Source organism: Sprattus sprattus (assembly GCF_963457725.1).
Source record: "Sprattus sprattus genome assembly, chromosome: 7".
In the NCBI taxonomy this organism is placed as follows: domain Eukaryota; kingdom Metazoa; phylum Chordata; class Actinopteri; order Clupeiformes; family Clupeidae; genus Sprattus; species Sprattus sprattus.
In genome coordinates this window covers 34536168-34680346 of record NC_137926.1, presented here as the reverse complement: position 1 = coordinate 34680346, position 144179 = coordinate 34536168, and the positions used below count along the sequence as shown (strand labels likewise).

Below are 144179 nucleotides of genomic sequence, written 5' to 3'. Positions count from 1 at the left end.
GTTGTCATGAGTTATGTGTTGCCCTGTTGACATGCGAAATGTGTTGCCCTGTTGTCATGAAGCCCTTCTTGTTGGTACCTCACACCAGGTCCAGTCATCCTCCTTGACTCATCTCACCTTCGACAGCCAGGTCATCCCCCTCTCCTCCACAGTCACTAATCTCGGAGTTAGGTTTGACTCTCACCTGAACTTTAATGATCATATAAAACACCTGTGCAAAACCTCTTTTTATCATCTAAGAAACATCTCCAAACTCCGCCCCACTTTAACCCTATCAGATGCAGAGAAGCTTGTCCACGCCTTTATCTCCTCAAGACTGGACTATTGTAATTCACTCTTCTATGGGATCACTGGCAAGAACATCCAGAAGCTGCAATACATCCAAAACAGCGCTGCCAAGATTCTGATGAAGGTCCGGAAATATGAGCACATAACACCAATATTACACTCACTTAACTGGCTCCCTGTCTCTTTCCAGATAGACTACAAAGTCCTTATAATCACCCATACATGCATTAATGGACATGCACCTCCTTACCTGCAAGAATTAATTACTCCCCAAACCTCCACCTGCACCCTCAGGTCTTCAAACAGCTCGCTCCTCTGCGTCCCCAAAACCAAGCGTCGCACCATGGGCGACCGGGCCTTTTGCTCGGCAGCACCACATTTATGGAACAGCCTCCCTGACCACCTAAGGGCAACGCAGACGCTGGATTCCTTTAAAGCTGGACTTAAAACTTTTTTATTCAGGAAGGCATTTCTGGCCTTGTGTTCAATCTTTTCTGTTATGCTTATGTTAATATTTAAATTTGTTTTTAATTTTATTGTATTATTATAGTTATTTTCTAATATGTAGGCACTCTGAGATTCCTTGGAATGAAAAGTGCGTTAAAAATAAAATGAATTATTATTATTATTATTATGTGATGCCCTGTTGACATGCGTTATGTGATGCCCTGTTGTCATGTGATGCCCTGTTGTCATGTGATGCCTTGTTGTCATGTGTTATGTGATGCCCTGCTGTCATGTGGTGCCCTGTTATCATGTAAAATGTATCTATTTTACATTTATGGAACGTTTACTTATTTATCTATCTGTGTCTCTTTGTATTTGTAAGTATTTGTAGCCCCCCCCCCCTTTTTTCTTTCCTTCCTACTGTGAGGCGCATTGTGTGACCTTTGAGTATGAAATGCGCCGTACAAATAGTGTTTGATTTGATTTGATGAACGTTAACAGTTTTTAAACATTTTGCAGGTAAGAGCACAGGGAGGAGGATATTTAAGAATGGCGGTCTTGTACTCAGCAGTTCCATAGCGATGCTCAACTAATGACTGAGACGTTTATTTTTCAGCCTTTCTGTGAAGGAAGCCGTCATCCCTGGGAGATGAGAAACATCCTTGCAGTCCTTAGAACAAAGAATGGCAAGCAACAGTGTTTGCTAAACTCATGTCAGGAAGAATTAATGGAGACTAAAGAGCTCTTGCACAAAAATAAACAATGTCTCTCTTCTCATTCTGTTCTAATACTTCTACTGGCAGTGTTATTCTTTAGAATCTTAAAGGATAAAATCATGGACTCACTATAGTCTTGGTCTGGCACTGGTGGGGTCTGATATTGAGATATGAACATTCTGATCTGGCGTTCTGGTCCAGTTTATTCACAGTTACTATATTCTGGTTCTCTTTATGTTACTTGAAGACATGGTATGGTAAAACAGAGAAGGTGGGGACGCCCAGCCTTCTGAGCACTGCTCTGGATCATGTCTGTCTCTCTGTCTCTCTGTCTCACTTGTCTCACTGTCTCACTGTCTCTCTGTCTATCTGTCTTTCTGTCTCACTGTAAACTCTGAAAATGTTCTTAGTTCTTTTAAAAAGTGTCTTTTTTAACACCACAGAGCTTTTGTCAGCTGCTCAGTAACATTAAAACATTGGAACATGGCCTTTATAAAAAAATAAAAAAGGAATGCTGGTAAGCATAAGTGTATGAGCTCTAAGTTGGAGATAAATATACAACAAAACAATAACAAAAATAAAGGATTTCAAATTTGAGGATTTAAAGATTCTGCATCTTCTAAAGTCTCACACTGCAAAAATGCTTTTCTAACCTAGTGTTATTACTCTTATAGATGAGATGAAAAAATCTAGTTGGTCTTGTTTCTAGCTAAATTGTACTTACCTAGTGCTTTCTTGGTAAGGTTATTTTTGCCTATTTCAAGCAAATATTACTTATTTTAAGAAATCTTAACAAGCCAAATTTGCTTAACGCACTGGCAGCCAAATTTGCTTGTTTTTCTACACTAGGTTAGAAAAGCATTTTTGCAGTGCAGGAGATGGACAAAAATTCTGAGTAAGTATGATGGCCATTATACTAGCCACAGTATAGAAGAATAATCCAAATACCAGAATGTGTGCCAACAAAACTGAGGTCAAATTGTGAAGGGAAGATATGAAGCAGGTTTAGAAGAGATTACGGCAAATCACTGCTACACAGTGCTGACTGAAGCGTCTTTTTAAGCTTCGTTGAGCTCGCATTTTCAGACCCTTAACAATGAAGAGGCTTTGATGTGTGTTAGTGAATCTTGAGTTTACCTGTGTTCTTACGACAACAGTGTGATTCTAAGACAATAATTATAAGACACAGATAGCTCTTCTGAAGTGTAGGCCTACATGTAGGAGCAATGTCTCAGAACAGCAAGTGTATTATTCAATCTGATTAAGATCTATTATTGGGCACAAATAATCCATATTCTCGGCAATACTCTATAATACTTAACCGTAAACAGAAATGTTCATTTGGGAGGATAGAAGAATAAAAGAGTAGAACAGACATTATTAACAGTCCTCAATGTTCATAACTTCCTTCTTAGGATTATAGCAATACTAATCATCCTTAAGCAATAACATCCCTTGCCATGGCCTGCATGGAATGATTTATGCCAAGTTGGGGAGTATTTTTCAAAAGATCTTGATTTATTCTTGTTATCTTCCAAACATGGGCAAACAATGTCTGTGCCATCAGAACCGTCCTGACCCTGCATCACAATACTGTACAATTACTCTAAAAACAAACCATCATATAAACAGGGTTACATTTACACATATCGCATTAAAAATAAACAAACAAGTATTTACTTATGATGTATACTTCAGTCTCTTAGTCTCCTTTATCCTTTTGTGCTCTTAATTCTTTCCATCCAGTCATTTTAAAGGGTACGACAAATGATATGACATTACAGGAAGACACTAGCAAGTGTTTTTTGTTTGTTTCTTAACAACAGGCAACATAAAGACAGATCAAAAACCACCTAACTAAAAAGCCAAACTGTCAATTTCTAGAACAGTTCCCTGTTTCATATCCTCTGAGACAAAGGAGACAAATGAAGAACGACGGATGATTTGATGAAAGAGTGAAACAGAAAGGGAGTATGAGGGGAGATGAGAGAAAGACAGAGAAAGAGCACCAGTGGAACACAAAACATCTTCAGTAAAACATCACTTTGCCAAGAGCAGCCCCAGTGGACCCGTCACCCAGCTTTCCATGTTCTGCTCTAGACCACATCAGTCTCTCCTTGTCTGAGGGAGGCAAAGTCACTCTTTACGGTTCACTCTTTTGCTCAGGGGGGGGGGGGGGGGGTTCTTTGCCTTTTTAGGCGGTGGGGATGACTGCAGGGCCATGATGCTTTGGGTCGTCCCTCTGTCCTTTTGTCTGTCTGTCTATCTGTCTGTCACACAATGCCGTTCTCCTGCCTGGGCTTGTGTGTGGCGGTGGGTGGAGCCGTGTGCAGTGAGGGCGCCAGCGTGCAGAGGAAGCCAGCCAGCAGGGTGAGGCCCAGGCCCCCCCACGCACTGAACATGGACCAGCCGTAGCCGTGGCTGATGTCCTCCGGCAGCCCGTACACACCACGCGGGTAACGGGAGAGTTGGAAATTAATCCCCGCGACACATGTGCATAACGAGATGATGCAGCATGTTCCTGTGGGAAACAGAGAGGTTCCGTTACACTTTAGCATTCTTACGCACAACACACTCACACCTCTAATCTTACAATGATCAGCTTTGCTTTGCACATGTTTTATTTTGGTAAATAAATGCAATTTATATATATTAAGGATATTCTGAAAATGAAATGATTGAAAGCTAGCAGCATCATATACAACAGTGTTATATGTATATGCCATTCACAGTCTTTTACATTTAAAGGCATAAGGTTACTGCACACCTGTGTAATGGAATCCTGAATAACATTTCTTGAAGGATTACAATTTCAAAATTAAATAATGTTTCTGGTTCACAGAGATACACTTTAAAGGTCTGTCACAGATCACTCCATTGGAATGTAAAGCCATGTTCAACTACTGACTTTACATTTAAAACCGATTTAAAGGTCTTTGTTTAAGAGGACACTGTGTGTGGTCAACTCAGTCACACTTGCAACAAGAAACGAATGAGCAACCTTTTGGCATTATCTCTTCTCTGACCAACTTATAATACAAACTTGCACACAACAACCATCAACATAAGAACCATATATCAATGGGATTTTGCCATGTTTGCTAGTTCAATTCTAATACCACACTGCCCTCTACTGGTGAGCTATCTACATTGCATGGCATTCTACATGCTCCACTTACCTCCCATTAAAAACAGCAGGCCAGCTACATACTGCATCAGCTCGTTCTGGTTGCAGCAGCCCAGAAGTCCTACCATCCAGCCAAACAGGATGATAGACACAGCCATCCCTATGAAGCCAGCCGTCATTCTCTGCAAATCTGGAAAATGAGAAGTCATAATTCTTTGAACAAGAAAGATGTTTTATTGAACCTTTCTTCCTTCAGGTCTGTAGCAGAGCATGCAATGAGAGCATGCACATGAAGACTATGACAGTTATGTGTATGCGCTCATCCTTCTTTTGGTCATATAACATATATATAATAATAACAAAAGGGGATTTTTTCTCCCTGAGGACTTACGCAGAGCATGCCACTCATCTTGGCGTATTGTCTTTGTGATGTTGATGGGCAGGTCACGAGGGATATTTGCTGAGGAGTAGTAGTACTTCACTGGGATGCAGCGCTGAAGTAGACCTAAGAAACAGAGCGTGTGATTCCTTGGTCTATCCATACTTCCATTGACTTAGTGTACATCAAGTATTACATGTGTCTATCATACTTCTATTGACTTAGTGCACATCAAGAATGACATGAGACTATCCCTACTTCTATTGACTTAGTGCACTTCAAGAATGACATGAGTCTATCCATACTTCCATTGACTTAGTGCACATCAAGAATGACATGAGTCTATCCATACTTCCATTGACTTAATGCACATCAAGAATGACATGAGTCCAGGGTACTGTTCGGTGACGCTCGCTAAGCGGTTTAGCGAGCCAAATTCCAGGAAAAAAAAAGACAACATCCCTTTAGCGAGTTCGCTGAAGCAACTTTGTATTAATAACCATGGTAACCAATCGCTTAGCACTAACCTGCTCCAGGGCAGGCTAACCAAAGTTTAGCTGGCTGAACTTGCCACACCCACGCCAAAAGGAGGGATCCCATTGACAAGGAGTCATAAAGTTTGATTAGCGTAGGAAAAGTTCTTTGCGATCGCCAAGAAGATCCATTTTTCCATCATGATGAGTTCTTGTATGAGCGCTACCGATCCAATAATTAATTTAGAAGACCTTCTCGAGTCATTTATTGCATACACCACCGTAGATTGCATGTCTTCACTTTTTGTAATGTCGGCGATGCACTCATAATTATATGACATTGGTACAGTTGATAAACCCGAAATAACTTTCATTCGCAGCCTGAGACGTGATTTTTAGTTTGCACATGAATAGCCTACTAAAGTTTTCTTTGATCCCAGGAAATTTGAGCACATAACCCATCTCCATTAAGGAGATATTGGCGAAAGTTGTTTAAGATCTTGTCCCACAATCACGATGATACATCATCAACAAATGCAACTTACATCATTGCAAACGTATAGTTTTGCAAACGTGTCTAGTTTTTGTGCAGTAGCCTAGTTAATAAAGTCTACCTCAGTCTACTTCACAGCATATATTTTTTGTAGAAAAGGTGGATGCATGATAAGAAGAGAGAAATGCACACAATATATTTTCATGCTTCAATTTATTGAATTTCTTATTAATACATTTACATTTAGTCATTTCGCAGACGGTTTATTCAAAGCTATTTACAAGGAGATGTAAAACTCGTTACCTAGGGAAGCGAAGGGGTACGAACTTACGATCTGTAGCATGCATACCATGAGTTCTACCCATTGCACCAGAGTCACACATTAGACATTGGAAAAGATACCACAACTTAGACAGCCTAAAGACAGTTTCTTTTATTGCTGTCACAGACGAGGCAGTGTTGAATTTTGACATGATTATGGTCTTGAATTCTTCATAACGCGTTCATGGTCATATCCTGCCTTAGCGGAGAAAAAAAATGAGTCTTTTTCTTTGAGTTTAGACTTTTGTTCGGGAAAAGAAAATCATGGTTTTGGTGATCGACCTATCCTGCCTTTTGAAGCAGGACGTGCATGCGCAATTTAGCTGATGATTTTAGCCTGAGGTTAAACGAGAGGTTAAAATAAATTAGCGCCCGTCGCCAGACGGGCTTGGCCTGTTCTCAATTAGCGAGCTAGTTAATCTCCAGTCGCAAGCTAAATTAATTATCTTAGCTTCAGTTGTACGCCGAACAGGGCACAGGTCTTGGATCTATGCTTACCCATGACCAATTATCCACAAACACTAATATATATAGCAGACAGACAGGATCTATGGTCAGATTATCTGTGTTACTACAATGACCACTTAGAACCAAACAGCATCAATCCTGGGGCCCAACCCTGGTGCACAGGTCATATACAGTCAGTCCTGCCATGGACATGAACAACAGCGGATAAGGAGAAGGGATACCAGTCTGACTTTGTTTTGTTTTTATTTACTTTCTTTATTTAGAAAGCACCACTGACAATGATTACTGTCTAGTCCCAATACAAGGAGAGGGGTGAGTATGAAGGCAAGCTTGAACCTGACTTTCCTCAGTAGGCTACATGTGTAGGCCACAGCGGGTAGACAGAACTGCAAATCATATCTTTTCTGCAAGGAATATTCTGGATTTTCCCTTTAACATAAGTTATTGATTGGCGATTGTTGATTAGCTGTTTGTGGATGGAGCTCAGGCCTTGAGCACTGTTAAGTGCTTTGAGACTATGTATATTGTTAAGGGTAACAAACGAAACATAAACCAAATTGAATTGACATACTCGAACCCCTGCTGTGTGGGATTCCGTGGGCACGCTTCAAATGTTTGCGTCCCATGCATCTACTCAAGGCAGACAATCTGACTCACTTCAAAGACATCCATGGTAGGTCCACTATGAAACTTTGATGCAAACAAACGATGCTTTGTCTAAATCCACACAACAAATCCACCAGTAAAAGTCTTTGTGAGCCATCAAGCTTGGGGTGCTATATAAGTCACAACAAAATCCGATACATTGTGTAAAACTCACGCTCAATCATTTTCCTTGAGCTTTCTTTTTGAGAAAGCCAAGAAAACTGGATTTTTTTTTCTTTCATCAAGTTTTGTGTGCCCTGTGCAGCGCTTGATTCCTCCCACCTCCTCTGGACCCTGCAGGTCATGTTCTGTGTCAGTCGCTCTGATGATTGGCTTTAACGCTCCGTGTTCTGGGCCTACATCCTTGGGGCTTCAACTATTGGGGGCTGTTGCCCAGAGTGGTCAGGCTCATCTCCACTGGATTATTACAATTATCTTGGAAAAATGCATTCATTTAGCCATTACAAATTCCTATTTGATTGACATGGCTTGATAAGATGCTAGTCACACTTGTGGTTGGTAAGAAAACCCTTACCTAAAATATTATGCCATTTTTTATCAATAAAAAAAACTAAACAGAGAAAATTCTGCTTTCAGCCACACTCATACGAAAATGACATATTCGTGTCAATATCGACCTCATACAGTGATGTCAGAGTCTTGTGTTGTCTGCTTAACCCCGTAGGGCATATTGTAATATTGTGTTCTGTAGCCTCAAAAGATTCTGTAGCCTTGTGAGAAGGTGAATTCTTCCCCTCCTCACCGTGGCAAAAAGGGATGGGGCCCTTTAAGACAGTTGGACTCCGCCCCCATAATGGTGGGTTCCTGGCTCACCTGATGCCAATGTTGGACCTGATCAAGCCCAAGTGGCTGTGCCCTTATTAAAGGGTGCCTCATGTTCATGAGGACAGACTTTCTTTCCACTTGAGATGGCGATGGGAGAACTTTGTGAACAGGCATGCGAGACGATGAAAGGCGTTTGCGTTTAAGAACACTTACCTGCTGTGAGGTGAAGTGGATTCAGTATCTAGCTGTGTGGATACTGTTTGGGCTTTAGATATATTCCTAGTGAACTATGTGCTTTGTGAAGAGGTTCCTTCTGAACCTGTGCTGTAAAGATGTTCCTTCTGAACCTGTAATGTAAAGATGTTCCTTCTGAACTTGTGATGTAGAGATGTTCCTTCTGAACTTGTGATGTAGAGATGTTCCTTCTGAACCTGTGCTGTGAAAATGGTCCTGATTGACCTGTGAATCTGTGCCTAGCTCAAGGATATGCCTAGTTCTCCCAAATGTCTGTAGCCCTTTGAGGGCGGCCATCTTTTGTGTTTGTTAATATTTGTTTGTTTATTGTAAAGACCTGTTTCGGGGTGGATACAAAATAATTCCCCCATGTAAATAAGTAAGAATCTGTTTTTATATGGAAGCCACCATCTCCTGCACCCTTCTTCCCAACTAACCATCCAGTCCAGTCGCGACCTCCTAAAATGACGTGGGGTGACCGCCTGGTCCCTCACAAGCCTTCTTAAAAGATTTCCCCTTGTACATTCAAAATTAAGTCATCACTCTGACACACATTTGACAAATGACAATCTATAAACATTGAGATATGAAAGACAACTATCTATAAACAATGAGATATGAAAGACAACAATCTATAAACATTGAGATATAAAAGACAACAATCTATAAACATTGACAAACTGTGTCATTGTTAGCTTTATAGGCCTTTATAGGCCACTGTATGAGAGCTTACAGTGTTATGGGGCCTTGGCTATTTTAAAGAAGTGACAGTTTTAGCTTTCACAACAGTTGGTGTGATTGGATGTTGTTTTGTAAAGAATTAGGAGAGCTGCACAAACACCAGTTTCTGAGAGCCTAACACAGGCTGACACGTGACTGATCTGAGAGCAGCAGCCAGTGCCACACAGGCTGACGATGGGAGGAGGTATTTGGTTTCTGGGGTGTAATGGGGGTGTCAAAAGACAAAAACAAAGCACAATTACTCATATAACATATAACAACAATCGGCCTGAATAAACAAGTAATAACAATGGCCTTGGGCTGTGGGCCTTAATGGACACTGGGCCTCGAGAATACAGTTCTGTTCAACGTCAGGGAGTTTCTGCAGTAACTGCATGGAGGTAAAGGTTTGTGCAAGCTGGGTTGAACTCAGGGTTGATACTCCTCGAGTGATCTGCACCAGGGGAAAGACGTGTGTAAATGCCATTTGTCCTCTTTCCGACCACTAAAACAGCTGGCAATGGTACGTTATGTTCCTACGCCATTCCACTGTCAAAAATCAGGACCCTGGATAGCGTCTAACACCCCGCTATACACTCCAATTATAGGTTCATTGATCCTCACCCGAGCTATCCAACACAAACACAGAGAGAGAGAGAGAGAGAGAGAAAGTGGAAACAATCATGGAAAGAAAACATAATTCACAACGGGCTACATCACTACCGTAGCAGCTTAAACAACACGATGGCGCATGGAGTAACTGACGCGTATTGTTTAAATCATATTTTGACGTGATTTGCAATGGACCCAGGATTAGAGACAAATGACAAATCGTACCTTTAAATATAAGATCCTCATTTTCTAAATCGAAGCCTTCGCGGTGACACTTTCTCCACAATCCGGTTACAGTCGAGTTGAAACGCCGACTGCAACGGGATTCTATGCCCGCAGCTGGAGCTATAGATTCCCGTCTAACCCGCAAAAGAGCCCCATCAGTGGTCTTCGTCCTTTCAGCACCCTTTACATTTGGATGCATTCGCAAAGGGAGGTTTTGGTTTGAAATATAAATAAATCCAGGGTCAATCCTTTTACTGGCGTATTTTTTGCATCTTTCTCTGTGCCGCCTCGCATCAGTCTCATACCAGTAGTCCGTGCTTATGGCCATCGTCAATAGTCCCAGAGCGCAGAAGGCCAAGAACAGTCCGGCAGCTGTTAATATCCTCATGGTGGCCATATTCAGAGTCCGCTTGAGAGCCCGGGTTTATCTGAGACGTGTGTGCCGCGGTAGCAATTTTATCCCGGGACAGAAATTACGGTCTGTCTAGCATCCCCCAACGCATTGCCGAAAAAGGCATCGATTCGGTAGCATGAAAGACCCATATCATATTAGGCATTTTATCACTGCATGGTTAACCTATTTTTTGCTGTTCAAGATGAGACAGACATGTTTTTTTTCTCACCACCTGAGCTGCTACCAATGCAGACTCACATCTGATGCTAGCCAATGCGGCGAGGGGACCGCTGATGAAACCTCTTCGGATTCGTCCGGACAGCGAGTTGCAAACATCTGACTACATGTATCAACGTTAACATGCAAAATAATTCAAATACCTTCATAGATCCGCGCGGTGTCCTCCCGAATGGCGTAATTATTTATAGAACAATAATACATAAGTAGAGTAGGCCTATAAGTAAAATAAATGACGTATAGGCCTACAGTTCGGAGATTCACGATTAAAAATAATTCATTTAACATAAAAAACATTCTTTAAAAAAAAAAAAAAATACATGGTGTGCACACATGCAGGGACTGATTAACGAACGGGCCTACCGGGCCCAGGCCCAGGGGCCCGGAGCCAGAGCCAGAGCGTGACGTCGCTGTTATTAACTTTGTATTGATAATATGATATGACACGATGCGCCATAGCCGGTATATTCTAGGCTTAAGCCATTCATGTCAGTAACAGGGCCCCAATAGTCCTACTCAGGGATTGATTACCGAACGGGCCTCGGCACCACGGGCCCATGAGCTCAGGGGGCCCCTAAGCCAGAGCCTCTGCGTGAAGTTGCTGATATGCATCTCTCATTTGTGGTTTTAAAAGGTGTATTTGGTTAATTTGCTAATGGCTTTAATTACATGTACCTATGCTTATTTGTAAACTTTGAATGTGCACCAGGAGCGAAGTACTGATATTGAAGTCAACACGGAAGGTTCGTACGGAGACCAGACGCTATTTTTTTTTGATTTTCCGATTATGTGGAGGGTAAAGCGGCAACAGCGATCAAGGATGACAATTCAAATGACACCTTGTATTATTTATTCCCTCAAAATGGCAAACCTGTCTCTATCATGGTTTTACATTTTTAGGGAGAAATCATCAGTAGCAATTAAGCAATCAATAACACAATTATATGCTTATCGTGCATACACTAGGCTATATAAACTATTAAAAAGCCGATTCAATAAATTAATAATTTCTTATCTAATTTATTTTTTTGTCATATACAGATATGCAATGGTTTGTCATATAGGCCTACAGATATGCAATCTTGTTCGCCAATGTCAAGTGTCTATTTGATCATGTGACGATACGATTTAGCTGGTTTAGGTTTTCTATGGCTCTGGTTTAGGCGCACAATCTGAACGTCAAGAACTGAGCAGTCAGAGGGACAGTACACTTGCCGAACGACGCCTTTCAAACATTAAAGTGGTGATGCATGATAGCTTTTTCAATGGGCAGGATAGCCCATTTATTCAGCCTCTCCTGCCCCATGCTGTTCAGGTAGTGTAGCTGTCTCTACTAAATAATGGCTCGACGACTGATGCTAAAAGAAACTTTGCATTTATTTAACTGTATGACACAACTTAGTCTACCTTTAACACCGTAAGAGCTTAATATCTCATCAGTAGAGCAGCATCCTTAAACCTTCCACAATGAATTCAACTTCCAGTGTCCTTTTCCGCGGGCAACCCTTTCACCTCAAAACATCCTGGTCACGTATATACAAAATAAAAGTCTTAAATCCAACAAAACAAAATTCTTAGTACCACACTTATACTTAAACATATTAAATCCCACACTAAATAAAAAGGGTTATCTACAGGAAGGTCTTAATCAGCTTTAATTTGGAAAAGAATCACTCGGCTGTTGCCCTGTAACATGTACAGTAGGCTAATGTCAGAAACAATAGCAGGGCAGTGCACCGAAGGTGGATGTTACGGAGAAAACGTTGACCTGTTTACTTTCCTCATACAATAGCCAACGTATCTTATTCGACCGTTAAATCCAACACATTGTTGGTAAAATATATATAGCCTATATACGAATACGGCGCTGTTTCTATTTGGTTGCGTGTTTTTTTTAGCGCATTTTTTATTTATTTTTTGCAAGGTGGGGGGGGGGGGGCCTTTAACATGTCCAGGCCCAGGGGCCCGTGGTTTCTTAATCCGTCCATGTGCGCACAAACCATACGATTTTTGGCTAAATTTGCTGTAGGCCTATAGCCTACGCTTACCAGTTAGAATTACGCTTTCCAATCAACGTATAGCCTACACCCATCTTGTCATAGTTTTGTTAAAGATATAGGATTGTGGCTCAATGTCCACTGTAACTGGTATTGTTACGGCATTGTGTCTAAGCCAAAGTCTGATCTATGGCCCCGGTAGTGTATACAGGACCACAGGACAGCAAGGGGGTCGGAACAGTTGGTGCTTGTGTTGAAACTACTTCTGACTAAAGTGCTGTTTATACGAAGTCTAGTTTGTTTGCGTCCGATCTGTTCATAATCCGTTCAACACAATCTGGTGGCTCCGTTTTTACGCAAATCTCTCGTTACCAGGCTCTGTCTTTACGAAATTAATGCACTAGGCTATATGCACACGGAGCCTAGTTTCACTGAATCTGGTTCATTTTCACACCTATCGAATCTTTTAATTTCGTAAAGACAGAGCCTGGTAACGAGAGATTTGCGTAAAAACGGAGCCAACGGAGTTGAACGGGCTGTAGTACATACCTCACGCCTGTGGGTGGCGCTTTAGCGCTTTATTTACACAACTGAAAAAACGTGAAAAACCTAGAAGAAGTGACTAAAAAGCACGAGGATAAACACATTACACAAGACATTCAAGCTCCAATTAACAACATTACATTATGATGGTTAATAAAATCAGTGGTTAGACTAAAGGATATGCGAAAATGAATTCTTTTTTCTATTGATAATGAAGAGTTTGGAACAGTACAACATGACATGTCTGTCATCCCATTTCCCATGATGCTTTGCTCCGTCCATTTTACATACATTTATGAATAAAAAAGCAAATTAAATCGCTGGCCAATTTATATTTGTGGTCATGAAAGTTATGTTACGTCTGAATAAGAAGAATTAGATCAAGATAGGAGGCTAATCAAAAATCAGAAGGCTGGGTTAATGTTAGTGAATTCCAGGCCCACCACGAGTGAGATTTTGAGGGAGAACAAGTTATACAGTACTGTGCAAAAGTTTTAGGCAGGTGTGAAAAAATGCTATGAACTAAGAATGCTTTGAAAAATGTAAACAATAAATGTTTATTTTTTATCCATTTACATGGTAAGACTGAGCACAGCACCAAGACACAACGTAGTTATACTGCATCAGCAGGGTCTCTCCCAAACAAAGATTTCAAAGCAGACAGGGGTTTCAAAATGTGCAGTTCCAGCTCTTTTGAAGAAGACGTTGAGGATCGTAGACGCAGTGTTCAGCCAAGGAAACTTAATGCAGCTGATGAAAAACACATCAAGCTTATTTACCTTCGAAATCGGAAGATTTCAAGCAGTGGCATCAGCTCAGAACTGGCAGAAACCAGTGGTACCCAGGTACAGACATTTACTGTCCGGGGAAGTCTGGCCAGAAGTGGTCTTCATGGAAGAGTTGCAGCCAAAAAGCTCTACCCCGACAAGGAAACAAGGCCAAGTGACTGAACTAAGCACGTAAACATAGAAACTAGGGTGCAGAAACATGGCAGAAGGTGCTCTGGACTGATGAGTCAAAATTAGAAATATTTGGCTGTAGAAGAAGGCAGTTTGTTCGCTGGAGGCTGGAGAGAGGTACAATAATGAGAGTCTGCAGGCAACAGTGAAGCATGGTAGAGGTTCCTTTCCAGTTTGGGGCTGCATTTCTGCAAGTGGAGTTGGAGATTTGGTCAGGATGAATGGTGTCCTCAATGCTGAGAAATACAGGCAGATACTAATCCATCATGCAATACCATCAGGGAGGCGTATGATTGGCACCAAATGTATTCTGCAGCAGGAACATAACCCCAAACATACAGCCAATGTCATTAACAACTATCTTCAGCTTAAAGAAGAACAGAAAGTCCTGCAAGTGATGGTATGACCCCCACAGAGCCCTAATCTCTACATCATCGAGTCTGTCTGGGTTTACATGAAGAGACAGAAGAATTTTAGGAAGCCTACATCCACAGAAGATCTGTGGTTAGTTCTCTAAGATGTTTGGAACAATTTACCAGCCGTGTTCCTTCAAAAACTGCGCAAGTGTATCAGGAAGAATTGATGCTATTTTGAAGGCAAAGGGTGGTCACACCAAATATTGATTTAATTTAGAATTTTCTTCTGTTCCTTCACTGCATTTTGTTAATTTATGAAGAATTGATGAAAATAAACTGTTAACACTTCTGTAAGTGAATGAGACACCATAGACTCCATTACCCACAATTCCCTTATCAAATTTCAATCATTATCAACAGCCAGTGACCTCGCAATTGGTCACATCAAAGTCATAAAAAGGGTGACGCATTTTGCCCAGTTGCTCAGTGATAACCCCCCAAATCTTTCTCTCTGGCGGTCGGTTTCACACACGTGAACATCGTTCAATTAAGAGATACCCTCTCTGCAGAACAAAGGACAACGCACGACAGTCGTATTGAACTTTTGGCCGAAGTTAAGAAAATACTTTGACGCGTCTAGTTGCAACCAAGTTATACCGGTAGTATATTACTGCAGCCCAGCAGTGCTCTGAGTAGGATAAGGCGACCGGCTTCCCTTATTCGTTTCTCCAAGTCGACAGAACTTTACATCCTTCTAAAACATCGGACCTCCAGCAAGGCCTCCGCGAGTTCAGCCGACGGGCTGCAAAGAAAGGACAGACGGACATCCAGTGAACCTACGTGACGCGTTGTTCCAAGGATTCCGCGAAAACACCGTTGAATGCTTAGCAAGAGCGTTCTTCACGTAAGGCTGACATCTGGGCAGAGATTAGTCTTATATGTGTGTTAATATATGTGTGAAAGTATTGTTGTTTTATTTCATTCATGATTTAAATGCTTACTTTGTAATTCACAGTGCATGGTTTGTAACCGTGCTATATCTTGCGTTTGTTTACTTTCGCTAACTTGTTAGAAACGTGCATGCACGTTCTCTCTCTCTCTTTCTAACTCCCTCAATCACCATCTGAAAATATACACGCCACATCGCGAGTTCAGTGCTGCTGAAATATATTGTATTGAGTTGAAGGCCGATTCTATCCTTTAGATAAGAATCCTTTGTCTGTTGTAACCTACTCATTTAAAGTTGTGCCCATCCTCCAATTTATATTGGCATACCTGCGCACGCACGCACGCACATACACACACACACACAGACGGACAGACTCTCATGCCCCCTCCTCTGAAATCCCAACTGCACTTTGTGCCTTGTTTCATTGTTATACTCAGTTGTTTATGTGATTAGTATTAGCCATTAATTACTGTCTGTTACCTTTAATAAATTGTTTATTTAGACTTAAACAATTGTCTTGTCTGTTGTTGTTCCAATATTCCACTGAAAGCCATTTTCCGCCAATCAAGAATTCCAATTGCCTTCACTTCTCTGGTTGTTCCATGAAGTGTTATAGACTTTGTAGTGATATTGTAGTACGATAGTATTGTGGTACCATACGTAGACTGTAGCATAGTGGTATAACTAGAGCTTTCCATTATTTTAGTAATTTAATTATAAAATATTAAATACTAAATTTAATGATTATTACATTTTATGAGACTGATTTCATTAAACTAATGTAACAAACCCCGGTTTCACCTACATAATATGGTGCCCCGTGTGAGGATTGGTATTGTTGGCTTCAGTGATATTGTTGCAATAACAAATAAGAATCCAACCCCCTGAGTAACTCCAAGACCTTACCAGGTCCATTGAAACTTCTAAGGCATAGATCAAATGTGGTTTTGAATAATTTTAGGTGTTGTGTACTAACTGTTTAATACATACTAATTATCTAACAGTCCCTGTTCCAGCCACACTGTAAGTATAATTAGTGGGAGTCCATACTTGTGATACCAGCAACCCATTGGACACACAAGTACCATCTGTTACCATAGCAACCTGTACAATCAGTTGTAATAGTTGTAACAAGAGAGTAACTAGCATTTTAGAACTGTAAAAACAACACGGTAGTTACCTAGCCGTGAGTGTAAGTCACAGGTTCGAGTCCCTCACCTGTGCATCTCCTTGTTTTGTTATTAAGCATAACATTGTTGTAGTTTGCGTTGTGACTACTTGCATTAGCTTGCATTAAAAGGGTTAAATTAAGCATCAGTGATCACGTCACTAGCTTGCCAGGCGTAGTTCCGTGCCCCAGACTAGGCAGACAGGATGAGCCCGAAAACCCCACACACGCCAGGAGCTGAGAGTTACCTCCCTCCTGTGGAGTCAGCCCAACTTTTTAAATTTGTGGCAGACCTCCTCAAAACCTCCCCTGATGAAAGGGAGGCACTTGAACAGATGAACCTAGATGAGTGTCAGTCCAAGATAGGCGACTTAATCAGGCATGTTCATAATCCCTACCGTAAAGTCTCCACCAGTAAAGGAGTGGTAGGTAAATTTAGGCCGCAAGGTGAAGCACGAAAAGTGCTTTAGAAAATGAATCCCGTTCCACTCACTGGCATCTACACAATCTTTAGCTTATAAAAAAGAACGAGTCGTGGTTAGTTACCAAAAAAAAGTTCGTCGCTGATTTTCCAGTCGATTGTCTATATGGCTTTGTTTTATGCAGAACTAGAGACTTCAGAGCGTAATAAGATTTTTGTCGGGAGCCGTGCCACGGTTCGACACGTGATCATGCTACACCAATGAGAAGGCTGCTTTTTGACAACAGAATGGAAAAATGGCGGCTCCCGTGCGGTTAGAAACATCGTTAAAGATAGAGGAAAACACTTGAACATCCTCAAAATTGGGCTAAATTAATTCTAATTAGTGCTGTATACATAGCCGCGTCCAAGAAGAACAATGAGGCAAATATACGATAATGTTATTTTTATGTTAAGTCATTTAGATCAAGTTTGACATACATGGGCATACACATTACTGACGATCTTACATGGACTGTGAACACCCAGCACACCGAAGAAATCAAGGCAAAGACTGTACTTCCTACGTCAGCTAAGGTGATCTTAACTATGAGAAATCATAGGCTTAGATGATACACAAACAATTCCATGCAACATTGTAAGAAGTCATCACAGAAATACAATAATCATCCCAACTTTAGAAATCCAGGGAGGGGGTTGACTTTTCCTCATTGATCTGGAGCACTCACACCTAATTGTAAGCCCTGTCAGACCCTCGTTTGTAATTGTGATTAACATTAAATAAGGGTTAAATACATTATATCAGTAAGACACAGCACAAAATACAGTAGTAATAAGGATAAGTGCAACGGCCCAGTGGTTGAGAAACACTACACTAGGACATCAAGTCTGAAATGCCATCAGCGGTTGCACAGTGAAGAAAAGCCATGTAAATGCTTGAATTCTGAAGTTTGAAGTTTGCCCTTCTCAAATGCATATGTTGATACTCATGCCAATGTGGAAAAACTTCTAAACAAGCTGGGTCTTTAAAACATCACCTGATAGTACATGGCAGGGAAGGTCCACATAAATGTGCCTGACCTTTTATATGTTTACAATATTTAAAGGCATTTTCACTGGCATTTTCATATGCAAAAACATACTATGTGGGAAAACATTTACAAGGTCTTCAACTCTGTTTGTGTGTGTGTGTGTGTGGAAGAGAAGACTGGAGAGAAGCCTCGTGAAGGTGCCCAGTGTGTGCACACTCACACTCACACTCACACACATGCACATCCTCATATAGGCTGTAAGGTGAACCCTGTTTCCGTTTCAACCCGCTACACTGTCTGGCATATACAGATGTGGCAGTCATTGCTGTAAGTGTGCAGACAGATTTGCCATGCACTTTATATGTTTTTTTACAGGGACTGGCAACAGGACATGTATCATTGACATTACCAAGGTGTCATCAGCTCTTGGAACCAGTGTGTTTTCAGCCTTGATCGGAATTCAAACATTTTCTGGGTGTGACTCCACAAGTGCCTTTAATGGCAAAGGAGAAAAAAAAGACATTTTCTGTTGCATGTGAGAAAGATGAGTACCTAAAGGCTTTTAAAAGTTTAGGTACTAACTTAAACTTGGAGCAGTCAACATTTGCATTTCTTTGCCAGTATGTATGCCACTTATATGATCAGTCGGCAGCTGATAATGTAAATAAAGCTAGGTTCAAGGCTTTCTGTATGACATCATCAGCCTTGCCAGAATTATCCATTCCCCCTACCACTGATGCCCTCCATCAGCACTGCAAAAGGGCAAACTACCAGGCTGCAATAATGAGGTCCTGTCTCAAACATAATATAAGTGCTCCATCACCTGCTGGATATGGTTGGCAAATAGAGAATGGGAACTTGCATGTCACCTGGATGACTAGAAATCCGGCCCCTGACAGTGTTTTGCATGTGATACACTGTGGCTGCAAAGGTGCCTGTGAGACAGACAGATGTTTTTCTGCAGGATTGTGTTGCATAGTTGACCTATGTCGTTGCTGTAGGAACTGGAAGATAACTGTCCTGACACTGACACTAACAGTGAGGGCTGAGTGTCCCTAATCTGTTATTTCTTATTCAGTTTTGTACAGTTTTATATATCATATTTCATGTTTCATAAAGAGTGTTTTTATGGTTCATTAGTGTTGTTTTCATTTGTGGAAGAATGAATGAATGAATGAACAAACAGATGGTCATTGGTATTTACAATTACTGCCTTTTATTGATACATGGAGGTTTATTTGTCACATACATAAAAATACTACTGTTTTTTCTGTGCGAGTGTGAAGAAAGAAAGATCAAGAAATATTTTTCATAAATAGCAAGAGGGAGTTTAAAGAGCAGTGTGTGAAAAAAGGTGTAATTGATGTTTTATAGTCATTGTGTGTGTTCAGGATAAGGAATGCTTGAGGAAAGAAGCTCCTCCTCAGTCTCTCTGTTCTGGTCTTGTAGCAGCAGAGACGTTTGCCTGACCTCAGTGTTTTGAAAAGTCCATGGTCAGGATGTTAGGAATCCTTTACAATACCTTGGGCGCTGGTAGGTAGGTCTTTTCTTGTAGGTCTCCTGCAGAATATGGAGAGATGCTCTGATGATTCGGTGCTGCAGTCACAGGCTGTACAGTTCCCATACCAAGTGATGCTGTCAGGACACACAGCTGATGGTGCTGAACTTCCTCAGCTGATGTAGGAAGTACAGTCTTTGCCTTGATTTCTTCGGTGGGTGTTCACAGTCCATGTAAGATCCACAGTAATGGGTATTCCCATGTATGTTAAACTTGATGTCAATGACTTAACATAAAAATAACATTATCGTATATTTGCCTCATTGTTATTCTTGGACGCGGCTATCTATACAGCACTAATTAGAATTAATTTAGCCCACTTTTGAGGATGTTCGGATGTTTTCCTCTATCTTTAACGATGTTTCTAACCACACGGGAGCCGCCATTTTTCCATTCTGTTGACAAATGCAGCCTTCTCATTGGTGTAGCATGATCACGTGTCGAACCGTGGCACGGCTCCCGACAAAAATCTTATTACGCTCTGAAGTCTCTAGTTCTGCATGAAACAAAGCCATATAGACAATCGACTGGAAAATCAGCGACGAACTTTTTTTTGGTAACTAACCACGACTCGTTCTTTTTTATAAGCTAAAGATTGTGTAGATGCCAGTGAGTGGAACGGGCTGAAACGAAAACCGTGTTCACCTTACGGCCTAATTGTTCCTGTTTCATCACCAGAGCAGCCGCCTGGAGATAGAGATTCTCCGCAAGGAGAACCAGGAACTGTATTCTAGTTGTGACAGACTAGACGCACGCAACGAGGAACTGAATAAGGAGCTCATTACTGCTGTTGAGTGCCTTAACATTTGCAGTAACATGCTCGGGACTCTCTGGTCCAGAGTAGCCGTTTATGACCAGGCCCAGAAGGAAAGCCCCGAAACAAGCGCCAGGGCCCAAGCAAAGCTTAAAGCATCCCCCAGAGAGACAGAGGCAGAAGCAGAGCCAGTAGCTAGGATAGGAGTAGAGTCAGACGCAGACACATCAGATTGCCTGCATACCTCACTCCTCCCAGACGAACCTGAGTGCCATGCTGTAGCCCCCTCTCACAACCCAGGTGGAGCCAGGTCATGCCCACCAGCACCTGAAAGGCTCATAAAGCCTCAGGCTGCTAAGAAGGAGAGAAAGAGGAAAAGGCACGCAGTAGCTAAACCTACTTACCGTGAAGCCTCTTCCTCGTCCTCGTACTTTTTCTCTGATAGCTACGATGAGCGCAGCTCTCCCCTAAGGAACTCTTCATCTGATAGCTCAGAGAGTGACCGCCCCAGGTCAAGGAAAACACGGAGAGGTAGTTCCCCCACTGAGACATTGGCCACCACTAGCGCCATCCAAATCAGGCAGAGAAGGACAGAACCCCCACGTGAATATCATGCGCGTTTAAGACACGCGTTCTTCCAAGGCAGTAGCGCCCCAGGCCTGGAAGAGCATAGGGCCTTCAGGTCCCTATTCATACACAACCTCCACCCTTGTGTGCGCACGCATGTTGCACTGATGTGCCAACAGGGTAAACCCAAAATGCGGCAGATTAGGAAAAAAGCACAAAGGATATGGGAAACAGTTGTGTGCCCGGTTGACCAGCCGGATGAGGAGCCTAGAGTGCTCAACGTACAATCCACAGCTGGTGATCCGTTAGATTCGGAAGGCTGTGAAGTGCCGTTGGAGTGGCCAACCCAGAGAGGTGCCACCCAAAACCGCTCTCCACAAAACCACCACCAGGGTGGGTGGAAGAGCTGGCAAGGCAATAGTAATCAGAGGTTCAATGGTCAACCTTGGAATTACTTGAACAAACAAAATAGTCAATATCAACGTAGGAAACAGCCCTACCAAGGGAAGGGTAACCGCCAGCAGGGCCGTTACCCTCACAATTTTAACAGAGATCACTTCCCTCAAAGGCCCCATGATCGGTTCAATCATGGACCTCATGCCCCCTCCTCTGAAATCCCAACTGCACTTTGTGCCTTGTTTCATTGTTATACTCAGTTGTTTATGTGATTAGTATTAGCCATTAATTACTGTCTGTTACCTTTAATAAATTGTTTATTTAGACTTAAACAATTGTCTTGTCTGTTGTTGTTCCAATATTCCACTGAAAGCCATTTTCCGCCAATCAAGAATTCCAATTGCCTTCACTTCTCTGGTTGTTCCATGAAGTGTTATAGACTTTGTAGTGATATTGTAGTACGATAGTATTGTGGTACCATACGTAGACTGTAGCATAGTGGTATAACTAGAGCTTTCCATTATTTTAGTAATTTAATTATAAAATATTAAATACTAAATTTAATGATTATTACATTTTATGAGACTGATTTAATTAAACTAATGTAACAAACCCCGGTTTCACCTACATAATATGGTGCCCCGTGTGAGGATTGGTATTGTTGGCTTCAGTGATATTGTTGCAATAACAAATAAGAATCCAACCCCCTGAGTAACTCCAAGACCTTACCAGGTCCATTGAAACTTCTAAGGCATAGATCAAATGTGGTTTTGAATAATTTTAGGTGTTGTGTACTAACTGTTTAATACATACTAATTATCTAACAGTCCCTGTTCCAGCCACACTGTAAGTATAATTAGTGGGAGTCCATACTTGTGATACCAGCGACCTCAGCATGGTAATAGTGATATGGAAACAGAGTCAGGACAATCTGAATCAGGGAGTCATATTTGGTCGGACACTGATTCTCTTAAAGAGGTCCTGATAGTTTAAATAGTGATCCCTCGCCCCCCGCCAAGGGTTTACCTTGTGAGAAGGGGGGAGAAACCCAGAGAAGGCGTAAACACCCACCGAGGACCTGAGCCCCTCTGGTGGTTAGACCTAACACGCATAGGGCGTCTTCCTCACAGTTTTTGGTGCTGGCTCCATTGACTGCCATCACAAGCAGCTCATCCCTCCAAACCCTGTTTATCTAGCAGGAGGCCAACAGGTTAAGTGTGACAGGATCGGTTGCCACTAGGAGCAGCTTAGCCCTCCTGAGATCCATGTCCCTACCATGGCTGATATTCAACATTCATATGTTGAATTCAATGTGGATGTAATAGACCCACAGAGGTCCCTTTTACGTCAACCACATGAGACACTGCGAAACGTAAAGGTCTGCAGTGCCGGCCCACCAGGAAAGATATGGTTACCATGTGAGCCATATCCTGGGTCGAAAATGAAATCCAGCGACAGCTGAAAAAGGCTGATGCCCGTACTGGATATTCACAGGAAAGCTCTGCTAGCTTTGTTACCCTTTGAGCCGCCTCCACGCCAAAGGGGGGTGGATAGACACTAACTCTCTAACTCCACTCACTAACCTTGCATGCCACGCTAACCCCACAGGCATTGCATACACGCTACACAAACGAATACAACAGCACACGCAAAACTTAACACCACAGTAAATATTCTCAAGAGTTTTCAGAGCAGCGGTGTTCAGACCTCCCTCACACCAAAAGCTTCCACTAACTTTCTCAAGGAATAGGCTTGTTAACCCTCAATGCTAACACCCCTTCCTTCCTTTCCATGAATATTTTAAGTCTGTTTTAAGTTTGGAGTGTTTGAATGTTGTTTGAATGTTTGTTGCTAGAACTAAGGTATAGAAATGCCATCTGCCCAGATGTTCAAAAGCCTTTATGATGCCCAGATGTCAAAAGCCTTTTTACGAACTATTTGTGTCAGCAGGAATAAGAGACATTGATGGACTATGGATTTATGGACTACACAGCTTTCTGTTGTTCTCATGGACTACGAAGCAATCCCAGCCCTGAGAGCAAAAGGGGGGATGTAAGTGAATGAGGCACCATAGACTCCATTACCCACAATTCCCTTATCAAATTTCAATCCTTATCGACAGTCAGTGACCTCGCAATTGGTCACATCAAAGTCATAAAAAGGGTGACGCATTTTGCCCTTAAAACAGTGATAACCCCCCAAATCTTTCTCTCTGGCGGTCGGTTTCACACACGTGAACATCGTTCAATTAAGAGATACCCTCTCTGCAGAACAAAGGACAACGCACGACAGTCGTATTGAACTTTTGGCCGAAGTTAAGAAAATACTTTGACGCGTCTAGTTGCAACCAAGTTATACCGGTAGTATATTACTGCAGCCCAGCAGTGCTCTGAGTAGGATAAGGCGACCGGCTTCCCTTATTCGTTTCTCCAAGTCGACAGAACTTTACATCCTTCTAAAACATCGGACCTCCAGCAAGGCCTCCGCGAGTTCAGCCGACGGGCTGCAAAGAAAGGACAGACGGACATCCAGTGAACCTACGTGACGCGTTGTTCCAAGGATTCCGCGAAAACACCGTTGAATGCTTAGCAAGAGCGTTCTTCACGTAAGGCTGACATCTGGGCAGAGATTAGTCTTATATGTGTGTTAATATATGTGTGAAAGTATTGTTGTTTTATTTCATTCATGATTTAAATGCTTACTTTGTAATTCACAGTGCATGGTTTGTAACCGTGCTATATCTTGCGTTTGTTTACTTTCGCTAACTTGTTAGAAACGTGCATGCACGTTCTCTCTCTCTCTTTCTAACTCCCTCAATCACCATCTGAAAATATACACGCCACATCGCGAGTTCAGTGCTGCTGAAATATATTGTATTGAGTTGAAGGCCGATTCTATCCTTGAGATAAGAATCCTTTGTCTGTTGTAACCTACTCATTTAAAGTTGTGCCCATCCTCCAATTTATATTGGCATACCTGCGCACGCACGCACCCACATACACACACACACACGGACGGACAGGCTCTCATGCCCCCTCCTCTGAAATCCCAACTGCACTTTGTGCCTTGTTTCATTGTTATACTCAGTTGTTTATGTGATTAGTATTAGCCATTAATTACTGTCTGTTACCTTTAATAAATTGTTTATTTAGACTTAAACAATTGTCTTGTCTGTTGTTGTTCCAATATTCCTCTGAAAGGTTGCGTGAAACCGTGCAGACGAACACCAGCCCCCGTACCGATTCAAATCTACTCACTTTCTACCCCAGACTTCGATCGTTGCGGATACCGTGTGCGGATAGAGAGTGTTTGTCTTTATGATAGGGCTATCTGTATTATGAACAGATCGGACGCAAACAAACTAGACTTCGTATAAACAGCACATGAAAGATTCGATAGGTGTGAAAAATGAACCAGATTCAGTGAAACTAGGCTCCGTGTGCATATAGCCTAATACATACATACATGCATCACATACCCTGCTCTCTATCTCTATCTCCCTCCATCCTTTTCTCTATCTCCTTCCCTGCTTCCCTCTCTCTATCATTGTACACTGTTTCTTGTTTGACTCCTTTGATTGTATTCTGAAATAATCTAGCTAAGCTAAACTAAGCTGAGGATACAATATTTATAAATTGAACTTTTTTGTCTATTTGAAAAGACAGTGTGTTGTCTTACTTTAAAGCACTTCTCCAATCTTTTTAAAGTCATTAATGAATAAGCTGTTTTTTGAGCCATAAATGACAGTAGAATGGGGGTCAAAACCCACAGCTCTTGTTCTGTGTGAAATGCATTTAACATTCAACTGATCTGATGCGTCAGCAGACTCTGTTGGTTAAAGAAGCAATATGCAGCCTGGAAACCAAACGTTTTAAATAAACCTACACAAACGAGCGCAAGACTAGCTCAATATTAAACTTTGATAATGGTAAGAGACAACGAGTCTTACACTTTAAGTAGATCAGCTAATGTACATTGGCAGTGTTTCTATTGTTTGCCAATTATAAACCAGCTTATATGAATTTTGATATGGATTTAAAGACTCATTTATACTTATGCATGGTTACATACTGGGATTGGAGTTACCAGGCCTCGAACATATCACTCAATTAAACAAATAATGCATTAATAATTTCACATCTATTTCAGAGTAGTGGTTTACTATTCTTCCTTGTTTCGGAGTAGTAGCTTACAATTCTTCCTTGTTCCAGAGTATAGCCTATTATTCTTCCTTCTAGGGGGCTAGGAAAGCAAGGAAATATGCATACTCCACTATCTTATCACACTATCAGTTATTACAAGCTAACCCATAAGGTAACTGCTAGGCTTGAGCCTTGAATGAACCTTCCATGGCTGTGGGCAAGGGTGTTGGCTGGCCATTATAGATGCACACCTGTCAATTCCAATCCATTGTTGGCCAGCGTTATCTTGTAATTTCTCAAAATGACATGAAAAGATCATGCGCTCTTTTGTCACAATTATGAGATAGTAAGTGACAATTACTGTTATGTGAAACTGAAGTCATAATAAGTCTTCAATTTAGTTTTTCTCTTGTGAATTTGATGGGCAAGTTGTGGAATTACACCCATTTCACAAGACTGTATTCATTTAGAGGATACACTGTTAAATTTAAGATGTCAAATGTGACTTGGAAACATGTTACAACACTTCACGGCATTAGACATTCACTTCATTTAACAGTAGATGGTGCCCAATGCATACAGTTGCTTAGTCTACCATAGGCAACTGCTCAATGGAGACTGTTTTCAATGCTATTACTATTCTTAAGGTAAGGTGTAGCAGTCATAGTAGTATTCCCTGAATGTTGTGAGCAAGGCTTTGTCATTTCTTGAATTTCCCACCACTAGTTAGTGTGTGTATCTGTCTGCGTGTTTGTGTATGTGTGTGTGTGTGTGTGTGTGTGTGAGAGAGAGAGAGAGCGAGAGAGAGAGAGAGAGAGAGAGAGGGAGAGGGAGAAAGAGAGAGAGAGCGAGTGAGTGCTGTTTAGTTGTACCAGATCCATTTCCCTGTGTTTGTGTGAACTCATTGTTGTTGCTAGGTAGACTGTGGCTGAAGGCCAGCAGGAAATGTGCCTTGACAGATAAAAAGGCTGGACATGCTGTCTATCACATGTGTGCACGCACACATGCACACACACACCTTAGTCATGACCACCCACATGACTCTGTGTCTATGTGTGTGTGTGTGTGTGTGTGTGTGTGCTTGTGTGTGTGTGTGTTTCTGTGTGTGTCTGTCTGTCTGTGACAGGCCATTCTCTTTCACTATCAAAGTCTGACAAAGGGCCACCTGGTCTAGCCATGAACCACACTGTATCCTACACTCTTCTCCCCGCAACAGGGTGACAACTGCACATGTTCTAAATGGCTGTAGTTTGAACAAAAGCCTATTCATCTATACATTGCCCTATACAGTGTGGTAGCTTATACATCTATAGATAGCCATATATGATCAGCTGCTGGATTGGGTTTCATAACACATTAAAGAAGTGCAGTCTCCCAAACTTTGTGTGTGGGTGTTTGTGTCTGTGTGTGTGTGTGTGTGTGTGTGAGAGAGATAGAGAGAGTGAGATAGAGAGAGAGAAAGAGTGAGTGAGCTAATCAGTTTGGCTTGGATGTCCTGTCTTTGAAGTCCAGACCCGTGGAGAGGAGCTTGGGGAAGATGTTTGACTGTATCCTGCGAGTCACTTCCTCTGTCCGATCCACCAATCAGGAGCTTGAATCCTGGCTAGCAGCAGTGGTCAAATCTGGCTTCCCAGGAAAGTTCATGGCACCGGTGTATCAGCATGGCATCCTCCCTTGCTCTAATCACCACCACTGATGTTGACAGACAGGTTAGCAGCTACCTGTGCACATGGCTGGAGCCAACCCGAGCCTGAACAGCATGGCCCTATACAGCCACAATAACATGCTGAAGCTCAGCAACCTAATGGGATAATTTAAAAGTGACACAGGCAAGGGACATGCTGCAATATTGCAAATCTGGGGACCTCAAAGTGTCAGAGGCTGGTGTCGAGGTGAGGACAGGGAGGAAGTGGAGAGAACAAGAGGCTGTCAAGGAGGCAAAGTCCAGTCTGAAGGCCAGTTTGCCGGTGGGGGTGGTAACGCGAGGAAGAGCTGGCCTTGACAGCATTCCAACACCATGGTACGACCAGGCCAAAGGAAAAGACAGGAGGAAGATGGAGCAGTGGGAAGTTTGTGCTTTAGTTGAAGAGTTTCAAGCCAGTGAGGCAGTACAGATGAGACAACAAGGCAGTACAGATGAGACAGAAAGGCAGTACAGATGAGACAACATGGGGGTACAGCTGAGACAGCAAGGCAGTACAGATGAGACAACATGGGGGTACAGATGAGACAGCAAGGCAGTACAGATGAGACAACAAGGCAGTACAGATGAGACAACAAGGGGGTACAGATGAGACAACATGGGAGTACAGATGAGACAACATGGGGGTACAGATGAGACAACATGGGAGTAAAGATGAGACAACATGGCAGTACAGCTGAGACAGCAAGGTGCTTGGACAACGTGGGAGATGGCAGAGGGCTGCAGAGTGACAGCTAGAGCTCCAGAGCGCAGATCCACAGTGCATGAAGTTTCCTTGTTCAGGCCATATTTGATGTGCTGCCAAGCTCATTCAACCTCTTCTGCTGAAGTGAGATTGAGTCCCCATAATGCTCCTTGTGTCTCATATGGGGGCCCTCGAACACATTCTCAGCTGCTGTCTGTTGACCCTGGGTGAGCGGTGTTAGCCTTGGTTCCATGACTAGTCCCATCAGCAGTGGAATCAGCCACAGCAAGCACCACCACCCAAGGAAAACAAGCATCACTTTCAGAGCCACCAGGACCTCCTCTGGCCTACTCACATCAGCCCAAGACTGGGAAGGCATGCCTAGGTTCCCAGATGAAGTCACTGTAACAACACTTAGGTCGGACATAGAGCTCCTGTCCAGCTCTACCAAGCAGGTTGTTCTGATATAACTCACTGTCCCATGGGAAGAGTGCACAGACCAAGCCTAGGCAAGGAAGCCGTGGGTGAGGCAGTGCTACCTGGACACAAGATGGAGTCTGATTCACCCTGGTCACCTGGGCAAGGGTGTTTGGTGTTGAAAGACCCCATAAGAGCCATAAGAACCCAAAGACCCCAGAAACATCACTGATGATTTGTCCAGGTGCATCACTAGATTTGTTTTATCAAAAGTGTACGATTTATATACAGTATGACTTCTCAGCTAAAAGGAATAGCCAGCAATGGATATTCAACACAAGTCACCTCTTTCGAGGGCCATAAGCCATGAAACACAACAGGGAACTTGTTTGCAAACCAGACTGTCACACTAATTATTTTACCTTTATTTACAGAGTTTGGCTGCTACAAGTGAAATCACTGTATTCCAAAACCATATCAAGATCATGGCCACTCCTGTTTTATTTGCCTTCTCTGTGCTCACACATTCATGACAGGATGTCAATCGTCAGATGGATGCCCAGATTGACACGGGCTGTGACAGTTATTGTGAAGGTGCCCTTAGGGCACTTGTGCAAGACAGGCTATGCATGTGCAGATTTAACAGACTTCCTGTTCTACCAGAAAATACCGCACTAGAGAAAGCTGTCAGGGAAACACAGACGTAGACAGTTATCCTGACTCAAGCTGACAGACTGTTCCAACAAATTTGATGCCACTTTTCTATGTTAAAAAAATATTACATGAGTAGGGTATTGTCTTTGAAGAACTGGCCTACATAGTCATCGAATGTAAACCTTACTAAACGTTTGTGCAAGTAAGTAACTGAAGAAATCCTACAAGTCCATCACACAAGCCCTTCAATAGTAATATGATTGCAGATTACTGCTTATATTACTAATACTACTGTTACTTACTTTACTACTTAAGTCATGGTTTTGCTAACAGCACTTTTTCTTTTTAGAATTTGGCCTAGTCTATAGCCTTAGAGAAAGACAGAGGTGGAGAGAGTGAGATGTATGTGCATCATTTAAAATATATATTTAAATGTACCCTTCGTTCAGTGAGGTCTTGCACTGGACATGAACCTGCACTCTCAGACATGGCAGGCATGCATGCTAGCATGGAGGATAAAACTACTAGATGCTATCATCTGTCGCTAGAAATTAGCATGGTTCTTCAGGGTTCAGGGAGTGAGGATTTCTCATTACTAATCTCTGCACACACTGGCCACTGTAACAGAGTTTTAGATGCATCAGGCATTACAATGTTACTGTTAATGTTGACATGGTTACAGAGGATGCTACTTAAGTTATATGTCAAAGTCGTATCTGCTATCTATGCTATATTACATGAAAATATTCTGTATTTCGCCAGTTTAAAACTAAATAATGTAGTTGAGTTACTATTCGAAAGGCTTTTGGCATGGTCATGTAGATAACATGCTTCTGGGTAATCTAGATAACATGCTTTCTGTGACTAAATTAGGCACCGGAACCTCCCAGCTGGAATAGCAATACACTCTAAAATAGTTTGTCATATCAAATGAGATCAATAAAGAAACCCTGCTCAAGGCACATGAGACCAAACACAAGAGATAAAGGCTGACCATTCAGATTATCAGTGACAATGTTTTGAGTGGAATAAATGCAACTCTTTTTTAGCAATGCAAAGAGAGTTCAAAACGGTGTCCTTCCTGACACTAGCAGCATGTTGTGGCCTTAGTGTGAGTCCATGTCCACTGAAACTGGACTACTTCCCCAATGGTGACGATACAGAGCTCTACTTTGATAAAAAGGGGAACAAGGCATTTTCCATACTTCACTTTTAGTTGACTCTCTGTCACTGATCACAATAGTGAATGTTTGGATTGTTTGCATGAAGTATTTTGTACACAAAATCACCTTAGGAGAGACCAGGATTTTTTAGTTTTGATAATTGGACTAAGCTTATTCACTCTGAGATATCTCATCATGATTTAGCTCATCTAAGATTACCTTAACCATTCATTTAATCATTATCATATCTTGGAAATGTACCTCCATTTAGTGCAAAATATGGAGATTCATAGTTGTATGTTTCTCTTAAAGAACTTTCAGATACATCTTTATTTCTACTCCTAATTGACAGGGTAAGAAAAAATTATTCCTTAGCCAACTTTTTCTGACTCATCTAGTGATTGGTTAACTTCACGTGACCAAAGCCAACACCAAAATGTCACAAGCATCAACCTTTAAAAAAAAGCATTGGGGAACTTGTGAGTGACAATTGGTGTCTATGCTTAGACGAGAATACAGTTTTCACTTTCGTCAGTATCCATGCTAAATCTGCCGTGGATTACTACAGGAACACATCGAAAAAGATCACAGTTAAAGGTTAAACCAAGCTAAGACAGTTATAGGGCTCGTTGTCTGAAAGGAAAAGAGGATAAAAAAAAAAGAAATTCATAATTGAAAAACATTTTGAAATCTGCGAATCTAGAAGAACCGAATGGAGAGCTATGTTATCACTTCTGTAAGTTTTCATATTTGTAAACCACTATCATTGTAAATATTTCTTTTTTAGTTCATGTTTGGGTTAAATATTCATACAAGAGCTGACCTTTTTATAAATCATGAACTGGATATGTATATATGTGTAATATGTGTAAGCACACTGAGAGCCACTGCACCAAGACAAATTCCTTGTTTGTGCAAACTAACTTGGCCAATAAAAGCTGATTCTTCTTCTGGATGGTTATCATCATGGGTTAATTGATACTTTAATGTGGCCTTATATTAACATAATCAAACACTGTGAACATGTCATTTAATGTTGACTGCTAATACTGTTCTTCTTAAAGCCTTCAGATGGCATGCTTTCATATGACCATGATCAGTATCGGCCGACGTATGAATTCTATTCCTACCTCAGCTCTGAGGTAAATGGCCACGGAGGTAAGTGCTCAAGGTGATCTGAAGGTGGAGAGTTATCTCTGTGCCTTGGAAAGTAGACAATATCAGTATTGGGAGTGAACAGAAAACTAACTTATGCAGTGTTATACAGCAAAGATGAACATGAACAAATCTGAACACACGTCTCAGATATGTCAGAAAGGACAATGATTATGTAAAGTGTCTGACCACAAAATCAGAAAACAGTGTTATTATACATTTCTAACTTTCTTGCCAACTGAATTAAAACTGAAGTGAAAGAAAAAGTTGTTGATCTATCTCAGTTTTATCTTTGACATACCAGATAGTCTCTGTCTCTGTCTCTCTCTCTCTCTCTCTCTTGCTCTTTCTCTCTCTCTCTCTCTCTCTCTCTCTCTGTAGTCCAGACTGGGTGGGAATGCCAGCCTGTCCACTTCACTGAGCTTCACCCCACCCCATATCCTTATGGTGATGTTGACCCCCTGCATTACCCCTTAGAGCCCATATTTGATGGACATGCCACTGACGTTCTTCCACAGGTTAGAGCGAATCAACCCCAGCCCCAGGCAAAAACAGCTAGACTCAAATATGTTAAAGGTTACTTGCTTAGTAATACACCTAATCTGAATTTTACATTTAGAAAGACGTGTATTTGGGTTGAGGCTTTTATGGTGTATGCTATTCTCTGTAGGCTGAATATTGCGGAATACAGAATATTCTTGAATGTCAACACTGCTAATATGACTAAATGCAGGTTATAAATCAAAAACTTCAAACTATGTTTGCATACTTTTACAGTCAACATACCAGCTCTAGGACACATCAGACAAACAGCTGGCTATTTTAACAAGTATGCAAAATAGCCCAATGCTCCTTATCTGTTCTGCATGGGCTTGCTCCTCCATTTTGCATCAGGACAACTATTCAGAGGCAGTCTGTACAGAAGAATGTGTGGGGTTTCAGCACGCACTTCAGCAATATGGCTAAATCACAACTGTTCCCTTTTAAATTGGAACAAGTAGTTAGAGATACAATTTAACGCATCTTCATATATTATGACAGAATATAGATTTTCTTTTTATTATAGGCTTTCTTTAGTCATAGGAACCATCATGATCTACAGTAAAACATTATTAGGGTCATCCATTTTGGTTCCTTAAAAACAGTTTAGAGCCTTAATGGTACAGGACTTTGGACTTTTGAACAATTACATGTTTAACAAATTGGCCAATGAAGTCTGTCCATGTCTGAAATCCGTTAATGTCACCGGGATGCTCAAAGTGGAGATTGAGGAGGTTACTTCAGATACATGTTAAGATTCCCTTTGGATTCAGTGATTTCTATGAACCCTACATACTTTCACTAAATGTATTTATCTCTTGTTTCCTTATTTGTGTTTGCTAGGCATTATATCATTTGAGGGAGATATAAATACAGTTTATGTGTAGTTGTAAACTGACTGAAGAAATAAGGGATTTGTCTTGTATGCATGTTTCTTAATCAGTGATTCCTGGAGGTGCTTTTTCCTAGTTCTCTTATTCACTTACAGCATGTGCTTCACAGTCCCTTCACTATCAGCACTCGTCTGCTGCTCAGTGCAGCACAGATGAAGACACAGGAGGCCATAGCCCCCCTCCAGAAGGGTACACAGGAGGACGTACCTCCCCTCTAGAATTGTACCCAGGAGGCCGTACCCCTCCGCTAGAAGTGTCTGAAGGTGAAGAGGAGCACTCAGAGCAGCATGCCCACTACTTTGGCACTCAATCTTGTAAGTACTGTGACCGTAAATTGACAAATGGTCAAATAATCAATTACAGGATGGTGAAATCATGACAAAATCAAGAACAAGTAAAAACCCACTAAACTAGAGCTGTGTGTATTTGTGGGTTTGAAATCACAACCATGTTTTAGGCACCAACAAGAAACTGCGACTGTACCAATTCTTGCTGGACTTACTGAGGACTGGGGATATGAAGGAAAGCATCTGGTGGGCAGACAGAGAGAGGGGAGTGTTCCAGTTCTCCTCCAAACACAAGGAAGCTCTGGCCAACCGCTGGGGGATGCAGAAGGGCAACCGCAAGAGGATGACCTACCAGAAGATGGCCAGGGCCCTGAGGAATTATGGGAAAACAGGAGAAATTACCAAGATCAAAAGAAAATTGACCTACCAGTTCAGTGGAGAGGTGTTGCAGAGATCCACAAGTAGGAGGCAGTATAACCACTGATTGGTTCGGTTTGGACCCCAAACACTGTTGTACTATTTCCATTGGTCATCTCTTTCTTTAGGAATTCCTCTGCAGCTATAACACAATTTAATGGAAAAATGTCAAGTCATGAACAATGTTTTTGTCATTTTTATAACCAATTTCGTACTGTATGAAAAGTGATTTGCCACTGTGGCCTTGGTGAATTCAAAACACAGGCCATGCTCGAACACACTCTCAGTGGTAGCCAACACTCAGACCAGCCATAATAAATGAAATGTCCTTTCAATCTAATGAAAGTTCTGAAGGTCTGTGCAGCTATTCATTTATAAAAACATGTGAGTGTTCCATTTACATGCTACTGCATGAGCTTGGTGTAGACTGGCCTCTAGCTGCTATCAATATAACATTTTACTCACATGACTATTTCTTCTGTTCACAACATTGGTACAATGCACTGTGGCCAACATTGAAGTGACAATGAAGACTGTTGCAATTCCACCAAACCATACTTCCGTCAAACAACACTGTTAGCACTACAGGAGAATTTCCCCTGTGCCACCTCCTCTACTAATAAAACATAGCAAACAAAAGAAAATACTCCGGGGAAAGAATGTAATAATTTTAGTTACAAAATATGACACCACACTACCAGTCAAAAGCTTTTTCACACCCCAGGTTTTAGTACTGTTTTATTTGTATTCTTCCTCAATCTGTTAAATTTAACATTTAAATGGCATGGTATTTCTTTAAGCTGCATGTTGATTTATGATGCACTTGATTTTCTATTATATAAACTGGTAACTCTTATGAACTTTCCTTGATTGAGGCGTACCAGTCCTCCTCTTGAACACAAACACACAATAATATATTGGTATAATTGTTAACCAGTTAATAGGATGCCTTTGAAGACATGCACTGTTACACAAATATTGTATTATGATTGACACTTTCCAGTGCTTTCTTTAAGAATCAAAATGAAAAAGAGAAAACATTGGGTGCACAAATGTAATGGTAGCCAGCGGGTCCAGTGCTGTGCATTAGTCTATTTAATGATCAAACAATGTGTGATCATGTGGGTGTTTTGATGTGTCAGCTAGCATGACATCTCAGCCATGGATGTCATTTTACAGCTCAAAGAAACAAAAAAATATTTCTAACAACCATATCCTTAAATAGTGAACTTTGCAATAGGTTGCTCATTAGTGATATGTCTTTTTGCTGTCTTGTGCCATGCCCGCTGCAAATGAGGTCCCTGTGGCTTAACTGAAATCTAGTCTTTCTTTATGAACAGCATGTTTACCAAATCCATTTCCTGAAGTGAAATACCAGTGCTTTCACAACAGCTAACGGGTAGGCTTGTGTGAGCACTCTGCATAAAATAATTTAAAAGTTGTAATGGACATTACAGACAATAAGCAATTCCAAAAAACAATATGAGTGTCAATAATCCAGCATTAAATGTCAGTATCCCACATTAAAAAGCTGTTAAAAAGCACTAATTAGGTTACTTTAGAAAACATGCAGTGTATTTATTAGAAATGTTTTAGAAATTAATTTTAAGACTAGGCTAGGTCTAAAATGGTTGCTGTAAAGGCTATTCATTGCTATCCATTTGGTCTACAAACTCTACATTAATTTAGGTGATAAGCATTTCATCGCTCAATTTGGACCAAGATGCGCAATTCACTTGATTTGGAGCTCGGCAATTTAAAACGAATGTAAAGGCCACTCTATTTTGCAATCTGCAGCTATATATCTAGGGCAGCTATTTCTTTCTGTTTGAAAACCGATGACAAATCCAAGATTAGAGACGTTGCCTGACGTCCCACAGAGCCTTCCCCTTTTGTGAATCTAACCAATCAGCCTACAGTGCGGCTAGCCAGCTGTCTATTAACCAATCAGATGCCAAAACGCTTTTTCAGTGCACGTTTTGAATCTTTAGGAAACAGTGGAGAGCAGTTTCATTTGGATCGCGCTCCGTTGTACAGCGATAAAGCGATCGAGGCAATTATATGTTTATGTGCTGTTATAAGTCAGACTTCTGAAAACATGAGGAGAAGGTAGGTAACAGGCTTCATTCTGATATTGTGAATAGGTTAACTAAAGTATATTATCGACTAGCTAACATATCCTAACTGTCTAGCTAGCATAGCTTACTTTGCTAACCTATCGATAACTGATGTTTACGTATTAACGTTAAATGACTACGTTTACTGTAACCACATTAAGCCAACCTAGGGATATTTGCACGTTCCTGATTGCTACAAATATCCAACTAGTCAATTTAACGGTGCTTAATAGCCAAATTACCTGTTGCTGCCAAGGTGTTGTTAACGTTATTAGTCTCTTAGATAACTATGGTTGTGGTGGGGGTTAGCCAGTTAGCTAACTTTAACTTATCGTTAATTCAATTGGCAGGCAGTAATGACTAACATCATGGACCTTTGGAAAACATTTCTTCAGGACAGTCATTAAGCTATCGATATTTTGTTTACTAGCAAGCTAACAGACATGCAACGTTAGGCTACCGTTAGCCTAGTTAAAGTGAACAAGGGACTTATCATACCTCTAACGTTTTTAGAACGAAATTATGCAGTTAACCGCAGTGTTATAAATAATTAACTTATTCTGTAAATATTAAATGTTGTTTGTGATCGCGTGTTTACGCACAGAAACGAGCGTTTAAAAAAAAAAAACTGGTTTGGTTGGTTTCCAGTGAGGTGCATGCAACGGAATCAGTGGCGTGCCTGAATAAGGCGTTGAACCACTTGAAGGACATTTGGGAGGAGATTGGAATTCCCGAGGACCAGCGACTACAGAGAGTGGAGGCGGTTCATATGCATGTCAAAGTGAGTGATATTACGAACCTTACAAGTCAGATCAACTTCATAGTTTTTAGTCGTGTTAAAACGAGTGGGTAAAATTAGTATTTATCAACCCGGTAAAAACAGGTGGAATTCTAATCATGTCTGTATCTGTATTTCTCTAAATGTGAATACCATAACAAAGAATCTGAACTCCTTGCTATTAATGTACCAGATCTGTCCTCCCAAATCTGATGGCGAATGTAAGGAAGACACAGTTTCGCTGCTTTGAACACATTACCAAAGAGCCAGAAAGTCAGAACTCATGCTCAGATGTAGTGACAACCGTCCGTATCCCTAACGTTTCAGGGATAGTCACAATATGTGAGACTAATGGAGTTGATCTGGCTCCTCAGCTCCAATGAATGCTCTCCACTGGTCCTGAAAACCTGCTCCAGTTGTCCCAGACAACTTGTTGACTGTCAGAAGCAACAGATTTAGTTGAAAGTCAGAATTGAACTAGAATCTGTTTGTGGTGTTGGCAGAATCTTTTGGATATGATGATTTCTGAAGAGGAAGGACTGCGCAAGAGGTTGCAGTCCAGCATTGACACTTGTCGCCAAGACCTGGATGTGCTTCGCAAGGAGCTGCACCTGAATCCCTTTGAGGTAGGCTTTGTTCATTCTTTCAGTAGTTTGTACTACATGTAGGAAGAGTATAATAAGTGATCTGTCTTTGGGTTTAGTTTTTTTACTAATCAAAAGGACAAGGTTTTGCAAGGCCTTAACAGAGCTAATGAGTTTTTTTTTTTCCCAGTAACCCCTCTGTGAATTAGTCGCAGGCAACATAGTAGGGTTGTTTAGCCACGGTTTACTACTAATATTGTAGACCTAATGTAAAGTATTGAGGAATGGCTGGTTAGGAATAGTGCTGCCAGAATGATTGTGTCTATTAAACACGGTAATCCAGTTTCCAGTTCACTTCGAATCTTTATTTTCTCAAGAGTGATATTGCTGGTGTCTACAAACAAACAAACAACCAACAAGGCAATCTTAGTAACACATTCAAACAATAAAGGAAAAACATCCATAGCATTATAGCAATGATTAAACAAATACATAATTAAGCAAGAGCATACCATATTATATTATCACATAAATAAATCCACATTGCTCCTATGAGCTTACATGTGGATGGCTGAAACAAAGGATCATGCTGAGCACATGGCATGCCCATTAAAGCTCCAAACAAAGTACATGGATAGCTAAATTCAAAGGATCATGATACTTCACACAACACTTGGTATATAACAACAAACACAGGGAAATAGACACTTACAATGTCTCAAACGCAACAATCCACTCTGCTGGGTGAGGATGCAGCCACTGCAAACAGAGAGCCATCTACAACCATACTGAGGACACTGGTAGAAGACTCAGGTTGATTGCTTAATTAGGTGCAGGTGGAGTGTAAGAGGGCGTGTCTCAATGTGGCAGGGGGAAAAGTACTGGGATTTCGAACACCTAAATTCTAAACCAAAACCGTGCGCACGCACACACACAGTAATGAAAGGTCTCAAAGGGGCTTTGAAGTATGTGGAAGGCTGTGCTTCATGTATCCTCAAGAGGAGTGTGTGAGTTGACTGCTGTTGTTTATTCTCCTATACCTTGACTCAAAAGAAGCCTGAGGAACACCTCACTTTTGTTTTAAGGTATTCATTCACTTGCCTGAACGGCTCTGCTTTGTTTGTACAGGAGATGGAAGGCAGTACTATGTTGCAGCTCGAGAAAGACATGAGGACCTGTCTGAAGTCCATGATTCAACAGAAGACCCAGAGAATCAAAGACCTGAATGAACTTCGAGAACAGGACAAGGACCTGTGTGACATCTTGTGCACAGGCCTCTATGCCATTGACACGGACTCAATTCCTTCCTCACAAGAGCTTGATGGATACCGTGGTCACCTCACCACTCTCAGGGCTGAGAGGGTAAACATTCATACATGCATTTTAAACAGAATGAACACTCACAAATTACATTACGAAACAAACGACTATACAGTGCCACTTGAAAGTATGTGTACCCCTTTCTGTTGTTTTACCATGATTTTTCATTTTTTTCATCACCAATTTTCCATAGATGAAATGTCAGGTTTATGTTTATAATTTGCATGTACTTGTTTCGAGGGAATTGTTTGAGTAGCCAAAAAACTACATGAAACATGGAATTAGTGTATTTTCAAAAGTAAGTGAACCCACAGCTGCATTGGTTAAGTCAAGCAGGTAACAGCAGGTAATGTACATTTACCCCAGATGCTGCCAGAGAGGTCCGAAACTCTTTAGAGGTGATGTTTCCTGTAGTTTTTTGGCTACTCAAACAATTCCCTCGAAACAAGTACATGCAAATGATAAACATAAACCTGACATTTCATCTATGGAAAATTGGTGATGAAAAAAATTAAAATTCATGGTAAAACAACAGAAAACTGTTTAGTGCTCAAGGGGTTCACATACTTTCAAGTGGCACTGTGTATACTTTTTATCAACTGAACCGGTTTCCTTTAGTAACGGTGAAGTGTAAGCAGTTAGCTGTCATGAAAGCTGTTGCATTACAGGTTGGCTTTGAATCTAGGTGAGCTTAAACGTCTGTTCTTCTGTTTCCTCAGAGCCGCCGGCATGCAGAGTTTGTGGGAATTAAGAGACAGATCCTTGGTTGCATGGAGGACTTGGAGCTGGAGCCAGACACCAGCTTTGAGCGGGATGTTGTGTGTGAGGATGAGGATGCCTTCTGTCTCTCCACTGACAACATCAGTGCCCTTCAGCTACTGCTCAGTCAGGTAGGACTGATCCACTAGTACCTACCACTCTCATGTCTTCAACATTCAGGGCTTGACAGTGCGACTGATCTGGTCGCACATGCGACTGGAATTTTGGCCGTGCGGCTTGATTTGAAATCATGGTCGCACGTGTGCACCTATAGAAATAAGCAGGAATGTTTTCCTTCTACTGAGCTGTCTAAATCGATTGCTCAGTATCTGTTAAAAAGGCCATAGTAATTATTTGTTAAGTTGCCAAGACGGAGCATGTTTAGGTAAATGACCATATTTGGTAATTGCGTTGGTCATGTGATAGTGTTTTGATTTCTCTTCACAGCTTATTTAGATGGAGTGACAGTTAACTTCGGGAATATTTTAACATAATTGAATGTTGCACTTTGTTGAAGTTGTGTGCGTCCATGTAGCCTATACGTACGTTTGACTTTGTAGCCTACCTTGTCATTATGTGTTTGTTATAGTTTAGCTTGCTCATAATTGTTACGAGCACTGTCACTTAATTAATCTAGCATGAAGGTAGGATTACTGTTCGTGAACTCGCTTAGCATAAACTGCTAATGCACAAATACGAGTGTTACAGGGTTTACCTTTGCTAACTTTTTGAGCGGTCATTCATTTAGTGTACATGCTCTTGTATATCTTAGATTAAGCCAGTCACATATCATTGCTTAAGAGGTTTGCATTCTTAACGTTAGTTCCCTGTATAATTCATTATTTAAATGGTACAACAGGGCTGTGTATCTGATAAAGTTTCAGAGAGTAAAAATTTTAGCTTTCTGTGCAAACTATGTCCTCCTGGAAAATTAACAATTATTTAAAAAAAAGGAACTGATTAAGTGACAGTGCTCGTAACAATTATGGGCACGATAAACACATGGTATTTTAGGTGATTTAGTCGGTAGGGGAAGCAGGGCAAAAACAACAACGTTCAGTCAGTTAATTAGACAGAGAAGAGATGCTGAATGAGTTCAGATTTTAAATGGTGAACTATGAACGTAAACGAGTCATATTTACTTGTGTGAACTGAACTTTTAACTAGTTCATGAGAGGTGTGAACGTGCACAACACTGCTGATATGCTCTCACACGCCCCCCTCATTCGTAAGGAAGTGGTTCAGAGCTGGCCGAAGAGCCAGGAGACCGGAGTTCAGCATCTCTTCTCTGTCTAATTAACTGACTGAACGTTGTTGTTTTTTCTTAATATAAAAGAATTTGGTTATAACACATAGTGTGATTTGCCCTGCTTCCCCTACCATCTTAATTACCTAAAATACCATGCAATGCAATTCTTTTCCACCTATCAATGTAGGCCTTAGCAAAGTCATGCCTTTCCTTTTATAATCTGTTCAAGCATGTTATTCCAGGTTGTTAACATTGATCAATAGTAGTATTACTTGGTTTGGCCAACTTTTTATAGTGGTGCGCCTAGAAATTTGCTGGTGCTTCCAATTTTTCTGGGTAAGGAGCCCAGTGCTCCTAAGCCAAAAAGTTAGTGTCAAACCCTGACATTAACACCAATACTGATCCACTAGTACCTACCACTCTCACGTCTTCAACATTAACGCCAATACTGATCCACATGTACATACCACTGTTACGTCTTCAACATCAGCACCAATACTGATCCACTAGTACCTACCACTCTCACGTCTTCAACATCAGCACCAATACTGATCCTAGTACCTACCACTCTCACGTCTTCAACATCAGCACCAATACTGATCCACTAGTACCTACCACTCTCACGTCTTCAACATCAGCACCAATACTGATCCTAGTACCTACCACTCTCACGTCTTCAACATCAGCACCAATACTGATCCACTAGTACCTACCACTCTCACGTCTTCAACATCAGCACCAATACTGATCCTAGTACCTACCACTCTCACGTCTTCAACATCAGCACCAATACTGATCCACTAGTACCTACCACTCTCACGTCTTCAACATCAGCACCAATACTGATCCTAGTACCTACCACTCTCACGTCTTCAACATCAGCACCAATACTGATCCTAGTACCTACCACTCTCACGTCTTCAACATCAGCACCAATACTGATCCACTAGTACCTACCACTCTCACGTCTTCAACATCAGCACCAATACTGATCCTAGTACCTACCACTCTCACGTCTTCAACATCAGCACCAATACTGATCCTAGTACCTACCACTCTCACGTCTTCAACATCAGCACCAATACTGATCCACTAGTACCTACCACTCTCACGTCTTCAACATCAGCACCAATACTGATCCTAGTACCTACCACTCTCACGTCTTCAACATCAGCACCAATACTGATCCACTAGTACCTACCACTCTCACGTCTTCAACATCAGCACCAATACTGATCCTAGTACCTACCACTCTCACGTCTTCAACATCAGCACCAATACTGATCCACTAGTACCTACCACTCTCACGTCTTCAACATCAGCACCAATACTGATCCTAGTACCTACCACTCTCACGTCTTCAACATCAGCACCAATACTGATCCACTAGTACCTACCACTCTCACGTCTTCAACATCAGCACCAATACTGATCCTAGTACCTACCACTCTCACGTCTTCAACATCAGCACCAATGCTGATCCACTAGTACAGGGGTAACATCTGACCATGTTACAGCAAAGAGCCACATCGGCACACGGGCACATGAACATATAGGCACACAAACATTACCCATTTTTCTGACACACACACACACACACACACACACACCTCTGCCAGACAGATGAATTGTAAATGCCACACCAACATGATAACAGAAATGTACCCTAGTAAGATCACAGGCCAGCAACATCATACATGGGCACACATTCCCAATAGTCTCTTCCTGACACACACACACACACACACACACACACACTTTTCAAACATCAATATAGTGTACACTTACTATGCATGTTGCTTAGTGAGACTTCTGGCATTCCTGGCTGTGAGCTTATGTAGTGGCAGGTTTGCTTTCTCAAATGCACTGATCATCGTTTCTTTAACATCTACCTCACGTGTTCTGTCTTTAAATGGCATAATGTCCAAGAGTTCCTCTTTGATTACGCACTCATTTGACACAGAGCGAGCAAATATCGCCAACTGAGGCTTGTCTTGTATGTCACAACTCTTATCCAATGCAGCACTGAAATATTCACATGCTTGAAGGTCAGAATGAAGCTGTGATTCAATAGCCGTGTTAATATCGGATATTCTGTGTTCTACGGTGTGGCGGGACAGTTGGAGGTCTGACGCCATGCGTTATAGTTTGTCACTTTCAGGAGACAAGATTTCAACAGCGTCAGTTATGTATTTTTTTTATGAACTCCCCTTCGTTGTATGGCTTTTTAGCCCGTGTGTTGTTCCAAGCCAGTTTATACGATGCAAGCGTTACCGTCTCTGAGTCTGACTGGTGCTTCGTACATTTTTTGAAAACTTGTACCTGCTTTTCTGCCTGACTTTTCAAAGCAGTCAACTTGTGCTTTCATGATCTCAAAATACCGTAATGAACGCAAGCGACGCACACTAACAAAATCACCGTATGACACGTAAGGGAAGCGAACACGCACATAAACACACACGCAAACACAAACTTGGACATGGACAAGAACGTAAGAGCCGCAGGACTCCAGGCAAAGAGCCGCATGCGGCTCGCGAGCCGCGGGTTGGCCACCCCTGCACTAGTACCTACCACTCTCACGTCTTCAACATCAGCACCAATACTGATCCACTAGTACCTACCACTCTCACGTCTTCAACATCAGCACCAATACTGATCCTAGTACCTACCACTCTCACGTCTTCAACATCAGCACCAATACTGATCCACTAGTACCTACCACTCTCACGTCTTCAACATCAGCACCAATACTGATCCTAGTACCTACCACTCTCACGTCTTCAACATCAGCACCAATACTGATCCACTAGTACCTACCACTCTCACGTCTTCAACATCAGCACCAATACTGATCCTAGTACCTACCACTCTCACGTCTTCAACATCAGCACCAATACTGATCCACTAGTACCTACCACTCTCACGTCTTCAACATCAGCACCAATACTGATCCTAGTACCTACCACTCTCACGTCTTCAACATCAGCACCAATACTGATCCACTAGTACAGGGGTAACATCTGACCATGTTACAGCAAAGAGCCACATCGGCACACGGGCACATGAACATATAGGCACACAAACATTACCCATTTTTCTGACACACACACACACACACACACACACACCTCTGCCAGACAGATGAATTGTAAATGCCACACCAACATGATAACAGAAATGTACCCTAGTAAGATCACAGGCCAGCAACATCATACATGGGCACACATTCCCAATAGTCTCTTCCTGACACACACACACACACACACACACACACACTTTTCAAACATCAATATAGTGTACACTTACTATGCATGTTGCTTAGTGAGACTTCTGGCATTCCTGGCTGTGAGCTTATGTAGTGGCAGGTTTGCTTTCTCAAATGCACTGATCATCGTTTCTTTAACATCTACCTCACGTGTTCTGTCTTTAAATGGCATAATGTCCAAGAGTTCCTCTTTGATTACGCACTCATTTGACACAGAGCGAGCAAATATCGCCAACTGAGGCTTGTCTTGTATGTCACAACTCTTATCCAATGCAGCACTGAAATATTCACATGCTTGAAGGTCAGAATGAAGCTGTGATTCAATAGCCGTGTTAATATCGGATATTCTGTGTTCTACGGTGTGGCGGGACAGTTGGAGGTCTGACGCCATGCGTTATAGTTTGTCACTTTCAGGAGACAAGATTTCAACAGCGTCAGTTATGTATTTTTTTTATGAACTCCCCTTCGTTGTATGGCTTTTTAGCCCGTGTGTTGTTCCAAGCCAGTTTATACGATGCAAGCGTTACCGTCTCTGAGTCTGACTGGTGCTTCGTACATTTTTTGAAAACTTGTACCTGCTTTTCTGCCTGACTTTTCAAAGCAGTCAACTTGTGCTTTCATGATCTCAAAATACCGTAATGAACGCAAGCGACGCACACTAACAAAATCACCGTATGACACGTAAGGGAAGCGAACACGCACATAAACACACACGCAAACACAAACTTGGACATGGACAAGAACGTAAGAGCCGCAGGACTCCAGGCAAAGAGCCGCATGCGGCTCGCGAGCCGCGGGTTGGCCACCCCTGCACTAGTACCTACCACTCTCACGTCTTCAACATCAGCACCAATACTGATCCTAGTACCTACCACTCTCACGTCTTCAACATCAGCACCAATACTGATCCACTAGTACCTACCACTCTCACGTCTTCAACATCAGCACCAATATCCAAGAGGTTGCCTTCATTTACATGAACACCATGAGTTGGTGAAGGTTTGTTACTCCTTCTTGTAGTGAGCAACTCTGTCCAACCAACACCCACCAAAATCAAACAAGTTTTATTTGCCAAGTCAGGCTTTCCTTGTTAAAGTTGTGAGAGTCATTGGGTGAATGAATCATTAGGCGTGTCCACACTAGCAACGGTACTGGTGAGATTGCTGAAGTCCACATGTCAAGTGTGACATACAGTAAGTGTTTGGTCCAGACTGGAGTTCATTATTCAGAGTGCTCAAGTCGATCTGATGGTGTGGTCGCTGCCTTCCAAGCCTGGGAGCAGACCCTGGTACAGGTCACAAGACTGCCTGGAGGGTGTTGTCCTGAGTCCGCTTGCAATCGAACTGGAGCTCGGTTTGTGTAAGTAAGGACAGAGGCCGTACCCTGGTGCGTGCCAAATTGATCAAACACATGCGCTTTAATTGTAATCACTATTTTCAACTCTTAAGTTAGATGTGAAATCATTCAATAATATGCAATTTTATAAAACATGAACAATCTGACTAGAGGACTTCTACTTGCCAATTCATGCTTGAGGGTATGCTTGTATGCTCTGCAAACAAAGCTGCAAATTGATGCCACAGGCTGTCTCCTTTTTTTCACCGGCCTGCATCATTAATGACCAGTGAAAATGACCAAATTAACAAGTAGATGGAGAAAAACAGTGTGTGGCCTTTAGAGCTGCAACGATTAGTCGACGACGTCGATGATTGTGAAAAATGATCGACGCGGATTTGTATCGTCGACGCGTCATATAATATATATATAAAAAAAAAGGTTTTTTTTTTGTTTTTTTGCAGACGCTAACAGAGCTACCGGTACTTTTCATTCGGATTTGCATATAGGAAGTGCGAAATAGCTGCGAAAAGCGAATTATTCTGAGATGGCTCATGTTACCATGGAAACAATAAACAAAGCTTGGTTTAGCAGCTGCTGCATATCAGATATGGCTAACAGAAAAGTTGTCATTTTTCTCAATGATGGTCAATTATTAGTAGTTTAAGAAGTACTACTTCAGTATTTCAAAGAGAATGGGCTGTGGGAGCATAAGAACAGTAAGCGTCTAGCAGCAATTATCATAGACATATATCTAACTTATTGTAAGGTTTACTCTTTCATGTTTGAAAACAGAACGTCTCATGGAGGATGCTTGCTAACGCTATTTCAGTTATGTTAAGTGCAATGTGGTAAATCAGTGAATTATCAGAGTAGCCTGTATTTTCGTTTGAAGCAATCTTCAATCAAAAGATTGTGGATTTTTTTTTTTTTTTTTTCATATGTTGAACTTGAATGTCACCTGCAGCTCAGATATTTTGCACTTGCAGAGGCTTGATTGCTATTTTGAGTTCCTTTTAAAACTTTATTTGGACTTTCTCTTTGCTTTTAAAAGCATATTTGCACTCTTAATTTGTATTACTATTTAATATATTTATTATGATGATTACATTTGTATTAACTTGTTACTCAAATACATTTGAAATTCAAATTCCATTTGAAAGCATTTTTTAAATGTATGGAAATAATCGTTAGATTAGTCGATTAATCGAAAAAAAGGTTCATGGATGAATCGATTACCAAAATAATCGTTAGTTGCTTCCCTAGTGGCCTTCCATTATAACCCCCTTTCTGTGTTGCTGCTTGTTTTTTTAAAGCTGCGTGTTCATTACGTGGTGTTGACTTAAATGGAACACAGTTCACAACCATGTAATGTGAATAGAGACCAGGAGGGGGAGGGGGTAATAATCAGCAAAACGACTGAACGTTGCCTGAATATTCCTTTGCAGTTTGAGATGTAGCGGAACGTGTTTTTCTTTGAAGAAGGCCTGCAGTAATCATGAGTTTGACTTCATATGGAAAGTAAGGTGGTGCTGATGAGCATGCTGATGTTTGGGTTTCAATTCTGTCTTTCCTCCCTGCAGCTGGAGAACCGTAAGATCGAAAATGAAGCCCTCTGCACTTCTTACCGCACGCGCATCCAGGAGCTGTGGGACAGACTGCAGGTTCCGGCCGAGGAGAGGGAGAGTTTCAGTGAGCACATGATCGCATCCAGGAAGAAGAACAGAGAAGCCGTGAGTCACATTAACAGAATTAAAAACATACATCAGCAAATATATGGCTGCTGCATCTGTAATGGCGCTATGATGCAGCACCACATGTGCATCCACTCCAGACTGGTATAGGTGTGGTCTCCCGTCTTAAACGGTACCCCAACAGAGCGCCATGGGTTTATGGGTCCCGTAGAGTGCACTTAGTAGACAAATCCCCACTGAGTTGTTTCCCCATCATACAAAGACCTTTACTATGATTACTATTTCATTATAAACACTTCATTTAGAAAGGATTCAGAACCCTCCCCCTTTTCCATCTTTTTTTTGTTATGTTGTCACCAAAATCCTTTCAATTAACACTTAAACCCCCATAATGACATAGCCAAAGTCAAAACAAGAGTTTAGAACATGTGACAAATGTGTATATGGAAAAGGATTAAGACCCTTTGCTACACTTGAAATGTGGCTCAGGCAGGGCCGTGTCTAACGAATGGGCTGACCGGGCTGCAGCCCCGGGCCTCGCCACCAGGGGGGCCTCAGGTCGCCCGATGTCGAGTGAGTCAACGGCACCGCACAGCGCATAACATTAGAAACATTCAAAGTGAAACAAATTATAATGCGCGAAAATGTCCGGTCAAAGAAAGCAAGAGAGTGGGGCCAAAAGACTGGTCCGTGGACCGTGACCTTCTAATCGCAAAAGCCCTCAAGTGCAAAGTAAGACTGAAGAAGATTAATTCACATTTCTAAACTTTGCTTTGGTTCGCACCACATCATTAAGACAGGGATAAACGCTTTTAATAACGCGCTTTTAAATACGATGATGCAGGTAACAAGCCAGGCTTCCCGGTTCCATCTAAATAGGCCTAATAAAACGTAAATTCTTTCAGCAATTGAAGATGTATGAGTTCTTATCCTCACGCATATCGCTGCAGATTAGGCTAATTCATTGAAAATTATACAAATTATGTGCAAGCCAGTTAGACATAGCTAAGTGAAATGTTTTAGCTTAGCTATAGAATCTTCCATTTTCGCAGTCATGGTCAAATATTAGTGTAGAGGTTTTCACTGAAGTTTTTTGTCAGATCAGCAGGACTAAATAGGTTCTACACTCAGTCTAGTTTGTGAGGTATTGCGGAATCTGAGATGAAGCACAGCTCGTCGTTGCCTCATCGTCTTGCTGTCTCCTGTCTGTTTGAACAGGACATGCGCAAATTGAGCGATTTTGATTATAAAACTGCTCGAAATGATTGGAATCATGCAGAAAATACATTTATATCACAGACCAGTAGAAAATATTTATTTCCTTTGATCGTTATTTGTTTTTTTACTTTAATGATGACAGGTGAAGCTCTGCCTCCCCTGACCGCACGTCGGTGCTCTCGCATAGAAACGTGGGCGCGGAGCCAAGCTGTTGCTTCACTAATAGGCATATGCTTAATTAATTCGTTATTTCATTCCCTGGCTATTTAGCCTTGTTTTTGCTTTTAAATGACTGGAAATATGTATACATTTGCATTATTGGTTTATTATTGTCTACAGTGTAGTCTACTACATAGGCTACATACATTTTATCCTTGGCTTTAAACTGATCATATTTATAGAGTGGTTCTGTGGACTTTAAAACACTGATGTGACAGTGCACCTGGCGTGGGTTTGTGTGCGTGTCACGATGTGCGTCGGGCCGATATAGGGGCCTCATCCTGGTAATTAGCCCCAGGCCTCAAAATGTCTTAATCCGGCCCTGGGCTCAGGTGCTTCTCATTTCTCTTGATATTTTACATGTTTTTACACCTGGATTGGAGTCCAACTGTGGTCAACTCAGTAGTGGACACGGTTTGGAAAGACACGCCTCTCATATGCATATCGGCGCTTAAACCAAGCCATGAGGCCAGAGGAGCTGCCTGCAGAGCACATACTGTATTGTGCCACGCATGGACTTTATATAAAGGCTGCAACAAAGTGTGAAAAAAGTCAAGGGGTCTGAATACTATCTGAATGCACTCTAAGCAATAGTTTCTTCTAGCCAACTGGCTGATAAGAACCACACTTTCCTAGTATGTCTCCATCCTACAACAATGCAATAAGTACCACACTATCCTAGTAGGTTTCTATCCTACAACAATGCAATAAGTACCACACTATCCTTGTACGTTTCTATCCTACAACAATGCAATAAGTACCACACTATCCTAGTAGGTTTCTATCCGAAAACAGTACAATAAGATAGAAAAGTAGCATCTATGGTGATTGGTGTTGATTCATTTATTCATTCATACATTTCAATCTTTTATTTCACTTGTACCTCAGTTATCAACTGAGGTTCAGCGTCTGGAAGAGCTGAAAATTCAAAACATGCAGAATGTGGTTCAGTCTATCCGTGAAGAGATTGCCCAGTACTGGACTATGTGCTTCTACAGTCCTGACCAGAGAGAAGCCTTCACCCCATACACCAGTGGTAAGCTACCTGACTAAAGAGGACTTCTTCAAATTGTATTGTATGAATTGGTGTTCATAATGCTTCTCATTGTTGTTCTCAAGTGGTCCATCAAATGAAGGGGCTTACTACTCATAGGAAATGTTGTCACATTCTGCATGGTTTCCTCATGATTTAAGTCTTGGGTACTGGGTTTATACATAATAACATTCTTGTAGGTAAGTATTGAAGAATCAGTTTTTACTTTTTAAATGTCTTTCTTGTGGCAGAGGACTTCACTGAAGAGCTTCTGAACATGCATGAGGTAGAGATGGAAAGCTTGAAGAAGTACTACGAGGACCACAAGGATCTGTTCACTGGGGTTAACCAGTGGCACCAGAACTGGACTTTATACCTGGAGCTGGAGGTAAGTACTGCCTATTCACCGGGTATACAGTAAGTTATACAGTGTATTTGGTGTCAATGTAAATACTGATCCACATACACATGCAGGCATGAGAATCACTCACCTTTCGGCTAAATTCGCCGTTTTGAAAACAAAATAGGTGACCTACGTGAATCGTGTAGATTCGATGAGTTTTTTTTTTTGTGGGGGTGAGAATCATATTCAGTGAACTGCGATCAACAGACCTGCACGCATTTTGTGGACCCGCCCCCTCCCCCGCAACGGAGTTTTTGGACATCTTTGTAAGCATGCAACTAGCAGTGGCGGCGGCAAGGTGCTCAGTGTTGCCAGATTGTAAATGCCGTATCATATCAAAGGCTCAAAATGATCGTATTTTGAGGATAATTAATTATATCTGGCAACACTGGGAAAGCGGTTCACCAATGACAGTTCTGTCTACAGTCAGAGCTCGCGCAAGAAGGTGGAATGTAAGATACCCTTGCTGAGGTGCAATGGGAAGTGGGGGAGTTATAATCAAGCACATACATTTGACCGTAATGTTAGCATATAAAACATTAAAACATGTGTTCGGTAACTTAACGAGATGATGCATTTCAAGGGGTATAACCTTCGGATACATTTGTATAAAAGAGTTAGCCGTAGTAGCAAGCATATGATGTGATAAGCCTGGTTACAAGGCGGCTACGGTGTGAATAACTGATGGGGTAAGCTAATTTAGCTGCAGCTACGTTAACTCAAACGCCACGGAGACTCCCTGTTCTAACTTTGAATCGCTCTGTTGGGGCAAAGTGACCATTGCAAAGGTGTTTGACTATACAGTAACTTGCGTCAGTATTTACCCCCTTGGATGTTTTACCCTTTTATGGCTTTTATAAATCAGTCATGGTCAATATAAGTTGGCTTTTTGGACAAAAAAATTCACAAAATAGCTCTCTTTAATGTCAAAGTGAAAATATATTTCTACACAGTTATGTAAATTAAATACAAATATGTAATGAAAATAAGTGATTGCATAAGTATTCACCCCCTTTATCACCCCCTTTATATAGACTGACCTAATTCAACAGAGGTCCAGCCAATTGGTGCTAGAAGTCTCACAAATAGTGATATGGGGATCAGTGTGCAGTAAATGTGTCTCAAGTGATTGTAGTATAACGACACCTGTGTCTGGAAGGTCTATTCACTGGTCAGTATTCAGTAATCAGTATTCCTGGCTATTGTTACAACATGAAGACCACAGATCACCCTAAGAAACTCAGAGAAAAGGTTATTGAAAAGTACAGGTCAGGGGAAGGATACAAAAAAATGTCCAAGGCACTTAACATCCCCTGAAATTCTGTTCAATCCATCATCAAGAAATGGAAGGAATATGGCACATGTGTAAATCTGCCTAGATCAGGCCGTCCTTACAAACTGAGTGACCATGCAAGAAGGAGACTAGTAAGAGAAGCCACCAAGACACCTATGACTACTCTGAAGAAGTTTCAAGCTTCAGCAGCTGGTATGGGAGAGACTCTGCATACCACCACTGTTGCCTTGGTTCTTCACCAATCAAAGCTTCATTGAAGAGAGCCACTGTTGAAAAAATGCTCCACTTTGGTCTCATCAAACCACAGAACCTTCTTCCACTTGACCATGGAGACTTCCACATGCCTTTTGGCGAACTGTAGTCGATCCTTTTTTTCAACAGTGGCTCTCTTCCATAAAGCTTAGATTGGTGAAGAACCAAGGCAACAGTGGTGGTATGCAGAGTTTCTCCAATCTCAACTGCTGAAGCTTGAAACTTCTTCAGAGTAGTCATAGGTCTATTGGTGGCCTATCTTACTAGTCTCCTTCTTGAACGGCCCCTCAGTTTGTGAGGACGGCCTGATCTAGGCAGATTTACACATGTGCCACAATCCATCCATTTCTTGATGATGGATTTAACAGAATTCCAGGGGATGTTTAGTGCCTTGGACATTTTTTTGTATCCTTCCCCTGACTTGTACTTTTCAACAACCTTTTCTCTGAGTTGCTTAGAGTGATCTTGGGTCTTAATGGTTTAACAATAGCCAGTAATACTGATTACTGAATACTGACCAGTGAATGGACCTTCCAGACACAGGTGTCGTTATACTACAATCACTTGAGACACATTCACTGCACACTGACCCCCATTACACAAATTGTGAGACTTCTAGCACCAATTGGCTGGACCTCTGTTGAATTAGGTCAGTCTATATAAAGGGGGTGAATACTTATGCAAGCACTTATTTTCATTACATATTTGTATTTAATTTACATAACTGTGTAGAAATATATTTTCACTTTGACATTAAAGAGAGCTATTTTGTGAATTTTTTTGTCCAAAAAGCCAACTTATATTGACCATGACTGATTTATAAAAGCCATAAAAGGGTAAAACATCCAAGGGGGTGAATACTTACGCAAGGTACTGTATACTGCTAACGTAGCAAATAATTCCTACTATTGCAGCCAGTCAACCTACAAGCCTTGCAGGTATAAAACAAATCATGACGTCAGATGACGATTTTCAGTCTTGTTACCATAAACAAGACCCAATACAGAGCAACCCTGAGCACTGACATGATAAGCACTTAAGTGACAAGAAAGGTGAGCATGGCTGCAAAAGGGACTCGTCACATGGAAGGCTTCAGTGGTGCTCTGCTCAAAAATGCCAAGTCGCCAAGCTATGAGGCAAAGCAGTCAAGAGCAAGTGCCACTGGAAGTAGATAGATGGATACTTAAATAGGAGCTTTAAAAAAACAACACATATACACTGTATATATTCTTTAGAAGTGCTTAACGATGCAAAATGTAAAGATCTCTTCGTTTATGGAATTCTTGTCAAGTAAATATGATTGTATTGTTTTCTTCGCCACTGATTTATTATGTTGAATAACTGGATGATATGGCGTGATTGGGCAATTGACCGCGTGCAAAGCCCCTGCCAAACTGAAACTCCCCTGGTACTCAACTTTCTTCAAGGTTGGCATGTCTGGAACAGGTGCGCGTGCCAGAAGGGAGCCCGAGTGCATGGACATTTTTACGCGAAGGGCCTTGCCAATAAAATGTATTGAAATCTGAATTACATAACATTGTAATGGCTGTCAATCATGATGGAAGAGTAGACAAGTTAAGTTACAGCATGTCCACCAGCTCTTGTGAGGGTTATGCATTAAGCCATTTGTGGTGCCCTCACCACATTGTGCCTCATATACTGTAAATGTTAGACCCAGTGACAGGCTGGCATGAAATGGCTTGCATAATACTAAGTAAGGAGGCCTTAATTATTTTTGACTCATGGCTGAATTTAAGTGTCTCCAGCTCTCCCCAGGTTGGAAAAATAGCATCTCAAAATGCATCAGATCGATGCTTTAAAATATGGGATGTATACATTTTACTTGTGGGGGAGCGTGCCCCCCGAACCCCTCTAGAGGGGTAATATCCTCCTCACCTTTTTCACCCCTGACCCATTTTCATGCCTGACATGGATCAGTCCTACCACATTTATAGACATTCATCATGGATGTAAACATTAGTATTGCATGAACCATAAGGACTGTCATTTCTCCCACAGAAAAAGGCAACTGACCCATCCAGATTTAACAACAGAGGTGGGAATCTCCTCAAAGAGGAGAAACAGAGAGCTGATCTACAGAAAAGTCTGCCTAAGGTGAGGCTAGATCTCAATGCATTTACTTTTCTTCAAAATGGCATGCTTTGTGATGGTAGCCCTCCTTTGATGGACTACACATTTGTGTATGATTTAGACGCCGAGTCAGAGTTGAGTTCATTTGTGTGTGATTTAAACGTTGAGTCAGTGTTCATTTGCCATGAACTTCAAGTAAAGTTTGTTTACTCTGAAATTCTGTGTGCCTGATCAGCTGGAGAAATGCCTTAAAGCCCAGATTGACCAATGGGAGCAGGAGCAAGGGCGTGACTTCCAGGTGAACGGGAAGAAGTTCTTGGAATTTGTGGAGGAGCAGTGGGACCTGTATCGTGCAGAGAAGGAGAGAGAGAAGCAAGAGCGGGTACAAGTCAAAAATGCTTCATATTTTGCTGATTGATATGGCTCCAGACCTATGATTGACATTTCTCCTGACCTATGATTGACATGCCTCCTGACATATGATTGACATGTCTCCTGTCCTATGACTCCCCTCCTGTCCTGTAAAGCAAATGAAAAAGAGCAAACAGACTGAGGAGGATATGCTGTATGGAACCTTGAAGACGCCCACCAAAAGAAGACTGGCAGGGACCCCCACGCCAGGAAAAACCCGCAAAGTAACCCATTTCACTGTTTGGGGTTATGTGTCAAAGTGACCCATTTCTACTGTGGGATTATATGGCAAAGTAACCCATTGCTACTGTTAGGGATTATATGGCAAAGTAACCCATTTCTACTGTTTGGGATTATATGGCAAAGTAACTCATTTCTACTGTTTGGGATTATATGGCAAAGCAACCCATTTCTACTGTTTAGGATTATATGGCAAAGTAACCCATTGCTACTGTTTGGGATTATGTGGCAAAGTAACCCATTTCCACTGTTAGGGATTATATGGCAAAGTAACCCATTTCTACTGTTTGGGATTATATGGCAAAGTAAACCATTTCTACTGTTTGGTAGCCTGACGATGTCACTCATAATTCTAGTCAGAATATGAGTCTGATGCTGAGCCATTGGGCTGTGATTATGGGGCTTGTTTCAACGAACCAGGGAAAAAAATGCCTCTTCGCTCAATTGTATACCTACAACTAATCAGAGCAACATAGTATGACCATCTGATACATTTAAACTTTTACCGGATCCCGTAAGAAGGACGGCAAAAACATATTTTCGATCGCCAATGCCTTGATCGCGTTTCTCTGTTCCCCATTCAAAATGAATGCGCTGTCAATATCTGTGATATGCCTGTTCACGTATTTATTAGCAACAAGGCTATAGCTAGCTACCATTTCTTTCAATGGAGTCAATAATGGTCTAGAGCGCTTCAGTTAAAGGCACCCAGTGCAACTTTATGTAAACATTCAATGAAAAATAAACATTCAATTTCTAGTCTTTTTTACACGTAGTAAGTTTCAATAACTCCATACCATTACATATCGACATTCAAGGAGCAAAGATGAGAGGTCGTTGTGTGGTGAGAACTGATAGAAAATCGTAAACAACAACAATCGCCGGTGGGGAGAGGCCATTTTTCCATTGACTGGAATCCTGCTTTATTTATTGTAGGTAACAAAAAATAAAGAAAATGGCGGCGATTGTTGTTGTTATCGATTTTCTATCAGTTCTCACCACACAACGACGTCTCATCTTTGCTCCTTGAATGTCGATATGTAATGGTATGGAGTTATTGAAACTTACTACGTGTAAAAAAGACTAGAAATTGAATGTTTATTTTTAAGCCTCGAAAGTTGCACTGGGTGCCTTTAAGACCTACAATCCTCTGCAACATTCGTGTTGCACATACACAACTAACCGAGTCAATGTAGACATAAAAAAGTCGTGTAGATAGCTTAAATCATATAAAATATGTCCCACTAAGCTCCCAAGACGGCGCCATCTTTGTTCGATGTATAGTCTATCTATCTAATCAACTCAAGCGTTGGTTGGTCATCTGTCCATCAACGTATAAAGCCCGCCCTTACAATTTGATTGGTCAGATCACTTTTCCGAGGCCTTGAAACTCTCCCAACTAGCTCAAGTCCAGACTGAATCTCCCAGACCAAACATTTTGTGGGCGGAGTTCAGGCTGGTATCCAGGCTAACTGTTTGGCAAAGTAACCCATTTCCACTGTTAGGGATTATGTGGCAATGGTGGTGTTTCCTTTCAGACCAGAGTAGCAGTTGTAGCCGTAAATCAGATCAGGGATTTATGTACTGCTACAATGTACTGCTAAATAGAATATTGTCAAATATTGGGTTGCGCAGAAAGTGACATTTTGACAAACCATTTAAAATCTTTATTGTTGTAGATTTACACATATACAATGTGATTATTGAAGTGTGTGATGGTGTGTGTCTGTGTGTCTCTTTCTCTCTCTGCAGATGAACACTACGTCTATCATGTCCACTCCCAATACCACACTGCGTTCAGCATATGGAGGCCTCGTCTGCCAGTCCCCAGTCCTGAGACCCCCTCTGTCTACCAGCAAGGTAACATCCCTTCACTGTCAGCTGTAACTTATCACAAATAATGTGGTCAACCTTTCTCCTACTGATAGTGCAGATCATTAGATTTCTACTTTAAAAGCCAATTTGGGATTTTTCAGCCTGGGTCCAAATTAGACGATTAACTCAATACTGGACCGATTTTGATCGTTAACGCTATAAACCCGGGACAGCAAAACGGCTATACAACGGATTCCTATGATTCAAGCCAGCACGGCGAAATAATTGATTTGGCCACGACAGGCGTGTAAATTATCCCTACAGGGATGCACCTGCGTCTGTGTATCTCAATAACTCTAAAGAAACTGTAGAAGACCGTTTTACCTCTCGCTCACACTGATGTGGCATCCCATTCAATGCCTGTAGTCAATTGGCTTACCATGAGGTGCTGGGGTGGGTACTCAAAGGAGAGCACCTCCAGTCAAGACAAGAGACCAGAACAAGACACTATACTCATTACAAACAGGCAGTTTCTATAGTTTCTTTCCAGTTTTTGAGGTAAATTGATGCAGGTATGTCTGTTCAATGTTGTCAGACCCTTAGAAACATATAATATCCATTTACGAGTCTATCAGTGGGGAAACGAGCGCTTTACTTGAAAATGCTGGCTTGCGTCATAGGATTCTGTTGTATAGCGTATTGCAGTTGCTGGTTTTAGCGTTCTAACTCAATTCTAGACCGTTTGACATTTGATTGACCCTAGTAAAAATGTCGAAGTTTCCCTTTAAGCAGTTGTTTTCATGAATGTGTGAACCCCAGGTTGGTCTTGGGCTGCGCACCCCGGGGCGTGGTAGAACCCCTCTTGGCCTGGAGAGGAACAAGGAGAACATCTCTCACCTAGGAGGATCCCTGCGGACGCTGACTGCCAGTCCCCAGAGGAACTACAGCATTAACTCGGTCGCCAGCACGTACTCTGAATTTGCGGTAATTAAGCTATTTTTAGATTTCTTCACTTCTGCTTTTGCAGCATGTTGTTCAAACAAGGAGGTCCTGGACCATGTTTGGAGTACTGCAGCAGTAATGCTCCTCTGAGGCGGAATCTAGATGGTCACTAGTTACACACACCAAAGTTCAACATGTGGTGTTGGCTAGAAAGATGAATCTAATTAAAAACAAACAAACAAACAAATCTGGTCCTAGGATCAGGTACTTTTTAACAATTATTCAATCTTCACCTTTTGGCGAAAATGTTGTTTTTGGAGTCACACACAGTCAATCATTTATATCTCAAAAATCATAACCTTGAAAGGCCATGGTTGTGGAACTATTTCCTCTTCCATGTGTTGTCTGTTTGTCAGCAGAGGGCACTCTTATCCCAGCGTAGCTCCCTGCCTGCCTGGGTGGGTGTTTTGGAAGAAAGTGAAGTGGTACTTGTACCCTTCATGATAACTAATACATCCTGATTGGTTTAAATCTGACTTCAATCAAACTCCTGCTCAAACACGTTCAAGTCAGATATGTCGGTCTCTGGCGATCAAACACATAAACACATAGATAGATAGATAGATAGATATATAGATAGATAGATGGAGGATAACATTGGCGTTATTGTCAGCTGACTGTTCCCTGTTACCACTATCAATATGGCTCCTGATGAAAGCTGTGTCTTCAGCCCAGTCACACATGATCATGAAATAAATTGTGTTATAGGAGTTTGATATAGTTTAATACTGATTATGAAGAACCACCCAGGCTTTGGTTGTTTAGCAGCCTTTGTCTGGTGAGAAGATGTTGAGTGACAGTTCACATTTTGTTTTTAGAGGGATTGTATCAACCTTGAGTCTACCATCATAAGGTTTGTATGCAGCAGTCATTGCATGTTCAGTACTAACACATCACCAAGAGTTCTCTGTCTAACTCTCCCCTATGACATGAGTTCATGACTTTGACTATGCTGGGCTTCAAACCTTCTTCTAATACAGCAGGACATGACATGAAACATGCACACACAAACCCACCTTAACAACACTTGACTCTGGTGTTTGAGAGGTTGACTCATCTTCGGTGTTTGTATGGGCTGTGTTCTGGAAGGTTCCCTCTAACGCTGATACTCATATATATTCCTCTGCTGGCTGTTGGCATTTTTGCTTTGTTCTCTCTTTCTACTGGCTTTGCCTCTCCGGTGGCGTCAGTAGATGCATCCTATAGGACCACCTTCAGGCTCCACAGTTGAAGACCTAACATGTCTGCCAGTTAGGCCTGCTCCTGTATTGACTCAATGTTATATTAAATTTGGGCCTGATCCGGTTGTTGATTATGCAGGACCTCGAAGAATTTGTGGGACCTAGTTATTATGACCATTCTGTATATTTAACCTAATGCCAGAGTACACACCCTGTATTGGAAGGAATAGGAATTGGAAATGTATGTATTGTTGAGGATTTATGGATTATGGAGGTACGTTCTGAGTGTATACATCCTTTGATGCTTCTGAGTGAGTGTATACATCCTTTGATGCTTCTGAGTGAGTGTATACATCCTTTGATGCTTCTGAGTGAGTGTTTACATCCTATGATGCTTCTGAGTGAGTGTATGCACCCTATGATACTTCTGAGTGAGTGTATTAATCCTATAATTCTTTTGAGTGTATATGTCCTATGATTCTTCTGAGTGAGTGTATACATCCTATGATTCTTCTAAGTGAGTGTATATATCCTATGATTCTTCTGAGTGAGTGTATACATCTTATGATTCTTCTGAGTGAGTGTATACATCTTATGATTCTTCTGAGTGAGTGTATACATCTTATGATTCTTCTGAGTGAGTGTATATCTCTTATGATACTTCTGAGTGAGTGTATTAATCCTATGATTCTTCTGAGTGAGTGTATATATCCTATGATTCTTCTGAGTGAGTGTATACATCTTATGATTCTTCTGAGTGAGTGTATATCTCTTATGATACTTCTGAGTGAGTGTATATATCCTATGATTCTTCTGAGTGAGTGTATATATCCTATGATTCTTCTGAGTGAGTGTATCCATCTTATGATACTTCTGTATACATCCTTTGATTCTAATTGTGCTGCTTTTCATCTTTCAGCGTGAACTCTCCAGTGCCTCAAAGTCACATGTCAAGAAAGGATCACTGAACTCCACCATTACACATTGACGGCTGAAGAGACTCCTCTCCTCTCCGCTTGCCCTTTTAAATGACCCACATGCCTTTTGAAGGAAAATGTAAGCTGTCCATGATTCTGCTGAATGTAAATGTTTTAAAAAAGCTTCTAAATTGTTTGTATATAACACTATTAGTTGACTTGCCATCTTTGTTTCGAGTTCTAAGATCAATCTACATGCCTTTGAAGGAAAATGTAAGCCATCTTCATGATTCTGCTGCATGTTAATGTACTTTTAAAAAGCTTTTAAATGGTGTGTATTTGTACATATGACACTATTTGTAAATTCTATGCTTGCTTTCTTTTGTTTTCTTTAGCAATTTAGTATTTAATCGATCAACCCATTGCTGATCAATTCTACTATATATTTTTAGCAGTGGTGTACTACTGAGTGTGTGTGTCAGGATAGGAATTATGAGTGTGGCTTTCTGCACAGTATTTTATTTGGATTTATGTGCTCCACCAGAACTACTGATCTTTGAAGATTATACTCCTAGAGATCTTATAGCTCTCTTTGGGCACAGAAAATACCAAAACAAGTTTGTGAAGTAAATTCAATACCAAACGCCCAAACACTTCATCCAGTTTCTAATGTAAGTGTAATGGGTATCTTGCTATGGCCATAGGGCTGTGGTTCTACTCCGTGTAAATACAGGGATGAGCAACTTGCAATAAAATTGTAGGTGTTCCAGCGTTCAGTCCTATTGCTGTTTGTCTTTTCTGCATGTCTGTTATTGCCTTCAATCCTGGGCCTTGAACGGCCATGCTAAGAACAAAACATTGTGCTTCATCCTACTGTTAGAAGTGGCTGAAAATACTGGAGTTAGATAGATGGTTAATTAGTTTAATACAAAAAAAGACATAGGGTTAATTATAGGGTGACTTATCCTCTTTAATGTATTGTGCATTTTCCTGGGACATTATTCCTAAAAGGGAACTGTTTTTGTGGTAATGGCTAATCAAAATGACATGTTCGTATGGTCTTCATCATGAGTTCCTCTAAGGTCCTCTCTCTGTGTTTTATATAGTGTCCATCATGAGGTCCTCTCTCTGGGTGTTCATAGTTTGTTCTTCATGAGCTCCTCTTTGGGTGTTCATAGTGTTCCATCATGAGTTCCTCTAAGGATCTCTCTCTGGGTGTTCATATAGTGTTCCATCATGAGGTCCTCTCTGGGTGTTCATAGTTTGTTCTTCATGAGCTCCTCTTTGGGTGTTCATAGTGTTCCATCATGAGTTCCTCTAAGGATCTCTCTCTGGGTGTTCATATAGTTTTCCATCATGAGGTCCTCTAAGGCCCTCTCTCTGGGTGTTCATATAGTGTTCCATCATGAGGTCCTCTCTGGGTGTTCATATTGTGTTCTTCATGAGGTCCTCTCTGGGTGTTCATATAGTGTCCATCATGAGATCCTCTCTCTGGGTGTTCATATAGTGTCCATCATGAGGTCCTCTCTCTGGGTGTTCATATTGTGTCCATCATGAGCTCCTCTAAGGCCCTCTCTCTGGGTGTTCATATAGTGTCCATCATGAGGTCCTCTCTCTGGGTGTTCATATAGTGTCCATCATGAGGTCCTCTCTCTGGGTGTTCATATAGTGTTCATCATGAGGTCCTCTCTCGGTGTTCATATTGTGTTCATCATGAGGTCCTCTCTCTCGGTGTTCATATAGTGTCCATCATGAGGTCCTCTCTCTGGGTGTTCATATTGTGTTCATCATGAGGTCCTCTCTCTGGGTGTTCATATAGTGTCCATCATGAGGTCCTCTCTCGGTGTTCATATTGTGTTCATCATGAGGTCCTCTCTCTCGGTGTTCATATAGTGTCCATCATGAGGTCCTCTCTCTGGGTGTTCATATTGTGTTCATCATGAGATCCTCTAAGGCCCTCTCTCGGTGGTTGCCATGCACCAGCAGAACCTCTTTGATGGCATGCTGCTGGAAGCCCATCTCATTGAACTGAGTCAAGAGATGCAGGAACTCTGCAGCCTGCGGGGAAAAAGCATAATGTTACAGAAATGGAGTCGATATTTGTCAGTTGAGATCCATCTCTGCCCCACCTTGAACCCAGTATGAAGTTCACACAATGAGCTCTGCACATTTGCTCGTTCTCTACCCCTGAGTGGGTGACATCACCTTGCTTTCGCTGTTCTGAAACATCTCCAAAGCCTCCTCCACCTGCGCCTGCTCATAGCCCAGGCCACTCAGTCTCTTGCAGGACACCAGGTAACTCAGGATCTGATGACATAAAGCCTTTGTCATCAAGATCTTTGTAAAAATGACTGTTACCAACAACAGTGTGAACTATAGTAATACTCATGCCATAGCCTCTCCATTATGATTCATTGAGTACAGTTCTTGAACACTAACAGCAGTTTATAGATTATGCGTCAGACCTTTTCTGGTTTGCGAAGACCGGTCCTCTGCAATGCGATGATGGCTGTTCGGACAGAATAGCCACGCTCAGTCACCACATCTAGCAGCTCCCTCTCGTCCTGACTGAGTGCAGACAGCAGCTCTGCCGATGAGTCTGACCCGGAGGCTCGTCCATGTGAGGTCTTGCATCGCTGAGTCCTCTAAAGAGATTCACGGAGACACATTTACATCGCATGGTATTCTAATCGCTAAACAGGGTCATTCTGAAATTCAGTTACCCTTCAAACATCGTTTTCATCCTGATTAATAGTTTCAATTGTTACCTCATGTATGTAGTATGTGCCCTTTTTACCCCTAATTAAATGGATGTTTTTTCCTATACTTTTTGGCTGAGTGTAAGTTTCTCCAGTTGTTTACACTGACCTATCATCTAAGAGGCCATACCTGTGCAGTGGGTTTGTGACTTCTGGATGAAGAGAGGTGCCCAGCCGAGGATGGCCTGGGCTGCATCAGAATGGAGATGGCTGGGGCTGGGCACGGCTGGCTCATTGAGTTCCTTCTACCATTGGAGCCACTAGTGCTGCGCCTCTTCATTGATGTTCTCTGCGGACTGTTCATTCGCTGTGGAGCCCCAGCCAGCTGGATGTCCTGGCCAGAGGACATGGATCTTCTGGGGCGAGACACGTTCCATGGGGAAGACTGCCCGGATTGTTGAGGAGAGTTCTGCCTGGAACCCTGGCGCTTGGTCCCGGAGCTGCGTGGCCTCTCCCCACACTGACAGGAGTGAAAGGGGATGTCCTCCGTGGGTGAGCCCTCATCATCTTCAGAGTATCCACCAGCGTCCCACTCAGACTCCACCAGGAACTTCACCGAGCGATGCTGATGTGGGTAGCCTGCATCCGCAGCGCCCAGACTGTTGCTACGGGGGCGTCGCCTTGACTCCCAGCTTTCAATATTTCTGCGTCTGGAGGGGCGACTCTCCTGCGCGCTGCTGAACATCATCCAGTGGGGGGGGCAGGATGGAAGAGTGCACGACAGAGGATCAGGCGACTCCACGTTAAGACCACAGAACCCTCCAAGACCACTTAGGACCCAGTTTTCCAGGGTGAACTCATACTGTAGAGAAACATACATGGTGTAAGAACCAAACCGTACAAAATGCCACAACTCCATAAATTGTGAACTAGTGTATTAATCATAATTTTTCATGCACAGCTAGTTGGTGTAATGGAAGTCCTACAAACAGAAAATGAAATGTGTCTTGTGAAACAGGCCTCCACAATGTTTCTTTAAAATATGACAAATATCTTTGGGTCCCACCTTTGTTTCATGAAGAATTTGAAGGCAGTCTGGAATGTTTAAGTCTGGAGCCGTGACCTCTCCAATCTCTACTAGCGGCTCGTCTAGGGTGCCCATGGGGACCCTAAAGGGGAGGTCTTCAAAGCTACTCATGCTGTTTGAACAAACGTTTCACTAATCAATTAATTTGCTGGAGTACACCTTGGAAAAGCACCAGCTGTCCATGACGTGAGACAACGCTGTTATTGTTACTGATGTGTTAAAGTTCATCCTGAGGTCCTGTATAATAGCATGCGTAGTGGCATTATCCCTCTTTAATCAGGCTGTGCTAATCTTTCAAGTGTCCAAAACACATGTATTCATCTTCATGTCTTTGTGCAAGTGTATTGTGGAAAGATTTAAAACATCTACAAACGCAATCAAACAGGGCTATTTAGGAGAACATGTAATGTTGCATTTATGCACTCACGTGACAACCCCAGCCTTGCCACTTCAATAAATGTAGATATATCTAGACATATATGACAAACAGATTACTCTAGCTTCTCTGTACTATACACTTCTCTGTACAATACTTACAAACACAGATGTGAGAAGATCCAATAGAGTGAAGAAACCGGACGGAGTAGCAGACACGTCTGAGTGTAAAGCAGTGGTCTGTGGCAGTCATCTGAACGTCCCGTACTCAAGGTGCAATGTGTCAATGAAGCTCAGGTTGAGCATAAAGCTCTTATGATCCTGGGCTTACACATTCTGAGTCATGCATGCTTTGCACAACTTGTTTACAAATACAGATCCCATATGAAACATCCATTTGCATGCATGCATTAGGTCTTCAGTATTTTTCTAATGACACTTTTTTGTTTATATTCAAATTTGTACTTTTCCTATTTTTATAATAAAGTCTATATAAATGATAAACACAGTTCATTGAAATAATCATTAGTGGTCTGATTAAGAGCTGTTTTGTTTATAACTGGTATATAGTATAATAGTTGTACAGTATATGTGTTTTTGTATTATAGTTTTATTTTTTTCATCAGAGTCTATAATTATTGTATTTTCGCCTAATGTTAAGATTCTTTATTGACTCACTATTAGAGGAGGGCGGGGCTTTGGGGTTACCTGTCTGGTTTTGAGCTGCTTCACTCATGGATGCAGAGTTCTGGAAGAATGTTGTGTTTTACCCTTAAGGGACGATCTATTATTACTGTCTGTGCTCTCTGTTTAACCACATCATGAGTATCTATTATTACTGTCTGTTTACCCAGTCCACCAGACGAGGACCCTGATCTTCCTGACAAACTCAATGAGTTTTATGCCCGGTTTGAGTACAATCAGTCCCTGGCAGTCTTTCCCTCTCCCTCCTCTCCTCCTTTTGTCATCCAGGAGGCAGAGGTGTGCAAGCTTTTTAAAAATCAGAAGGCTAGGAAAGCAGCAGGACCAGATCAGCTTTCCCCAGCTGTTTTCAGACACTGTGCAGATCAACTGGCTTATGTCTTCACAGACATTTTCAACTCCTCTTTGAATCATTTGTCATCATCCCAGTCCCAAAGTCAGCTAAACCAACAGAGCTCAACGACTTCAGGCCAGTGGCCCTCACTTCAGTGGCCATGAAGGTGTTTGAACGCTTGGTACTCTCCCACCTACAATCCAGTGTGTCACCGCTGATGGATCCCCATCAGTTTGCTTACCAGGCTAACAGATCTGAAGATCTAGAAGATACCATCATCCTAGCTTTTCACTCTACTCTGCAACATCTGGAGTCAAGTAACACCTATGCACGCATGCTGTTTATTGACTTTAGCTCAGCCTTCAACACAATAGAGCCACTCATTCTCTTCTCCAGGCTGCAAGCCATGAACATCGACATAGCTCTGTGTCACTGGATACTGGACTTCCTGAGGAACAGAACTCAAACAGTCAAAGTCAATAACGCAACATCATGCCCTCTGACCCTTAACACTGGTGCGCCGCAAGGCTGTGTGCTATCTCCTCTTCTGTTCTATATCTACACATATGACCTGAGATCTCACCCCCATTCCGTCAAGATGCTCAAATATGCAGATGACACCACCATCATCGGCCTAATCAAAGATGAGGATGAGTCTCAGTACTTCAAGGAGGTGAATTGGGCTGTAGACTGGTGCAGGAAGAACAAGCTTTATCTTAAAGCCTCAAAAACAAAATAAATATTTGTGGACTTGAGAAGGAGGCCTAACACCAAAACCTTAGTAAATGTATTTGACCAGCCCATAACCCTTACTGAGTCCTTGAAATGTATGGGCTCTTACATCAGCCAAAATTTGAAATGGGATATCAACACCACCCACCTTATCAAAAAAGCCCAACAAAGACTTGTATTTCCTCAGGCAACTGAAAAAGTTTAATGTCAACAAACACCTTTTGGTGCTCTTCTATAAAGCCATCATAGAAAGTGTCATCACTGCATCAATAACTGTCTGGTATGGAAATTCTGACAATCGCACAAAAATGAAACTGGAGAGAGTGGTGACCAAAGCCTCCAGCATGATTGGTTGTGACCTTCCATCAGTCCTCTCATTGTATGCTGAGCGTAGCTTAAATCGCGCAAAGAACATTATCAGAGACTCCTCCAATCCAAGCCATGACTTTTTTGAACTTCTACTTTCTGTAAGACGTTTCAGATCCATGCGAGCTGGAACGACACGCTTCAACAACAGCTTCTTCCCCTCTGATGTCAGACTCCTGAACCCCCAAAGCTGACCTGGAGTATTTTTGTTTTCCCTACCCCCTTTCCTTCCCTCCTACTGGCCTGAGCTACCTATGACAAAGAATACCACCAACATTGTTGTGTGGCAATAAAGTTTTATCTTCTCTTATCATGAGTATCTATTATTACTGTCTGTGCTGTCTGTTTACCAACATCATGAGTATCTATTTATACTGTCTGTGCTCTTGGTTAACCCACACCATGAGTATCTATTATTTCTGTCTGTTTACCCACATCATGAGTATCTATTGTTACTGTGATTTAGACAATCACCTCAAATTTTAGGATAACTTCATAAAAATGTCCAGGTTCATGTTGAGGTTCACCAACTTAATCTCGACTGTATAATACAGCTGTGGTCCATTTGTTAGACGTTCAGTAAATAAAGACAACCTTTACAGATATACATTTTATTTACGTATTTAAACAATCATATCTATAAATTCTTTGCGTCTTCAAACTTAAGGGCATATAGGCTGTTGTGTTGACCTCTGACGGAGAGAAAAAGAGAGCAGCAGGATCCTGAACAACTCAAAGAATCAAAAAAAGAACTGAGAGAAGATAAAATGAATCTCATGTACTGAATCTCATGGTGTTTTTTTTGGATGACAAAGACTGTTAAAAGCTATTCTGAGACAGTGTGAATAAATGGTGAGGGGAATCATGAACACAGCCTTGCGTAGCTCCCACCTCCAACTGCTGCTGCTCCTTCCCCTACTCAGCCTTCAGCAGGATGGTGCGAGTGGAAGAGAGACTTAGGATGATAAAGTTCAAACGGAAACAATACTTTCTAAGCCATTTCCAAAAAAGGTCACTGTCATTTGTTTTCCCCTTGCTGGTTTTCGTGTGATGTGTTCTTTATGTATAAAGATAGCCTGCTCTTCAGCAGCTCTACTGAGCAGAACAGCCTTAGATTCCAAGTACCATTTAAAACAACATTTTGGGAAGATTAACATCACAGTTTATATGTGTTTCTGGAATATTATGCCCCAGTCAATAGGGACATGGTAGTAGAATGTATTATCTAACATGAAATACTAAAATGCGATCATTCCTTTCCTACCCTATGCCTTCAAGTGTATCAAATGATCCCATTCAGGGCAATTCTTTCCTTTACTGTTGTCGCAACACACAAGAGGAAAGGAACAAAATACCCACGAACAAAGAAAATTATCTTTACACAGATAAAAATGTTTACAATCCCCAAAGATTGAACAGAATATAGTCAATGTGCATCCTTTTCCTAACGAGTCCAATAATCCGATAGGTGTGAGCAAAGGAGATGAGAAATTGAGGGTTGTTCGTGATTACTCAAAGACAAGGTCTCTTGCATTACCTAACATCCTCCCCAGTCTACCTGCAAGGACCACATCAGGGATGGACCCAGATCGCATCTCCATGACAGTGTACTACAACATTGTTTAATTTGTAAATTCTTGAATTCACCGACGGGGGGACAATTAGTTTTTGGCAGCGTCTGCCTGCCTGGGCCAGTTGTCCTCCTCGACGCCCGAGTCGTACTCCTCCTCTGTCGTCTCCTTGGCCGCCGCTCTGAAGAGGAAACCAAAGCACCGGATTTTAGACGTCAAGCTTCAGTCTTCACATTCACCTCTGTCCAAGTGAGTTGGTTAGAATTAGGACAAACACAAGGTTATTTCAGAGCTCCACTTGCCTGATATACAGAGGCTCCATCTTGCCTTGAACAACTTCTTTGTTTAGCTCCACGGCAACGATGTCTGAATGGGGCACCTCAAACATCGGCTCCAGCAGAAGCTTCTCCTGTCAGAGACATTTAAGGGTGTAGAGATGTCAGGTACACAGACACATTTAAATATCTAAATTATACAGCAGGATATTAAAGATTAAACCTAATTCTAGGAGGCAAGCATGTACTTACCATGATGGATCTGAGCCCGCGGGCTCCTGTCTTCCTCTCCAGAGCCAGGCGTGCGATGGCTCTTAGTGCATCTAGAGTTACATTCAGTTCACACTGGGGGAAAGGTGAAATGAAATACACGTTGTGAAACACGTTTATCATCATGTTCACATGTGTGACATGTAAAAAGTACTGAGCTCTGATGTCTTGAGTACTTCTCTAGTAAGCAGCTCAAGCTACAGGTTTCTTCAAAAAACAAAACAAAGCTAAACCCAGGTGTCAGGTCAAAAAGGTGATGACGATCACTGCAATTAGTGGCTACCTTATCCATGCTGAACAGGGCCTGGTACTGGGGCACCACCGCGTTGCGGGGCTCCGTGAGGATGCAAACCAGCGTGTCCTCATCCAGGCTGTGCAGGGGGACCACTACAGGCAGACGGCCCACAAACTCTGGGATCATCCCAAAGTCAATGAGATCACGGGCCTCCACGTGCCTCAGCAGACGGTCCTTCTCCTCCATCTCAGCCACGGCATCGTTGTCCCCGCCCGTGGTGTTGGCTAAGTCCGCTTGCGCTGCGGCCCGCCGGCCCTTCCCCAGGTTAGACGGTGTTCCAAATCCCAGGTACTGGGAGGGAACATAGGAGGATTACTTTGGTGCAAGGGAGGATGTTCACCAAGACTATTGCCGTCCTGTATTCATGTACTTAGTGTCTTTAGCTTGTGAACATTTAAGAGACTGAAGAGTGGGAGTGTGTGCAGTGTTGTTGAACTCACCTTCTCGTTCTTCCTTCTGCTGATGATCCTGTCCAGGCCATTGAAGGCCCCGGACGCCACAAACAGAATGTTGGTGGTGTCGACCTGCACGGTTTCTCCCCTCAACTTCCTGGAGTTCTTCTCAGGGACGTTTACTATGGTACCCTCAAGGAGCTTTAATAAACCCTACACAGAGAGAGAGAGAGAGAGAGAGATAGAGAGAGAGGGAGAGAGATAGATAGAGAGGGGGAGAGAGAAAGAAAAAGCTGTACTTCACATGATTTCCAGGACCGACACGTCCATTCAAAGGGATTCTAAAGCAGATGAGGTGAAGCCAGAAGAAATCTCAGGTATCCAGATGTTCCCAGAGGTTGCGTTGAGCACATATCATATCATTGTGAATGGCAGTGAGTCATGGGACAGAGTACAGTTAGTGGCGTTCCAACCTGCTGCACTCCCTCGCCCCCGACGTCTCTCAGCTGATGGATGCCAGGGACACTGCCAATCTTGTCCACCTCATCCAGGAACACGATGCCTGCCACGCAAACAGAAAACATGAGACTGCCATTACTGTGGGGATACTGGTGTATGAAAGACTGGATGATCTAAGGCAAGGATGGGCAACTGGCAGCCCTCTTCATTTATTGCGGCCCGCCGATACATTTAAAAAAAAAAAAAAAAAAAAAATGCTTCCTTCTGTTGACGGACTTTTACTTTGACATCATTCAAAATGCACGTCTCAGTAATCTAGCAATATGCTAACATAGCTCCTAAATTTCCTAAAGGCACAGAGAGCTATGCAAGCACAACATAAATACTTTGAATCGTCAGTCAGAGAAACAGACTCAGCTTTTTCTGAAATTACTCAGAAAGTACTCTGAAACGGTAACGTTGGCATCGTATCAGTTGGCAGGGAACATAGTCATATAGTGAGTGATATAAAAGTCATATAGTGAGGGAGAGTTTGTGAAGTCTTGTGTACGTGATGACGTTGCTATCCTCAACCCTGAAAATGACGGATCATAGCGGTCTGTGTCAGACCTGCAGCTGTCAGGCACAGAAATTGAACAGAGCATATCTTTAACAACTTAATCGAGACACAGTTATGTACAGATCTTGAGAAGTGCCCTCTCAAAAGTTTCCTTGGCCCCACCGATAAAACAATTAAAAAACGTTTTATTTTGAGATCGTCAAATTCACACTTAACTGCAAATCGAGTAGCACAGGAATCCAGCCTGTTTGAGACTGCAATGGGAAGCACACGCCTCTGTTTGGTCGTGATTGAGTGAGTGAACAGACGGTGATAACGTTTAGTAAACAGACTTGGACCAACAGTCCGACCCAAGCTGGTGTAAGCTGCCATAATCAGCTGCTGGATATAAAGGTGATGAACATGAAGTTTAAAATAGTAAAAGAAACTAAATGGTTAAATCATCTCGAGTTAATTCTAGATGTCATGGCTCTCTTGTATCATACCGTTCATTGATCCTGTGGTTATGCTACCTTACTCAGTTGAACTCTAGCCTACAACGTTAACCTACTCACTTGAGCTGCAAATCCCTACCATACTACAGTATAATTATCACCCATCTCAGCAGATGTCTTCAATATGTTTATTGTTGTGTCATATTTTAAATCTACATTTGTTAATTTCTCTTCCTAAAACTCACTAGACGACACTATTTAAAAGGTTATTTTCAAAAAAAAATCTTATGGGGGAGCATGCCCCCGGACCCCCCTAGATTTGCTTGGTCACAGGAAAAATTAATAGGTGTTTTCTAGGGGAAAGCCTGCCCTAAAGTGGGAATTGGCCCTCTGGTAGCGATAAAGCAAAGTTGTGGCCCTCTCCAGCGTTAAAGTTGCCCATCCCTGATCTAAGGCACGAATTCACACTAAAGATATGACATTTTGATGTCAGGTCAGTGTCAGAAAAAAGAGTGTGATAAAAAGACTCTTAAAGGCACAATATGCAACAATTATGCTTCAGGATTAGGGTTAGGATAAGCAGTTTAACCTTAAAATAACAGCTTAAAAAAATGTGGGGCGCTACAATGACTTTTAATATGGAGAATTGCGTCCGTGCCAATGGCATAGCAGGGTCGATAGGCATATAACTGCCTTCTGTAGTTTTGCCTGCCGATGCCCGCCGACCTGACTTTGATTACATTCTGCCGATCTAGTTAGTAGCTTATTTGCCGTCTTGCTTAGTCTTGTGTTGCACATGATTGATGTTTGACTGTGTAAGGACAGTCGTTGAGTAATTAGTTTGTCATAATGTCAAAGTCAGCACATTTCAAGAGATTTCGTTAGTTTTAGCTGCTAGCATACATTTAGCGAATAGCTATTAATCCTTAATGCACCTTTAATAACATGTTTCTATGGAAAAAAAGAAAAAAGGAAAAAAAAGGATCAAGTTGAAAAAGAATCGTTACTCAACATCATGCACGCTCTTATCTAGAAGTAAACTCAGAAGATAAACCAAACTTTGTCAATGTTATCCTCAGCCATGGTTGCCTAACCAACCTAATACCGACAGAACGGCAGATCCAGAAAGCCTGTTACTTGGGCAAGCCCCTTGGAAAATGGCCAAAGGATTCTAAGATTGTGCAAAAGGTAAGGTACAGAAAAAACAATGTTTCTCCTCAACTCAACTCAACCCAACCCAGAGTTTAGGGCGCTGCTTTCTTCGACCAACCAATGGGAGTGCAGCAGTCTACTGAGCTCCACAGGGCTTGAGCGAGTGCTACAGCACGCTCCTCTTTACCTTGCTGGGCTTTCTCTACGGAGTAGTTGGCATCCTGCAGCAGTTTGGCGATGACTGACTCGATGTCTTCACCCACATAGCCGGCCTGAGTCAGCGTGGTGCAGTCACAGATGGCAAAGGGCACATCCAGACATTTAGCCAAGGTCTGCGCCAATAGAGTTTTTCCTGCCGATAAGATATGGTAAACGTCAGGGTTAAGTTGATTACTGTGTCACACTAGTGGGATGTCCTACATGTTGTTATGGCACTTCTTTATCAGTGACCTATTTCATCCGTAGAAAGCTAAATTAGGTCAACCTCAATCTACATGAAATATATATATATTTTTGAAGGCATTTTCAGTGTGCCAGTCTATATCAGAATGAATGATCAACTCCAGTCCCACACTGACCTGATCCTGTGGGGCCGAGCAGCACGATGTTGCTTTTCTCCAGCTTGATGTCACTCTGGCTGGAGTCTAGGACCTCTCCGCCCCTCTTCTCCTGAAGGGTCTGCTGGGTGGCCTGCTGCTGCACCGACGCACCCAGAGCGTTGCCATGGGGACTGATCCCAGCAATTTGAAGAAGCTCTGAGAGAAAAAAAAACAATAAATAAATATTTAATGTGATGCTCGGAAATGTTTGATCAGTGAGGAAAGGTCAAAAGCAACCAGATGTGGGAGCTTTTGACCAAGTTGTCTACTATGGCATTACTACACAACATGTTAGATTTAGCTGATCAAACTTAGTTTGCATTCCACCAGCTCAGCAGGCTTAGTGCTGCAAGTGCTGTGCTCTGGATCCAATGACTGCTGCTTACATTGTCAGTCACAGGAAACTAACAATTTTGTCATTTTCAATTTATGTCACAATTCAGACAGTATAGATGGACCTCAAGACATTTAAATCCTATTCAGGTTTAGAGACAACTTTTCCACAGTGACCTCAGACATTGCATGAAGCACAGTTTAACAGGGGAAAAAGCTATGTTAAAAGCATAAAGTGTTCTGTATGTGGGTCCCATTTTATGCCTTGTACATTTTTGCAAGTAAAGAAAAATGTGTGGCCTTCTGAATAGGCTATACTATATACTTGTTAATACTTCAGGGAGTACCAAACAATATCAAGTCTTCAAGTTGGCTATGTGAACATGTAACAGTCTCAAATATTCGGAAATGAAAGTGCTACTACTGGTAAAACAGCAAGCTTAGCATACCCTTCCAAAAATACCTATATAGTGGTACCTAGGCTGTGTGGGTATATTATAGGGTAAACATGCCACTGGTGTGGCTAGCTCCAGTGCTGTGCCTAAGGACATCCCCAAAGTAGGTCAGGCCAACCTCAGCTACACCACAGCTGATCAAATACACTATGGCTGGCTAGCTTCCCACTAATCCAACTGCATCGTTATACCTGAACAGCACACACATTACAACAAAACAGCAAACACATGTTTATGCTAAGTTACACATTTAGACTGGAATTAAATAGTTTCAGTTTCAGTAGTATTCAGGATGTTTTGTACCATTGTCGCTGTTCAACAGTACTGGTACAAATAAGAGCATATTTTTAATGCAGCAAACATAACTGATTGGAGCTAGTGAACACCACTCTAACTTATGATTCTGTTATTATGTCATAAGACCAGCCTGGTTCTAGGCCCAGCTGCCTATGAGCTATAATGTGACTCCAGTGGGTCAAAGTCCACGTTTGAAATACAGCCACCTGGAGAGGGTCCAAGAGGCAGTTACTGAATGAAGGCAGGGTGAGGGACAGTGGGTTCTCCGACTGGTAAACTAGGTCACAGAGATACATAGCATTTCCATACAGAGATAATAGATAGAACATAGATGAGCAAACAGCCTTAGCCTTTAACATTCTTACAGAGCTCATCTGCCCTAGATCTACCCAAGTGGGGCGTTTATGTGACATCAGCCCTACAGCTAGGGCAGGCTTCAGCCCTTCCAGCCTGTGGGGTCTGTCGTTGCCTTACTTTAAAACCACATTTTCTCATTGATGATGTTCAACATATGATTCATCTAAAACTGGAGTTGTCTTGTTAAATGTGTTGACAGAACAGAGACAAGCCCACACCCCTCACACATGATGATTCATTGACCAATCCTTAATGAGGTGCATGGCATTTTAAGTTCTGATTTACAGAATAACTTTTCAGACCCCTCATACAGAACTCCCCCAGCAGGTCCACTCAGATGCCTTCACACATGCTTATTCTCACGGGTGCACAAACACTATTAATTACAGACACGTCTGTAATATTTGGCATTTGTACAACAACAAAATGACGATAATAATGAAACAGAATTGTTGAAAAAAAGACAGACAAAGGGGTGAATGATGAACTGCAGTGACTGAAATGTGCTGGCACGGGCTACTGGACAGGGACGATGTGTAAGGTGGAGTTAACACTTACTTGTGAATCTGTATTCATCCTCCCGTCTTCTGATCTCTAGCTCTACAGAGAGAGGAGGACAGTGATCGCATTATGACTACTGCCACCACAACTCTGGACAAAAACACCTTCAGAACTGCTGAATCCAGCAGGACGGGATACGAGTGTCTTCCCATGAAGGTAAATGTCCTACAACGCTGCCTTCCCTCTACCATTACCCATCGGACGAATACCCAACCAGCCAGACAAGCACACTTCAGTATGGAGTTGGGCTGCTCTTACAGAAACTAGGCTCCATCAGCTGTGCCTTAACACAACGAGCTAACAGCTGAGCTGCAAACCTGTTTCGCCGTGTGAACGGTCTACCCACCCCGTGGCGTGAGGGAGGTCTGCTTCTCCACCTCAACCTGCTGTCGGCCTCCTGCGGGGATGTTGTTGTAGATCCTCTTGTAATGGTTATACACAGCTACTGCCAAGACTTTCTTGGCATATGATTGGCCAACAACATACTTATCGAGGTAGGTATAGATCTGTTTGAAAAACACAATGGATGGCTTAACTGATGAAACCTAAATCTATCTAAATATCTACTTACATTTTGCGGAAAGGCATTGATCCATTTAATATATATATATATATATATATATATATATGGTACATTTAATTTTAAAATACAAATGAGATTTACTGATGACAGCGGCTTAACCCACCAAAGCTACTCTTCAACCAGCTATATACTGTACATGTCATAAGATCTGTGTGGTGTGGAATGAAAGCTTACCTTCTTAGGGGGAGGAGGTGGCTTCTGTGCAAAGGCCATCTTAACAGCTTCAGCAGCAGATTCAGCCTCCTTATTCAGGCCTTTTTTAGAGTCCGTCTCTGACAGTACCACAAAAAAGTGGTGACATTTTTCACATTTCACAAAGCGTGTTGAAGCTGAAAAAGAAGGGGGGGGGGGGAATTCCCTTTAGGCAAGAAAAATACACTGTTGCAGAACAATGCAATGTTTAAATGTTTAGCTCAAAATCTAACACAGACATTGTAAGTCCAAATCAAACATTGTACACAGGCATTTCACACAAACCCTGCCCTTTTGCTACCAAAGGGATACCTCAATGAATGTTCTAATGGAGTGTCACTTACAGACAAAGGTCTCCACATGAGTGCAGGGATCTCCACACTTTGGGCATCGGAGCTGACTGCCTCCTTTACCAGAGCCACCTGAGCCGGTCCTTTTCCCACCCCCTTCAGACATACTTTTCTGGGGGACAAAAGGCAATCAGAGTTACAGAACCTAAGCGATACCTTTATCTACTCAAGCAAAGCCTTCACTAATTTTGTGCACACACATAAGACACAACATACTTCCAACAGAGATGACCTGAGAGAAATGCATACCTTTGCACCATCACTTGAGCCATCCTTAGGGGTCCCTTCTTTTGATGCGAAACACACCACAGCTTCAGAGAATGACCTGACACGCACTGAGGAAGGTAGGTGGGTCTCACGAGATGCTGCTCTGCATAATGCAAACAGCTGAACCCGTGAACTGGACAGTCCAGCTAAAGGAGACAGAACATTTAAGTCACTCCACACAGCAAAAACATGGAAACACTTTCAGGTTGGGAAAACATTTCCCGTCGGGTTCTAAATAATAATGCACAAACTTATTGACAAAAGTTTTAGCATCATTTGAAACAAGTAAATGACACTTCTCTCCAGGGTGTGGGTTACTTAGCTGGTTTAAGCATGTAGTACAATGGATTTAAAAAACATCTATCTATAAATCCAGAAATCTCTGTGTGTCTGTCTGTCTGTCTGTGACAGGCGTATCTCCCTGACGGTAGTTACGTTAGTTATGAGATTTCGCATGTAGCTTACGCATGTCATGAACCTGTGCATCCTTGATTTTGAAGATTTCTGAATTCATAGTTCGCGAGATATTTGTATTTTACCGTTTGCCGTACGGTGCAAACCCATGTCACCGTTATGAGTGACGCGATTTCTAAACCCAATGCATTTCAACGGGAGCCAATCCATTGTGACGTAGACCAGCGATTTGGGCGTAAAATTGCCTATAGTGTAGGCTATTCATGAGGAACACACACTTCGATGAACACACACTTCGACGTCTGGAGTAGGCCTGCTCATCTGTAAGTAAATTTAACCTGTTTACGTTAATTGCTGTGAAATTAGCTAGCCTATTGACGTGCATCGAACTGATTAATTTTGAAAGTTGCATAGGGACGTATTCTTTGAAAGTTAGGGACCTATATTTTATGAAATGGAATGACCCCCATTCACCCCTCCCCCCTAAAACCTGAAGGTCACTAATAGCCAATCTTAACTATACACTTCTCCTAAAAAAAATTGAAGATGATTATAAACGCTGGAACAAGCTCCCACTCACACTCATTAGTCGAATTCAAGGGCGTAACCACGCATTCTTTACTCAATACTGAGAAAGTACCAGTCTGTCCCCCCCAATATACAACAGAAAATATGTTAAATATGTGTTCTCCTTTTATGAACCCTGTCAATGGATAGGTCTCCCGTTATGTCCTATTTATTTTCAATGTATTTCCGTTTGTTATGAAAAACATAAGCGTGTGACTCCCCCCTCCACACTTCGGTGAATTTGTTTGAATCCACCTTGCGTCGTTCTGCGTTGTCATGGTTACCTAACACTTCAGTCAGTGGAGCTCAAAGAAAGTAACGTTGGTGGAGAGATTTTCAAGACAGTAAGGAAGTTGATACCGAGCTTAATGTGTAAGCAGATAAATCGTGTTGCCTCATAAAATCTGAATATAAAATGATAGATCATAAACCAGGGGCACCTTGCAACCGATTAAGTGAACTTATTTTGTTTAATTTTAAGAGTTAGAAATAAAAGTCCCGAGAAGCACAGGACTCCCCCCTGTATGAGTGAGATTATTGTGGCAAGTGCACGGATTTGGTCGCGATTGGGCCTCGCGAGCGTGCAGTCAGTGATAACGTCTAGTAAACAGATTTAGGAGACTGTCTGACCCAAGCTGGTGAAAGCTGACATAACAAGATGCTGGATATAAAGGTAAAGCACATGAAGTTTAAAATAGTAAAAGAAACTAAATGGTTAAATCGTCACGAGCAAATGGTAGATGTCGTTGCTCTCTTGAATCATGCCTATTCAGTAGCTCCGTCAGCTATAACTAGCTAGTGAACTCTAGCCTACAACGTTAAACTACTCACTTGAGCTGCAAATCCCTGTGCTAAAGTATAATTAGCACCTTTTTAAGCAGATGTCTTTAACATTTATGTGTTAATTTCTCTTTAGAACCCACTAGAGGACACTATTTAAAAGAATATTTTCAAAAAAATCTTATGGGGGAGCATGCCCCCTGACCCCCCTAGTTTTGCTGGGTAACAGGAAAAATAGGTTTTATCTAAGAGCTTAGCCAACCCAAAATATGGGAACCTAGATTTGCCCCTGCCATGAAGGTTAGTCGCTGTTCTTCTGATAAAATGACAAGTGGTAACAAGACAGGCATGCTGAAAGCAGTGGCCAGACTAGACAGGGACATTCTCTGGACATGTGGGTGATCAGGTGTGAAATTTGAATGTACGACTAGACAGCCTTACAACATTAGTTTTAATCTAGGCCTACTATTCGCACATTTAGAACATAATATCTCAGAGATATTATACTATTCCTTTAGATGTGAATTCAAGTGATCAATGTAGTCCTCGAAAAACTATTTTCTAAATGTGCGAATGTTCATATAAATATAGAATTGAAGGCAATGCACGTCATTTTTATTTTTTATTTGGACCCCCCCCAATGTCTATAACATGGTTACGCCCTTGGTCGAATTGCTACAGTTAAAATGACAGTTAAAACTAAACTAACATTTAGTTTATAGTTTAGACAGCAACTTTGACATCTATATTCAACTGCATCCATACATAATCTCAAACTTTATTTGTTGGTGTATCTCCAACATTAAAACATTTCTTAATGAAAAGGAAACATCTATCACAATAATACTTCAGTGTAACCTGTACCTATGTGGACTGCAAATATGTCTTGCTATTACACTACCCAAAAGCTACACCGACGTCTGCTAACACTACAGAATGCATAATTTCTACGGGCACTGCACTAGTATTTTTAATTCAGGCTACAGTGCATTGGCACATTGAGCACCATTGTCTGATTCTGACAAACCATGTTAAATCAAATACCAAAACAATGCATTCCAAGTCACTAGATTTTGCACCCCTTAAAAGCCTTTTCTTATGATACTTATGGAGGCCCTCCTGCGTTTGAGTCAATCATCTCACAACCCCCCTGAGCATACTATGCAACAAAGATGTACGTAATTACATACTGATTTAGATAAGCACATTTTTTTAAAACAATGTTCATTGGTTAGATTTCATTCATACTAAGTTTCAACTGACTATACGGGGGTAACGATGTTACTTATCCAACTCATTTTGAGATTTTGCAAAGTGACGTAACTTCATCATGTAACTTCATCAGACAGAGACAGGGAAGAACAATTCGACCCCGTTTGGTCATAACGTCTCACTGAAATTAATGAACATAAATGGCGACTTTTACATAAGTTGCTGATAGGTACACTTACCTTTATGTGCTGTATTAAAAAGAACCCTCGCCGCAGACGTGCATGTGCAGCAGGACATATTTATGTCAAGGTCTGGGGAAATTCAGAGTCACATTATGACGCTTTAGGTTGACTCGTAAAGAACACAGAATCCCACACGCAACACCACGCTATAAATACAGCGCAACTTCTAGCTCAACAAGTGTGAGAGAGGGTGATCTGCTACTGGCTTTCGTAATCCTATAGGCCTAAACCAATGAAACTAGGAGAAATTCATACGAGCAGTGGAAAACCACTGGCTAACCTTACAAAACAGCTAACGTTAGCAGTCATAGACAAGCTAGCTAAGTTAAAAACACTAACACCCCGTAACATGCATCGCTTCTAAACTTAAACATCCAAATATAACATTACATGTAGAAGATTTAGAAAACCTTATAATGAAGATCGGCCTGAGCAGTTTCACAAACTTACGTCACTTACTGGTTTGCCCGAGATAGGACCAGTTAAGTATATAGCGTAGGTCGCTAGCTAGCAAGTAGCTAGATTATTTCGTCGAGTCAGGATATCACGGATATAACCACACAGGCAAAAAATGTCATGCCAATGTCAAAGTATGCGGATCGCATGGGTCTCTCACTCTCTGTCACCTCACTGTCAATGGCCCAATTTTGTGATGTAACCTCTGCTGTTGTGAATGCTATGTCGGCCAAACGCTAGACCCAAGGCTAGTTATCAAAGCGTCTAGTTTAAGTTGCGTAGTAGGGAGGTCCCTGGATGACTGTTTGCATCACATGGTTCACAAGGAGTGCAGGGCGTTTCTTTTACTGACAAACCACACATACTCAATATTAATGGTGCCGCCTACCGTGGCGGGTGAAATACTGACCTCGCTGAATGCAACTAATAATAACACGATACAGACATGCGGTAAGCACAACACTGCAATTTTAATGCAAACGTAGCCTATCAGGGCCTACTACATTTACATGCCTCTCACAATACAATTTGCATAATCAGTGTCATGTTGGACCAGACATTTCAATACATTAAATAAAATCGTCAATATCAAAAGAGGTATCAAAAAGGGTTTCCAGTTTGATTTAAGTGCTAGGAGAATTTATCATAAATAATCTGTCATCCCTTTTGAATAGTCATAGCCTACGTGATAAAAACTCGTCCAAGTGATACATTCACACAACCCAGACTAAAACAAAAACATAACTGATTTGCACACAAGTGAACATAACTGAAGTAACACACTCCAGAATCAGAATCTGTCCTCCTCCAGGAAGATAAAATATGGAAGGCACACATGCAAAAAAAGAAGATACTGAGTGGCTTCCCTTGATTATATTCAGATTATTCATACAAATCCCCCCGCCTCCACCACTGCTTTGGTGAAACAAATGGCAACAGAATCAACAACCATAAGTGATTATATTCTAATTTGTTAGGCTGTTGACATTGGGGGAAGGGTGAATATAGTGCACAGCAGTATTCAGTCAAACAGATGTTCTCTCATCTTGGTTGTGATTTCCTCCCTCAGCTCACGGTGTCTACTTAAGTCTTTCACTTCAAGAGGGAGTGTGCTGTTCCACGTCATCAAAATCGAGTCCTCATCTGGAGGAAACAAAATGTTTGGATTAACACACACCATATAGAATGAACAGAAACAGATTGTATGGATTAACACATATCATATAAAATGCAACACAAAAGTGAGCATAAACAGAATGGTGTTATCGCACACATCTCAATGCAGTGTCTGCCAGTAGTCATCAGATTTTCACAGCAAGCTAACAGAAGTATCTCCCCTACCACACTGATTCCTGACTTGATCTTGGGCCAGCCGTAGCCGTTTTCCTAGTACCATGATGACGTGTTTCCTGTTGAGTGTTTCTAGGATTGCAGAGGAAAATATTATCAAAATCATTTGAATCCACTCTACAAGACCAGTTTCTCATTAGACAACTGACACAGTTGAAGAAATTGAGATACTGAAAATAAGGACAGGAGGTCTAGCTGATTTGCTACTATTTAGCTAATTAATCACTCATTTTAAGTCCATTCTCAAGAATCAGAGTGTTAACATAATCCGTGTTGGCTGGTCAGCTCTATGTCTGTGTGGATGTTGTGAACATAAGATTTCTTTAAGATGGCACAAGTTATATTTAAAAACAACAACAGCAAAAGAGAGCAAGATTTGTTCAGTACCAATCAGCACAGATGCCATGCCCCTGACTGAGTGGCAGTGGAGGCTGACTGCTTGCAGTAATTGCCTACTGGAAAGTTCCACCAGCAGGATATGGCCAGCTCTGGTTCCAATCCACAGTGTTGTGCCGTGCTGCACCAACAGAGCTTTTACAGTAACCCAAGATGGCTCCATCTCTCCAAACACCTCTGTGCTGGCTCTTCTAGGCTTCGAGCCAGCGCTGGGTCTGTTAGGGTTTACAATGAACACAGCTGGCATTTACTATCTCTTCATGGATTGTGAAGATGAATGAAACTATCACTTATCAACACATTCAACATTGCAGCAAGTGTTTTATCCAAAAAAGGCAATGGCAGGCAAACTGATCACCTGTGTGCATGTGTGATGCGGTCATGAACCCACCGCAGTAACTGAGCACAGTCGATGAGGTCAATGATCTTGTCACTCTTCTTGTCCCAGACCTCCACCACCTGGCCTCCAACTTTACTCAGGAACACATGCTTGTCCACCACCAACCGCGAGACATTGGTGTCGCTGCGCACTGCACAATGCTGCTTCCTGAGAATGCGAGGGTGCGCACACACACACACACACACACACACACACACACCCACACACACTCAGCTCAACTGCTCCAGCTATCTACACACAATATACCATGCTTATAACTTACTTATGAAAATACAATCATATTACTAGTGGAGGTATTACTGTATATAATTCATACATACTAATCACAAGATGATGAGAAACTCAAAGCTCTGGGCGTCATCTTTAACGTGATGCCTTTGAGACTAATTTGGTCTGGTCTTTAAGGTGATGCCTTTGTTATTGATCATAGTCCTGACAGGATGATCTGGTTTGTTGAACATGGCCCAAGGTGACAAGCAAGATGTCTGTACTCAAGACCATCTCGTAATCAATACTGTTTTACGAATATTTAAGTTAAATATATTTTTTACGTCATATCTCGTTTTGTAATCTGTACTTACTGAGACAGTTGCCTGTGTTTAGTCTCTATTGTTTTCAGGACATCGTAGTCTGCAGTGAGGGAGAGCACCCTGGTGCCACAGCCAGCCCAGACCGTGCTCCTGTCCTCGGGGTGAGTAGACTGACTCAGACACACCAGAGGAGTGTTCACATTCCCCACCTGAACTGTCTTCACAGGTGCCCCATTCTTGTGCTGTGACCAAAAGAGTAAAGACATTGATTTACTTACCATAACACGGCAACAAACCTAATAACAGTAGGTCTGCACTGTTTTCAAAGGTAGGTTTCAGTGGGTAGATTATTTTAATAACATCAGGTTGACTTTGATGGTACATGGCCATGTGAAGGGTAGGAGGATGGGTAGGGTGAAGGCACGTGTCATTGCCAGTAGTGCTTCTGTGGTCCTGGCACAAAACTCCACAAGAATGTGAGGAAATCTCCATAATGTACCAAACCAAACAAAATGCTAAATGCCAGCTTTACTAAACACATCTAAACACATGCAATACCCCCCTATTCAACAAAACTGGGCCACAGACAGCGTATGTTGTACCGTGAAGGAGGGCCTTTACGGATCCTGGGTACAGCATACAGCACGTGTTGCGACTGTCACCAGCCAATTGGGCACTGCTGTGTACCCTGCAACCCTAAAGCTTACGACTGATATCTCCATATGTACACTACCAAACAAAATGCTAAATGCCAGCATTACTAAACATATCTTCTCCATTTCTCTCTCTCTCTGTCCTTTCATATCATATTACTTATGCCCATTATAATCTAGACTATCTCCGCCATGGGACGCTGCTTTAGTCTCTCCACCTGGTCTACCTGTAGAAACCCTCGGCCAATTGCACCCACCGCCACCGTATTGCCGTACACTTACTCTACCCCATACCCTATGCTAGCATTTATATACAATATACATTATTGCCACCACTGAAATGTTTCTCTGTCCCTACATCCCTTACCCCTGTAACAGTAACCCTATAAGTACAGCATATACCCACTAAACTGGTCTTGCCTGTATCATGTATTTACCACCGGATGTCTGTATATATACTATGTACATCGACCAAATGCTGGCTGTGTACAACCCCTGTTGTTTCCCTTCCCCTTCTTCCACACAACCCTCCCCCTTCCCCCCTATCTCCACCTGGCGGACCACAAGCAGATGGGTCCCCCCTTATGTGCCGTGGTTCTGCTTAAGGTTTCTTCCTGCCTAACAGGGAGTTTTTCCTTGCCTCTGTTGCCATTGTGCTTGCACTAAGGGGGTTCAGGCTCTGGGCTTTGTAAAGCGCTTAGAGGCAATTGTATTGTTATGGCGCTGTATAAATAAAATTGAATGAATTGAGAGCAGCTATTACAGCATGACACTGCAATGACTGTTCCAGTTGTGCTGTAGCTGGTGTTTGCTGTTGGCTGTTTCCTCGTTACCTCACTAGTGTTTGACAAAATATCCTTACTTCTTCCTTAATGAGAGGCTTGGATTTATGAACGCATAATACGTGCAATACAGCTGAAATTCTAATTTCATCCACATCTAAAACAAACTGAGAATTAAATAGCTTCCGCAAAACTTTAATATGGTTATAATTCTTAATAATGGTAATAATTCTTTAATACTCTACGACAGGATACAGATGTCAGATGATCAGTAACCTACACATCCTAGGAAGTGTCTCACAGATACTTGTGGACAATGCATGTGTCAATCAAGGTGGCTCAGTACACATCAAAACATGGCTGAACCAAATTCTTTCATTTTGGATGTTCACTGCAGTGGTAGGACATGAATTCAGCTAACAGTTAACATTAGAAAAAGTGGTCCTTGCACCTTCAATGCTGAATCTTCATAAATGACCAGGGTTCCGTCTGCTGTCCCAATCAACAGGTAATTCTTCAAGCAGCTTGTAGATAAACAAAAATTGTTCCATGAATAAATTAATTGAATTGATAGTATTATACTTATATTGACTGAAAACAACAATACACTGGTTAAAAATGCATTCTTACATTCCAACAATAAAATAAAGTATAAAATCCTTGAATAAAATCATAAACCCCCTCACATTCTTATTTGAATGCAAATGTGATGTGAGTTCTTTTAACAGAAAGAGTTTCCTGGAATACTTCCTGGTCCTGGCGGGTTTTCTCACCTGCGTGGTGAGTGTGTGTGAAAAAACAATGACGTCACAGCGTCTGACACCCTCTGGAGATGATGAAAACCTGAGGGGTTTTTAGTATCCATGACGATGAGTGAGCCCGCCTGTGTTCCTGCCACCAGCCAATCACATGCCTCCCCAGGGACTTGCACGTTCACCACACACAACACAGGGCTGCTGTCAACATCCTGCCAGCAGATCACAAGAGACAATAGGATTCAGATCAGTATCAGAGCACCACCTCCCAGTCACAAGAGACAGGAGGATTCAGATCAGTATCAGAGCACCACCTCCCAGTCACAAGAGACAGGAGGATTCAGATCAGTATCAGAGCACCACCTCCCAGTCACAAGAGACAGGAGGATTCAGATCAGTATCAGAGCACCACCTCCCAGTCACAAGAGACAGGAGGATTCAGATCAGTATCAGAGCACCACCTCCCAGTCACAAGAGACAGGAGGATTCAGATCAGTATCAGAGCACCACCTCCCAGTCACAAGAGACAGGAGGATTCAGATCAGTATCAGAGTATCACAAGATGCATCTTTTTAAGAATAGTTGGGGGTGATTTGACATACACTTGCTTCTCCTCTGCCTCCTCTGCACATGATCTTTATTCTTTTCCTTTTAACAGTCTTCATTGTTTATATTCTACCTCCCTATCCATTTCTTACCATTCTTTCTTTGTATAAGTTTGTACTTTATTTCCTTTTCCCACCTATCCCACCTTTTCCACCTGACTTCTCTGACGTTTTATGGTATTTCAGAAACAGAATCAGAATTCTTTTAATGGCCAAGTATATTCACACATACAGGAAATTGACTTGGTGTGGTTGGTGCATAAGACATAAGACATAACATAACAACAAAAAAGCATAAACAAGAACAAAGGACCAATGTTTTTTAAGATAATAATAAATAATAATAAATCATTGGGCATAGAAGGGCAAGTTAGTTTGAGTACGGAAACCCAGAGTCATTGTGATGCAGGGGGCTTGTTTGTGAGCCCAACTGCCGTGGGGAAAAAAACTGTTCAAGTGGCGAGAGGTTTTGGTCTTAATAGCCCGGAACCTTCTGCCGGATGGGAGACACAGAAATAGGTGGTGACCGGGATGAGAAGGATCAGCGATGATCTTCCCTGCTCTCTTGTTGGTCCTTAAGTGAAACAGGTCTAGAAGAGACTGCAGGTCACAGCCGATGACCTTCTCGGCTGACCGAATGATCCGCTGCAGTCGGCTTTTATCCTTTGCAGTAGAGGCAGCGAACCAGATGGTTATTGAAGAGGTGAGGATGGATTCAATGATGGCTGTGTAGAATTCCACCATCACTTTCTTCGGCATGTTGAATCTCTTTAGCTGTCGAAGGAAGAACATCCTCTGCTGAGCCTTCTTGATTTTGGAGGTGATGTTCTCCGCCCACCTTAGGTCTTGTGCCATGACTGTTCCCAGGAATCTGAAAGACTCCACCATGTTAACTGGGGAGTCACACATGATGAGGGGGATGGTTGGGGCTGGGCTCCTCCTGAAATCTGCTACCATCTCTACAGTTTTTAAAGCGTTCAGCTCCAGGTGGTTCTGGCTGCACCAGAAAGCCAGGCTGTCGACTTCATTTCTGTAGGCGGCCTCATCCATATTTGAGATTAATCCAATGAGGGTGGTGTCATCCGCAAATTTTATGAGTTTGACAGAGGGGTGGCTGGAGGTGCAGTTGTTGGTGTAGAGGGAGAAAAGTAAAGAAGAGAGCACACAGCCTTGGGGGGCTCCAGTGCTGATGGTCCGAGGCTCTGAGACAAGCTTGCCCAGCCTCACTCGCTGCTTCCTGTCTGACAGGAAGTCAGTGATCCACCTGCAGGTGGGCTCAGGCACGTTCAGCTGTGTTAGCTTGTCTTGGAGGAGAGCTGGGGCGATGGTGTTAACCCTCTAGATCCCATAGCGGCCGTCGACGACAGCTGATGTTTGAATAGATTGTAAACCCATGACACTTTTATTAGCCAATGTAACATTTAATAATTGGTCTTTGAGGGACGTTCAGTAAAGCTAATTTTCTAATTTTCACGTTACCTCACTTGTGGAAATGGCGGCCAATTAGTGACTTTGCAACCTACGAAGGAAGCACCCGCGTCTGTGGGTGAGAGCTATTATTTGCACAAATAAACGACGTGGGTAATCGGCTGTGTTTTCTGGTTTTCAGAAGAAATGTCTTACAATTTGTATCGTCATCTCAATTTCCATGACCAGTTTGCCAGCTAACTTGCTAGCTATATCTACATTGACTGAGGTAACGTTAGTCTGAGGAGTTCGTCTGGAGTTGGTTGATAGCCAGCTATTGACTCAGCCTCATCACTTACTAAACTGGGGCCGTATTCACAAAGCTTTTTATCTTACCACTAAGAGTGCTCCTAACTCGCGCTTAAACATTTTACGTAGGAGTAATTTCTTAAAAGTGATTCACAACGCCTTTGAGACCTACTCATACTAAGGATAATACAAACTTCTAAGCTTAAGATAAAAGCACCGTTGATATGGATGACGTCGATTCTCATGCACGAGTTTAGAAGGGGTGAGGACGGTGATTGGTTGTTGACAGGCTCTCTCATTAAAAACTCATTTGTGACGTCCCTCTAACAATCCCACTATATCAACTGAAAATAAGAGAATAAGCTAGGCTTCAAATTAAGTCATATTAAATAGTTATGGACAGTGCAGTTAGCAGAATGCACACGCATGATGACAAGTTTGTGCATCCAACGTGAATGACACTTTGCACGTTAAGAGAAAAAGAAAGCGATCAATATAAAATATGGCAATTGCATGTAATCAAGGCAGTAATAATTAAAGCACCCAGCAAACTGTTAGGCTATTATATTTCCAGCCCTTGACCACTTCAAATATCAGCACATACGGCCCTTCAAGCGAAACGAACGTGAAACGTAGCTTAAGCGAAAGCCTACTGGTCCCAGGACCAATAGCCACTGTCACCCCAGCGGCATCCAGCTGGTAAGTTCTCAAAAACCTGCTGCAGACCGCTCTCCGTTGAAATGCACGAGTCATCGGTAGGCTACATCCAGGCCACGGTGGACGAAAACGTCCTCATCTTTTGATGGGGCAATTATTGTAATGTGTGTCCCGTCACTGGTCATTCCTGCGATCGCCATGGAATTTACTTTGATCTTGTGTAATTGGCGATTGTCCAAAGGCAACTGGATAAACTGTTGGATGATGTGGGGTCTACAGTGCGTTGATAGTTTGATGAATTAAACGGCTGACTGATGATTCCCAGTGTCGTCATTTGCGTTTTCCGCGAAGCCAAATAGGCTATCTTTATGTTTCCAAACATTTCACTTCGGGACACATCGTTGTTTAAAGGCGTCATTGCACCCCGCGCTAACTCTACGACAATATTAATACCTTCACGGTTTAAGCAATGTCTTTTATCAATTCCAAGTCGGCTGCAGCAATCTTACGATTTTTTTGTGAATAAGTCTTAGTGACTTAGGAGTCCTCATGAGGAGTTTTAAGCTGTCTTAGACTTAGGTGCTACTTTTAGGGATAAAATACTTTGTGAATTGCTCTTAGTAAAAAAAATAGGAGTCCTAAATTTAAGACTGACACGCCCATTATTTTTAGGAGTTTCTCTTAAATTCGCCACTTATGAGCTACTTTTAGCCCTAAGATTCTTTGTGAATACGGCCCCTGATATATAACCCTAACCCTAGATAAATAACATGTATAAATAACATGTATAGTAAAAAAAACTTCATCTCTACTAGTATTTCAAATCCCTCCTTTGTTTTGAGCTGTAAGCTCATGGTAACAACAGTAGCTACAATCAATAGCAAGGTCATCATTGAATATTGAAAACCTCATATTGAAATGGTATTCAGCAGATTATTCGACAGCCAACTAGTAATATGTTGTGATGTTAAATTTTAAGCTTGTACAGCTTTTATGCTGTAGAAAAGCTAATCACAATGAAATCAGGACCAAGGTATAGGACATCAGTACTACAAAAATGTATAGTAGATGTGATATAGCTTGTCCGTATGTAGTAGGCCTACACACTGGGATATTGAGCTGATGTTGTGGCATAAAACAATTGACATAAAAATGGATGAAACAATAATGACTTCCACTGTGATGGCTTACAATAATAGGATAGTTTTGTTTCTTTTATGTGTCAGGATGTCAGTTGTTCCACCTCATCTGAGGGTAGAGAAGTGAGTGAGGGTGCTGTGGCAGCAAAGAGAAGTGAGGACATGGGAGGAAAGGAACAGCGAGAGGTATCCATGAATTTTGGAAGTGGTCATTGACTGCATTTTGTATCTAAGCAATGGAAAAGTATCCCATTTAGTTAGTCTACTGCTGGATGTGTTAGGTGTTTTGAGAAAGAGTACATGGTATTGAACCAAGTGTGAAAATGATTGGAAAAAACTGTAATGGTCTCAATTTCTGAAGCTTGTCACCAGAGTCTGCTATCCCTGGGTTTGAACAGGGTAGGTATCTGCATAACTCCTCATACTTATTTCATGGCATTGGTGTCTGCCACATAGGACACTTGTAAGGCTGGATCAGATGAACAGTAGTCAAGAAAAGATATATATATATTAAATATAATAACTACATCTGCTGAACGGTTCAAAACTGATGAATTTGAACTTTAGGGTGTATGTAATAAAATAATTTGTATTTTAATATTTGTAGAAGTCACTAATACATATTTGATATCATATGAACAAAGAATTTATGCCCTTTCAAACAAAACAAACTTGTAATTATAATTTTTCTTGTGTTTTCTAACTGTAACTGTTTGTTTACAGAAAAATGAAGGAAATCTCTGTTTTCGTGGGATTTTGCTGCCGTGTTCTAGAATTCTATTGGGGTATGCCGAGCTGAAATCAACAAACAGGATCCTGGCATAGGTGCCGGGGGAATCAAGGTGCTGGAGGATGTAGTGGACTCCCATGTTGATTGCGTCATCAACAGACCTGTTGGCTCTGTAGGCAAACTGCAGTGGGTCAAGGAGATGGTTGGTGATGGCCTTGAGGTGGGTCAGCACGAGGCGCTCGAAGGTCTTCATTACCACAGAGGTCAGGGCAACTGGTCTGTAGTCATTAAGGCCTGTGATCCTCTGCTTTATCGGAACGGGGATGATGTTGGATGTTTTAAAGCAGGCAGGTACCACACATTCAGCCAGTGAGGTGTTAAAGATGTTTGTGAACACTGGAGACAGCTGGTCAGCAGCACAGTACCTTACTGTGGAGGGAGAGACAGCATCTGGTCCAGCTGCTTTGCGGGGGTTCTGTCTTTTTAACAGCTTGTTGACATCCCTCTCCTGAATGGAGAGGGGTGTGATGGGGGGGAGAGGGCTGTCTGGGACCATTTTGTTGGAGAGGGTGGTGTCTATGTCCAGGCTGGGAAGAGTAGGTGTGATAGCTGTGGTGGGGACAGGGTTAGGACTAGTCCATTGTCTGTCAAATCTGCAGTAGAAGTCGTTCAGGTCATTTGCCAGTCTAAGATCTTCCATATAGTGGGGGGATTTGGTTTTGCAGCCTGTGATCACCTGAAGGCCTTTCCAGACTGACGAGGAGTCATTGGCTGCAAATTGATGTTCCAGCTTCTTAGAGTACTGTCGTTTTGCCTCCTTTATCTCCTTGCCAAAAGAGTATTTCCCAGGTCTGATCCTATCCTTGTCCCCACTCTTGAAAGCCTCCTCCTTCTCCAAACGAAGCTGTTTGAGTCTTGCAGTGAACCAGGGCTTGTTGTTGTTGTAGCTCACCCTGGTGCGTGTTGGAATACATACGTCCTCGCAGAAGCTGATTTATGACATCACAACATCTGTAAAAAGGTCCCAGTCTGTGTCATCCAGGCAGTCCCGCAGCTCATCCACAGCTTCTCTGCTGTTCCAGTTTTTTGTAGTCCGCACAGCAGGTTTCGAAATTTTAAGTTTTTGTCTATAAGCTGGGATCAGATGAATAAGAGCATGGTCGGATAGCCCCAGAGCAGCGTGTGAAACTGCATGATAAGCCCTGCTGATGGTGCTGTAGCAGTGGTCCAAAGTATTCTCCTCCCTGGTCGGGCATTTGACTAACTGTTTGTATTTCGGGAGTTCGTGAGTGAGGTTGCCCTTATTAAAATCTCCAATGACAATAACCGGAGAATATGTATTCTCTCTCCTACTCTCCACTCCTAATATCTGATCAGCGAGTTGACGTTGAGCCTCTCGCACGTCAGCTTGCGGTGGGATGTAAACTCCAGCAAGAATAAAAGAAGTGAATCCACGGGGGGAGTAAAACGGTTTGCAGGTGATAAAAAAAGACTCCAAGTCGGGAGAACAGGATTGTAAGATCACTTTCACGTCACTGCACCAGCACTGGTTTATATAGAAACAAATACCTCCGCCTTTTGATTTGCCTGAAAGAGTTGGATCGCGGTCTGCACGTAACAGCTGAAAGCCGGTCAGCTGTGCTGCAGAGTCCGGTGTAGATTCAGTCAGCCAGGATTCCGTAAAACACATGACAGAAGAGAGAGAAAAGTCCCTATTAGTCCTGATGAGAAGACGTAGTTCATCAATTTTGTTGCAGAGTGAGCGGACGTTGGAGAGGATTATACTCGGTAAAGGTGACCGCATTCCTCTCTTCCTAAATCGCACCAGGGCTCCTGCGCGCTTTCCTCTCTTTCTCCGTCTCACTGTGAGACCAGGGCCTTGGATAAGTAGGTCTTGTAAGTCCACGGGAGAGGCGAGAAAGTTGGGACATAAATCCGATGGTGTTGAGTCCCTGATGTTAAGGATCTCATCTCTCGTAAAAATGATCCGCGACATCGCCATAGCAACACAATAACAAAAATGGAAAAACCTAAAAAAGTCCGAGTTGATCCGTAATAAACAGAATTAAAACTAACACAGTTTGTGACAATAAGACAATAAAACAAAATAATCCGGTTTGATTCGCAATAAACTAAATTAAACACTATTAAAGACTAAAAACAAACACAGAAGTGTGCACCAACACACCGAAGCAGCCATACGAGGCGCCATCACCATGACAACCATGTCCATCACGACAATCTCTGACTACAAGAGGTTAGATTGTGCATTGGTGACTGATTGATGAGCTTAGGAGGAGGTTAAAAGGAGGTGTTGGGTGACTAATTGCGAGTACCTGAGAGGAGGTTAGAAGGAGGTGCTGTGCTGAATGATAGAGTACCTGAGAGGAGGTCAGGAGGTGCTGTTGTGACTGATTGTGAGTACCTGAGAGGAGGTTAGAAGGAGGTGCTGTGGTGACTGATTGAGTAACTGAGAGGAGGTTAGAAGGAGGTGTTGGGTGACTGATTGAGTACCTGAGAGGAGGTTAGAAGGAGGTGCTGTGGTGAGTGATTGTGAGTACCTGAGAGGAGGTTTTCTCAGATGTGAGGTCCACTGAGGTGATGCATCCGCGCCTGTGGGTGCAGCTTCCCCCGCCCAGCCACACCTGAGGGCCCTGGTCCCCGCAGGAGACGGTGAAGCACTCCGAGGGCATTCCGTACACGGTCACCTCCGTCATCAGGCACAGCATCTCGCCTGAGTTCAGCCGCTCAAACACCTACACTCAAATCAATACAGGGGATTTGCTGTACACCGGCTGTCAACACCTGCAATTAATTAATCTGGTCCACACCACTGACAATCATGCTCAAGAGATCGATATGTTTTCTCTACAGAAGTTTGGTGGGTAGCTCAACCAGGACAGGGTTGTTGTGTCTGGACTAACCTGTTCTGAGGTGGGTCTGTCCTGTGGGCTCTCCTTCAGGCAGTCTCTCATCAGACTCTGGAAGCCCGGCCAGGCGGCGCAGCCATAGTGCTTCACTGGGTCTTCAAAGGAAGGAGAACGATGAATCACTCTCTAAAAACCCTCTGTTTCCACGCTAGGTTAAACAGAGCTACACACTAATGTTGAACTGGCTATGTGAGAGAGGTTTGAACTGCATTACCTGGTAGCTTGCCCTGTACTGCCCTCTCATCAAACTCGCTGGGGAACTTCATGCCGTCAGCAATGCGCTCTCCACAGGTCAGCAGGTCATACAGCAGCAGGCCAAAGGAGAAGACGTCTGCCTGCAGGTTATAGATCACTCCGCCACGTGCTACTTCAGGGGCACGGAAACCTGACAGAAACAAACTGACATTAAGACACAGAACATTTCCTATGCTACTATATTCTCTCACTGATCTTATTTACAAAACTCACTGATCTGACTTATAACACAATTATACACAATTTAACTGATGTCAAGGCTAAATAGCTAAGGCTAACAGGCTAAAGCTAAAACTTGCGGTGTGTGAAGAGGACGTACCTGGTGTCCCCTCTGAGCTTCTGACGCCCATGCTGCAGCAGTACTGGGAAATGCCATAGTCTGTGATCTTTGCAATGATCTCAGAGTCTGTCTTCAGGTTGAACAGAAGCACATTATGGGGCTTCAGGTCGCGGTAAATAATCATGGATGAGTGCAGATATCTACACATACAAAGACAGAGCAGGGGGTGGGTGGTGGGGGTTATTATGGTGTTATTACAATAAGGAGGCGGATGAAATGAAAAGACACACATAATTAAGGTTACAGGAACTGAATAAAGGACTTATGTGAATAATAGAGCAGTATTTTTTTTTCACACTTTAGTAGTGAAGCTATGCCTGTTATACATGAACGCTCTATGTGGGTATTTGAGAAGTGTGCTGAGCTAAGCAGCCTTTAGTGAACAGGGCTATGTGTCGTGTGCAAACTACCTCAGGCCATCTGCCACTTGTAGGGCGATCCTGTGCTGGAGCTTGCGGTTCAGGCTGCCGTTCTCATGCTCAAACAGTGAATCCAATGAGCCCAGTGGGGCCAGCTCCATAACCAGCACGTGGCGGGGGAGGATCCCAGCTGCCAGCAAGGCCACTAGACTGGGGTGGTGCAGACGACCCAGCACTGCCAGCTCCTGGGGAGAGGAGTCAAGAGACACCGCTTGACAATCTCAAAATCTGCTTGCAGAGTACAGTCACAGCCTAAACACCACCATTCAACTCATGATCCCTTATCTTGGTCACATTTCTATATATGGAGCCTGGCTCGAGTTCAGTCATGACTTGACATATCTGGGTTAATTACATCTGTTATGGAACAATGCAGAATCTGCCTGAAGGCTGGGCCTGGACCTGATGAGTCATTATTCCACCTGGATGTCTGAGATAAAGTGTCAGCCACTGATTTAAGACAAACATGGCATGACAGGTGGATTCTTAATGCTGCGGCTAAAGCCAGCATGAATCTGTGTCTTGGTTGTTTGAATGGCTGAATGAACTTCTGGACAACTACTAACATCATTGACTAAACATCTGTACAGCTACTAACATGATTTACTGAACATCTGTACAACTACTAACATGAGTGACTGAACATCTGTACAGCTACTAACATGAGTTACTGAGCATCTGTACAACTACTAACATCATTGACTGAACATCTGTACAGCTACTAACATGAGTTACTGAACATCTGTACAACTACTAACATGAGTGAATGAAAATCTGTACAGCTACTAACATGAGTGACTGAACATCTCTACAACTACTAACAAGAGTGACTGAACATCTGTACAGCTACTAACATGAGTGACTGAACATCTGTACAACGACTATCATGAGTGACTGAACATCTGTACAACTACTAACATGAGTGACTGAACATCTGGACTAACATGAGTGACTGAACATCTGTACAATGACTAACATGAGTGACTGAACATCTGGACTAACATGAGTGACTGAACATCTGGACTAACATGAGTGACTGAACATCTGGACTAACATGAGTGACTGAACATCTGTACAACGACTAACATGAGTGACTGAACATCTGTACAACGACTAACATGAGTGACTGAACATCTGGACTAACATGAGTGACTGAACATCTGGACTAACATGAGTGACTGAACATCTGTACAACGACTAACATGAGTGACTGAACATTTGTACTAACATGAGTGACTAAACATCTGGACTAACATGAGTGACTGAACATCTGGACTAACATGAGTGACTGAACATCTGGACTAACATGAGTGACTGAACATCTGGACTAACATGAGTGACTGAACATCTGGACTAACATGAGTGACTGAACATCTGTACAACGACTAACATGAGTGACTGAACATTTGTACTAACATGAGTGACTGAACATCTGGACTAACATGAGTGACTGAACATCTGTACAACGACTAACATGAGTGACTGAACATCTGGACTAACATGAGTGACTGAACATCTGGACTAACATGAGTGACTGAACATCTGGACTAACATGAGTGACTGAACATCTGTACAACGACTAACATGAGTGACTGAACATTTGTACTAACATGAGTGACTAAACATCTGGACTAACATGAGTGACTGAACATCTGGACTAACATGAGTGACTGAACATCTGGACTAACATGAGTGACTGAAGAGCTCACCTGTCTGACCAGCCTGTGGATGTAGAGGTCTGACGCATGCTTGTTGAAGATCTTGACGGCGACATCTTCGTTCTTGTAAATGGCTCTATAAACTGAGCCAAAACCTCCATCCCCTTCAGTCACACAGGTATCAATACAAACACACAGAGTTATTTTTTTTTTAAGCCTAAACAGTTTAAGTATAACTCATCATATTAAGCAGCATTTACCAACCAAAGGTATGTCAGAGTTGCTCTATCTACTTGTGTAAAGTCAACAGAGCTTTGTGAAAAGAAGCCAACACACCTTTGGGATACATCAAGACTAGAACTGCTTTTTCTACTGTACACACCTGCAGTGCGTTGACATGCCAAAGCACACATCATTATCCTCATGTTTCATTTTCTGAGCTTGTATGCCTCCTTAAGGACAGGTAAGACTAAACAATGATATTCATTCAATAAATCACATCACTTCCGTTATTAAATTCCGCCCCATGTGTCTTGTAAATATTCCATGCATATCTCTCTGCCTCTGGTGATGGTCACAAGGTGAGGACTGAGTCTTCATGGGTTTGGCTTCATGCCTGTTCCGATCCAGAACCCCCCCTCTTGGCCACCTACCCAGAAGGTACTCTTTGGACAGGTCCATCTCCAGCTCCTCACTGTTGAGCATGGTGCTGGCAGGCTGGTCACTCAGAATCAGGTCAGGGGAGATCTGTGCTATGGGTACAGTACAGCGGGGGTCCTCTGGATTCACCAGCAGGCAATCTGACACAACACAACACAACAGTTACACACGACCCCATTCACAACACAACACAACAGTTACACACGACCCCATTCACAACACAACAAAACAGTTACACACGACCCCATTCACAACACAACACAATAGTTTCACACGACCCCATTCAGAGACATAACACAACAGTTACACACGACCCCATTCACAACACAACAGTTACACAACAACCCCATTCAGATATTGAGCAATCTGACACACAACACAACAGTTACACACAACCCCATTCAGACACACAACACAACAGTTACACAACGACCCCATTCAGACATTGAGCAATCTGACACACAACACAACAGTTACACACAACCCCATTCAGACACACAACACAAAGAGTTACACACAACCCCATTCAGACACACAACACAACAGTTACACACGACCCAATTCAGACCTTTCAGCCATCTGACACACGACCCAATTCAGACCTTTCAGCAATCTGACACACAACACAACAGTTTCACACAACCCCATTCAGACCTTTCAGCAATCTGAGGCCAAAATGTGGATATAAATATCTGGGTGATAAACAACTTGGTCTCACCCATGCATTTACAGCTGGTGTTCATACACATGCTCATGATCTACATACTGTCTCATCTCTATTTGATTTGATCTTTAGTTCATGTGTTGTTTGCTACACAAGAATGACCACAGACACAAAGAGGCATAAATGCAAGTTAGGGCATAATGTTTGCGGAGTAAAACACACCTTCATCTATGTGGCTGAGCACATCCTCAAGCAGCATCCTGTTGCACTCCTGTCCATCATCAAAACTATACAAGGCCCACTTCTTCAGCAGGGTCTCTCCGTTCCCATGGATGTCTGTGGTGAGGAGCCCAGGGAACCACTCCTCCAACAGGGAGTCGATGTGGTCCACCACCTGGCCCAGTAGAACACGCCCTACGGGTGAAACATGGCACCTTTAGGACAGAAGGGTTTTACTATGAGCAGTTACCTTTGCGAGAGCAGGGCACAGTAATCTTAATGATGTCGACTGGGCCAGTTACCTTTGCGAGAGCAGGGCACTGTGATCTTAATGATGTTGGCTGGTCCATTCTCCATTGTATCAGCCTCTACCTGGCAGTAGGCCTCTGGGGACCAGCTCAAGTAGATGCCCCTCCTCCAGTACAGTCGGTTAGGCTTCAGAGCCTTCTCTGTTCAGTCAAGAACACACAACAGAACATCTATAAGAGTTATTTACACATTACATTTTTACTGAAATAAAACATTAAACAGGTTATATAATACAAATACAGTTACATTATGCAGTATATATCAGCAGTGTTGATAGATTTGTAGTTGATAAATGCTACCTCTTCCACACAGCATGAATGGAGAGACCTCCAGAAGACGGTTGATCTGTCTGGACCAGTAGCCCATGGGAAAGTAGGGCATCTCGTAGAGACGGATGATGACTTCAGAGTTCTCACAGTGAGGCAAATCAAACACTGGTTTCTGCTCATACAGACTGAGACAGCACACATCAGCAAACGTTAAGTCAGGCTTTTAACAGAAGTGGGTCAAGTATATGTAATGTTGATAAAAATGACAGCACTGTAGGTTTTGAATGAATACTATAAATAACATCACCACCAATGTTTTGATGGCTGGCAATATAAAAATTGTCTTGGGCTACCTGTTAGGAACCAGGAACTGGTCTTGGCCAAGGGGGAGAGCGATCTGAAACTTCTCCAGCAGTTTAAGGCACTGAGTTAGGAGGCCCTTGGGGAAGCAGCGCATCTCTGTGAGAAAGACCTCCAGGAAGGAGCGCTGCACCACTCCTCTCATATGCTCCCCGCCGCCAGAGATCTTCAGGCCCAGCGTCTGCAGGGGGCAAGAGGCAGTTCGACATGGATGCATGTTTGTGGATATGCCAGTGAATTGTGTGTGAGCCGGTGTGGAAAGGAAGGATAGATGTTGCCATTGGCTAGATATAATGGATGCAAGGTTAGATATGGACGTAATGGGGTGATGACAAAACATGCAGTATTCTTGTGTCTTGTGTGCGACTACCTGTGAGATAATATTGCAAAGCCATTGAGGGTCTATGAAGTAGAGCTCGCTGAGCTGCAAGGCAGGGTCATCAAAGTGCAGGAGCACCCCTAAAAGGTCAAACACAGAACACAGCTGTAGTTCCAACCTGTAAATACATATCTGCATGGAGAGATGCCGGTGCCCCTCAGCCTTGGCAGATGTGTTTGACAAAACATAATATGGAGTACACCAATCAAAAATAATCTTAACATTACAGAGAGTACACCAATCAAAAATAATCTAAATATTACAGAGAGTACACCAATCAAAAATAATCTAAACATTACAGAGAGTACACCAATCAAAAATAATCTAAATATTACAGAGAGTACAACAATCCAAAATAATCTTAACATTACAGAGAGTACACCAATCAAAAATAATCTAAATATTACAGAGAGTACGTACACCAATCAAAAATAATCTAAATATTACAGAGAGTACGTACACCAATCAAAAATAATCTAAATATTACAGAGAGTACACCAATCAAAAATAATCTAAATATTACAGAGAGTACACCAATCAAAAATAATCTGAACATTACAGAGTTCACCAATCAAAAATAATCTAAACATTACAGAGTACACCAATCAAAAATAGTGCGGTTACACTTCACATGAAAAAACTGTGACTACAATAAATAAAAAAAGGCTGGCTGGACAATATTATTTCTCCAATAAACAATGTGCTTTAAAATCTTGAGAATTGTTTGTCTTTTAATACATTTCACAGAAAAATCTGTGTATCTATTCATTATGTCTACACTACTCTGGATACATTTGTTGTTATTTTCTTCCTACAGCCAGAATGTGACAGACTCTGTATAAAATCTAATTAGGTCAAAAAAGAAGAACTTTCATTTGTGTTATTATAGAAGGTGTACTGTATGTTGTGGTTGAAAGCTGCACAGCTAGATTCTCCTCTGTGGTGGTTCTATGGCCCAGAGTCTCACCCGTCTCCGTGAGGAAGCTGATGGCGTGAGGCAGCTCGCCCTCCTCCAGCTGCAGCTGGCTCTCCTGGATGATCTGGAGCAGGTGGCGGTGCGTGAGCACGGGGAACTCAGGGGCCACACGCTCCCTCTCCCGCAGGAGCCTCCGCTCCAGCTCCACATACGACTCAGGCACCAGCTGACCCATGACAGGCTGGCCCTGGATCTGAGAGGCACAGACACACAAATACACCAAGATGGCCGACACAAAAACACATTCTGAGCAGTTGGATGAAAGCATATTCTAGATCATAAGCATTAGTTTCGACTTCTGTTTCATAAATGATTGTCTAGGTTACCTTAAAGCCAAGCACCTCCCTGACGATGGCTTTCCGGAGCCTGTTGACAGAGTCTGTGTCATCTAAGACAGAAAGCATGTGATAATCCCGGATGACTGGGAATCCTGGCTGGCCAAGCAGATCCTCCCGCACCTTCTGGATACATGCCTCCTTCTGACGCTCCTCACACTCATCTCCATGTGTCCCCACAAGAATCACAGGGGACAGAGGTGCCACAGCCTACAGGAAATAGTAAAACATATTACATGACTACGCACTATATGAAGGTGATCTGATGTAAAGTCCCTACAGGCTGATTGAGGGTATAGTATTTGGTAGTGCACATACTTTGATGTTGAAGAGCCAGGGCTTTATGGCATCCACTTCACTGGCCCCCTTGCTGACGTCATACACCACAAGATAGAGTGCCCGAGGACCCATGAAATGTGGATGAGACTCACTGTACTCCTCTCCACCTGTTCAGCAGGCAAGTTTAGAAAGTCAGGCTTCTACTAAAGAGCAAGCTAATTGATATTTCAATAAACTGCATCACACAGTTCCAGGTCTATACTGCCACTTTTGACTGAAATTAGCACGAGATTAATGGAGTTGTTTGTGTGCTTTTGTTTTGTCACACCCTTGAGAGTGCCCACCTGAGAAGTCCCATACGTTGAGCACCATGTTCTTCTTATCCCGCTCACGGATGCTCCAGTCCCTGACGTCGATGCCAGCAGGGCTCTGACCCTGGCGCCACTGCACCCGCTTCAGCCTCATCAGCTGCTGGATGAGAGAAGTCTTCCCACTCTGGGCATTCCCCACCACGATGAGCTTCATGCGGTAGTAGGGCACGGCCTTCTTTAGCCGCTGCTGGAGAAATCTGCACAGCGAGAGCCAAGAAATGAACAAGAGGTTTAAACATTGGATGATTTCTTGTCACTTTAAGAAGCATTTTGTAGATGTTCAGAGTTGCAACCTTGCCAGTTCTCAGAGGGTCTGACAGATATAGATAATATACAGTGGTGGCCAAAAGTTTTGAGAATGACACAAATATGCATTTTCACAAAGTTTGCTGCTTCAGTGTCTTTAGATATTTTTGTCAGATGTTACTATGGAAGGCTGAAGTATAATTAAATATATTTAATAAGTGTCACTGGCTTTTATTGGCAATTACATGAAGTTAATGCAAAAAGTCAATATGTGCAGTTTTGACCCTTTTTTTTCAAGACCTCTACAATCCGCACTGGCATGCTGTCAATTAACTTCTGGGCCGCATCCTGACTGATGGCAAAGGCATTGTTCATCACCAAACTGTTCCTGGATGGTTGGGAGAAGTGGCTCTCGGAGGATGTTTTGGTACCATTCTTTATTCATGGCTGTGTTCTTAGGCAAAATTATGAGCGAGCCCACTCCCTTGGCTGAGGAGCAACCCCACACATGAAGGGTCTAAGGATGCTTTTTTCTTATTTGCAGATGCCCCAAACAATCGGAAAGGGGATTCATCAGTGAAAATGACTTTACCCCAGTCCTCAGCAGTTCAATCCCTGTACCTTTTGAAGAATATGAGTCTTTCCCTGATGTTTTTCCTGGAGAGAATGGCTTCTTTGCTGCCCTTCCTGACACCAGGCCATCCTCCAAAAGTCTTAGCCTCACTGGGCGCGCAGATGCACTCACACCTGCCTGCTGCCATTCCTGAGCAAGCTCTGTGCTGGAGGTGACCCGATCCCGCAGCTGAATCATGTTTAGGAGACGGTCCTGGTGCTTGCTGGACCAAAACATCCTCCGAGAGCCACTTCTCCCAACCATACAGGAACAGTTTGGTGATGAACAATGCATTTCCCAGCATGATGGAGCACCTTGCCATAAGGCAAAAGTGATAACTAAGTGGCTCGGGGAACAAAACATTGATATTTTGGGTCCATTGGCCAGGAAACTCCCCAGACCTTAATCCCATTGAGAACTTGTGGTCAATCCTCAAGAGGCGGGTGGACAAACAAAAAAAACTATTTCTGACAAACTCCAAGCATTGATTATGCAAGAATGGGCCGCCATCAGTCAGGATGTGGCCCAGAAGTTAATTGACAGCATGCCAGTGCGGATTGCAGAGGTCTTGAAAAAAAAGGGTCAAAACTGCACATATTGACTTTTTGCATTAACTTCATGTAATTGCCAATAAAAGCCAGTGACACTTATTAAATATATTTAATTATACTTCAGCCTTCCATAGTAACATCTGACAAAAATATCTAAAGACACTGAAGCAGCAAACTTTGTGAAAATGCATATTTGTGTCATTCTCAAAACTTTTGGCCACGACTGTACAAAATACCATTGAAGTGCCAAATACTGTTAAATATTAAAGCCATGTCAATCAATCAGGCAATGCAGACCTGACGATGTCTTTCGTCTTGTTGCCGATGTGTTTCAAGTCCAGCTGGAGCTTCAGCCCATCCAGAGGCAGGTCCCACAGCCTTCCCAGTTTTCCCATCTCATCTGGGAAGGACCGCAGGCCGTCATTCCGGCTTACATCTAGCGATGTTAGGTCCTCCAGCAGGCCAATCTGTGGAGGGATCTGGGACCAGAAGCAAACGTCTCAGTATGAGGTTGTCAACGTACACACTCTTCATAGCATTACTGTACTCTACGCAACAGAAGACTAATCGAGTGGGGTATACCTCAGTAAGCTTCAACAGAAGACTGATCAAGTGGTTTATACCTCAGTAAGACACAACAGAAGACTGATCAAGTGGTTTATACCTCAGTAAGACACAACAGAAGACTGATCGAGTGGTTTATACCTCAGTAATACACAACAGAAGACTGATCGAGTGGTGTATACCTCAGTAAGCTTGAACAGAACACTAATCGAGTGGTGTATACCTCAGTAAGCTTGAACAGAAGACTGATCGAGTGGTGTATACCTCAGTAAGCTTAACCAGAAGACTGATCGAGTGGTGTATACCTCAGTAAGCTTGAACAGAACACTAATCGGGTGGTGTATACCTCAGTAAGACACAACAGAAGACTGATTGAGTGGTGTATACCTCAGTAAGCTTGAACAGAAGACTGATCTAGTGGTGTATACCTCAATAAGACACACAACAGAAGACAGATAGAGTGGTGTTTACCTCAATAAGACACAACAGAAGACTGACCGAGTGGTGCCAGTAAGCTTGAACAGAATACTGATTGAGTGGTGTATACCTCAGTAAGACACAACAGAAGATTGGTCGAGTGGTGTTTACCTCAGTAAGCTTGTTGTTGCAGAGATAAAGCTTCTCCAGGCGAGCCCATTTGTAGGCAGGTCCACTCAGGTCCAGAGCACTGATATGATTGTGACTTAACATGAGCTCTCTGAGATTCACAGATGCCCAGGCAGAAGGTCCAGGCAAAACAGAGATTTGATTGCTCTTCATGTCCAAAGATTGTAAACTGATGAGAAAGAGTGAAGAAAAGTTAGTCTTTGAAGCCACCTTCAAGTTTTCAGTTCTCCAGTAAATACAATACAAATCTCCTTCCTTTAAATGGGCAGAAACATTCATTAATTAATTGTCGTCATCATCATTATTTTAAATAGAAAAAAGGATTCTGATCACTGAGACAGGAAATAAACTACATCAACATATCATAATATTGCCTTAATGTTTCCTTTGTGTAAAATACCTACTTACTTAGGCAAGTTCACAATTACATCAGGTACAATTGTGAAGCAATTACTTGACAACTTCAGGGTAGTTATTTTGGTGGGAAGTAGTGGCAAAGAACCTATAAAACAGAGTTCATGTAGACATGTCAAAAATAGAAAATATTTTAATTTCAAATACTTGGTCTTCTGCTAATCACACAAATCAAATGTGCCTCAGGGCCTCATCATTGTTTAAGGTGAGGCACCAAGGCTGTTAACTGACCACTTGAACTTACTCAGTTTGTTCCCTGAGGCATTGAAAGTCTCCAGTTTGGGGCACCCTGACAGGCAGTCACTGGAGATGTGTTCAATGTTGTTCTTACTCACATCAAGAACTTTTAGTTCAGTTAAACAGAGGGGGTCTGATAGGACGCTGATCTTGTTCCTGAAACACAAGAACAAATAAACTTGTTATAGCTTAGTCAGAGCAAGAATGTAAATAAATAACATATTCTGACAAAGAAGACTCCATTTCCCAGCTGTCAACCCACCCCTCCAGAGAGAACTCCTCCAGTCTTTCCATGACATGACCTAGCTGGCACTGGAAGGTGGTGATGTGGTTGAAGGACAGATTGAGCTGCCGCAGCGTCAGACAGCAGACTGCAGGGTCAAAGGTTAACAGTGGGCCCACACAGTTCCGTGACACGTTGAGGGTGCTCAGAGCAGGTAAGCCAAGGATCTTGGCTGGCAGTGACTGTAGTTGGTTGCCTTGGAGATCCAAACGAGTCAGCCTCTGGAGACACTGAGACCCAGACACAGATAGATAGTTTTAATCAACAGAAATAATAGAAATAAACAGCCTACAGGTTTTAGCAGAAGTCACATGAGACTTAAAGGTCACACGAGAACTGTGGTTACCTCACACAGGGAGCTGGGAAACGTGGTCAGGGTGTTCTGACTCAGGTCCAGGCGCAACAGATGCCCTAGCTGCTTCTGGACTGTAGGGCTGTCCATCAGACAGCTCAGGCTGTCAAGCTCATTCCCAGACAGGTCCAGCAGACGGATGCCCTCTCTGTCCCCGCCTGACAGGGAGGGAGAAGGGCTCTCAGCAGGGCTCAGTACTGAAGAGCACAGCAGAGAAGGAGAACACTAAGACAGACTCATCTCAACACAGAACACAGAACACAGCTCCTTAAAGGATACCAAAGCAGCCGTCCTTAGAAATGGAGGGGAAGGATTCCACCTGACAGTACTCTGGCTCAGTCCACAATCACAATACAGCTATTTAAGCCTCCAAGCTTTTAAATGTCTCACACAGGAAATACGAACAAACAAAGAAACATCCAGACAAACATATCTTACTCTTAAGTATATTTTTCAACCATATTTCTTCACCTACCTCTGTGGTTCTGCAACTTTTTGTTGTGCGAGTCCGATGTTGCTTGGCCTCCCTGTGGGAGTTAAAGTGAACCCAATGAACCATGTAAGCCAAGCTATGCAGTAAACCCAATGAACCATGTTAGCCATGCTAGACACATGCAGTAAACCCAATTAACCATGTTAGCCATGCTAAACACATGCAGTAAACCCAATTAACCATGTTAGCCATGCTAAACACATGCAGTAAACCCAATTAACCATGTTAGCCATGCTAAACACATGCAGTAAACCCAATGAACCATGTTAGCCATGCTAGACACATGCAGTAAACCCAATGAACCATGTTAGCCATGCTAAACACATTCAGTAAACCCAATGAACCATGTTAGCCATGCTAAACACATGCAGTAAACCCAATGAACCATGTTAGCCATGCTAGGCACATGCAGTAAACCCAATGAACCATGTTAGCCATGCTAAACACATGCAGTAGACCCAATGAGCCATGTTAGCCATGCTAAACACATGCAGTAAACCCAATGAAGCATGTTAGCCATGCTAAACACATGCAGTAAACCCAGATGTGTTGGAGCAGCTACCTCAGCGCTGCTGTGCCTGCGGCGTCCATTTTGCCTTGATGCTGACTTGGCCCTCTGGCCCTCCGGGGAATCACAGTAGGACAAACTCTGGGCTCCTCTGAGCATACTGTGGCCTCCTTCACTGCCTTCTCAAAGTTAATGACATGGGGTGAGTCATCCCAGTTAGTATGGAAGTACAGTATACATAATTACATGACCTCAATGTACAACTCCCAAACATGATGATGATCATACTTTATAGATGACTATCTACATTATTTTCTCCCTGAAATAAGTTGATACTAAATATTACTGTCACATAATGTGAAACTGCTAAAAGCAGAGGGAGACCCACCATCACTCTCTATGTCCTCAAAGGCAAACACAAGGCTGTCTTCAAAGGAGAGGTGGCTGGAGTCATCACTCTCCTCCCCAGAGAAGTACCCAGCATTGACGTCATTCAACAACACTGGTGACGCCATCGTGTCTCTCCTCCTTTGGTATGCCTGGATCTGACGGGCCAAGCTTTGACCTTTACCTGCACACACACACACACACACACACACACACACACAAGTATAGATGGGTCAGCACCTTCCATATCATGACTACAACAAGGGGGGGGGTGACATGAAGGAGAGACTTACAGTTCCTCCTGTTACCACTGGGAGGCACTCTGCGCTCGGATAGGAGTGGGCTGAGCCAGGCTGCCTCCAGGCGGCCCAGTCTGAAGCCCCCCAGGCAGAGGGCACTGTTGTTGAGGTCCAGGCCCAGACGACCCAGCAGCAGGATGACCACAGGGCCGTTCCCGCGCCTCACACAAGCGCCCAGAGCTCCCCGCAGGTGCTGCTCGTGAACGCCCGCACTCAACAGCAGCTCCACAAGAGCCAGTGGCCCGCCCCTCTCACACACCTGCCAGAAAGTACACGCAGGCACACAAAAAAACACACGCACACACACACACACACACACACTGATAGTATCTGAGAAATAGAAGATCATTTATTTCAATGTAATCCACAATTAAAGCTATACAATGTTAATTATATAGCTTCCTGTGGATTCTTTAAGAACCCAAATGGTCACAGCTCCCAGATGCCCTGATCACTGTGAGAAGTGATAACACTTCAGGACAGGAACTCCTCATTTAAATATAGAGTTCCTAGACCTCCTGTCTCTTAGGCAAATATTAGCATTCTGGTAACCACCCACTCCAACATGTTGTATAGGTTAAATACAGGAGACCTCTCTTCAGTTAGTTAGTGAAAACAACCTAGGTGAAACTATATCTTGTAGTGCAGCCTGGTCTTGTCTCTCCCTCCTCTGGTGATCATCATTGTAAGATTAAACCTGAATCTTGACATTCCATATTCACTTGACTGAGTCTCCGTTGATTAGGATCAATTCTTATCCTTTTAACACACACACACACACACACACACACACACACACACACACGTACGTAGCGTGATAATGAGGCAACATATCATCTACTCCCAAACACACAAAAGACTAATCACTACACACATATCTCTTGCCTGGTATATGAGGGACTCTGTTTTGGTCTTCTTGTTGATGTCGGCTCCCAGCTTGACGAGACATTCAGCCATAAGCAGATCCCCAGCTTCACAGGCCTTCTCTAGCATGGTGTACCTGATCTCTCCATCAGCCACCATCTTGGACAGGCACTGGCAGCTCAACTTGTGCAGCTGTCAGATAAATCAAATCAAATCAAATCATCAAACAGAGGGCCACAGTGTTTCAGGAATGGGAATGAACCGTAAATCTAATGCTGACACTTGTCCATCTCCAGTGCATGCTTACAGAATCGTTGCGTTGTTCTGACGAGTGTTGCCTCAGCTGCTCAAAGATCTCCTTGGCGAAGTTTTCACTCTCAAGCGCAGCGGCGGCAGCAGAGCATGTTTCCATCAGCTTCCATGCTACTTGGAAACCCTAGAAAGACCTTACACTCAACACAGTTGAAGAAACCAACAGAAAACCCTAGAGAGAGTGGCCATCAACCTTACACTCAACACCGTCCAACAGAACAGAAACCAACAGAAAACGTAACTGACTTAAAAGCTCACTCTCACAAAGTGAAGTTTGACCCACTTTCATACGCATCCCTAAATCTTCACTGTACTGCCGCACAGACTGCACAATCACAGAGGCCAAGACGGGGACAATTGTGCGTGAAAGCTTCTTTTTGCTGATGAGGTAGAACAGGAGGCTTAACCCCCAATAGTGGATTTCTGAAAAGAAGGAGAGAATCTGGAAATTACGTATTTAATTCATACTTCTCCTGAAGTTAGCACTCATACCCATGAATCTCTTCTACAGCAGGCAAGAGAAACATCCAAACAAGAAATGACATGCCATATAATGTATTCCCCTTGAGTGAACATGCCCTATTAGACACTAGTATCATGAAGTTAACTCCCTCCATAATTGCATTTAGATTTGGCGGGGTCTGAACTAGGGTGTCCCCAGACTCACCACGTTTCCTTGGAAACATCTGTAGTGTATGCAGTACGGTATCTATGGCTCCCTGTTGGCACAGGAGGTCCACCGCTCCAGAGCAGTCTGCCAGCTCAAAGAGGACCCGGAGGCCGTACTCCTGAATGTCTTTGTTGCTGATGAACTGGAGAAATAAATCACCATCTCATTAATACATCTAACCCACCAAAACTTGTCCATTCCAAGCTGTCATTTTAACAAAAAGCCATGAGCAGTTGAAAAAAAAAAATGTTAACAGACTGTAATAAGTCAATCTATACTTCTGGACAGAGTTCTGACAGAAAATGAGTCAACCAGAGCCATACCCTTAAAGCACCCTTTTAAGTTTAAAGGTGTTTATCCTTCTTGTATATTCTTTTTACTCTTACATTTTAGTGTGTTGTTTCATGGTTGCAACTGAAGATATGTCCAACTTCAATTGTTGGTGGAGTTTCTGTGGAGAAGGTTTTTGCCTCTTACCCTGTTGAGAGCCTCCAGGTAGACAGCGTGAGCTCCCTCCAGCACACACTGGTTCTTCAGCACCCTCAGCGATACATCCTCTGTGTCTGGATCCGCTACAGACATGCCATGCTCCTGCAAACTCCTGTCTGCTCCGAAGAGCAAGCAACAGCACAGTAAGACAGAGCTGCAGTTTTAGACTCCTGTAGGCAATACTCATTTCTACTGACAAAATCGAAATACACATTTCTAATGACAATATCGAAATACACATTTCTAATGACAATATCGAAATACACATTTCTAATGACAAGATCTAAATACACATTTCTAATGACAAGATCTAAATACACATTTCTAATGATGATATCCACATAAAGCCAGTTGAAACACTGAATTGAATTACACCATAGACTTTCATCACAGAACAGTTGAGCACATTACAGTTTGGCATTTTTTTGGGTTGATTATTTTGTATAATGACAAACATTAGTGATAAAAAAAAATATATAGTACATACCCGGGCTCAGGAAGGTGAGGCTGGCTTGTAGACCATCTAACTGAACTTGTGGGTGAAAGTTATGGTTCACCATAGCCTTCAGGATCTGTTCCATAGCCATGATAGTCTCGTCTAAACTCGCCCTCCTGGTACAGAACACAAGTGAAAATCATTCAGTTACTTCTGGTTTCCAGATCTTTTCACACAGTAGTTGCACAAAGGGTGTCTACATCTTAAGTTTATTTTCAGGAACAACACTTTTGAATTCATGCTTTACAAATGGTGCAAAAAGGATTTGTCTGCTAGGAATCTGAAGGCATAGTTGTGGTGTGAACATGGGTATAGAGCTCAGGACTCCCTTACCATCCCCGGAACAACTGGTGGAGCAGCCTGCAGCCACTGCTGGAGACTCGAGAGGACTTCATGTGCCTCTTCATGATCTCCACAGTGTTGAAGTGGATGCCATGGGACAGCAGCTGCCCTCTGGTTTTACCTGAACGATACATTAGGAGAAACTCTGCCTTTCACTTGTACAGAGCCCCTTAAGGCTCATGGTGATCAAAAACATTTTTATGAGCAATTTTTGCATTACCTTGCAATAGTTTTGCATTACCTCAAATTATGTTTTTGTAACCTCGGAAAATGTTGACGTTTAGTCCTTACCTTTTTGTGTTCTTGAGGTAATGCAAAAGTATTGCAAGTGTATAGTTTATAGTGTAGTGTGATTGAGTAAACCAGCTTGAACTCAGTTGATATTTATATCCAGTGGATCCACCTGTTCCTGAGCAACTCGTCTGGAGTCCTGCCAGTACAACACTCAGTCTCAGGCCAACTCACCATTCCACTGGATGAGTGTGCAGAGGGCGGCAGCAGCAGCCTTGAACACTCCAACATAGGTAGAATGGAGGAGCATTGCAGCCATGATCTTCCTGTGGAGTGGACTCCTGACACAAATACACACATAAGTGAAGGATACAGGTGTGTGTGTGTGTTTATGTGTGTGTGTGTGTGTTTATTTAGGTGTGTATTAACTCTGTTCAGCAAGTGTACCTTCCCTCCTGCTCCTCACATACATGGTTCCACAGTCCACCACCATGTAACAACAGGTTGTTCACTGCCAAGCAGGCAGCCTCCTAGAGAATCAGAAACACAGATAGTTGGCCTGTTAGCCTCAGCAACACAGATCTTTAGCCTGTTGGCCTCAGAAACACAGATAGTTAGCCTGTTAGCCTCAGCAACACAGATCTTTAGCCTGTTAGCCTCAGAAACACAGATAGTTAGCCTGTTAGCCTCAGAAACACAGATCTTTAGCCTGTTAGCCTCGGAAACACAGATAGTCAGCCTCAATTCAGTTTGTTGGAGATTAATCCGTTCTCTCTTACTCATCTCTACTGCAATTCACTCTTCCTTCAAAGTCTTCAAAGACACGTCGAAAAAAAAGTCAGGATGCGAACCCGGGTCACTGGCGTGGTAACCAGCGCTTAATCCAGTGAGCTATTGATTCTGAAAACTCCCTGGGATTTATACAAATAAAACAATAATAAATACAATAATATGTCTACATTCATTGTTTCCATCAGGTCCGCTTCACCTGCTCTGACCTGCCCTACGTTCACTGGATAAAGGCATTTCCCATGAGGCTTTGCTCCAACCATCCTACATTAATTTATGAACAAAAAAACTAATTAAATCGCCAATTTATATTTTTGGTCATGAAAGTTATGTAAAGTCTGAATAAAAAGAATTAGATCAAGGTTGGAGGCTAAGCAAAAATCAGTGACATCATACACCATAAGTGAGATGTTGTGCGACAACAAGGGCTATATATATTGGTTGGACCACCTCATGTCAAACCAACGAGATTCTTGGAGATTATCACGGGAACTTGACCTGTTTTTATTAGTTTTAACTCAATGGACGGCTCATGGACTCCACACGGCTGCGCAGGGTACTAGAGAAGACGTTAATTTGCATGCAGCTGAATTCCTCCTTGAAGAGCCTTGGTTTGCGTTTTAATTTTTTACATTATTTGTCTGTGAGTAGATATTGTGTGTTAGGACATGTATTGCCGTTTAGAGAATTTAAAACTGACGTCGAATTTCTGTGTGTCACTGTTATTAGAGAATTCGGCATTTAGCAGCTAAGTTATGCTAGCTCTCGTGACAGCAATTTTTTTCATGTCCCCCCCCCCCCCCGGAATTACTCTCTGAAATGTTCCCATGTATTGTCCCCCCCTGCAATGAAATGGGATCTCCGCCCCTGGTCCCTGCACATTTAGCTGAACACTAGTCAATAACATTCACATGTACCTTGAGTTGAACACTTGTCATCAATTGCGTGCCTTCAAGAGACATTTGGAATGGTTTTGGAATTTCAAATGCCATAAGTGCTCTAATTGTTCACACGAACATTCAGTCTACATTGCGCCACAGTTGTCTGCAGACATACTGTATATGTTACCATTAATATCCATCTGGCTACACAAGACTCCATGATTCCTAATGGGTTCCAGCAGGAGCTTGTATCTAAGAGCAGATGAAGGAGAAAGAGTGACCCAACACAAGCTGACCTGTACAGCAGCATCGGCCGTGTGGAGCTCCAGAGCTGTGCAGCTTGCCTCCATCCAGCACAGGCCTCCTCCTTCTACCCCCTTCACCTGCCTCTTCTCCCCCTCAGGCTCCTCTTCATCCTCACTTCTCTCGTTCTCAAGAGCTTTGTTCAGCACAATAGTTTTCGCTGGAGGAAGCCGACAGATGTACTGCAAATTAACTTGGACTTTTAGAGTTTACAGATTATTGAAGATTATACACTGATGTCTATGAAACTCTATGCAATTTTGAGTGTTAATTTGAAATGTTGTGTGTGTATGTTTGTATGTGTGAGTGTCATGTCTGTGTGTTTCTGGAGGGCACTCACTGAGGGACGCCAGACAGGTTAGGACAGATGCTTGTAAAGTGGCATTTTCTGGGTAAGTGAGGCACGCTTTCACTGCGACTCCATGGACTCCATTCAGCACCAGTATGTTGTAGTAACTCTCTGTGAATTCAACAAAGCAATTAGAATCACCCCACTTCATTAACCAAATTCTTGTCAGACCAACCTGCCAGCTATTTAAGCAGCAATAAGGAGTTCTGTTCCAAAACTAGCAAGCTAACTACCTAAAAGGCACCAACGGCCCAGTTGAAGATGGTACCAAAACTAGTTGCTTTTAAAACCATACCTCAAAAAGTGTCAAATTGTTGCATAGTGTTACTTTAAGTGTAATTAGACTTCAGCCTATAAAGGACCAGTCGAAGAGCCCAAGTGAGCTGTAATATCAGTAGAGGGAGCCCACCTGAAGTGAACTTCTGGAGCAGGCAGCAGCCAACCTCCTGCAGGGCCTCTGAGCATGGAAATGAGAGCATGGTGTGACTGATGAGGGAGTAGCATCTCTCCTTTTTGGACATAAGGATTTCCACATTGCTGGCTGCAGCAGACACACACACACACACACACACACACACACACACAAAGAAGAGGTTGGATGGAGACGAGAACAGGGAGAGGTATGTGGACAACAGTGCTAGAGGCTTTGTAACTCACGTGGGCCAGCCAGTGGCAGCAGCACTCTTAAAGCATTCAGGAGCAGGTCCTCATTGTCCTGGAACGTCTGAGCTGCTCTCAAAACCACACTGTGATCCTGCCTGTCCACAAAGTCCACCAAGTGCTCATCTGATACTATTCATGTGATGGAAAATATGAAGTCATCCCACAAACGTTTCAGTCCAAACACGGTAAGTGTGTCTTATAATGCACATTGTAGGATTTTAACTCTGAAGTTCCCTGTCCCTATCCTTCAATACATGATGGGAATATGAGAGAAATCAAAACATAACTAATATATGCAAAACATATTTTGACTGGATTTTTTAAATAGATTATTTATACAGAAAGTGGAGATAATACAGAGTAAAACGGTCCGAAGCTGGGACAAGCTGAACAATTTTAGTAAGGGCATGCTAAGCAAACCTCTCTCAAGAAGCACTTGCAACGCCAGACAGCCCTCCAATTGCACCTCTTCACTGCCTGGGAAAGACTTCATTCCCTCGACAATCAGGTCAAACACATCCACATCTTCCTCCAGAATCTGCAGCATTATGTCAGCTGGCAAAAAAGAGAATCATCACTAGCATGTTTACCATCCTGGTAAAGGCTAGAATGAGTTTACCATGCAGCCAAGGGGAATAGAATGGTGAAGTATGCAGTGCCCAGTGTTGGTGGTCTTCAAACTCTTTCATTGTACGGGTTGTATTTTACTTAATGGCCAGTCTAGAGCTCGGATGTTGTAGTGAATAGCTGCAGTGTGTGCTTCAGCTTGACGTAATACTGGAACTGTACACCCTGTGAGTTCAGTCCATCTAATGATTTAAGTTGATTAATTATGTCCTACGTTAGACCAAAATCTGACCTACATAAGACTACTATGGAATGTCTGTAGGCTTCCAGCCATCTTTGCAGTGTCACTCAACAATGTAGAAGCGTGTGCAAGAACTGCAATAAGAAACAGCAAAAGCAACTTTTTACAAGGCATTACAAATACTGCACTAACAGTTGCTTAGATAAAAAAGAGGGTTACAATCAGAAGCGTCTCCAGCATAGAAGGCACGGTCAGGCATCTTCTCCCGTGTTCCCACCAGCCAGGTAACATACAGATCAAGTAAAATCGTATAGTTTGCCCTCTAAGCCCAACGTGTAGCCTAATCATTTTGTTGTGCAGTAAAATGTCTCATACAGCAACAAACAACTAAGCATTTTTAGCCGACTGGTCACCTGATAAAGTTTTACGCTGTATAGCCCAATGACAGATAACGCAAGGACGACCATAGGCTTATTAGGGTACAAATTATTTTTTTTTTGCAATTGCAAATCTGCAAATGTGTTAGGACGAACGTTTTCTGTTGTATAGGTTTTGTCAGGCAACATAAATTAACACATTTATTTGTGGCCGAAAAAAACGGGAAGTTCCTCATGTGAAAAATGCCCATCTGTAGGCCTATTCAATGACAACAATTAGCAGCTAACTCCTTCTTCTCGTACTTTTTGGGACTTTACAATGACTGTATAGTTAATATAGGATGTGGATTTTATCTGTTGGTGGTGTGACTTTTTTCTATAGGAAACTCACGTTTAGAGAATGATACAAATAATTCAACATGTGCGTGTAACTTTTTTATAATAAGGTGTTCCGCGTGCGCTAAAAAGTGCCCTTCCCTTCCCCCCTGAGCACCTGCCCCCCAAAATGTCTGTGCACGCCACTGATAATAATCATATTAAAATGTGCATATGTGCACATTTGCAATGAGCATACTCCAAGCTTAATAGCCACAGGTTTATTTTATACCATGCGACACTATCATATTAATATATGATAATACTACAAGTCACCACCATAATAATCATATTAAAATGAGCAGTATTATTAGAACAATCAATACAGAACTTTGAATAGTGGTGGATGTCAATTTGTAAAGGGGATAGTTATTAGATTTTGAAAATAGAGCGCATATCATACCTCTTCCTCAGAAAGTAAGAACTGAGAAACGGGGAGAGATGACCTTGAACAACGAAACTTTCGAAGGAATGACGTGACCAATTCCAGATTAATTGTGCTTTTTTCTTTGTTTGATGCGTTAGATCTTCCCCAGATACAGTAGTACTATTTTCTGATTAGCTATTGTGTAGCCCATTTCTTTTTTTGATTGGCTTGTAAGTAGCAGGCTCATGGAGATGATTCCTGCCGGTTCCGTAATGAGAATGTCGCTACTGCAGGTACATTTGACACTGGAGTTACTGGGGCACTGGCGACTTTTACTGGGGCACGTGCCCCAGCAATATAGGCCTGACGACGCCCCTGGTTACAATAATTCAATATTCTGATAAATATGATACATCCAACACAATATATTTAATATATTTCACATATAAATTGTGCTGTGAATTGTTCTGGATTGGTTTGTTATGAGCACAGTTATAGGGATGTCCCAAGGCAACAAGATGCTTACGTGATCTGAGGAGATGTGCAAGGGCCTGCAAAGTTACCGTAACGACCCCACACTCTGTCATATGCATCGCTAGCACCTTGAGGATCTGCCTGTTCGCACAGACACACACACACACACACACACACACACACACACACACACAAAACAAATACATTTTTCAAATATTTTCTAAATAGCTACATTTAGTAACTTAAATATTAAATGTATGCTTACAGAATGGATGCATGAATCATGCAATTACTTACTCTTACCAACTAACATTTCACGCTCTCACTCACATACATACACTGTACACATACTTACTGGTGAACTCCCAAAACATCCCACTCTTTTAATGAAACCAAAGGGCTGGCCAACTTCTCCAAAGTTTTGGGACATATTTCTACCAGTCTGCACAGCAGTGACCACCCTACCTGTAACCCAGACAACCAGAGACAAGTCTCTCAAAGAATGGATCATCACAGTTTCTAACCGAGAATTGCTTAAATTGCATGATGACCGATCTGACTACCTGCTGTACTCCCTTGCTGCTGGTGTAAGATGAGAGCGCAATCAGCAGAGGCATGTGTGCTTCTTTGTCTTCAAAGAGTACAGCTGCTGAAAACAAATTAATTCATCATATGTTATTAAGGTAAAAATGGATCATATAGCTAAACTATTTCAAAAATGTAAAGCATTGCCAAAAATAGAATATTTCTCCTGGCCTCTTGAAAGCGAAAGGTTACACTATGCTTCTTGCACAAGTTCCACGGTAGACTGAAATAATAACTAATGCTAAATTTGGAGAAGAAAAGCACAAATCTTCTGACAATTGAGTTTATGAATAAACAACGTCTTACCACAACCATCCGTGTTCGCCAAAGAGAGTAGATCCTCCATGATCTGAACCATGGTACCTAATTGTTTTCCCTCCTGCAGATTGCTTAGCCGCACGAGTAACTTTTTGAGTCGCTCCTCCAACTCCTCCGTAGTCACCATGTTCCTCTTCGTCGAACTCGTACTAGCTTTCCTTTGAATACATCTACAAATCCTCGCGTTGAGATACAATTAAGTGGCTTTGCAACAACGTTGCAGCGATGCCAGACTGTTGCAGCAATGCCAAATTGTTACAGAATGTACAGACAGATGTTGAGAACATTCCACAATATTTGTGCTACATGACCGTCTTTTTATCGCAGCTAACCTCCACATGTACACAGCATAGAGTTATGGTAAAACCTTGTGTAGGTTATTAACCCATAGTTCCTGTTTGGCGTCTTTACCCTGAGCTTTGGGGGGTCTCGGTTTGAAAATCACAGCTCTGGTAGACGACAGGCGTTCCCAAGTCTATCGCCAGATGAATCATATGACTCCCGTAACTTCGGAACTTCCTGTTTAGGAACATCGGGAGGTAAGATTGTCTTGAAACAACATGGTCTGCTTTCAGAAAAATAGGACTGGTTCTGTTATGGTGTGCATATTCCAATCTAAATTGGTTGTGATTTAGTACTGTCCTTTCGTCGTACTGTCAGACAATCGTCCGCTGCTGTCAAATCCTAGCCTACTTGTAACCCAAACCAAACAATCAATCTCCTACACGAAAATATTGAACGCCTAGCCTATTAAGCGTCCGTTAGCAAATTGTATGCTATGCGTTGCCTATAGCCTAGTTCAAATGTGATTAGTTAAATGAGTTTAGTGTCCTGCATATCTGTTAAAAATGTATGCGGATGATGGAGATATGGCAACAAAAAAAAACTTGATGGTGACTAATTTGAAAATTAAACAAAAAAGCATGCGAGATGTGTGCCGATGATTAGTTTGTTATGAAAATAATAACTAATAATAAATGTTATTTAAAGTCGTTGGTTTGCTTCTTTAACTTTTAACTTCCGTAACGTAGACACGCCCCTCACGACGTAAGAAAACAAACAGTTCTGGTTTCCCTGTAGAGCAGAAACAGACGACAGACATTTGTCAGCCATAGGCAAAGCTAGAGCTGTATTATATGCAAGTCGTTGTATTGCGTGTCTTACAGCATGCCGGGATTGAAACTTGATAACATGTATTTTTATGTTAGTTTTGAAAGGTGGGCCTATCTGTGCTTGTTGTCTGCACCCAGTTCGATTGACGAGTTATTCCTATGTTTTGTAAACTAGGTGATCAAGTCCATGGATACAAAGGGAAAAACAGAGGACGAGCGAAGCCTCATCAGGGCTTCAGCTGTTTTAGGCGTTAATGGCCTAGATTCTGCCGATTCTGCCGTGACTGTAAAGGGCTCCAAGGATGCTACTCATTCATTTGTCTACGTCTTGGCACTTTTCTCCGCACTTGGTGGCTTTCTGTTCGGATATGACACTGGAGTGGTGTCTGGGGCCATGCTCTTGCTCAAGAGAGAGATGAACTTGAGTACGCTATGGCAGGAGTTACTGGTCTCGAGTACAGTGGGTGCTGCGGCCCTGTCTGCTCTGGCTGGCGGGTACCTAAATGGACTGTACGGGCGACGAGTCTGTATCTTGCTGGCAAGCTTTATTTTCACTATAGGTGGCATTATGTTAGGTGTATGTCCGGACAAAGAGGTTCTTCTTGTCGGGAGGCTGACAATTGGACTTGGGATAGGTAGGCTAATTTCTGCTGAGTTGTTTAAAATGTCACACAAATAATGAATCAGGGTGATTTAGGTCTCATGTCACATTTTTCAGTAATCTCATACAAAGAAAAGGAATCAAATGTATGGAATAATAATTACGTAGACCCTGTTGATCTGTATTCCAGATGCAGTGAGTGACCAAAGCATAACTTCCCTGAGTAAAATGCATCACTCCTGCACATATTATGTACACAGGATCTATATGAGGCTAAAGATCTCCCTCTCTTTTCAAAGGTATTGCCTCTATGACAGTGCCTGTTTATATTGCTGAGGTCTCTCCACCACATCTCAGGGGACAATTAGTTACCCTTAACACCCTGTTCATCACTTGTGGCCAGTTTATTGCCAGTATCGTCGATGGAGCTTTCAGCTACCTGCACCATGACGGCTGGAGGTATGTCACACTTAACCTTTTATTTCTTGCAGTATGGTATTGACTTTACACAAGATTTGTCATAGTAGTATAAAAAAAATGAAAAATTAGACCTGCAAGAGAAAGTCTGAAAGATGATTGTGTATGATTACTTTTTTTGCTATTTGAACATAGTCCACATTGGGGCAATTCATTCTTCCCTGAATCAGACTGCTGTTACTCAATAGGCTACTAGTTAGTTTGCTCTGATAATAGTAATGAAGGGTCCATCTTTCATTTATTTCTAGACAGAAACTTGAGATAATCATCTCTCTTGAAAACTATAAAGAGTATGAAGTGTGCTGCAGTGGTCTTGCTGTGATATGTGCCATGATTGTCTTAGGTACATGTTGGGTCTGTCAGTGCTACCTGCTGTGCTGCAATTCCTAGGCTTCCTCTTACTCCCTGAGAGTCCAAGATGGCTCCTCCAGAACGGACAGACCCAGAAGGCATGGCAGGTGCTCAACAAGATCCGTGGCACAGCACATGTTGATGAGGAATATGATGCCATCAAGACCAGCATTGAACAGGAGGGCTCTGGAGGAGGTGAACAAACAAATACATGAAACAATGATTTGACTGCTTATGAAGAATTGAGGAAAGTAATATTAAGATCTTTGGTAAACGATTCACCCACCTTAATGTTTAAACTACAGATGCAGCTAATAGAGACTATAAGCTTTAAGCTTTTTTAAAATGTCAAAAACAGAAAAAAGTTTCTGGACTTATACGGATGATGTAAGGCATGATGGGGTAACAGTGTTAGCATATTTTACTGTGCATTTTACACAGTTTGTTTTTAAAAACACTTTTAAGTGTTTGCCCTACTAACATGTCAGAGCCTTCTAATTTGTTGAAATTTGTAAAAAAAAAATAAAAAAAAAACATATCTCAAACTAAAGTCGGCGTACACCGAAGACACAGGCGCAAGTATCAGCCATTACCATTCAGACATACTGTCTATCATCAAGTATCAGCCTGTAGCAAAGGGAGAGTATAGTCAACCCCCCCGAACTTGAACCTGGTTTTACAGGGTGCCAAACATGCACTCTGACCGCAACACCAAAGAGCCAGGCTCAATGGCATGGCAGTCAGAGCACATACTCATCTGTAGTGACGATCACATTGTCACACAGCCATTACCATTTAGATATATATCATCAAGCAGGAAGCATTTCATTCTCTTCACAACTTGTTTTACTGATGTCACTGATATGACATAATACTGATTTTGTTTGCCTAGTTTAATGTTGCATTCATGGAACAAGAACTGGAACTCAGTCAAACAGATCACTTTACCTGTAGGTAACAATGCAGTCTCTCTATCCAGGGTAGGAACTTGATTTCCAGTTTGTAGATGAATGATATTGACTGGAAGGCTGAAATCCTTCTCCTGCAGGTGGTCCAGTGCTCTGCCGGATCCTTAGCAACCCCCCAGTGCGACGGGCCCTGATTGTTGGCTGTGGTCTTCAGATGTTCCAGCAGCTGTCTGGGATCAACACCGTTATGTAAGTATTGCGAGATCTCCTTCTTCTAGTAATCTGATCTTTCTGTTTTAACCTTTCATATGTTGTGTGAATTTATACATTGTCATAGAGTTGTTAAACTGGAGATCAAATCTTCTTACCTTTCAGTTCCACACAGGTGGAGCTGTTCAATTCCTTGTGTTATTGGTTGGGGACTTCTCACTGTGGCCACACCTCTCAATGTCATCATTAACCATCCCCAACATCCTAGACTATGTAACCACATCAGGGTGCACTAAACTAATACTACACCACCTTACCAGATGAAAAGTGTGTCAAAGTATGCCAGCATGCCAACTAGTAGAACACCTTGTTTCTGCAGCTTCGACAACTCCTTTATAGCTCTTTTAAGTGATCATCCTTGAAAACCAAAATCCAACAGAAGCAATGGGGTTGATTGAGCTTCAAAGCCTCTATCTCTACGGCTTGTGTGTGCTTGCCAACCCTTATTCCCCTGCTTCTGATACAAGTCCCACATACTGTAGTCTCTTTCCAAAGCCTTTTAAAAGCTCCCTAAGTTGCAACTTCAAAGGTTATCGTCACCTCAATAGTAGGCAAAACAATGTGTTTGTACTCCGAATACACCATCTGGTCTCATAGAAGGCACTATGATACACTATCTGACTTGAGTTCGCCCTCAGATATCAGCCAGCAATCTCCAGCCCCACACTTTACCCCATTTGCTAGTTATTTTTATACATGCCTGGTTTACATTTCTCTGGCTCTCTCACACAAATTCAATTCTACTGTCCATGTCATTAACCGGCAGAGTTTCTCGATGTAGACCACCCTGGGTCAAACTATTATGCAGAACCCTTTAATATGTAGAGAAAGGGATCATGTAGCTGCTGGTTTGTAATTACTTTACTGGTTTGTAATATCTCATTGGGAGCCCAAGTAAAGTAACACAGTCTCTAATCTCTTCTCAGGTATTACAGTGCCACCATACTGCAGATGGCAGGTGTGCGTGATGACAAAATGGCCATCTGGCTTGCGGCAGGCACTGCTGGCACCAACTTTGTCTTTACCCTGTTGGGGATGTGGCTTGTGGAAAGGGTGGGGCGCAGGAAGTTGACTCTGGGCAGTATTGTTGGTAAGCCAAGGTTACCCCATTGGGAAGATTCTATTCATATAAATGAATCTGTTGTGAAATTCTTGTTGATGTGTGTGTATCAGGTACTGCCATCAGTTTGGCTGTGTTGGCTGTTGGGTTTCTCCTGTCCGCCCAGAGTTCTCCTCCGGTTAGTTCCTATCCCATCGGCCAGGCTCTTAACTCCTCCTGCACACAATACAGGTGGGGCTATGGGATCTATCCAACTTCTCATACTCGCCTCTCACACTAGTCAGCTACACACTCACGACAGAACACCTTTTTTTGTTAAAACTTTAAATGTGTAATTTTAAATGTGAAATAGTCACCATGGTAATAACCTGAAGTGTTGGTTCTAGATTCTGTGAGCCCTGCATGCTTGATCCAGAGTGTGGTTTCTGCTACCATGAGAATGGCACGTCTTCGTTTGACACGTCTTGTGTCTCTGTCAATCAAGCCAGCACCGCAGAGGCTGCATGGGGCAGGTGGGTCACTGAGAGAGAGGCCTATATCTGCTCATGAACGCCACTCTCTTCTTTTCAGAGCATGTTGTCTACATGACCCATAGATGTTTTGCCTGATTATTTTGAATTGTTTTATTTGTAGATGTTCCAATGGCTCTCAGGAAACTTCTGGGATATTCTGGGCTTATAATTACTGCCCCACTCGCTACTCTTGGATTGTCCTGCTGGGACTTATTCTGTACTTGGCCTCCTTTGCCCCTGGTAAGATCTCCCACAATATAGGAGGCGCCATGTTTGTTCTAAATCTGTGCTGTTGTTCTAAATCTGCATTGACGGAATGTCTGTGGTGGTGGATCCCTCTCTAGGCATGGGACCTATGCCCTGGACCATCAACTCTGAGATCTATCCCCTGTGGGCAAGGAGTACAGGAAATGCCTGTTCAGCCGGTGTCAACTGGACCTGCAACCTCCTAGTGTCTCTGACCTTCCTGCATGTGGCAGAGTACCTCACTTACTATGGTAGGATTGCCTATCTATTCTATGAATCCATTCACAATGATCCCAATCACTTATACAGTCATATCTATGTATTCCTTTTAATTGCATACTATCACATTTTAAACAAGGAATGTTGTATCTTGTTGTATCTGTTATGGCACAGAAGTAGCCCTCTGCTGTTCTGTCTTGGTCGTAGTGCTGAAGGCTCCTGTCTGTGCTGTTTTAGGTGCGTTCTTCCTCTACTCCGGGCTGTCACTGCTGGGCTTCCTCTTTCTCTTCAGCTGCCTGCCCGAGACCAAGGGCCAGCGGCTGGAGGACATCGAGGCTCTGTTTGCGGAGCGGCTGTGCACCTGTGGGAACCCTGGTGCCTCACATAGACACTACATCAGGGTAAACGGTGGCAACTTTGACTCTGGGAATGAGGCTTCTGATGAAGAGTTACCCTAGGAGGAGGTGTGAAGGCTGGCTGTCACTCTGGCTGCCTCTCTCTTTCTGACAGTCTGGAGGGAGTGGTGGTAGAGCCTTGGACCAGTAGGAGTGGGTGACTATGGGACTGCAGTCATGACGATGACAATTGCTTTATATGCATTCCAGAGATTCAGAGGTTTTTTGAACATAGCTTCAGTCATGTTGGTGATCCTTGCTCTATGTGCATTTAAGAGAATCAGCACTTTTACTCTCATAGTTGTAAAAACTGATCAGGTGATTCACTAAACTGCCCATGGCTTTGGCTGCTACGGTCTTAGATGGACAGTATGAAAACTTAACATTTTGGGAAAAAACTGGAAAGAGAAAAAGATACAAACATATATACACTACCGTTCAAAAGTTCGGGGACAACCAGATAATTTTGTGTTTTCCATGAAAATTCACACTTTTATTTATCAAATGAGTTGCAAAATGAATAGAAAATATAGTCAAGACATTGACAAGGTTAGAAATAATTATTTTTATTTGAAAAAATAATTTTGTTCTTCAAACTTTGCTTTCAACAAAGAATGTTCCTTTTGCAGCAATTACAGCATTGCAGACCTTTGGCATTCTAGCTGTTAATTTGTTGAGGTAATCTGTGGAAATTTCACCCCAGGCTTCCTGAAGCACCTCCCACAAGTTGGATTGGCTTGATGGGCACTTCTTCCGTACCATACGGTCAAGCTGCTCCCACAACAGCTCAATAGGGTTGAGGTCTGGTGACTGCGCTGGCCACTCCATTACAGTCAGCAAACCAGCTGCCTGCTTCTTCCCTAAATAGTTTTTGCATAATTTGGAGGTGTGCTTTGGGTCATTGTCCTGTTGTAGGAGGAAATTGGCTCCAATCAAGCGCTGTCCACAGGGTATGGCATGGCGTTGCAAAATGGAGTGATAGCCTCTTTATTTAAAGTCCCCTTTACTTGGTACAAATCTCCAACTTCACCAGCACCAAAGCAGCCCCAGACCATTACATTACCTCCACCATGTTTGACAGATGGTGTCAGGCACTCCTCCAGCATCTTTTCACCTGTTCTGCGTCTCACAAATGTTCTTCTGTTTAATCCAAACACCTCAAACTTCGATTCGTCTGTCCATAGCACTCTTTTCCAATCTTCCTCTGTCCAATGCCTGTGTTCTTTTGCCCATACCAATCTTTTCTTTTTATTGGCCAGTCTCAGATATGGCTTTTTCTTTGCCACTCTGCCTAGAAGGCCAGCATCCCGGAGTCGCCTCTTTACTGTAGTAGTTGACACTAGCGTTTTGCGGGTTCCATTTAAAGAAGCTGCCAGTTGAGGACCTGTGAGGCGTCTATTTCTCAAACTAGAGACTCTAATGTACTTGTCCTCTTGCTGAGTTGTGCACCGAGGCCTCCCACTTCTTTTTTTACTCTTATTAGAGCCAGTTTGTGCTGTTCTCTGAAGGGAGTAGTACACACCGTGGCAAGAAATCTTGAGTTTCTTTGCAATTTCTCGCATGGAATAGCCTTCCCCTCTTAGAACAAGAATAGACTGGCGAGTTTCACACGGAAATTCTTTTTTCTAGCCATTTTAAGAGTATTATCGAACCCACAAATGTGTAGCTCCAGAAAATCAAATAGCTCAAAGGAAGGCCAGTTTTTAGCTTCTCCCATCAGCAAAACGGTTTTCAGCTGTGCTAAGATAATTGCACAAGGGGTTTCAAGAGTTTTCTAATCATCCATTAGTCTTCTCAGGCTATTAGAAAACACAAGGTACCGTTAGAAAACTAGAGTGATAGTTGCTGGAGATGGGCCTCTATACACCTATGTAGATATTTCATTAAAAACCAGACGTTTCCACCTTTAATAGTAATTTACCACATTAACAATGTATAGAGTGTATTTCTGATTAATTAAATCTTATCGTTTTGGAAAAAAACTGCGCTTTTCTTTCAAAAACAAGGACATTTATAAGTGTCCCCAAACTTTTGAACGGTAGTGTATATATATACGGTATATATATAGAGAGAGAGACCATTATCTCTTTAATGGATTGTGGTTTTCAGAGCTAAACCAGCTTGGTCTTATTGTATCCTGTCCTGCTAAAAAAGTAAAGACAAATAAAACAGCTACAGTCTGTGGAATGCAGTTGGGTGGCTGAACAGGTGCATGTTTTATCGGCTTGGGATGAATATTGGGAATACCTCACAAGTATCTTCTGTCCAAGCACAACATCTGGGATTTTTCGGAATGAAGGGTACGGATTTTGTGGTGATGGGACTGTAAAGTTCTTCAAAGTCGACTCTAGATGTCATTTGTGTGTTTTGGTGATAAAAAAAAAACTAAACAATATTGCATTTTCCAGCCGCAAATGGAGTTGGCCAAAACACACTATGGATCACTGGAACAAAATACTGCTGTTTCATACATAACAGTGAGTATGGCAAACACACGTTACTGGGGAACAGCCTTGTTGTACTCATAACAGTGAGTATGGCAAACACACATTACTGTGCCACTGCCTTGTTGCAATCCATACCTTTGGACGGCACAACTATATGAATAAGGATGATGATTTAAGCGATGTGAATAATGGTCTTGCACTTTACTAATGGTTTTGCCCTGCTTTACACCATCCTTTTATCTTTAGTTGCCCTAGTGATACAGTGCCCTTCATGGATTGCTTTACTGGGACCAATACAGTGGGAGTGGATTATGACAGATGTGGCTTTTTTATACCATAATGAAACAGAATGCCTTGTTGTTTGTATTGTTTGCAGATGGTTGTTTTGTGATGTAAACATTCTATGAACTAAGATGTTGTTGGTACTTTTTGGCTTTAAAAATCTTGGTATAATTGGAATTGACATGTATTTGTGGGGATTTTAAACATTTCCGACTTCAAACCAAATGTACCATACCATACCAACCATATTCTTATGTGCTAAAATACAATGTATTGTGCTTAATTTTTTATTTCAAGACTTGAAAGGCTCTGATCTGCCATTTATCAAAGGGAAGGTTTGTGTTATTGTCTAGATGACGGATTGTTGTTTTAGACCATAGCATTTTGTATGGGATTTCTTTCTACCAGTTTGTTGGTAAGAAGAGTTAATGAATGATTATTACTGTATTCAATCTGTAAATATTAATATTAAATTTATATTGATGCTCGTGTAGCTGCATTTGTGTCTGTGAGAGTTTGTAGGGGTCCAAGCAGAAAAGCCTCATCTTGAGACAGACCGTTTTAGTCTTTTGGAAATAATGCTGTCGGGGAACTCCTGAATCATTTTATTTCTGCTGTTTTTCTTGAGATTTTGACCTCCTCCTCTCCAGTTTTTCTCGCTTTCCAGCCTTGAACCATTGATTTACATTTGTTCTACTGTGTACAAAATGGCAAAGATATTCATGCACTAATTTTTTCACATTAGATGTAAATACTGTAAAAAGTCAAAATGAAGGGCTTCAATATACAGTAAAAAGGTCAAATCGGTTCTGCAGTGAACATTCTCCCCCTGCCACCAGTGTGGGCTAGTAAAAATAGTGCAAAAGGCTGAAAATACTGTAAATATACAGTAATTAGAATTCTGCTGTATATTTTGTAAATTACTTTAGTGAAACTACAGTACTGCATTGTATTGTGGCAACACACTTTACAAAAGTATAGAAATGGTTGTTGCCAAGAGTGCAAATACAGTGAAACCCAGTACAGTAAATTGACTGTAAAGGCCAGCAAAGTGTCATTTTCATTGCGGAACGAGCAAACAATTGATGCTGATTCTTTTTTTGTTCATGTTATGTTCATGAAAACTGGGAAATGTTTTTTTTGTTGCCTTGAGCATATGGGGGGAAAAAAAATAACATTGTCAACAGCATTAGTCTTGTGTCCTGTGTGGTTTCTACAGTAATGCATACAAGTATTTTTAGTGTTCACTTTGTGTATGGTTTTGCAAAAAGTGTGCGCAGACATTGTGTTTACAGTTGTGCAAATCCGAGCAATGTTTTGCAAATTCACTGTGTGCCTCACCCAAACTACTCTATGCACTTAGAAGCAGAATTAGCCGAAAGTGTTTAAGGTTTTCAAGAGCAGAGTGTAACTGGTGCAAACAGAATTAAGTCATATGCAACGTGTGTGTTTCATATGGTAAAAGAATATGGTTTTGATAAGTTAGTGTATAGTTTTTACAAGAGTGGTTCATTTTGCAAAGGAGCTAAGGTGTTTTGCTAATTTGTGTGCTTGCCCGAAGGGAATTTTCTTTATTCCGCCCGTTTTTCTTGCATCGAATCAGGCCTCGCCCGTTCGAGGTACAGACGCCGTTCAAACACCGAAACGTCCGGCCCGTTTCGGTGCAACCTGCTATATCTTTTCGTGGCGGTACGCCTTGCCACTCCTTTTTTATTCCTCTTTTTCATCCCCTTTTTCCCCATAGACTTGCATGGCAGAACTTTGAGGCATTATGACATCATAATAGGCTCATTAAACTGGCTTGCACCTGTGCTTCACTGACACCTGCGCCAAATCCAAGGAACCTCTACTCTCTGTCCCTCTCAATTCAACTTGGAAAAAGAATAAGAGTAACTACCGTTTCTAACCTAGCTACCTACCGTATTTCTACTTCGTTAAGGTGAGTTGAATGGCAGCATTTTCAGTGTACTGACTGAAATTGTAATGGAAACTGATAGTCTTAGCCGTAGCAGCTAACATATAAATTAATGTTACGTTAACTTTGGAGACGCCGCTGCCTGTACGTCTCCCATCCATGGGAGGATCCACTGGCAGTTTCAGCTAGCCGTAACGGGGGATCATTATCCTTAATTCAAGTTGTGAAGTAAACCTTTGAAGTAATTCATGAATTTAGTTGTGTGGATATAGTGAGCTAAGGCTTGTATTCCTACTACGGTAACGTTAGCTATCCTAACTGTGTTAAGCAGCTGTAATATCTGAGTACGGGGCTAAACGTAAGCTACCTAGACCTATACTGAAAGAATGGTAAACTTGTTAGCTCACCAGTTTATTTTGTTGCTAATGTGGTTGGAGAGGATTAAGTGTGACCGATAGCGTGAGTTAACATTAACCCATGTCCTGGGAGTAATGATTCATGAGAGACCTTGAATCATTAGGTTAACTGAAAAACGTTTGAGGATGTACCTGGACAAAGCGTAGCTGTTGTAGTGTGTTCAGTTTTCGAAAACTAGACTGAAACTTAGAAGGATAACTATGACTAAATGTGACTAAAACTAATATGCATTTTTGTCTTAAGACTGAATCTAAAATAGCTGCCAAAATGAACACTGATATAGGGGACCCCTTAATCTGCAATTCATGGTTGTTAGCTCTAATCAGATGTACAAACTAGGCTTATAAGAGCCACTAACTTTTTTATGCCAACGAACACCAATAACTAGAACTAATTTGACAGACTATAAACCAATGTGATACACGTGCTCTCTAGCTATACAGTAAAAGTGCTGCTTAACAAAAAGGTCTATTCAGTGTCACTGCAGATGGTTACACTGGACGGCTGGCAGATTCATCCTACAACCTGCATTCAACGTTGTACTGAACACAGAAAACACAGTACTATACAGATTTTGTTCTCAGATATCAGTCTCTGAGGCCCCTCAACAACATACGCGCACTCGGCCACTGCAGTTGCTTGTGCTTGATGGCCGCAACAGAGCAAGCACACTCCTGCAGTTTGTTCACGAAACGCATTCTAGTTGGGTTTGTGATTGTGCTATTCGTGTGTTGGATTTTGCTAAACAAAACAAAACAATCAAAATTGTGTTTATTGTATTGTAAAAAAACTGTAAGTTGACCCATGATTCGCTAAATGTGTGTAACAATTGAGAAAAACTGTAAAACAGCACACAAATATGCCGCAAATTTTTTTTTTTATTTCTGTACACACAGAGAACAGTATGAACAGTGAACCGGCCTGCTCAACCTTCACAAAAATGAATTGGGCATCACACCGGTTCCTGTCTGGCCAGAGGGCATCATCCACATCACAGGCAACAGACCTGAATGTTTAGAGATTTGAATATTTAGTGTGCTTGCCCGTAGGGACAGCACACTATTGTTCTTCTTAAGTTTTCTTTATTCTCCTTTCTGCCGTGTTTTTCTTGCGACGCATCAGGCCTCGCCCGATTGAGATAGAGACGCCGTTCAAACACCGAAACGTCCGGCCCGAACCGGTGCAACCTGCTATATCTTTTCGTGGCGGTAGTCCTTGCCACTCTTTTTTTTATTCCTCTTTGTCATCACCTTTTTACCCCATAGACTTGCTTGGCAGAACTCTGTGGCTTTGTGACATCATAATGGTGTCTTTGAACCGGCTTGCAGCTGTGCTTCACTGACACCTGAAGACTGCGAGAGTGTGCTTGCTCTGTTGCGGCCATGACCTTTGACGTTGCAGCCATAACATCACACAAAGGATCAGACATGGGAAGAAAAGTATTAACAGTCTGAGTAATGTAACCAAATTTGAAGCATTTGAGAGAATTTGCATTTGAGAGAACAAGTGCCTTGGAATTGGGGCAGGTGTCAGTGAAGCACAGTTGCAAGCCAGTTCAAAGACACCTATATTATGTCACTGGGTTTGTGTTTTTGTCAGATTAGCAGCAGATGCAGATGACCCTTTAACAAATTGAATAGCACTATCACATTAAATATTGGATGGCACAATCACCTGGAAATATGGTTGTAAATAAGGGACATTTTGTAAGGACCGAAATGGTACCATGTATTCCCAAGCACTGCCCATTCATGGACATACACCGGTGTGACTGTGGGAATTAGGAGTGCAATGCAGCAATATATTTATTGAATAAAATACTTTATTTGAGCTATTAGTGATGAAAATATTAATGATCCAACAACAATAATTAAATAATAAAAGCATATTGTCCCCATAGCTGTCCATTCACTTTCTGTTTTTATTCACTAATTTGATTGAAAAATGTGAAAGTTGAATGGATGTAGGAGTAGCCTCCCGTTGCCTCACTGCATTCATCCAATGTGACGTATAGAGACAGATGTCCATCATAGGCGTCATACCCTGTGCCATTATGTAAAAGAGAACATGCATTAGTTCAATAAACGGATCTCTCTCTATCTCTCTAAAAAAGACACGACATATGCTATTTCTGTAGAGCTGATTATTTCAATAACTTTATCCCTGCAATGACTTGTATTTTTGACTTACCCATGTTATTGTAGTTGGAGAAGGTGTTTGTAGCTTCCCCCCGATGTATGGTCCAGTCATTAACTGATGATAATCCGTTTATTTGTAATCCATAAATTAATTGGTACAAACAGTCATTAAACACCGTAAAAACTTGTGCCTTCATCGGAGGTGCTAAACAATAGCCCCTTATACATGTGCCACTGTGATCAGATCAGTTTATCGTATCGTATTCGCGTGTAGGTATGAACATTTTCAAGAGAAACGGCTCTTGTCGTTACGTGTTTACATGTGCAAAATGTGATCCGTTTACATTGCCTCGGGCATGCGCAAAGACCACGGAGATGTGCTCCCACCTGGTTTGTTTACTAACAACATCAACGTGGATCTGCATCGTGCACAGGCAGTGTAGTGGCTTAAAGTTCCCTTCTTTCTATCAGCATATAGTTCTTAATATTTTCTTTGAATAACCACTCTCAGATGGAAAGAAAATGAGTCTACGCGTGGATGTGTTTCAACAACGGTAGAAAACTGGGTTTGCTCCGTCTTTTACTGAACTCATAATTATATGACAGTGGTATTAGTTACAGTTGAGACACCCGAAATAACTTGCATGCGCAGCAATCCTGAGACGTGATTTTTAGTTTGCAGATGAATACTAACGTTTTCTTTGATTCCAGGAAATTTGAGCACATAACCCATCTCCCTTACGGAGATATTGGCGAAAGTTGTTTAACCTACTTCATTGCAAACGTCTAGTTTTGCAAACGTGTCTAGTTTTTGTGCAGTAGTGAATAGAGTCTCAGTCTACTACACCTTACATAGCATATCATGTTTGTAGAAAAAAAAAGTTAAAAACATGTATCTACTTCGGCAGCGGAGCATTTTACTCCCCCGTAATCTCTCTACAAACTTCCATATAGACGCGGGATCAGCAGAGGAAAATCTACTTTCCTTTTGGGAGAAAACAAGGCCAGTCGTTCCCACGACTACAGCACCTTGCAAAACGAATTATATGCGTTCCAGCAACAAGTGCTGCGAGTGAGCGCTCCTTCAGTGCAGCAGGGCGCGTTATAGAAGCCAGGCGCTCTCGCCTGAATCCTGACACTGTAGATGCTATTTTATTCCTGCATAGTGCTAAGACAAATTCTAAATAGAACGAAGGTTAGGCATATCAGCAGAGGTATATTTTGGTTACATTAGGATGGCTACGTTTATAGCTTGCGTTTTGGGCGCAAAACAATGCCAAGAAGTTTGTCACGACTGTAATGGCATATTTCATTGTGGGGGTGATTGATAGCTTAAGGCTTATGAGGCACGGTGTTTTCCGATGTTTTACTGAGTCCTCTCTGTCTCTATCACACACACACAAACACACACACACACACACTAACGGAGGCAAAAAAGGTTTAAATTAAGTGACGATCCCTCAAATGTCGCGTCTCCCACAAACCTGCAAGCTATGAGTCAGCTGTCAGTATTGGAAGAAGCCTTAACGTCTCGAAGATGAAACTGCCTGGGTTATTTTGTTTCGTTAGGCTATTAGTTATATTTTAAAACAGCCAGTCATTGTAGCCTACCACTCGTGGAATAAGGAATTTCAAAGAGATGATGGAGTGATTTGACTCAGAAGTGACATTGGGCATTGGCAGCGCGAGATGTTCAGAACAAGTTAAACTTCTAGCTCAGTAACATCAACAGCTAAGAATAGGCCGTAAGGTGAACACGGTTTTCGTTTCAGCCCGTTCCACTCACTGGCATCTACACAATCTTTAACTTATAAAAAAGAACGAGTCGTGGTTAGTTACCAAAAAAAAGTTCGTCGCTGATTTTCCAGTCGATTGTCTATATGGCTTTGTTTCATGCAGAACTAGAGACTTCAGAGCGTAATAAGATTTTTGTCGGGAGCCGTGCCACGGTTCGACACGTGATCATGCTACACCAATGAGAAGGCTGCATTTGTCAACAGAATGGAAAAATGGCGGCTCTCGTGTGGTTAGAAACATCGTTAAAGATAGAGGAAAACATCCGAACATCCTCAAAAGTGGGCTAAATTAATTCTAATTAGTGCTGTATAGATAGCCGCGTCCAAGAATAACAATGAGGCAAATATACGATAATGTTATTTTTATGTTGTCATTGACATCAAGTTTAACATACATGGGAATACCCATTACTGTGGATCTTACATGGACTGTGAACACCCACCGAAGAAATCAAGGCAAAGACTGTACTTCCTACATCAGCTGAGGAAGTTCAGCACCATCAGCTGTGTGTCCTGACAGCATCACTTGGTATGGGAACTGTACAGCCTGTGACTGCAGCACCGAATCATCAGAGCATCTCTCCATATTCTGCAGGAGACCTACAAGAAAAGACCTACCTACCAGCGCCCAAGGTATTGTAAAGGATTCCTAACATCCTGACCATGGACTTTTCAAAACACTGAGGTCAGGCAAACGTCTCTGCTGCTACAAGACCAGAACAGAGAGACTGAGGAGGAGCTTCTTTCCTCAAGCATTCCTTATCCTGAACACACACAATGACTATAAAACATCAATTACACCTTTTTTCACACACTGCTCTTTAAACTCCCTCTTGCTATTTATGAAAAATATTTCTTGATCTTTCTTTCTTCACACTCGGACAGAAAAAATAGTAGTATTTTTATGTATGTAACAAATAAACCTCCATGTATCAATAAAAGGCAGTAATTGTAAATACCAATGACCATCTGTTTGTTCATTCATTCATTTATTCTTCCACAAATGAAAACAACACTATTGAACCATAAAAACACTCTTTATGAAACTTGAAATATGATATATAAAACTGTACAAAACTGAATAAGAAATAACAGATTAGGGACACTCAGTCCTCACTGTTAGTGTCAGTGTCAGGACAGTTATCTTCCAGTTCCTACAGCAACGACATAGGTCAACTATGCAACACAATCCTGCAGAAAAACATCTGTCTGTCTCACAGGCACCTTTGCAGCCACAGTGTATCACATGCAAAACACTGTCAGGGGCCGGATTTCTAGTCATCCAGGTGACGTGCAAGTTCCCATTCTCTATTTGCCAACCATATCCAGCAGGTGATGGAGCACTTATATTATGTTTGAGACAGGACCTCATTATTGCAGCCTGGTAGTTTGCCCTTTTGCAGTGCTGATGGAGGGCATCAGTGGTAGGGGGAATGGATAATTCTGGCAAGGCTGATGATGTCATACAGAAAGCCTTGAACCTAGCTTTATTTACATTATCAGCTGCCGACTGATCATATAAGTGGCATACATACTGGCAAAGAAATGCAAATGTTGACTGCTCCAAGTTTAAGTTAGTACCTAAACTTTTAAAAGCCTTTAGGTACTCATCTTTCTCACATGCAACAGAAAATGTCTTTTTTTCCTCCTTTGCCATTAAAGGCACTTGTGGAGTCACACCCAGAAAATGTTTGAATTCCGATCAAGGCTGAAAACACACTGGTTCCAAGAGCTGATGACACCTTGGTAATGTCAATGATACATGTCCTGTTGCCAGTCCCTGTAAAAAAACATATAAAGTGCATGGCAAATCTGTCTGCACACTTACAGCAATGACTGCCACATCTGTAGATGCCAGACAGTGTAGCGGGTTGAAACGGAAACAGAGTTCACCTTACAGCCTATATGAGGATGTGCATGTGTGTGAGTGTGAGTGTGCACACACTGGGCACCTTCACGAGGCTTCTCTCCAGTCTTCTCTTCCACACACACACACACACACAAACAGAGTTGAAGACCTTGTAAATGTTTTCCCACATAGTATGTTTTTGCATATGAAAATGCCAGTGAAAATGCCTTTACATATTGTAAACATATAAAAGGTCAGGCACATTTATGTGGACCTTCCCTGCCATGTACTATCAGGTGATGTTTTAAAGACCCAGCTTGTTTAGAAGTTTTTCCACATTGGCATGAGTATCAACATATGCATTTGAGAAGGGCAAACTTCAAACTTCAGAATTCAAGCATTTACATGGCTTTTCTTCACTGTGCAACCGCTGATGGCATTTCAGACTTGATGTCCTAGTGTAGTGTTTCTCAACCACTGGGCCGTTGCACTTATCCGTATTACTACTGTATTTTGTGCTGTGTCTTACTGATATAATGTATTTAACCCTTATTTAATGTTAATCACAATTACAAACGAGGGTCTGACAGGGCTTACAATTAGGTGTGAGTGCTCCAGATCAATGAGGAAAAGTCAACCCCCTCCCTGGATTTCTAAAGTTGGGATGATTATTGTATTTCTGTGATGACTTCTTACAATGTTGCATGGAATTGTTTGTGTATCATCTAAGCCTATGATTTCTCATAGTTAAGATCACCTTAGCTGACGTAGTAAGTAGGCTACAGTCTTTGCCTTGATTTCTTCGGTGTGCTGGGTGTTCACAGTCCATGTAAGATCGTCAGTAATGTGTATGCCCATGTATGTCAAACTTGATCTAAATGACTTAACATAAAAATAACATTATCGTATATTTGCCTCATTGTTCTTCTTGGACGCGGCTATGTATACAGCACTAATCAGAATTAATTTAGCCCAATTTTGAGGATGTTCAAGTGTTTTCCTCTATCTTTAACGATGTTTCTAACCGCACGGGAGCCGCCATTTTTCCATTCTGTTGTCAAAAAGCAGCCTTCTCATTGGTGTAGCATGATCACGTGTCGAACCGTGGCACGGCTCCCGACAAAAATCTTATTTCGCTCTGAAGTCTCTAGTTCTGCATAAAACAAAGCCATATAGACAATCGACTGGAAAATCAGCGACGAACTTTTTTTTGGTAACTAACCACGACTCGTTCTTTTTTATAAGCTAAAGATTGTGTAGATGCCAGTGAGTGGAACGGGATTCATTTTCTAAAGCACTTTTCGTGCTTCACCTTGCGGCCTAGAAAGAAGGTAAGAAAAATAGTCGGAAAACTTTGATTTGCAAGGGAAGCAGGCAAGTGTTGGGGTTGTTACAGTATATAGCCTACAATGTGGTGACATTTCGGAATTAATAGGCTCGAGTGGCGTTTCCTAAATATGCTTTCTTTCATTTTGCAAAAAACAGTAGGCTATATTACCATATTAAAATGGTGTACCAAATTGCGTTTTATTACTGATAAAAAAAATGGAGGCCTACTAGCCTATTGGATCAGTCTCTTTTCAAGAACAGGCAAGAACTTTCTAGCCTCTAACTTTCTAGCCTCCTGTCACCGTCTCCCCCCAGTCACGCACCGACTCCCCCATGACACATCGGCCTGATTTGACACGCCCTTTTCTGAGCCGAACGATCGTGGTAAACCACCTCTCTCGAAAGGTTCAGACGATCGGCGGAAAAACGAACAGTTCACATCTAGACCCCTTATACATGAGGCAATTGTAACATGTTCGCGAGTTTCTATCGGTGCAGACGCGATGTAAACGGTTTACATTGACACATGTATAAGGGGCTACTGTATCATTTCGTTTCCTTCTACCGTTAATAGAAACATTCTATGTATATATATAGGTCATTGATCTTGCGCGAGCAAGGAACTAATGTAAATAATAATAGTACAATACGGCAAATCAATTAATAACAATAGGAACCAACACAACAATCACTGTAGAATCTTCGCAGAGGTTGGGTCTGTTACAGTGTTCATTTGATCATAGGTGAGACCAGACACCCTTCTCTTTGCCAACTCGTACACATTGACAGGGCCCAGCCACCCTGCAACATTTTCAAGATATCAGAAAAATGGTCAGTTGGTGTCATTTAGTTGCAGTCAAAGTGCTGCACCCTGGGTTAGGGAAGAAAATGTTGGGCTTCTTGTAATCATTCTGATTGACTCACTGCGATCAGAGGTGTTGCAGTGAGTTTCTGCTAGGTCAAACAGGTTCATTCCTTGGGCCTTACTGCAGTCATCAGATGTGAAGTACGGCGGAGACAGATGTCCAGCATCATAACCTGTGCCATAATGTCAAAGAGTACATACATTCATTCTTTTCACTGATCTATCTGAAAAAAGACGCGACATATGCTTCATCTCTAGAACTGATTTTTTTCAATGACTTTAACCTTGTAATGACTTGTATTTTTGACTTACCCATGTTATTGTAACTGAGGTAGTTGTTAGTTTGCTCATACGTTAAGTCAGACACCCTTCTCTTTGCCAACTCGTCCACATTGACAGGACCCAGCAACCCTGCAACATTTTCGAGACAGAAGAATGGTCAGTTAGTGTCATTTAGTTGCAGTAGGGCTGCTTCTCGGCTAGGGAAGAAAATGTTTGGCTTCTTGTAATCATTCTGATTGACTCACTGCGATCAGAGTTGTTGAGGTGAGTTTCTGCTAGGTCAAACAGGTTCATTCCTTGGGCCCCTCCCTGATCCTTGTTTCCAGTTGGCACTTTGTCTTCAAACAATGTTGGGATGCTTGAGTCAGTGCCTTTCATAAACACAAGACATCCATTCAAAATACATTTCAGAAACACGGCACAGCTTGGTTCACATAAATCCTCAATTAAACAACCAAACATCATGCCTGTAAACTTAATAAATTAAACAACCAAACTTCTTCCCTGTATAATTACCACTCATATGAAACAAGACTCAGTGACAGACTCCACAAGCAAAAGACAAGTGTGTGTCCTGTACATGTATGTAAGACTGCTTTCACAAATGGCTGGCACATCTTAAGAAAACCCTTGTCTCTCTTTCTATCAGAACCCCTCATTTGCCAAATCTTTCTTCCTTCAATCTCTATTCTAAACTCACTTATTTCCACAGGGAGAGGAGGTTCCTCTTGCTCAACCAGGCTCATCTCCTGCTCCTACTTCTCCATACGTTCTAGCTCACAATCACAGAAAGAGCTCTCTGATAAATGTCAAATATATTTCATTATCAAAGCAGTCATGTACAATTAATGTCCTAATGTTAATCCCCCAAAATGATAAATACTGGTTTAATCAAATAAAGGCGGCTGAGAAGTGTAACTTTGATCATTTGATAACTTATAATCATTATCATGTAATAATAATAATAACTAGAAAATGCATTTCCTGAAGGAAATACCAGTGCATGAAATGCAAAGGTTAAGAAAGGAAGAAGAAAAGAAAGAAGAGTGAAAGAAGGAAAGAAGAAAGGAAAGAAGAGTGGAAGAAGGAAAGACAAAAGGAAAGAAGAGTGAAGAAAGAAGAGAAGAGCGGAAGAAGGAAAGAAGAAAGGAAAGAAGAGTGAAAGAAGGAAAGAAGAAAAGAAAGAAGAGTGAAGAAAGGAAAGAAGAGTGGAAGAAGGAAAGAAGAAAAGAAAGAAGAGTGAAATAATGAAAGAAGAAAGGAAAGAAGAGTGAAGGAAGGAAAGAAGAGTGGAAGAAGGAAATAAGAAAGGAAAGAAGAGTGGAAGAAGGAAAGAAGAGTGAACAAGAGTGGCTCTGGATGAAGAGATAAAGAGAGAGTGAAAATATTGAAAAAAGGAGATAAAAATGGAGTGAAGAAGAGAGATTGAGTGTGAGAGGAAGTTGACTGAGAGAGAAAGATGGAGAGATGGAGAGAAAAAAAAGTAGAGAATGGATGGTGTCTTAATGTTCCTAGTTACAGTTAAATTGAGAGGGACAGAGAGAGTAGAGGTTCCTTTGATTTGGTGCAGCTGTCAGTGAAGCACAGGTGCAAGCCAGTTTAAAGACCCTATTATGATGTCATAATGGCCCAATGTAAGTCAATGGGAGAAATTTATATTTGTTTTTCTTTAATAACTTAAAAAGTATAAAGTTTAGAAAAGTGAAAAATACATAGCATAAGTGCCGTTTACAAGACCTACGCGTCAAAGTTTGAATGAAGTTTCTACGTTAAGCGGTTCGGGCTGAATTAATCGCAGAAAAAGGTAACAAGAATAAGAAGAAGAAGAAGAAGAAGCCTAGGAATAACAATACAGGGCATTTCATGCACTGTAATAATACATTTTATTTGTATTGCACTTTACATCATACAGATCTCAAAGTGCTACATATACATATAAGACAACAACAATGAACAATAATTAAGAGAAAGCTTTTGAAAAAAAATAAGTTTTCAGGCCTTTTTTAAAAACGTCAATAGACTGTGGGGCCCTGAGATGGTCAGGGAGGGCATTCCACAGCCTTGGGGCAGCAGAGGAGAAAGCCCGGTCACCCATGGTGCAGAGCTTAGTTCTGGTGGCTTGAAGGGTGTTTGCGGATGCAGAACGGAGGGAGCGTGAGGATGTCTGGGGGGAGAGGAGTTCCCTGAGGTAGGGGGGAGCATGTCCGTATAGGCATTTGTGGGTGAGGAGGGAGACCTTGAACTCTATTCTGAGTGAGACTGGGAGCCAGTGAAGTGCTTTCAGGGTGGGGGTGATGTGGTCGTGTTTACTCACCCTCATCAGGATCCTGGCAGCGCTGTTCTGGATATATTGCAGTCTCTGTATGCTCTTGCCAGGGATCCCAATGAGGAGTGCGCTACAGTAGTCCAGTCTCGAGGAGACAAAGGCATGGACAAGCTTCTCTGCATCTGCCAGGGTGAGTGATGGCCGGAGTTTGGCAATGTTCCTGAGGTGATGGAATGAAACCTTGCAGAGGTGTTTGATGTGGGTGTCATAGGTCAATTCAGCATCCATTTTAACACCCAGGTTGGTAACTGATTTTGAAAGAGAGATGTTTTGGCCAGAGAAGGTAATGCTAGTGATGGTGGAAGAGCGGAGCTGATGTGGTGTGCCGACTAGTATGGCTTCCGTTTTCGAACTGTTCAGCTGTTGGAAGTTTACCTTCATCCACGCCTCAATCTCCTCCAAGCAGGTGGAGTGGATGTTGGCAGAGGTGCAGCAGAAGTGGGTGTTGTCCTAATGTAGAGCTGTGTGTCATCAGCATAGCAATGGTAGGAAATCCCATGCTTGCTGATGACATTTCCCAGGGGGAGCAGGTAGAGGGAGAAGAGGGTGGGGCCCAGCACAGAGCCTTGAGGGACGCCGCAGGTGACGTTGTGGGTGTAAGATTTTGCACTGCCCAAGGCGACGTGCTCAGTTCTGTCGGTTAGGTAGGAGGTGAACCAGTTTAGTACATTGCCTGAGAGCCCAATGGTGTATTGCAGGCAGTGGAGGAGGATGTTGTGATCCACTGTGTCGAAAGCAGCTGTTAGGTCCAGGAGGATGAGGAGAGATGGGGAGCCAGTGTCTGCTGCCATCAGGAGGTCATTGGTGACCCTGACCAAGGCTGTCTCTGTACTATGGCCAGTACGAAAACCTGACTGGAGCTTCTCAAAAAGGTTATTAAGTTTGAGGTGATCTTGGAGTTGTGCTGCAACTGTTTTTTTCCAGAACCTTTGACAGGAAAGGAAGATTGGAGATGGGCCTGTAGTTGGAAAGGACTTCAGGATCCAGAGAGGGTATTTTTTAACAGTGGTCTGATGACAGCAGTTTTTAAGGAGTTTGGGATATGGCCAGCCAGGAGGGAGAGGTTTATGATCCTGGTGATGAGTGGAGAGATGGCAGAGATGTTGGTTTTCAGCAGGGTTGAAGGGAAAGGGTCCAAGGCACAGGTGGACAGCTTCATTTTTCTGATGATAGCCTCCAACTCTTCCTGCGTGACATCAGAGAAGAAGCAGAGGGGCGGGACAGACTTTAACAGTGAGTTGGCAGTTGTGAAAGGCATGGCAGAAGTGGTGGAGAGGTGTGAGCGGATGTTCTCAACTTTTTGTCTGAAGAAAGTCATGTGCAAGTTGCACCTCTCTTCAGTGACCTCGGAAAAGGATGGTGAAGGGGGTTTGAGAAGGTGATTAATAGTGGAGAAAAGTTGTTTGGAGTTACCAGGGCTGCTGTTGATGATGGTAGAGTAATACTTGGACCGTGCACCCCTCAGAGCATCTGCATATGCCCTCCTGTGTTCCCTGTAGGCTTGTTTGTGAACAGTCAGTCCAGAGGCCTTGAGCCGCCTTTCAAGGACACGCCCAGCCGTCTTCATCTTCCGCAGCTCGCAGGTGTACCAGGGTGCCGAGCGCAAAAATGAAACTGACCTAGATTTTAAAGGGGCATGATGATCCAGAAGACTGCTCATACTGGTTGTAGTGATCCACTGAGTCAGCAACACAGAGGAAGTCAGTAGAGCTAGAGGAGAGAAGTTGAAGGTCCAGGGCCAGGGCATCCGCGTTGATGTTTTTTAGGTTTCTGAAGTGGATCTGCCGCTTGGGTTTTGAGAGGGGGGAAGGAAAAGGCAGCTCCATTGACACAACCTTGTGATCGGAGACACCAAGATCATAAACCTGTAAGTTTCTGATGGGGGCGGAGTTAGAGATGACCAGGTCAAGTGTGTGTCCCCTTGAATGTGTGGGAGCATCAACATGTTGTTGTAGGTCAAGAGAGTCCAACAGTTGAAGGAAGTCGGCAGCTGAGTGGCATGAGGGAGTGTCAACATGAATATTTAAATCTCCCAGGATTATGATATTGGCAGAGGTAGTACAGAGTGTTGTGAGGAGATCAGACATTTCTGGGATGAAAGCAGAATTGGGTTTTGGAGGCCGGTAGATGAGGATAACAATCATGGGAAAAGGGGGCTTATATTTAAAAGCAAGACACTCACAGGAGGATGTTGTAGGCAGTGGGATGGGGAACAACTCCAGGTCCTGTCGATGGATGACAGCGAGGCCACCACCACGGCCAGTGCTGCGAGCTGCCTCCAAGTAACTGTAACCTGGGGGACAGGCTTCATTAAGGGCAGAGTAAACCCCTGGCTGGTGCCAGGTTTACATAAAGTTATGTCCTTTTTCCCTGATATGTTCTTCAATGAGGGTGGATTTATTGTTGATGGATTGGATGTTGAACAGTTCGAATTTGATCAATGACTGTGGGGTGAATCTCTGTACAGGACGTAAAACATTTAAATCCACTCCACGCAGACTAGAATCCACTCCACGAAATCTATTTGGCAGAGAGTGCAGGGACCTCGTGGTGTTTCCAACGTTGGAGTGCAGAGATCTCACGATGTTTCCTGTGTTGTTGTTAGCTGAGGCTACGGCGCTGTGATGGCGAGTCAGACGTGCGACAGGTGACCAGAGAGATGGGATGTTTATCTCCGAGCAGCTTGGCTGATTATGGAAGATGGGTTTTCTACCGGAGCCTCTGTGGATGTAGCGAGGGCGGCGAAGGAGTCCAAGTTCTTTGAGGATGGGGTTGTTTAGTCCAGGAGTGGTTGCGGTGTGAAGTCGGCAGAGTTGCGAGCTGGTATAGGTGAACACCATGGTGACCGATTTGAGATGCTGCCTAGCCTCGCTAGCTACACTGTGGTGAGATGGAGGAAAGTTGGAAAGTATTCCGTCCAGGCGAGATTGATGGTTGGATCCCTGAGCCCTTTTCCAGGTGGGACGGACAATGTTGAAAGTCTTTAAAAAATTGTCAGCGTCCTCGCCTCAATTAAAAAATTAAATAAAAATAAGTCTCCGGAATGATGTTTTGGTAGTTGAACTAACGAAGACCCTTATAACTGTTTTTAAACGATCGAAAAGTACAAAAATCAATGGCTATGTACAGCGATTTAACTTAACTACGCTATTATGTACAACAGAAGAACTGACATTTAGAATAAATTGAGATTACCGTAAAAATCTGACAAAAACTGGGCTAGACAGAGCGGCGTTAGACTCGCCAGCGTCCCCGTAACCTAGCAACCTACCAAAATGTAACTAAAATAAGAATGTAGTTTTGGCAAATCTGTGTATTCTCTTTTTCACTTACGCTTCCCCATGTTGTCCTGGACCACTGGTATCCCTTCCAGGATCACGTCCTGCCATGCCTGGCTACAGGCCTTCGTGCCTGTCAGGGTGCAGTCTACAGGCACACAGCCTACAGACAAAGGTCAAACAAAGATATGATCAATCATAGATTATGGCTTTAAGCATGTGCTGAAAAAGTGAAGGGAAATATGGTCAGCCATAGGTATATTGTAGTCTGTTCCATTCCTACTATTGTACTCTATTTTACTTACGCATCCATGTTGTCCTGGACCACTGGTATCCCTTCCAGGACCGCATCTTGCCATTTCTGGCTACAGGCCTTCTTGCCTCTCAGGGGTAAGCAGGCTGCAGAAGGGTTAAAGACAAACATGATCAGTCATCCTTTCACTACTGAATTACATTGCTTCCTTCTACTATGTGTTCTCCATGTTCTTACTCAGGGTATTGGTCTTTGTGTTCCCACAACCACTGCTTTTCTCTATGGGCGCCTCGACTTGCACCTGTAGGACTTTAGCAGTTGTTTCCTCCTTGGGCAATGTCTTGGTGTCATTCAGAGGTTTTTGGCTCTGGGCTCTTAGCTGGACCCTCTGGGTCTTACAGCTCTCCTGGAAAGCCTGGAGGGTGGTGTCCATTTTCTCCTGGACTTTGCTCCTCACAACCTCTCCCTCTTCCGCCCTCGGCTTCCATCCTGAGACCTGTATCTTACTGATACGGTAGTTTCTCCTCCTCTGTTTTACTCCTCTCTTGCGGATCTTGTCCCTGATGCTGGAAAATGCAGCCCTCAGGGCATCCATGAAACAGCCACGCGACTCCATCTTCAGCAGGTTGATGAACTCAATCGATTACTCCTACTGTTACGAAATGTACTACTTTTGTGCCTCACCAGATGTTAAAACACAAAATCACAAGGTTTAAATTTCTAAATGGTATTTCCAAACCGTGAATCAATGTTAAATGGTTCAATAGCAGGCAAAAACGTTCTATAATGTTGTTTCTTAGGCCCAATTTACACACAGGTTTTCGCGATGTCGGCGACATCTTCGCGACATCTGCACGTAGATGTCGGGGCGCATTTACACACACCGCAGGACGTTTCTCAGTTTGCCTCTGTTGATAGCGATGTTGCCTAGCAACACTGTCTGTAATATGCCTTACAGATGTCGGGTCGCGTTTACACGCACTTTGAAGATGTCGGGGACTCCCGATGGGCTGTCGGGCGAATGGTACGGGGCTGTCGGCTGAAATTCGGCCGACATCGGCACACCGACAGTTACATTTGCGTTTAGACGCTGAAAAAAGCTGTCGGTGTACAGATGCTGTGCCGACATCGCGAAAACCTGTGTGTAAATTGGGCCTTAGACAGTCAAGTCAAAGTGAGTGAAAGTAGAATGTGCCAAGTAGAACTCTCAAAGTAGAATGTGCCAAGTAGAACTCTCAAAGTAGAGCTCTCAGCCGATGATGAGTGATGCAGATGAATTCTAGAATTTTGACATGATGTCTGTTCAAAAGGTTTTACTGTGTTACACACTGCTATTGCAAACTTAAAACACTTTTAGCAATTCTACTTCTCAGTGATTAGAGTAGTCTAAGTGAAGTTCACAAAGAAAGTACAAATATACAATAAATGCACCAAACACTACACAAGACCAATGCTGCAGACTGATGAAAATAAAATGTATTTCCTTTATACCCAAATCAGTCAACATGCCAACATGGAGAATCACAACAAAACATGTCCCACTTTTCATGCTACTACAGTGGTGTGCATAACACTGTAAGCTCAGCAAATATCACACAAACATAACAAGGTTACAATTACAGTATAAAAGAGAGAAATCTATCTATGAATCCAGGAATCTCTGTGTGTCAGTCAGTCTGTCTAGGGCGTATCTCCCTGACGGTAGTTACGTTAGTTATGAGATTTCTCATGTAGCTTACGCATGTCATGAACCTGTGCATCCTTGATTTTGAAGATTTTTGAATTCATAGTTCGCGAGATATTTGTATTTTACCGTTTCCCGTAGGCACTAACTGGTTATCGTTTCCCGTAGCACCGAAATGACGTCACAAATTACGTCACAAACAATATTAGCGGTATTAAAACTATCCTGCCTTCACTCAAAGTTAAGAATAGCGTTGGATACGATAAGGAGGCCCGCATTCAAATTCTTCTTGGTGAACAGATACAGACTTTTGCTCAGGTAATCTTAAGACAGTGATTTATTTTATCTATTCGTTTATTTTTAAGCTTCTTTAAGGTTGCTCTTTTCTTTGCAGACATATTTTTCCACGCAAACTGATTGCAATAACATAACAAAGCATAGGAGTTCAGGGGGCTTAGCATTTCTAGGTTGTATATCGATGTGCTTTATTGTTCTATATCGTTCCTACTGACCGCCAGAGGCGGTGCTTACAGCACATGGATATTATCACACGGAACGTACAGGTCGAGACTTAATAACAACAAAGTCAAACGTGACCTGGGTGACGTCACCCGGTGACCCCGTGACAGGGGTTAAGACACCGGTGGACCCAGGAAGCTGTCTCTTTCACTTCTCGCATTTGCGTTGCAGGTTTGATGTGTAAAGATCGATCGTAGACTAAACTGGAAAAGTTTCGTACCTTGTTTGGTTGGGGCTGTGGTTTCACCCCCCAAGAGACTGCGTTTAGTCAGTAAATTATTTGAATTATTTTCACTGTTTATTCGTGCGCCGCCTTATAAGAGTGCTCTCGCTCGGATTGGGGCTGGCTGCCGGGCACTCCGAAGCGGTGCGTCCCTCGCCGCGGGAGGCTGCCTTAGGCGTTGCATTTGAGGTAAGGTTGTTTTCTTACAAGTTGTTTGTAGCGGTGTTTCTCGCCGCTGTTTGGTTTATTAGCGATAATTAGTGGCGCCCGGCGCCCATTTTGTTGCCTTGTAGCTACCTTGTTGTAGCCTTCTTATTTACTAAGTTACCTTAGCTGTACTACCGGGGGTGTGTTCGCCCCAGTGTTCTGTTGCCGCCTAGCTCTTCATTTTGTGCTAGTTGATAATGTAGCCTTTGTTATCATTGTGATTCTGATTATTGGTCGTCTTTTTATATTAAGACTAAAAATACTGTTGGGGTGCTCTCGCCCCTGGGTGTCTTGTGGCCTTGGTTATCTCTTTGTTTTTTAAGACAAGAGATACTAGTGGGTGTACTCGCCCCGGTGTTCTGTTGCCACCTAGCTCTTTCATTTTGTGCTAGTTATTGATAACGTAGCCTTTGTTATCTTTAATTGATTCTGATTATTGGTTGCTTGCAGGCTTAGTCTAGCCTAGCTTGTTTGACCCTTGTTATTTGTTGTAAACTACTAATAATATTGTTGGGGTGCTCGCGCCCTGGGTGTTTTGTGGCCTTGGTGGTCTTTTTATATTAAGACTAAAAATACTGTTGGGGTGCTCTCGCCCCTGGGTGTCTTGTGGCCTTGGTTACCTCTTTGTTATCTCTTTGTTTTTGTCCTTATGTATTAAGACTAAAAATACTGTGGCGGTGCTCTCGCGCCTGGGTGTCTTGTGACCTTGGTTATCTCTTTGTTTTTCTTTTTAAGACAAGAAATACTGCTGGGGTGCTCTCGCCCCTGTCCTCTCTCGTCAGCTTGTCCTGTCCGGTGCCTTCGCCTGACTGGGGGACATGGAGTATCTCCACTGCTGCGTGAGCTGCCGGGCGAATCTCGAGATGGAAGACGGGCATCGCGAGTGCCCCTCCTGTCTGGGTCTCGGCCACTTACAGCAGGGCTTGACCGACCTTGCCTGCGCTGACTGCATGTGCCTCAGCATGGAGACACGAACTGCCAGGCTTGCACTGGTGGCTGCGCCACGGGAAGCTTACCTGACCCCGGCGGGGCAGGGTGCCGTGTCTACTGCAGCGACAGTGCCCAGCAGGCGCCATGGGGTGACCTCACGCCCCGCCTTCAAGGCGCATGGGTCGCGCTCGGCCCCTTTGGCGGCAAAGGTCCGCAGGATGTCTGCTGACTTGGAGGAGATGAAGGCCCTTTTGGCTCACCTTCCTCCTCCGGCGGACCGTGGTACCCCTGCGGCTGACCAGCAGCCCGCACACACGCCACCGCCTCCCAATCTGTCACCGGCCGCCGACTCCCGCGGCCTGGACGAGGTGTCCATCCTGGCTTCGGAGAGCCTGGACTATGAAGGGTCTGGGGCCACTGACTCTGCCTCCCAGGCTGGCTCCCGGGCCACCAGCCGTGGTTCAGTGGCAGTGTCGGAGCGTGGGCGCTCCACCATTCAGCCCGCCTTGAAGGCCGCACTGGCCCGCCTGGGGTTGGACTCAACCCCGGCAGGCCAGCCTCAGCAGAGCGCCTTCTTTAGAGGCCCCACGCAACCCTCCGTGTTGGCCGTGCCGCCCTCGGGCCCCTTCATCCAAGAGCTTCAGAGGTGCTGGACGGACCCCAGACGTTTTTCGCACCTCCCCAGCGAGTGCAGGGCTCTGGCGGACATGCAGGATGCCCCTGCGTATGGCCTCCAGCAGATGCCCAACATCGAGCCGTCTATGGCGGCATTGGTCCTGTCCCCCAACGAGGCTCTGCGCCCGGACGCTAGGTGCCCCCGCGCTCAGTGCCGCATAACGGATGATCTGCTCGTCCGGAGATACCACACGGCGGCGCGGGTAGGACGCCTTAACAACTCCACGTCCCACCTATTGTTGGCCCTCGCCCAAACATCTCAGGGGACGGCCGTGGGCTCTCAGGAGCTCTGCGAGGCTGCGCTCCAGGCCTTCGCCTATTCAGCGCGGGAACTGGGAAGGCTCATGTCCTTTTTGACCCTCGCCCGCCGCCAAATATGGTTAGCCCAGTCGCCGCTGGCGGAGCCGGACAGGAGGGTCCTGCGCTCTCTCCCTGTTGTCCCCGGGGAGTTGTTTGGCCAAGCCGCGCAACAGGCCCAGGACAGGAGCGTTCAAGTCGTCCAGGCACGGGAACAGTATGCCGGTCTGCGCCAGCTTCCCCAACGTGGCAACACGGCTTCGACCTCCAGGGGGCCCGCGCCGGCGCGGCAATTTCGGACGCTGCGATATCGGCCACGTACCCGCCAGGACTCAAGGCGGGCCGAGGACTCAAGGCGGGCCGGGGACTTTCGCCGGCCCCAAACATCTCAGGCCCGCGGCGTGGCTCCCCCCACCCAACCAGCCCCTCTTCGCACCTATGATGACCGACGGGGGCGATCTGGACGACGCTGACGTCGTCACGCCGGCGGTCGACCACTTTTCCAGCGAGCAGCTCCGACGCAGCGGAGAGCTGACCACGGACACCTGGGTGCTGTTGACCCTCGAAGAGGGTGACCGCATCCAGTTCGACCGCCGACCGCCGAGATTCCAAGGGGTCCGGACCACCACCATGTCCTGCCCGGAGAAGGCCCTCGTCCTCCGGCAGGAGATCTACAGCCTCCTGGAGAAGGGTGCCACCTCTCCAGTCGAGCGGAGCAAACGGCTAGGTGGGTTTTACTCCAATTATTTTCTTGTGCCGAAGAAAGACGGCGGTATCCGCCCTATACTGGACCTGAGGGCTTTGAACTGCCATCTGAAGATCCTACGGTTTCACATGCTCCGCACTGTAGATGTTTTACACAGCATACGAGCGGACGACTGGTTCGCCGCAATCGACCTGAAGGATGCTTATTTTCACGTCCCGATTGCACCACACCACAGGCAGTTCCTGCGGTTTGCCTTCGAGGGGCAGGCATACCAGTTTCATGTCCTGCCCTTTGGCATAGCAGTGGCTCCCCGAGTCTTCACCCGGTGTGTGGCGGCGGCATTGGCGCCGCTCCAGGCCCAGGGC

At 42.7% G+C, this 144179-nt stretch overlaps 7 protein-coding genes across 11 annotated transcripts; 3 read left to right on the top strand and 4 right to left on the bottom strand.

Annotated features, from left to right (window-relative positions):
* Positions 1–3724: 3724 nt before the first annotated feature.
* tmem276a (transmembrane protein 276a) lies at positions 3725–10331 on the bottom strand (the record flags this gene model as incomplete). Its single annotated transcript, XM_080842241.1, has 4 exons — positions 3725–3972; positions 4631–4768; positions 4970–5083; positions 9935–10331. 4 exons carry the CDS (start codon positions 10329–10331, stop codon positions 3725–3727), a joined length of 897 nt encoding a protein of 298 aa, XP_080698367.1.
* A 20311-nt stretch (positions 10332–30642) lies between these two features.
* spi1a (Spi-1 proto-oncogene a) lies at positions 30643–33386 on the top strand (the record flags this gene model as incomplete). Its single annotated transcript, XM_080842731.1, has 5 exons — positions 30643–30763; positions 31092–31185; positions 31564–31700; positions 32725–32929; positions 33073–33386. The coding sequence occupies exons 1-5, from the start codon at positions 30740–30742 to the stop codon at positions 33384–33386; spliced, it is 774 nt and encodes a 257-aa protein (XP_080698857.1). The 5' UTR covers positions 30643–30739.
* A 2748-nt stretch (positions 33387–36134) lies between these two features.
* LOC308367822 (protein regulator of cytokinesis 1-like) lies at positions 36135–58547 on the top strand (the record flags this gene model as incomplete). Its single annotated transcript, XM_080841811.1, has 14 exons — positions 36135–36217; positions 36718–36840; positions 37927–38160; positions 38838–39008; positions 46310–46459; positions 48746–48893; positions 49142–49278; positions 52859–52954; positions 53166–53312; positions 53458–53565; positions 55334–55441; positions 56216–56380; positions 57217–57251; positions 58499–58547. The coding sequence occupies exons 1-14, from the start codon at positions 36206–36208 to the stop codon at positions 58545–58547; spliced, it is 1683 nt and encodes a 560-aa protein (XP_080697937.1). The 5' UTR covers positions 36135–36205.
* Positions 58548–60419: 1872 nt separating this feature from the next.
* Positions 60420–61943, bottom strand: LOC308368648 (uncharacterized protein; the record flags this gene model as incomplete). The annotated part of the gene is made up of 4 exons (XM_080842867.1): positions 60420–60554; positions 60702–60803; positions 60962–61141; positions 61386–61943. The coding sequence occupies 4 exons, from the start codon at positions 61941–61943 to the stop codon at positions 60420–60422; spliced, it is 975 nt and encodes a 324-aa protein (XP_080698993.1).
* A 3443-nt stretch (positions 61944–65386) lies between these two features.
* clpxb (caseinolytic mitochondrial matrix peptidase chaperone subunit Xb) lies at positions 65387–78160 on the bottom strand. Of its 5 annotated transcripts, none has more exons than XM_080842941.1 (15): positions 77858–78159; positions 77405–77476; positions 74175–74338; positions 73920–74037; positions 73558–73712; positions 73147–73306; positions 72798–72839; positions 70777–70953; positions 70386–70550; positions 68068–68156; positions 67643–67807; positions 67191–67493; positions 66890–66982; positions 66665–66771; positions 65387–66543 (listed from the first exon to the last, which is right to left on the bottom strand). In XM_080842941.1, the coding sequence occupies exons 2-15, from the start codon at positions 77460–77462 to the stop codon at positions 66453–66455; spliced, it is 1887 nt and encodes a 628-aa protein (XP_080699067.1). In that variant the 5' UTR covers positions 77463–77476; positions 77858–78159; the 3' UTR covers positions 65387–66452. The 5 variants fall into 5 exon arrangements, with proteins under 5 accessions (XP_080699067.1, XP_080699068.1, XP_080699070.1 ...); XM_080842942.1 differs by having other exon boundaries at positions 77867–78159; XM_080842944.1 differs by having other exon boundaries at positions 78034–78087.
* A 222-nt stretch (positions 78161–78382) lies between these two features.
* Positions 78383–113651, bottom strand: lrrk2 (leucine-rich repeat kinase 2). The gene is made up of 51 exons (XM_080842225.1): positions 113234–113651; positions 112906–112991; positions 112698–112807; positions 112395–112483; positions 110362–110496; positions 109936–110070; positions 109688–109819; positions 109270–109389; positions 108923–109089; positions 107404–107486; positions 107191–107297; positions 106717–106846; positions 106375–106499; positions 105876–106003; positions 105396–105540; positions 105012–105151; positions 104724–104852; positions 104438–104608; positions 103547–103811; positions 103255–103437; positions 102921–103045; positions 102341–102392; positions 101860–102062; positions 101493–101743; positions 101238–101386; positions 100988–101081; positions 100562–100748; positions 99707–99888; positions 97973–98196; positions 97668–97795; positions 97341–97559; positions 97006–97207; positions 96030–96118; positions 95653–95840; positions 95330–95484; positions 95024–95170; positions 94725–94916; positions 93832–93978; positions 93230–93342; positions 91512–91705; positions 91081–91241; positions 90721–90891; positions 90501–90601; positions 90138–90332; positions 82748–82941; positions 82426–82498; positions 80591–80781; positions 80001–80156; positions 79601–79824; positions 79205–79285; positions 78383–79006 (listed from the first exon to the last, which is right to left on the bottom strand). Exons 1-51 carry the CDS (start codon positions 113370–113372, stop codon positions 78885–78887), a joined length of 7629 nt encoding a protein of 2542 aa, XP_080698351.1. The 5' UTR covers positions 113373–113651; the 3' UTR covers positions 78383–78884.
* Positions 113652–114536: 885 nt separating this feature from the next.
* Positions 114537–121950, top strand: slc2a13b (solute carrier family 2 member 13b). The gene is made up of 10 exons (XM_080842512.1): positions 114537–114992; positions 115258–115417; positions 115779–115981; positions 116835–116943; positions 117891–118054; positions 118138–118255; positions 118411–118536; positions 118658–118776; positions 118881–119033; positions 119239–121950. The coding sequence occupies exons 1-10, from the start codon at positions 114545–114547 to the stop codon at positions 119457–119459; spliced, it is 1821 nt and encodes a 606-aa protein (XP_080698638.1). The 5' UTR covers positions 114537–114544; the 3' UTR covers positions 119460–121950.
* The last annotated feature ends 22229 nt before the right edge of the window (positions 121951–144179 follow it).

Excerpts from the sequence above, each read along its gene's own strand:
- clpxb (XM_080842941.1), bottom strand. The coding sequence starts at position 77,462 with ATGTCCTGCTGCACATGCACGTCTGCGGCGAGGGTTCTTTTTAATACA. Across the intron at positions 68,157-70,385 it reads CGTAGAGAAAGCCCAGCAAG|GCATCGTGTTCCTGGATGAG; the intron begins GTAAAGAGGAGC and ends TTTGCGTGGCAG. Across the intron at positions 66,544-66,664 it reads ATGGAGCCTCTGTATATCAG|AGCGGCGGCCAAGGAGACGA; the intron begins GCAAGTGGAGCT and ends TTTCCTCTTCAG.
- lrrk2 (XM_080842225.1), bottom strand. The coding sequence starts at position 113,372 with ATGGTGACTACGGAGGAGTTGGAGGAGCGACTCAAAAAGTTACTCGTG. Across the intron at positions 93,343-93,831 it reads GTCCAAAGAGTACCTTCTGG|GGGATGGAGGTTTTGGCTCA; the intron begins GTAGGTGGCCAA and ends GTGTGACTGAAG. Across the intron at positions 82,499-82,747 it reads CACACACACTCACCACGCAG|CTGCTTGAAGAATTACCTGT; the intron begins GTGAGAAAACCC and ends TTTATCTACAAG.
- slc2a13b (XM_080842512.1), top strand. The coding sequence starts at position 114,545 with ATGGATACAAAGGGAAAAACAGAGGACGAGCGAAGCCTCATCAGGGCT. Across the intron at positions 115,418-115,778 it reads CTGCACCATGACGGCTGGAG|GTACATGTTGGGTCTGTCAG; the intron begins GTATGTCACACT and ends TGATTGTCTTAG. Across the intron at positions 115,982-116,834 it reads ACAGGAGGGCTCTGGAGGAG|GTGGTCCAGTGCTCTGCCGG; the intron begins GTGAACAAACAA and ends CTTCTCCTGCAG.